A 144,179-nucleotide genomic window follows, 5' to 3' on the forward strand; every position below is an offset into this window, starting at 1 on the left:
TGTATACGAAGAATAACTAATTCTGTGGAAATTGCTTATAATTCCTTTTATATTGAAAAACAAATGATGAGGGTTTGAAAAGAGAAGATGTTGAAAGTAGAACAGGAATGTTGTTTTGACAGCAAGGAATTTATTTTTTCGAATTTTCTGTACAGTATTTATAAAACTTCATCTAAAAAGAAAGCACTAAATGAAAAATTTAAAAATGGGCCTTTATTACTATTTTTAATACAAAAGAAAATTTAAAAAAAAAAACCCGCAGTGTTAACTTGCACTATTTTCTGTGTATGTGTGTGTATGCATTGTGTGTGTACATGTGTGTTCAAGAGAATGAAGGTTAAATATATCCATACATATACATGAGCTAGGTAAAGGAAGACATGTTTTTCTAACCCTGATATATCAACTATTTTGATTCCTTCTCTGAAGTAGAAAATATTTGAATTTTACTAAGGACTTCAATGAGCTATAATAAAAATAACTTGATATTTTTTTAACATCAAGATGTATAAAATTCAATACAATTTAGTCTTCTCCAGTATAGGAGATGTAAGACATTTTACATTAAAATATATGCAAAGAATCATGTGCTCTGAAAGTGAATGTGAATAGACTGATTCTCAAATTGCTCACGAATCCAGACTCATTATTTGGCATTCATGCTTTCCTATTGTAATAATGATGTTAGTTTTATTTTTCTGTTTTTGTTTCAATTATAAATACACTTTGTCTCAGGTGGGAGAGGAAATTAGTTATTAGTATGGGAGACATAGCAAACCATAAAGATTTCTCCTTCATCCATCCTTTAGGATAGTTGCAGGAGAAAGACTGAGGTATCATTCAATGACATTAAAATTATTTATTAATTATTACATTAACAAATCATTAATTAATGAGATATTAATCATTTATTAATTGATCATTAATGAAATGTTAAATTAACCATTAAAACACACATTAAATTCAAACGGATTTCTTTTGAGGTGATAAAAAATATTCTATAATTCACTGTGAAGAGGGATATACATATACATATGTATACATAAACATATGCATATACATATACATAAAATCCACTGAATTGTGCAGAGTCAATGGGTGACTTGTATGATATCTGAATTTTATCTCAAAAGAACCCTTTGGCAAAACAATATGATGAGAGGACTGACTCTCGAGAAGCATTCCTGGAGTTTTGTAAACAGAAAAATTTCAACCTTGGAAGCAGAGGCACCGGATCATTAAGAGCACTTATTTTACTCACTAGCTTGTTTACAGAGAAGCTAATTCTAAAATAATTCACTTATGAGACATCTGTTCTGATCCTGAATAGTTTTGTGCAAATTTGTTGGTCTTTTATTTGAAACTAAATAAAATTTCTGTGGGTACATGTAGACAATATTTACATAAAACTTTTTGTCTTCTGGTCATATGAAAGTAACTTTATTATACTAAGATGTGATAGACTTTAAAAGTGGTTTCTAATGGAGCGTATTTAAAATGTTATCATTGGCCCATAGCATCATATTTCTCTCATAAATTTTTCTCTGGTATCATGTATCTAAAATACTCCAAACTGTTTCATGTTCTCAGATATTTCATGTACAACCTGCCCACCCAATCCTTAACATACCTGAAAATTCCTGCCCTGACCAAGAAGTTATTATTATGTTGTTATCCTTTCTCTGTTGTGCTGAATATATATACTATTTTTTTTAACCCATTTCTTGAGAATTTTATCAGTCAGTCTCGAGAATCTTATCAAACTCCTCTATTAGGAGGAATACAACATTTATCTGTGGGATAACCACATTCTATAATGAAGAAAATATGTTTCATGATTTAAAACTATGAATCATAGTTTATAGTATTTTGAGACTCTAAATTTTCAAATCCACATGGTAGAAACAGTAGGCAGGAGATAGGAAGAACTAAGATAAGTATTTCAGTGAGGAGACATTTTGACTTCTTTAAATATGCCATCTGAACCCTAAATTTTAGGAAATAAGCACATAATAAAATTGTGGCTTTCATAGTAATCAAATCAATCAATCTCTAACTCATTGTCAAAAGCAAATCAGTCTTCAATTATCAATAACTAGGCTCCCAAATTTAGTTGCACTTCACAACTTTTAGAAATCAGATCAATTATAAGAGAAAACCAATGTATGAATGTACATTTTCAAAAGATTGATGATGTGACTCTTTTTTCTTAGAGAGATATTCTAAATGTTAGCTAAAATAAGAAAATATAATTATTTATAGTTATATATAGTTATAGTTATTATATACAGTTATATATATAGTTATAGACCTAAAGTTTTAAAATTACAGAGATGTGTGCTTTGCTGCTAGTAAATTATTTTATAGTCAGAAGAATGTCCCCCTGTGTTGATAATGGCAGTTTTCACCAAAGAAAACTTTGAGACTCATAAATCCTAGGAGTCAGGATAGGTGTATTTCATGTTATTTTTAAATGATTATGTAAGCTTGTTCACCATGAGACTTGATTTGTGTGTTCTAGACCCAGTTTTTTTAGGACTCATCCTTTCTATCTGTGTCTACATTCTTAGGTGATTTTTAGCCAGACCTAGATTTTTATGCACCACTAGAAAAAATCTACCCTTTCAGCAAAAATGTATCATGCACCTGTGATGGTTAATTTTATGTGTTAGTTTTGACTGGGCTAAGAGCTGCCAAGGCAGCACTATTTCTGGGTATGTCAGTGAAGGTGATTCTGACAGAGCTTAGCATTTGAATTGGTAGACTAAGTAATAAAGATCAATCTCATCAATGTTATTGGGCGTCATCCAATCCATTTAAGGACTGAACAGAACAAAAGATGGAAGAAGAGTGAATTTGCTCTCTTTGCTTGAGCTGGGGCACCCGTCTTCTCCTGTCCTCAGACATCAGCATTCTTGGTTCTTGGGCTTTCAGAATCAGAAAGGAGCGTACACAACTGTCTTCCCTGGTTCTCAGGGCTTCAGATTTGGACTGGAACCATGCCACCAATTTTCCTGGGCTTCTAGTTTATAGATGGCAGGTTATAGGTTGTAGGACTCGTTCTCAGCCCACGTAATCTCAGCCTTCCATAATTGTGTGAGCCAATTCCTCAAAATAATCTCTATATCTATATATACATCCTATTGGTTCTGTTTCTCTGGAGAACCCTGACTAATATAGCACCTAATAGGTACAAGGCATGTTAGCAGTACACAGGACCAATGGTGCATCATGGATCTTCCATTCTAAATTGGTAGAGAAAGGTGGAGAGACAACTAACAAACTAACACATATACAATAGTATATCAGGTAGTGATAAGTACTGTGAAGAAACCTTGAGAAAGTCAGTGTAATGAGAGTTGTTGTTTAGATAAGGAGGGTTATTACAGCTAGGATGTCCAGAGAGGAATCTCTGACCGAAGTAAAAGTGTTAAGTTAGTCAAGTGTGGGAGAATAGTATTTCAGACCAAATGACAAACAGCAAAAGACTTCACGTAGCATTTTGCAAGAATAAGAAATGCAGCCCAGCTAGAGTATAGTGAGCCAGGCAGAGAGAGTTTAGGGACTGAAGGGTGTCATAAGATGAATGTGTTCCCCCAAATTCATAGTTTAAAGTCCCTAACCCCTAATATCTCAAGATATGACTGTTTGGGGCAACAAAGTTTTTAAAAGTTAGAATGAGGAGGGAAGGAAAGAAGGAAGAGAAAGAGGGTGGGAGAGAGGGAAGCAGGGAGGAAAAGAGGGAGAGAAGGAGGGAACAAAGAAAGAGGCAAAGCCGTTGAAAGCATTACCTTCACGTGTATTTCGTAGGTATAATTTTAAGGCAAATCCATTTAATTTTAAATGATGGTAAACTGGGTAATTATCTTCTACTAAGCAGATATCAAGCATTTCAAATTACTACCAGAGATATGTGAACAACCTTTCTTAAATAATATTTTATGTAAAACTTTTGAATACCATTTTCATGGAGATAGTTTGTTTACAAACATGTTTAACAGGTATAAAGGAATTCAAAATATAATTTGATGTTATGTAATATAAACTTTAATCAATAAGCCAATTTCTCAAAAAATTGCATGAGATTGGAAATACTCTATTAAAGAAAATAAAATCACACTGGACAAGATGTGCAGACAAAGTTGATTTTATGTCAGTACCTTGATAGCAATAGAAGAGCAAGTACAGACCGACTTTGGGTAGCCAGCTTCATCCAGAGACAAAGGGCTGGAGGGTTTTCAAACACTAGGGTGAGCTAGTAGAAAAGTGCTGGAGTACAGAGGATATTAGATGGGAGGTTGATAAATAGGATATGTTGATCACATTGAAATACTTTTGAGTTTGCAAATGTTTTTCCTTGGAATGAGTCCATCTGTGTCTGCTCATTGGTGCTCATGGAAGGTAGGCTTCTTCCCTCTCAAAGAGACTGAGAGACAGGGTTTTCTTTTCCTTGATGATTACATTTCAAAGGGATGGCTTGTAGGTCCTTGAGGATGTTCCTGGGTTATAAAACTGTTAAGAGGCTAGCAGACATATGCATTTCAAACAGGCAGGGAAAGTTTACAGTGGCAAGTTTTCTAAAGTCAGTGCTCTAAGAATAGAGTGATCAGGGGCCTACAATCAGTGAGAAACCTGTCTATAGGTTAGTCAGGCGGAGGGGAATATTAAGGCCATCTTGGCCTACTATGCCACGGTCATGTGAACAATTTAATTAAACGTACAATCATTCTACATATAATATACTATAACTGTATAATTTCAGCTTTTGGTATACAATTTTCTTAAATTTAAACATATCTGATAATTCTATGCACTTTTCAGTTTTTATAGAGTAATATTAAGAAAGAATTATCTTCAGAGAAGGGATGCATGGGCTTCAAAGCTCGGCCTGTTTGTGACCCAAATTTGACATTTCATAGTTATGTGACCTTACGTGAATGACATGGTTTTTTCCTTGTAAAATGGAGGTAAGACTAGCCACCTTCCACAGTCTTGAGCTAGACCTGACAAGATAGCATGTAAATCGCCTAACAGGGTGACTAGCACATCAAAGACTGCCATCAAACACCAATCCCCTCTTCTCAGCACCCATAAAACTATTGTAAGTAAAGGTTGAATTAGAAAATATAACAATTGTTTTCTGGTAGGGAAAAATATAGCTGTTTCCTCCCCTTTAAACACACCTAATTATATCTCTTACGACTGACTATTTAGAGCAAGAGCCTTGAAGTCGGCAGTTTGGGAATTCCATGCCTTAGTGCACCAGTGACTTCTGTGACCTTAATTGAACTTCTGGGCCAGAGCTCTACCATGTGTCAAATAGATATAATAATGGAAAGTATCTCTCCTTCGCAAGAGTGCTTTTAGCATTACTGGGGGGGAATAAAGAATCTTTTTAAAGCACACAAGATGAAAGTACTGTTGTTACTAAATATATGATGAATTGTTGATAATTCATAGCCTGTGATGTGGTAAGAGCCAGTGTCTTTAGAAAGCAAAGACTCTCTTGAGAGTCTTGGCCAGAAGAAACTGTATACTAGCAATGGAATTACCTGTTAAATTGGAAAAATCATTGAGAAAAGTCAGTCTCCCTATGGAAAAAGAAGAAGCTCTTATACTATTTATAGCTCAGTAGAACACCTATAACATTGGCAGAGAAGTTAGTTATGATCTCATTTCTTGACGATATCTATAAGAGGCAAGTGCTTCACTGGGACATAGCCAAGACATTTCCTTTTATAAAGCAATAGCCTGTCAGAGTATATATATGTATTTTAAAAAGCATTTAATTTAGTGTTTGGAAAGTCGAGCCCTTTATCCACATTAAGAAGTTAACACATACTAATTAATTTGTCATATGCATATTTTATATATTGGTAACAAATGCAATCAATAAATGTTTTAAAATATATAAATGCTTAAATGAATATTGAATAAAAGCTTCCACGGTTTACAAGTTTTCCTTTTCAAGTTGTAAAATTTCAGCTTGAGAAGAGGTGAACTTCTTGTCTAAGATGAAAACGTTTTGATAAAAAAAGTTAATGTTTTAAGTAAGATCAATAGTTACTGGAAAGAGAATGAAGTTGATAATCTTTGTGGCAGGCTATAGTTAAAATACTGAATGCATTAATTATAAATGATCTTTAAAAATTCTTCATGGTGTCAAAAATAAACAGATGTTGGATACTAGTTAAAAATTGTAAGGACAGACTAATGGGTAATAGCTGTTTTAATGGAGAAATGATTCCAATGTGAACTAAACTCAAGTTCTATTCGTATGAGGTGACTGGGTGTTCTAATAGGAGAATAAGGGAATAGAGAGGGAGCTAAAGAAACTCAGTAGAATTAGTAAGCAAAAAATTTCAAAAAATGGGCAGGGAAGAGTTGGCCCATGTAAAACCCATCTGGGTTTGCTAACTGACGTTTATTGAAGTAAGGTTCCTACCCTGCCACAGAAATTGGAAGACAGGGGCCCTATCTGCAAATGTTGGCTGCAATAAACAGTTCAATTCTTTTGGCAGCTTTGAGTTTTCTCAGGCAGACACTTTAAGGGAGACTAGGGTCATCTTAGGGATGCCACTTTGAGTTTTAGAAACTCAGTTAAGTGTTCAAGTTTTTGCGGATGAACCTTGAGAAAAGGCTCAGGGGAGCCTGCATAGGGTTTGGTCAAGGAGAGAATCTTTGTTAATAGAAACCCTGAAATTAAAATTATAGCCATAAACCATCTCTCTCTCAATTCTTCTACCAGACCCTGTTTTGGCACTGAATTGCACAAAGTCCTTCATTCTTTCATCAGATATTTGTTAGTGGTCAAGTTCTCTGTAAAATACCAGACATACAAAGACAGGTTAGATGTGGTTTTGCCTCTTAATCCAGGGACCTACAGTTTAGATGAGTGTACAAGCTACAAAGAAATTGTTACAGTAAAACGCTACAGCTGCTCTGATAGAAGTCTCTACAAAGTACAGTGCAAGCATAGAGAGGGAGAAGTCAGCTCTACCTGGAGGAGAAAGGGGACAGTGACTAGTAATAAAAGAAGTAGTATTAGAGATGAACTTTGCTGATGAGGCAGATGTTCTTCAAGTAGCCAGGGATGTGAAAAAGTAGCCCTTGCAGAGGAAGCAGAAAGAACAAAACTGCAGATATGTAAAATTCTCCAGCCTATCTGAGAAATGCCTGTAGAAACACAGAGTCCATGAATGGGGCACAGACTCAAAGGAACGGGAGACAGTTTTTAAGTTAAGCAAATAGAAGTAAATGGTGAAGGGGGAAAAAATAAATAAACCATCATGGCCCACTACCGGAAATAAACAACAATGCCCACCAGGGTGCCACAGAAAACTCATAGGAGTGCCATGGGGCACTTTAAACTTCAGGAGGCGACACAGCAAGCAATATCTGTGGGATGCCACACAGATTACCACGATTAAGTTGTTGGAAGCGAACTATTTAATAAACTAAACTGTTGGATGTTTATTTGCCTGAGGGGGATGCTTTGAAGAAAATCACTGAAGCAGGAAGGGTTCCAGGAGCCAAGAGAGTGTGGGCAATAGCCATAATACTTTTTAAACTTTATTTTACAGGAAACAGAGAAAAACAGATGAATTTTAAAGAGGGGAACAAAACGGGCAAACTTGTATTTTGGGAAGATCATTCTGACAGCAGTGGGGAGCATATGTTAAAGAGTTGCCATTTTGGAGGCACAGAGACTATTTAGATGCCTTAATTAGAGAAGTAAGAGACAGTCAGCTGTCTACTGCATGCTGGAATTCATAACTAAAGGGATAAGTGCTATTACTTAGGCAAGCGGTTCTTAACTTCCTTGTTCCTTTGAAATGCTAGAAGTCTTTGGCAACACTCTTGGAATTCTTAAATGATGTTAACTATTACTTAGCTGTTCATTTAGTCACGTTTCTTTTTATGTTTTTCTTTTAGGTTTTATATTTCATTCTTTGAATAGCTGTTTGAGCACTGTCATTTATAATCTTATACAGAAAGACATTCTTGCATGTCCCAGTAAAAACAGTGTATTTAAATACTTTGTTGACATTACACTACATCATAAACTTACTTTACAAAGAAAGTTAATATTTGACTAATTAAGAACAAATGACCTTGGCCAATCAGCCTAATGGAAGCCAATATCAGAAGAAGTATTCCCTTAGCATGTATCATACAATGTCTTCACTTCTGAGCACAACTCTTGGTTGCCTACGCACTGAAGCTTCAATTCCTACTAAGAACCTTATTTGCAAGATCATTGTATGTCCTTAGGAACCCAAGTCCTGTATGAAAAGAGAGAGCTCAATATATATTATGGTTTTATTGGGTGCTTTCTATGATCTAGGCACTCTTCTCAACTTTCGACATGCATTATTTTACTTAATTCCTACACACACTCTATGATAAAGGTTATTATCCTCACTTTACACATGAGTAAACTGAGGCACAGATTCACATGTGCTGAGTCACATGGGCATTAAGGAGGATCTAAGATATAAATTCAGATGTGATGACTCCAGAGTCTATATAGTCTTAACAACCACACTATATCTTTTCCATATAAAAGCAATAATTAAATTTTGTGTATATCTGTATAACTTTTTTTAAAGAATAGCTTTTACCGTAGTTTTAAGTTCATGAGAAAATTGAGTGGAAGGTACAGCGATTTCCCATGCACCCCTTAATCACCACCTATGCATAGACTCCCCCATTATTTACATACACCCCCTAGAGTGGTATATTTGTTACAATTAATGAATGCATCATAGTTATTCGAAGTCCATAGTTTACCTTAGAGTTCATCATTGATGTTAGACATTCTATATAGGTTTGGACAAAGGTAGTGGTGGTTACCCAACAATTAGGACTATTCTTGGTTTCTCAGCCCTAAAAATCTTCTGTGCTCCTCTCCTTCATCAATCTCCCCCGCTAAGTCCTGGCAAGCACTGAGCTTTTTATTATTTTTATAGCTTTACCTTTCCCAGAATGTGAGATAGTTGGAATCATACAGTATATAACCTTTTCAGATTGGCTTTTTTTTAAACTTCAAATGCATTTAAGTTTCTTCCATGTCTTTTCATGGCTTCTGAACTCATTTCTTTTTAATGCTGAATAATATTCTATTGTAGGGATATATCACAGTCTATTTATCCATTCAACTACTGAAGGACATCTTGGTTGCTTCCAAGTTTTGGCAATTATGAATAAAGCTGTTGTAACATCTGTGTGCAGGCTTTTCTGTGGACATAAATTTTCAACCCCTTTGGAAAAATACCAAGGAGTGCAATTGCGATATTATATGGTTAGAGTATGTCTAGTTTTGTAAAACAAAAACAAAAAAAAACTGCTAAATTATCTTTCAAAGCAGCTGTACCATTTTGTGTTCCCACCAGCAATGAGAGTTCTTATTACTCTGTATACTCACCAACATTTGATGTTGTCAGTGTTTTGGATTTTGACCATTCTAATAGATGCATAGTGGTATCTTATTGTTCTGAATTTGCATTTCCCTGATGACATATGAAATGAAGCATGTTTTTATATTTTTATTTGCCATCTCTATACCTTCCTTGGTGAGGTATCTGTTAAGGTCTTTCAGCTCATTTTTTTTAATGCAGCTGCTTGTTTTCTTATTGTCATGTTTTATGAGTTCTTTGTGTATTTTGTATATTTTATCAGTTATGTCTTTTGCAAATATTTTCTCCCTGTTTGTGACTTCTCATTTTCTTTAGTAATTATTTATTTAAACATCAGGTTATGTATACCTATTTGCAAAGCTCTTTTTGACCAAAGGATAAAAAAATATTATTAATTTTAATCGTATTAAATAATTAAATAATTAAAATATTATTTAATTGGATAAAAAATTATTAATTTTATTTTAAGGAAAATATGATTGTGATTATGGAGAGATATGTTAATAGAAACATTAGCTTGACTATTGTGATCAGAGGCAGATTGCCTTCAAAATGCAGCCTCACTAGCTACATACAATGCTTTGGTGTCAATGGTGTAGTGTTTAGCTTTTGGAAGAAAGAAACAGATTTCTCATTTCCTTTATATTTATGAGGTCCTCAGGTACTGATTGACGTTCACAAAGTCATGAAACCCTAAGGTTTAACTTGGAATGTTAGGACATGGGCACTGATATACCAGTGTAATCACCAGAATTCTAGTGTCCGCCATCTGGGTTATTCCTTTATTACATCAGTGTCCTTAAGAGAAAGATTTGAAAAATAAATCAAAGATATTAAAAAAATTGCATAATGACCATGATATTAGATCAAAGAGAAGTAGAGAGTCTTGGGATGTAATTTATTCATGCCATGATAAAACCTGAATGATCATCACTGCCTTATAATAAAGGACATCTTTTAAGACAGGTGAGCAGGGCTCAGGTAAGGTTTACAGTAGGTGATTGTAAACAAAGGTGAATATGTGCCATTTGATCAGGGATAAGAGAAAATTATTTATTGGATATATAAGCCTTTTAAAATAGCGACATATCTATGGATGAATATGTAGACATGCAGAGATTATGAATGAGAACTATAAGAGAAGAAAAAGCTTGTTCATATAATGAATAGATGGTGCACTAAAGAGTCTGTATATTTTCCTGAAAGCATCATTTCTATTTATTTAGCTTTATGATAGAATACAAACCAGAAAATACAGCAGCTATAGCATTCACTTCGTCTTCCTCTCTCAGAAACTCTGAAGTATGTAGGACCTCTTCTCTGTCTCACCACATGAATGGTTGAGATCCATGAATGGGAGTCAAGGTATGTGTGTCACCTTGACGCACTGAAGCTGCACGCTATATTTTCTCCCACTCCTTTACACCATTCAAGTCAATAGGCCTCAAATTTGCTTGCCGACTTGTAGCTCTCCCAACCCAGTTCTGACTTCACACAACAAACAGAAACAGCAGTTTTCATTTTTCTTAGCTCCACTCCTTCCAAGGAAAGATTGCTGTGGAAAATTAAGGTCGTTCTCTGAGAGGCTGCATCACACCAGGCTGGTATTAATCTTTCTCACGGTTGCACCTTCATGACCTCGAGTCAATATTTTCACAAAACATATTCCTTCCATATTCTGTAATGTTTTGTTTTGTTTTGTGTTCCTGACAGGCACAACTCTAATATTTTATACATAGGAAAAAGCAAGCTAGCACACCTGCGACCACCAAGATTTGTACTACCCAACGAAGGGTAGGCAAACTTTTTCTAAAACATGGTAATCTTGACCAACATGTTTCATGAGTTTTTTGATACTTTCTTATCAATGGAACAAGTCTACCTCTCAGTCACTCTCACTTGTATCTTTTAAAAGTTATTAGAGAAATACATATATGTGTGTTTAGTTTCTCTAAGGCCAAATTTACCACTTTATCTGAACAATTAGTTTCCATGGAGTTGATATCAATTGGGGGTTTTAAACCAGTTTCCAAAAATATTTTTCCATGACGGGGTCATCATCAGTGCACATTTAATTCACTTTCATTTCCATATGTAAGCCCATAAAATACTTTATTATACCACATAGCAGTAGATGAAACATTAAAGTAATGCTTAGCACACAAACCACTTGTTAATATTACACAAATAGCAGTAGATAAGATATTACAGTAATACTTAGCACACTCAACATTTGTTTTTATTACCGTCTAATTTTCCCATCCTTCCCAAAAGAATCATCCCTTACTCATATACCATATAGTTTCAGTGACAGGGATGGTCACTAGAGTGTTCAGTAAGCTCAGGATTCTTTCTGGCCTAGGGGTCATACCCAGCTATGAAAGAATAAGTTTTTATTGATACAGTTTCTACAGATTAATGTAGAGTACAACCGACTTACCCTACAGAGAGGACACAGTGATTTTTTTTATATGCTCAGTACCCACTAAGTGTATAGCATGAAATGGCACTTTTTTTAATGTCATGGCACACATGCACTAAGGGGATGATGAGGACGACCACATTTTTCAGTGACATTCTTCTATAATTCAGGTGGTCCTTAGCATTTCAGCAGGTGAGTCTGGCTTGGGCTTCTAAAACACCTAGGCATTGCTCTTTCAACACAGTAGCAATCAATCACAATAGAGAGTCCTTTCTAGGTAAAGACACAGCCCCTTCTCAGAATTGTTGCCAGGCAGAATGTCCCAAATGACTTTTTTCTTTCCTTCAGGTAACAATAGAGCCTCACCAGGTCCTTCTTCTGTCATTCCTAGAAATACATGGTAGGTTTGCAGAGATAAAAGCTAACAGATCAATCTCTAACAACCAATCAACAGGGAAACAGTTAGGGTTAGTCCTAGCATGGTCACATTAGGCAAAGTGACCATCTAATCCAGAAATTTCTAAAGAATAAGTATGACTAAGTTCAAAGGAATATAGTATCTTAAGTAGCAATGCTTCCTTCAGCTGGAAGGAGGGCAAATGCAATCCTAATCTAAATCACTAGATCTGATAACCCAAAAGAAAAGCCTAGTGAAGTGCTAGAGACAAAGGTTAGCGCCACGGATCATTTCCCAGTACACAGAACACCACTACCTCTCATATTCAGATGAAGCACACACCTTACTGAGCTTGCTAGCCAGGCTGTCTCATCCTTACCCTTAGCACCCTGGGTCATTCAAAAACAAACGTTTTAATTGCCCATTCCAATTTTTAATTAAGTCCCTCCAATGTAACTGGTGGGAATATACACGTATGTCCATTATGCACTTTTTGTCCCATTTTGGTAAACTGACTATGGTGAAATGCATTCCCTATGAGACGTTTGAAAGGAACGCCGAATACTTGTATATTCCTGCAAAGATCTATTGCAATACTGCTATGAAATCCATCTGTCAGTAATGGGCTTTCTGGTCCTTGACGCTATGCCCAATGACAGCTTTTGGACATGTGTTTTTGTTTTGTTTTTTTCCTCTCGATAGCATGCAGGACAGACTGTCACCATACTAGGGGCTTTTCTGACTGACACTGGTACATGCCATTGTTTCATCTACCACAGCATTGCTTGAGCACGAATATGCTTGAGCATGAGATGTCATGTTCCCAACTCTTTTTCCTTAGGGGCAGACCAGGGTATTTACCTTGGCTTTCCATTGCTTCTCTGAGCCACAAATGGGTTCTCTTTGTGGCATCTACAAATGTAATTCTCTCTTAGAGTTTCTGTGAGGACATCCACAGTTTCACCCTATCACACTGGGCTTTTCTTATGTGTCTATTCATCAAGGAAGCATTTGCCTGCCTGCCCATGCAGCACAGCTTGGCATTAGAGAAGGAAATGAAGCAGTACACGAGTAGGTTCAGCATCCTCATCTCTTCTCAGCAGCTACCCACGTATGCAAAAGAAGAGGCTTCATTTGCAGCCTCATGTGCATGGACACGTATGGCTCCCATAAATGAGAGACAAGGTACGTGGGGTCACCTTAACACATGGAAAACACAGTCTCTGTTTCCCACCACGCTTTTATGCTAGAGTTATCACATAGGCCCAATGCCAACTCACAGTCCCCCTAACCAGAGGCAGATGTGTTCCACACAACAAATGAGGCAGATAAAATATTCCTCATGTATCTTAACTCTACTGTTTCCAAGGAAACAGTGCTATGAGAATAAGAGGTCTTTTTTGAAACAAGTCTGATATTTAGGACTGATAGTAATCTTTTATTCACAAAAGCAATATATATATACATATACACACACACACACACACACACCTATGAATATACATATATATATATTCAATGTATTCACATTTTTCTATTTCTGTGCTTATATTTAGTTTTCATTTTTATGCAACCTTTTTAAATTTGTGATATATATCACACAAAAATACATAAAATATCAATCCAAAATATAATAAATAGTATTTATATATAAATACCCATGCAATCACCTCCCAGATGGAGAAAAAGAACATTATCTGCATTTCAAAAACCTCCAACTTAGCACGTTCCAAATCAACCCTCATTGGTATTTCCTGGCCTCATTTATGTGTTTGAATTTTATGGTAAATACAACCCTGTATTTCTTTGCAGTTTTAACATTAAGTATATATCACTAAACAATACTGTTAAGATTTTTCTATTTTAAATATATAAATACTGCTTGTTAGTATTCTTTTGTGTCTTGCCTTTCTTTTTGAGTGGGATGCTCAACATTATCTTTCTAAGATTCAACTATGCTGTAGTGTACAGTGGTAGTTTTCCTATTTTCATTGCTATGTAGTGTTCTATTGTATGAAAATATTATAATTTATTTAATCCTGTCTCTAATTAATGATTGTGTTATTTCAAATTGAGGGTGATATTCTCTTGTAATACTCTTTGCAATCCTATAAGGTAATCATGATCATTTTTGTTTTGCAGTCAAAGAAAATGATAGATAGAAAGGAAATGTAATTTACCCAATTATCATTTAGTTGGTAGAATTGAGCTTCGACTTAGCTCTCTGTGACTCTAGAGTCCATGATTCTTCACTAGACTATTGCAATAAGAGATATGGGATTAAACTAAGATAGTGGTAATTGAGATGAAGAAAATGAATAAATTCAATGAATTCTAAGAACACAGACAGATTCACTACGATTTAGTGATAATTTGAAGTAGTCTTTGTGGGAGATGGAAAAATCAATGACAACATCATTGATTAAGCACCCAGCTTAAACTGGTCGTTGGTGTTGCCATCTACTAAAATAAGAAATACAGAAGACCCAAGTTGGGAAATGGAGAATTTAGTTCGGAATTAAACCTACTCCCTTTGGTACTGGCAAGACAATCTGGTGGCTGATAATAATAGCTATCATTTATTGAGAACTTAGAATTTGCCAGGAGCTATTCTAAATTCTCTACATGCATTAACTCGTTTGATTCCCACACACAGCTATGAGGTAGAGACTATTGTTGTGTTCATTTTATAGATGAGGCAACTGAAGCAAAGAGAGGCTGAGTGGTGTCCCAACATGACAAAGCTAGTAGGTAAATCAAGGTACTCATAAAAGTAGCTGATTCACGAGCTCATGTTCTTAAGCACAAAAATATAATTTCTCTTGATAAAAGGACGTGGCCAATAAGCAGTTAATTATACAGATTTAATGCTTAGACAAGAGATCGGGGCTGGAAATATGGATCTGAAAGCTGTCAGTATACCAAGTTTCCCCGAAAATAAGACCTAGCCGGACCATCAGCTCTAATGCATCCTTTGGAGCAAAAATTAACATAAGACCCAGTCCTATTTTAATGTAAGATCGGGTCTAATATAATATAATATAATATAACGTACTGTACTGTAATGTAATGTAATATAACATAATATAATACCGGGTCAATATAACATAATATAATATAATACCAGGTCTTATATTAATTTTTGCTCCAAAAGATGCATTAGAGCTGACGGTCCAGCTAGGTCTTATTTTCGGGGAAACACAGTATACATGCCAATAAATACATGGAAATGGATGAGTTAACCCCAGAGGAGTGAGTAGTGTGATCAGAGTTGTGGGCTTCATATGGACCTCTGGGATATGAGAAAGAAAGAATGACACATTACAGTTGTCCAGAATTAGGATGAAGAGGTGGCCTTATATTAGTGGTTCTCAGTCAGAGGTGATCTTTCCCACCAGAGACATTTGGCAAAGTATGGAGACATTTCTAAATTACCATGACTATGCCTGGGTACTACTGGTATCTAGTAGGTAGAAGCCAGGGATGCTGCTAAACGTCTTGCAATGCACAGAACAGCCCCCTACAACATAGAATTATCCTGTCCAAATGTCAATAACACCAAGGTTGAGAAACCCTGTCCTACGCAGATCAGTCACTCAATATGGGACCACCCAGAAAAAGAGAGTAATGCTGCTGAGGAAACTCTTTAGCAGAGGTATCTGCTGGCAGCACTTCCAACAGCTCGGATGAGTCATTTGTTTTTAATTAGGTATGCAGCAGTGCATCTGCACATCTGCCATGGCTGTGGAAGAGAGATAAAGAAACCTGTTTTTGACCACTTGCTGGGATCAGCAGTGTATTAATCATGCCTTTTTATTTTCTGTAATTCCAATGCTTTGACATCTCATAGACTTGCTGACCCTAGAGAGATTGCCCCTTTCAAGTAAGTGCTAGCCGGTTCTTAGAAATAGTAAATTATTAGCCTGGGAACACACGTTTTATGTACAAACCAACCAATCCAGAGCCCTTACACACCACCACCTTCTCTCTCACTCTCAGGACCACCATCTCCCTACCCTGATCACCCCCGAGTTAGGTACTAGAGAGCTTGGGAGAGCCCCTACACCTGAGAGCCTACTGGAATGCTTCAAACTAGCCAATCCTAAACCTGCTTACCCTGCCATGCCTCTTCCTTCCCAGGGAAAGCACAGTAAAGGTTCTTGCCCACGTTTTCCCCTTGCCACCTGGATTTCCCGACCAACCCTGGTGCTTCTCTATGTGGCCCTGCATGGCACGGCACACCCCCTGCTCTTGGGACCTGTGAGTGACCAATTCTCTTTTCCATGACAATATTCTTCTTTTCTGTTGACCTCACCATAACTGAATAATAAAAACCTATATTTTAAAACAAGCAGGTGATTTAAATGATTGATTTATTTTTATTCGGCTTTTTTCCTATTTTCTTTCTCTCGTCCTCCTCCTCCTTCTCCCCGTACCCATCCCCTCTCCTCCTCTTCCACCTTCCTTTTCTTCAATTGCAAGCACTTAAAAAATAACTTGGTTTTGGCTATAGACTGAATACTACATTTTTACACCCGTGCACATTTTACTTTTTAAAAATCTGCTGTTTCCATAATAAAAATATATTCACACACAGTGTTTGGCCGTAAACATTATAGGTGAATTACCCTAGGGTTATTCACTGTATACCTAGTTGCTAACACATTCTCTGATTTTAAGCCAAAGAGCTTATGAACATAAAGTTTCTATCAAATATTTAATAAAGTATTCTAATTGGTATTGCTTTGTAAACAATCAGTAATCCATCCCCCTTGATCCATGTTAATGAGCTGTGCATTGTTTATTTCCAAATAATTAATTTCCAATTTTTGTTATTAATAGCTATTATTGTATTGTGATCTAATATCATGGCACGCACAATTTCAGCTTTTCTGTGATTTAACTTTCTTGTTGCCTATTGAATGTCCAGTTTTTGTAAATGCTTCATTGGCTTTTAGAAGAAAGTGCATATGCTGCGTATTTAGAACATACTCAATCTGTCTTTTAAATAACTTATAAATTAAAGTATTATGTAGCCTTTAAATTTTTACTTTTTTCCTACATGGTTCTTTAAAACCTGGGAGATGTGTCTTCAAAGCTACATTGTTTTCTGTTATCCAAATTTCCCTTGTAAAGGTTTATAGTTTTTACTTTAAATACTTTGTAGCTGTGTTGTCATATAAAGGTTTATGCCTTTGATATCTTCATTGCAAATGTATCGTTTTTTAATATAAACTGACTCATTTTCTGATTCTATGATGATTTATTTGCCTCAAAATCTAATACTGTGTAGCTAATTTTAATATTATACTTTTTCTTTTGTTTTCCTTTACACATTATATGTCTGTCAGTTCATTTTTCTTTTCTTTCTTTCTTCTTTTTTTTTTTTTGCTTGTTTGTTTGTTTTGTTTTGTTTTGTTTTACTTTTCCTTGGGAATAGCATATAATTGTACTTTTAATAGGAGAGTTTAACCCATCCAACTTCATAACTTTTAAACCTGCCCTACCTGAAAAATCTTGTTAACTTGCCCTTTCAATTTCAATTAGCTTTTTTAATACTTCGTTACTCTCTCATTCTCTCACTTATCTGATTCTTCATGGACTATGATTTTATTACCTTTTTTTGTTAGTGTTTTGCAAAACATACAGCTTATCTTAAAATTTAACAATTATATACAAGTTAACAAAGAAATTCTAATAATCAGTTTCACAATAAAATAGTTGTTTTGATACCATCCAAATGTAAGTATTACTATGCTTTGCTTCCTTCGTCCCTCATTCACTTCTCAGTTAGATAACAGGGGATTGTTGTAATCAGAAATTTGAAGTCCAGATTACTATTGTTATTTTTCTATGTTATATATTGTATTTAAGAATTACTGACTCTATAGTTACTTCCCCTCAGATGGATTTTGAGTCAGAAGATATATGGATGTGCAGAACCTCTATCAAATTTTCTTACGTTCACGATACATTTATCTTTTGTGGCTATCTGGTTGTCTTTCGAAAAGAATCATTTATACCTTGATGATCTCTCTATCTTCCTTTGCTGGACACAGCAGGGATAAAAATAAATAAACCAGCACACAGCAGCATACAGGGCTCCTCATTCCTGATCTCAATCCCTCCCCACTGGCATTTCCACATCTCTGGAGAGTACCAGCACCTTCCATGTCTGCCACTGATTGGAACAGAATTGTGATCATTTAATTTCCAGAATGAACAGAGAAAGCTATAAGTGGGAGAAATTGAAGGATTGAGTGGTCTTGTATGTTTTAGAAAGCCGCTCTTTCCTTCACTTTAGAGAAAAAGGAGTTGTGTTGTGGTTGATATGGATATTGGGTATTGAAGACAAGAAGCTAGCTGTCTGTGGCAGATTCATGAAGACTAATGCCCATTAGGTTCATACGTTTGTTATCCCTTGTGATAGTTAATTTTTTGTGTCAACCTGACTGGATCAGGGGGTGCCCAGATATCAGGTTAGACATTGTGGGTGTGTTTGTGAGGTTGTTTCTGGCTATGATTGGCATTTGAATTTGTGAACTCAGTAAAGTAGATAACCCTCCCCAGAGTGATTGAGGTTTATACAATCCATTGAAGGCAAGAATAAAACAAAAAAGAGGAAGGAGAAAAGTGACTCTTCTTTTTTCTCTCAGTGCTTGAGCTGGGGACATCTCGTTTCATTTTCTCCTACTCTTTGTTTTTTTTTTTTTTTTTTTTTTTTTAACAGGATTTTATTGGGGAACAGTGTGTACTTCCAGGACTTTTTTCCAAGTCAAGTTGTTGTCCTTTCAGTCTTAGTTGTGGAGGGCGCAACTCAGCTCCAGGTCCAGTTGCTGTTGTTCAATCTTAGTTGCAAGGGGCAGAGCCAACCATTCCTTGTGGGATTCGAGGAATTGAACTGGCAACCTTGTGGTTGAGAGCCCACTGGCCCATGTGGGAATCGAACTGGCAGCCTTCGGAGTTAGGAGTATGGAGCTCCAACCACCTGAGCCACCATGCTGGCCCATCTTCTCCTACTGTTGCACTGGGATTTTATACCATCGGATCCTCTGGGTCTCAGGCTTTCAAACTTAGACTGAATTATACCACCAACTTTCCTGAGTCTCCACCTTCCAGATGGTAGGTTGTGAGATTTTTTTTTTTTCAGTCTCCATAATCATGTGAGCCAGCTCCTCACAATAAATTTAAATCTATAGCTATAGCTATACTTATACCTATTTCTATCTATATCTATATCTATCTCCTTCTATCTAATCTATTGGATCTGTCTCTCTGGAGAATACATACCTCAAAAGGCAGAGTATATGTCAGCATCACCCACTAATTAAAGTTCCTTCAGTTAAAAGAAACTTGTAATTTATGTAGATAGCATTGGTTGCCTCGATTTTGGGGGGTTATGAATATGTTTTAATATTTTTACAGATACTACAGTTGGAAGTTGGGAAAGACTTGATGAAGAACTGCTGAGAGAGAGGATTCTGATGCTGGTACTCATCACATTAAATGTGCAACACATATCCTCAGCACACTTTAGGTTTCTGTAGTAACATTGATTTCATAATACACATTGTACTGTCGTCATTCAGAGATTTAAATAGAACATATTTTTCTCCTGTAGGTGCCTGACAGCCAGTTGCACGTTCTCCCACAGCAGGTGTTTTTTAACCCCCACTTACAGCACTGCAGGTTCTAGGACCAGCCTGACTTCTAGCCCACGAAGTGCTGTCACCTGTGCCACTGCTGTTGCTATAATTTTGAAATTTTTTGCCTAGATATCACTCTCACATATGAGTTCTGAAGACTGGGCTCTGCCTTTTCCTTTGTGGGTTCAAATCCCTCTCTTGGTTACATACCCAGTACTTTAGATCCTCTGGGTTTACTTACCTCCTGTGACAAAGGGAGGGATTGTAATCTTGTCCTGAAATTCAAAGCCCACTGCCAGGTCTGAGGAGAACATTCAGCTGTTGCCTGGCTGCCTCTCTGCCTCTGCCTCCCTGCTGTAATTTCTAAACCTGCCCCTCTCCATAGCTTCCTCTGAAACCACAGCTTCCAAAGCTAACATCGGTTATAATTTATTTTCAACATTGTACTCTAATTCCCAAATGCACTTTTCCTAAATCCTGGCAGCAAGTTCCATTTCATCATTATGGTTAGACCCAGCTCTAGGTCAGGTTCCTCCAGGATTATCCAAGCCCTATTTTCTGTGCTATACCTGGTCATATTCAAAAATGAGAAAATGACACCATAAGCAGGACATTCTGATCTCTGGGTTACATGGGACATTTTCTTCTCTCTCATTCCAGCCAACTCCACATCTGATCCATCACCAACTTAGGTGGTTGCAAATCCAAAATGTATTTTAAAGCTAATTACTTCTCACTAATTTCACTAGAAGACACTAAATCAAGTCACCATTATCTTTAACCTAGAATAGCATCTAATGTTCTCCCCAAGTTTACTCTTGTCTCTGTCCCCATCTCTTCTCCATGGGGCAGCCAAGAGGACCCAGTCACTTCCTTGCTTTAAACCCTTCAGGACTTCCCATTGCTTTTGTATATGCTTTTAAGTCTTTGCTTTGACCTGTGCCTTCATCTTCAGCTTCTTTTCTAGCTACTCTCTCTCTCTTTTTCACTGTGTTCCAGTCACACTAGACTGCCTTCTGGATTTTGAAAGTACTGTTTATATTCTCTCTTGTCTGGAACCCTTTCAACTTCTGTCTTGTGGACAAATGCTAGTGAATTTATCCTTTAGGCCTCAGCACCTACTCAAAAAAGACACCCTCAAAAAGCACACTAGACTTTTTGTCGGGAGCATTTCTAACTTTCTTAAAAAATGTATTTGTGTGAATACATGTCTGATATTTGTTTTCTCCATTATCTCGTAAACTTCACGATGGTGTCTGTTTGGTTCATCAGTTCCTGCCTAGAGCCTAGCAATGTCTTGTACAAGTAGATTCAAACATATTTGATCAATGAATTAAAAAAAAAAAAACGAAACAGGTGAATGTGAAATGTAAGTGAAATGCTAGAAATTTACCAATAACATTAAGTAATTCTTATTAATAAATTATATGTTTAATGACAATGCTAGGCATTGTGTTAAAATGTTAGTCTACAAGGAAGCCTATCAATATTTTCTTCATATGCAGAATATAGTGGGGAGGGAAGAGGATGGGATGTAGTGCAGTGAAAGGAAACAATTGATTTAATGACGAGTGGGCCTGGTTAAGAGGATTTCAGTTCTGTAGACATGCCAAAGCTCTTTGAAACATTTCTTAATTGTTAACATAAATATTTATCTAGGGTTAGAAGAATGCAACCACCTTTTTTTATTCCTTCATAACTAATAGTAAAATCGATTTTTAAAATATTTTTTTCAAACTCCATATAGCAGGTAGAAAAAGTACATTTCTTAACATTCTGTCCTAAATTTTATCTGCAAAACTACTGATAAAGTTGGTTCCTGCATCCTCCACCTTCACCCCATTCTGTGTACCTGGCTCTCTTGACATGTCTTCCCAATGCAGTGTCCAAAGAATATGTGAAGTTATGCATAATAGAGCATGACACCTGTGCAGTCAGCTGCTCTCAGAGAACCAACTAGTGACCTTGTTCAGCTCCCTGTGCTTTTCCTTTTCTCTTACTGTAGATTCTTGCCTCTCACCCTGTGAGCAGTGGTTCTGAGAAGTTAATGTAGAAGACTTCTAAGGTTTTGGTAAGGTTTTTGGCAAAAATGTAGATTCCTGGGTTTCACCTCAGAAAATTGGAGTTGGTCATTCTGAACCAGGGCCTAAACAGCTGAATTCTTAAAAAGAACAGCAGGTCCTCACTCCTTGGGCTAATGGTCTACAGAAAACACATTGAGAAATAATCAGCTGCTATTTTGTTGTTTCGCATCTGGTCTCCTATTGCCTAAAGTTGGCAGAAGCGTATTTTTGCTTAAGCTCACCAAATTTTGTCACTAAAGTAGTTACCTCTGTATAGGTTCAGCGTTATTTAAAAGAAATGGGTTTTCCACAAACTAGTATTCATTAATTTAGTATTACTTTTTGACAACTCATCATAATATATGCAATTTCCAATTAATGTTTAAAAAGACTTAAATTGTTTAATTCTTTCAATTTATCCAGCAATCAGCATAATGAATATAGACAATATGGATTCAATACTATTTGAATTTTTATGTAATTTTTCTTATTCTACCACTTTGATAGTATATATTAAAATGCTTCCAAAGAGTAATATATATATATATATATATATATATATACACACACACATATATATGTGTGTGTGTGTGTGTGTGTGTGTGTATATATATATATATATATATATGTATGTATATAATGAATTTGGAAAGAAAAGCAAACATCCATTAATTTAATTCTTTAAGTTTTAACCATTCAATTATACAGATAAAATTGGCATTATATTACCTTTCAGTATGACTGCCATTTTGCTGGATTACCTCCAAGAATTCCATTTCCAATCAAACATGATGATAGAAATATGATGTTTTACATCAGACACTTGACAAAAATACCTCTACTCATCAGACTTCTAACAGTCAAACTGCAGGTGGCCGTGGATTTATTTCAGCTGTCTGCTATTTTGTTCCATTTGAAATCTCTTTCAAGTAAAACAACTTGAATGAATATCAGGAAGCAATTTATTGACGATTATATATTTATTTTACTCAATATAGAGAATTAACTCAATGACTCTAATACATCATCTGGATTCAGCTACATTCTGTGTGCTCTCTTTTTAGATGAAAGACTGAAATTTTCTGCAGTTCATTAAGCATGGTTTCCTCTCTTTCTAATTAAATTTGAGTCCAAATCAATTATTATTTTTCACATTAAGTACTATTCTTCACTCCAATTCAAGATACACTGCCTTATGTTCTATCTCATAATCATCTACTGTCTGGTATAATTTTTCATGCTTATAAAAATCATTATAAATTCTACTACTTTTATGTTTTGCAAAAATAATATTAAAACTATATTTCTCTATGTCAGAACTGAAGCAGTGGGTATTCATTTGCTTCCTTTTAGTATGAGGAAATCAGTATACTTTTGGTTTTACCTTCCAACTTTTAGTTGTATAATTTGCATGTTTGAAACAACTTATTATAACTTTTAAACATTGTTTATGTAGTCTTTCAAATCTTTTTATGTCATTTGCCTTGTTTTATACCAAATTACAATTATTAGTACAATTATATGTTTAAATATTTTAATGATCACAGACACAATTAAATGGCCTAATTCTTATTATTCAAAATAAAATATTATTTCTTGATTTTAATACAAATAAAAGCTCATCATTAAAAAGATTATCAAAAAAAGTAACAATAAAATAAAAATTTCTTGTAGTTCCAGAGAAAAATATCTTTGTTTTCTTTTCAGACATTTTTTTTACACATATATGTAAAAAGTTTCTACAGGTACCTATAGCATTTCATTCTTTTTGTTGTTACATAGCTTGCTTTTCACTTAGCAATGAATCATGAATGTCTTTCCATATCACTATATATCTTTGCATATCATAGAGATAGGTTTACATGTATATACAATTTATGTAACATTTCATTTTAAAGTATAATATGCAACTATATAAGTGTAGCTTTCCATTTATAATCAATAATTTTATGGATGTTTAGATGGTTGACTTTTTGCTATTAGAAACACTACTGTAATAAATACCTTTATTTTTATATATTGGTCCAATTAGTTCCTATACATGTATTCCTAGAGGAAAAATTGCTGGATCAAAGGTATTCACTTTAAATTTTGATATATAATTCTAGTGTTTGCAGATGGTTGAACTAAAAGTGTATGAGAGTGTTGCTTTATCTACAATTTTTCATAATATGATACCATCAAATGTTTAATCTTTTTAAATCTGAAAAGTTTTTAAAATTCAAGTTTTACTTTGTACTTTGTTGACTATATGTGAAAATTAATCAGGACTAGCTAAATAATTTGCAGAAAACAATGCAAAGTGAAAATCCAGGGTCTTTTTCTTCAAGAATTATTAAGAATTAAGATGATGATACCAGAATATGAACCAAGCATTGGGGCCTTTATAAGCTTGGGACTCTGTATGACTCTAAAAGTTTCACACGCATGAAGCTGGCTCTAGCGTTCATTTTAAAAAGGATATTAGCCCTTTTAATTTGATTTCTAACTAGTGTTAATGACTGGTTTTCACTGTTTTTAAAATTCTGGTATATCCTTTTATTAATTTGTAAGCACTTTTTTATAGCCCCACACCTAAATTACTGAAGCATTATCTAACTTCTTATATATTTGAGGGTTTTTCATTTACATTTAAATTACATTTAAATATTTATACTTTTTATACTGTTTTTTAAATTGTGGTCAGATCTTAACTGCATTTTCTTTTCAACAAACTTGCTGTTCAGTTGACCTAATATCATTCATCTTATCATGCGTGTTTTCCCCAGAAATGCCCCATTTTTCATGTGCCAACCGAAATGTACAATCAATTCCTAGTGTCTCTATTCAGTTTCATTGATATAACTGACTGATCTTTCCCCAAAACTCACTATTTTAATTACTGTAGCTCTATAATTGTATTCATGCTTCTTCCTTCAGAATTTTTCTCGTTATTTTCTTGTAGGTTAATTTTCTAACCTGTATTTTTGAATTGTTTCAAGTTGTGAAATGGAACCTTTGAGACTTTGATTGCAAGAACAATGAATATGTTGATTTAGCTGGAGAAATCAATGTCTTTAAACATAACTTTTCACACATAAAAACAAGGTATTTATCTCCATTGATCTAATTATTTATTCATATACCTCAGAAGAATATAGTTTTCTTCAGATAGGTCCTGCAGATTCTTAAGTTCATTCTGTTTTAGATTTGATCTTTTCGAAGAAAAATGAAAAGCTCACCATGCTGTTGCTTCTCGAGATCCGTTTTTCACCTTTCCCCACTCTGTGCTGTGCCACAGGGGAAAGTCCACCATGGACAGAATCAATCAAGTTTCCTGAATTCTGGCCTCCAGGTGAGATCATAAGGAAAGGATATGTTCTGCTATTTTTGTCAGCCCAGAGAGAATGTCATTTACAAGTTACAGATAAGTAATTTATGTGCTATAGGAACTTGGTTGAGTTTTCTCTAAATATTCTTCTATTTATTGGGCCCCATTTGATCATTCATTTAGATCTTTAAAGATTAAGGGATTGGCTGGGTGTAAGGTTTTATTGCCTATTCAATTGTTTAGCTGCCTGTAAAGAGGAGAGTGAAAGTTACATCCCCAGACCACCAAAGCCAAAGGATTTTATTTTAAAATTATTTCATCAGGTACTGTATTCACCACCTATTGCAAGAAAGTATAATTTGGATTGTTCTTCCATTTTGTTGTTAGATTGCCACGTTGGTAAGAATTTTGAAGAGATTCTCTCTCTCTCTCCCTCTCACTCTTTCTTTGCATATTTTCTCTGTATTTGTACCTTTTCACTTCCAGACCTTGAACGGAACCAAAGTTTTGCCACCCTCAAACTACCATTTTGGAATATTGATTTTAAGCTATTTATTTAGAAACAGAAGAATCAGAAAGTACCTTTGACCCTTCCCCTTCCTGCCTACGAGATTCAGATGGAAAGGCCTACTCCAGGAAGGTCATTTCAGTATGCTGCTTTAGCCTAATTTGTATTAAGTATGGTAAATAGAAAGGCTTCAGGCAGGAGCCTGTTAGCTAGATACCCCTGTGTACCACTGTTTCTGAGTTGCCCAGCAAGAAATTTCCTGCCATGAAGTTCCCTCTTCCTCAACTACCTGTAAGTAGCCCGTTCTCTTGCCCGTTCTCACTTCTGAAATCTAACATCCTATCTCCTCACCTGTTTTCTCCTCTGTCCAGGGTGTCATGTATACCCAGTGTTTGCCTCACAAAAATTGTAATTTTCATGCTTATGTGAATTCCCCATGCACATGTATTAAAATCTGATTTTCTCTTGTTAATCTGTCACTGTGAATTTGATTATTAGCCAAGCTAGAAGAACTTAGAAGGTGGGAGGGAAATTATTCATTTTTCTTTCGCCCCCAAAGCCTCCATTTATGGAATCTGGTCTAAGCAATTTGGGTGTACCCTTGTAGCTAGCCTTTACGTATCTCTTCATATAATGAAACTCTGTGTTACTAGCCAACTGCCAGATCAGAGAAGCATGAAAAAGAGCGGCCCTCTGGGTACTTTCCTGTCTGGCTTCTCTTAACTCTGAAGTCAGTAATCTTTCAACTTGACATGCAGCAGGGAACGAGGTCTCAATTACAGCACACATCTTTAGCCCAAATCCCTTGACACTAAGAGACATTAAAGAGAGTGCTATAAGATTTGCACTTAGCATTTTGATGATTTCATCATACATATTTTTTTGCTTTAAGAGTCCATGTGAATTTTTTTTGACAGTATAAGGCAGACACTTTTAAAACTTTTTAGAAGGTTTTTTTGGTTGTTGTTTTCTTTTTTTTAAGAACAACTTTTAGAGAATTGTGTTCTACTCTTTTTTACTAGAACAAACTATGCCTTTTTCTTTTCTTCATCCTGTTTTCTTATTCTTGAATGTGGTGAGGTCATTTATGGCCTGATGTTTGCCCAGGCAGCACATGGCAAGATACGTTTTTCATGTCTTCACTGTACACATCAATATACTTTTCAGAATATTTTTCTAATGTTTTAAACTAGAAAGGTATGAGGACGTATAAGAACTTCGATTTCATAATTTGTGGCCCAATATTTGGATTTTTACAGTATGAGCTCTGGGGCTGCTTGCAGAGCATAACTTTGTTTCTTGGGCTCCAGATGGGCCTGCAGAGCCAGCAGACCCCCTGTGCTGATTGTACTGTTTGATAAATTGTACTTCTGGCACCGGTGTTAAATAATACTCCCTGCACTACAATTGTGTGATCAAAGACAGCCTTTTTGTTCGGTAAGCCTGAGCTGAAACTAAGGCTTCATAAATGCTTAATGTATTACCCATTGTTCCCATTTCACAAGCCCACTTTCTTGATCATTGAGTCAGTCAACCATTGAAAGTCCAGTTGCCCCAGCCAATCCGAAACAAATGATGTAAGTTTATGGTCTTGTTTCCCCTAGCAACCTATCTCTTTGATCAATAGCGCCTTACAATTTTTGCCTTTATAAACCCTGCCCTATCCTCTCCATTTTGGAATGTATTTTTGGTTCATACCGAGAGCTAGGTTTCCCGGTTTGCAAATCATTATCTTTTTTAAAAGATTTAAATTTCTTTAAATTTAAATTTCTTTTTTAAAAGGTATCTCTGGACTTTTGTTTACATGCAGTTAGCATAAATTTAGTAATTTGACATTCTAAAAAGACTTGGAAGGAAGCTAAGGCATGGGCAGGCCTAGTGCATGATTTCCTCTTTATAATTGATGAGGCTGCTCTTCCAGGGACTAGTTCTGTGAGTCTCATTTTCCATTTGGCCTACTCTTCAGTCTACAGATACCATGTATCTGTTGCCTCTCCTGTGTTATTACCAAGCCATTGGGAAGAATAACAGTGGATCAGGGAGAAAACCACCACCTCCTTGAGGAGGTTCCATTCTTAAACCTCTCCCAGTACAGATAATTTGGAATGCTGTTGATTAGAGCAAGTAAAGGGATCCTAGAGAGGTGCCTGCGTATTCTAGTCTGTGTCATTGCCTTTATCCCTCTCTGCTGAAAATTGTGATGAGCTAGAATCTTCTGCATTTATTTTCTCTTATGTCACACTACAATCTCCGAAAGAAGCAATGAGTCTTCCTTTGATTTGTTTCCAGGTACATTAATTCAGTTCGAAGTACACTGATCCATCATAGTTCTTAACACTATGCAATCCTTTTACCCCTTTAATGTTCCTTTGGATATTTTACTCATTAATCACTAGGTAATTGAGAATGTTATGTTGGCAAAGGGTCTAGGTATACCAATGCTCAAGTCATTTACTTATCTGGAAGTCATCACAATGTCTTACTCACAAATATAAACCCTCATCAATTTTTATTTATCTGGAGTTCATAATGGAATTTTTACTCACCTGATTTCAGGGCCACTCTGCTTTCACCTGAAAATAGATGTACACGTTCCCTAATGTTTTATCTTTAGTGCTCTCTTTTTCTCTGTATTTTCTATATCAATTTCATCCAGTCCTGTGGCTCCAATTATCTCTACTTTGTGGGTATCTCCCAGATCTTACTACCTACTTTTATAGTTCCAATAGGCTCTGGTTCAATCCTTCAGGTGAGTGTCTACTCCTGCCTTGGATATTGTAATGATGATACATTGACGTCAAAGCAACATGTCCAAAAATTCACCCATCATCTTCTACCTTCTCGAGTCTATTTTTCTACTTGTTCATGTATACATTCATTCATTGTTGTATTTAATGAATACTTTATTTTTGTTGCTAGGTGAGTATTAGTGAAAATGGTAGATATCTGAGGAAGTTTGCACAGAATTTAGGGATATGTGTGTACACAACTAAGCAGGCAAATGTGAAATGGCATGATAAGTACCAAGATATGATGAGTTTGGGACAGAATGAAAGAAAAAAGGCATGGTGGGGGAACTAATCCTGATATGGGTGTGAAGAAAAGCTTCTTAAAGGAAGTAACATCTGAGCTGAGTGCTAAAGCTTAAGTAGTAATTTAGTCAAGTAAAAGGGAGAAGAAGAGGATATTTTAAATAGAGAGAACAGTAAGTATGGAAGTGAGAAAGATCATGGCACATAAGCAAGCCTACGAATAGGAAATAGTTCATTGTAGCTCGAGAGTAAAAGGTATGAAGTAGTGAGTTTTGAGACTGAAAATGAATCAACAGCCAAATCCTTAAGGGCTGTTTAAGTGGTGTTGAAGAGTTTGTACTTTATCCTGAGGACAGAGAAGCTATTGGAAGTTTATTAAGAAGAGAGTTACATGATCAAATTTAAATTTTAGAAAGCTCATTTTGACTGCAGTGTGGAGGTTGCATTGAAAAGCCAAAGGCAAGGGAAAGATCAATTAGATTCAAATGATAGGTGATAAAATATTTGAAGTAGTGACCATAGCGATGGAGGAAAGCCAAGAATCTTAAAACATATTTTGAAAGGCATGGTGATTTCTTTGGGATTTTAGTGGGGGCAAATGAGATAAAGACTTCTGGCTTGTGCAATATCCAATATAAGGATATCTTTGTGGGCAAGACTTACCTAGGTCTTCTGAATATTACCCCTTCCAAAAAGTGATGATAATATTATCTGCTCTGCCTACTTACTATTACAGAATGATTTTCAAAATTAAAAAAAAAATGAATGCATTTGAAAATGGTTTGAAAATTGTAGAAATAAACGGCCAAAATATAAAACAATCTATTATTTATATTGTTATTACATTTGCAAGAGTAGTTAGTGTTATTAGTAATACTACACATATGATTATTCTGTACTAAGAATTGCCACTATTTAAATTTACAGCAATTCAGCCACTCACTAGTTTAAAAGTTAATTTCTTCCATTCAGAACATATAACACCTGTGGTGAAAGGTCTGCCAATTTATTTTGATGAATAATCCAGGGAACATATATTTTACTCGCAGACTGGTTCTTTCCCTAGGTGTTTATACTAAGAGATGTAGCAAGTAAATTAGATCGTGTGTCTTGAGCCTAATTGACAAATGTATTGTTCTTTTATTTTTTTAAGTGTAAAATTAATGTAGACTTATTGTACAAATGCAAACTCTTCTCTCTATATAAAAATGGAAACCCCAATTCCCAGAAGTAGCCACTTTTAAAGTGTTTGGTATGTTTATTTCTAAAAATTTGTTACACACACACACATATTTGTTTTTTGTTGTTGCTGATAGTTTTCTCTTCCTCTCCCTGTCTCTTTCCTCGACCTTGTGTTTGTGTGTGCATGCATGTGTACATGTATGTATATACACACAAAATAATGCATATGCATATTAAATGTACATATAGATACTGTGGTAGGCAGAATAATGGGTCCCTGGGCCCCCAACATGTCCACACCCTATTCCCCTGAACCTGTGAGTATGTTACTTTACATGCCACAAAGAACGTTGCACATGCGATTTAGGTTAAGGATCCTGAGATGGGGAAATTATACTGAGTCATTCACTGGTCCCAATGCAATCTCATGAGGCCTTAAAAGTGGAAGAGGAACGCAAAGGCGTGAACCAGATAAATGTGATATGAAAAAGGATGCGACATGCTGTCCACTGGCTTTGCCAATGACAGAAGGGGGCCGTAAGCCAAATAATGCCATGACCTCTAGAAGCTGGAAATGGCCCTCAGTTTACAGCCAGAAGAAAAGGCAGGTCTCAGTCATGCAACTATGAGGCACTGAATTCTGCCAGCAAACTGAATAAGCAAGGAAACAATGTCCTCTAGCTCTTCCAGTAAGGAAAGTAGCCCTGCTGACATCCTGACTGTAGCCTAAGGAGACCCAAGTCTGACTTCTACCCTACAGAACTGGGAGGTAAGAAACTTGTGTTGTTTTAGCCACTAAAGTTGTGCTTATTTGATAGGACAGTGATAGAAAACTAATACCAATATAAATATATTTCTATAGTTATGTACATCATTTTACAACCTCCTTTCAAAATATATACATGTGCACTCCTGAAATGTATATATTAAACAATGCTATCCCAATAAATATAGTTTAAAAAATACATGAATATCTTTTCATGTCATAGACAAAGAGAACTCACTTATGTGCACAGCTTTCCACATTATAGGTATAATTTTGTAGGAGAAGTTGGTAAAAATAGAATAGCTCACACGAAGAGTAGATATATTTTATCAGTTGTAGACAATCACCCTTTAAAAAGGCTATATCTATTAATATTTCCACCAATAATATATGAGAGTGTCTATATTCCACATCCTTGCCAAAATTGGATATTATCAGTCATTTTAATGCCCTAGCCTTTGCTATTTCCAGGAATCAAAATTGCTTTTACAACTATCGAGTGCCATTATTTATTCTTTGTCCAACTCTCACACGTATGATAATGTGACCCATTAGAGGCCCACACATGATTTTACAAGAATATCTCCTTGACCTAGTAGATTTTCTTAGTGTCTATGATGAATTGGCAGTATAAAATTAATTATTAACTCATAAAATATGTAAAGACAATTTTGAATAAAAGGTGCACACTCCTGAGTCCCAAAGCTGTGTGCTTGGACTCGGCGGATGGGGCAGCTAACTGTCCAGGTTCAGTTATACTTCATGTGCCACAGTTGATGATGTTACTCACACGTACTCTGACATCAAGGCCAGTCTCCAGTGTCTTCCTACCGTCGACAGTAAGAAACGTCCAAACCTGTAGAGAATTTTTATGAGTTTATTCAAGCCAAAATAACAATTGCTGGCAAGCAAAATGTCAGTGGGTTGAGAAAATGTTATGGAGAATGGCAGTTTTGCAGCTTATTTTATATGTTAGAATCCAAGGAGGACCCATAAGTAGGGGCGTTACATGAAATCTATTGATGGTAGATTAGGGAGGTGGGAGAAAGCAAAGCAGGGGAAATCTGTAGGATTGGATAAAAAGCAAAACAGAGAGAGACATACTTCTACATTGGTGGGTACAGGATAGTTAACATTTGCAGCGAAGAGCGATGGGATGGCGGGGGGAACAAGATGACAATGAGGGGTTCTGTAGTCTTGTGCTCTGATGCAGAAGGTTGTGCCTTTGAGGGGTAGGAAAAGAAAATTACTCTGACATTTCAAGGCTGCGTTATCCTAGCTACACAAGAACAATGAACAAAGCGCACTTAAGGTGCAGATTGACATTTGCTAAGGAAGCTTATAGGTCTGGGACTTCACTACCCGCTGTGACCTGCCCAGGTAGGAACTGGTGATCAGACTATCCTGTCTGTGTAGTTACGTTTGGTCATTGAGCTGCTCAGGACTCACATGTCCTCCTCTTTCCCCCAGCTTGTCAGGTTTATTGCATAGCGTCTTTTTCATTCACACTACCGTCACAACCCCTTCCTGCCCCAAGTTCCAAGAGTATTAGTTCCTAAGGAACTTTAAGAAAAATATAAGGGATGCCTTGGGATGTTTTATGAACACATAATAACTAATATGCAGTGAGTTAAGTAAGCTATGTCTCCAGTCATGTCTGACTCAGAGAAGGCTTTCATGGGAAATTTATTTAAAATGGTACTTGCTTACCAAGTGTTCTCAAATTCCTCCTAGATTCTCCTTAGTTTTTTTAATCATGAGATGTTTTGAATATACTTTCAAAAATAAGAAGTGCATGTACCTACTATCCATTTCAAATGTAGTCATATTTGCCTGAGACTGTTTTCTTGTTTTCTTGGATCTTTATGAGTACTTCTTCTAAAACTGTGCCTAATGGGTTGTAGCTATTTTTATTTGTATTGTTGCCTTTGTCGTTTGGGTTTAAATGCTCTCTATATTTTTGACATTTAAAATATTCTCTCTCTCTCTCTCTCCCCACACACACACAAACACAAACACACACTTCTGCTACATATTAAAACCAAACAGTTTGCAATTACATTTTATCTAGCATTTCTATATGTGTGGGAAGTGGGGGCTATCCACATTGGTTAATTCACCCAGTTTTGTGTTCACCAGAAGTTTTCTTTTGAAATTTAAAGTTGTTGTGAAGACTTAGCGCTTTTACTTTCCTCCTAATACTGGCATCTCCACCTGCACTAACAGAAGGATACTTGCCAAAACAGAGTATATTCTGCACTGGCAACTCAGTCCTTTATTTTGGCTGCAAAGTTACATGGAGAGGTTAAAATACTCCTCTAAAAATCTGAAAAGAAAAGTAGGTACATATTTATTTGTAGGGATTTCTTGTAGAAGAGTATTTCTTGTAGTATTTTCTGTAGCTCCACAAAGAGAGCTAGGATAAAAAGGGATAGGCATATTCATTTTAGCTTAGTTTGAGGAAAACTTTGTCACAATTCATCCTGATTTTGTGGGAATCAGTTGCCTATTCTTGGCCATTTCAGGGCAAAATAGAGCAACCGCCTGTTTGGATTGTTGTAGAAAAGATTGTAGTATCTACTAAGAGAAACGCTGTCCAGCTGAACTTAATATCCTTTTACACTGTAAAATACTATGCATTGCCATAACTCCAACAAAGCTCCAGCAGATGTAAGCCTGATGTAATGGGGGAGGGGGCAGCAGTTACGGAGACTAAGCCAAGTACGTCCAGTCAGTAAACGTTTGCAGACCTGCAGGTTAGTATAGATAGGTAAGGCATATCACTCAACTGCCCACAGTAGGAGCTTGAGGAAAAAGAAATCTCAGGTCTGTAGGCAAAAATGCCGCAGCAAGAGCTAGGAAGACAAGAATTGTCTGGGAAGCTTCAACATGTTTAGGAGGGAATCAAAATCAAAAGAGAAATTTTGGAGAAAAATTTTGGAGAAGCCAAATATTTTGTTCCATAATGAATCCAATCTAAAATTTCCTCATCTTTTTTTTTTAATGGAAAAAATAACATTGTTACTCACTTTTAAAATAATTTTGGAACTCAGTATTCTCTCCTTTTGATATTTCTTTCTATATTTTTCTTGAACAAGTTGTACAAAATATAAAAATTAACGTTGCACAGTTCAATCCCTGCATGGGCGACTATGAGCTGCGCCCTCCTTAAAAAAAAGAAAATCAGTGTTGCAGAGTAAAGGTATTTCATATCTTGTAATAAATTGTAAACCTACAAAAGCAGTTAAAATGTATATATAAAACTATTTTTAATAAATCTTTTTGGGAGCATATTATATGTTTTTAATGAATCATAAAATAGTATTGAGAGATAGTAGTTAGCAGAATATATATATATATATTTTTTTCTCTGCTGTGAAATCATAAATGACAATTTGTGAAGTTCTGTTTTTACTGTTGTGTTTTTCATTGTAAATGATGATTAAACATCATACCCAAATAATTTATTTTGAAAGAAGCAAGAACAGAAAATTGTTACCACCAAATTATCACACACATAAGTAAACACAGTGCTTTGTTCCTTATTCAGTCAATAAAGAATCAATTTCTGGCCACTAAACACATTCAATGAATCACATATATTTGAAGATTTGCTACATGAAGCGCATGAGTTAGATGCTATAGAAATACACAGGTGAATGAAGAAAACCCTGCCTTACAGGAACTCATTCTTTTGAAAATATATACCATACAAATATTATTGAATTAACCCAAATAGTTGTAAGTGGATAATTAATATAAACCACACAGTGTATATCTCTGTATCTCTCAGTAGATGGCAAACATCTAGAAGGTAGATTTCTTATGAATTGATGTTATTCTAACAGTAAACACCCCCTTAATGTTGTCAATAAATGTACAACCAAATAAATTATCATAAAACTAACATATTAAGCAATATCACAAATCCAAACCAACCAAACAATCAGAATAAGATTTGGTAAATAAAAACCCCAGTTTAGATGAAAGTACTTAGTTTTAACTCTGAAGATATATTTGAAGGATGATGTTTTTCTCACATCCGAAGAATCTTTTAAGGTCTATAATCAAAAAAAATATATACAGTACACCTACTGTCTTTCTCCTCACATTCTGTTTTTAAACCAACCTGGACATTTTGTAATTCATGTAATATTTACTGAATCCCTACTGCTCATGGCTTCATTTATTCAACACATTTATCGAACACTATATTAAATTCCCATGGCTACTGGAACAAATTTCTACAAATTTGATAGCTTAAAAAACACAGCTTGTTTTGTTGCAGTTCTGGAGATCAGAAGTCTGAAATCAGTTTCATTGGGCTGAAATCAAGGTGTTGCTGTGGTCACTCAACCAGTAGGAGGCTTAGGGGACAAAATGTTTTCTTGCCTTTTCCAAGTTTCTAAAGCTGCATTCCTTGCATTCCTTTCCTGATGGCCCCTTCCCCAATTTTCACAACCAGCAGCATAGTCTTTTGCTTCTGCAGTCACATTGCCTTCTTCTCTGTCTGCTTGTCATAAATAAGGACACACACGTGTGGCGGGCGATAGTCAGGGCCCACCCAGATAATCCTCATGTCAAGATCCTTAATAATATCTGCAAAGTCCTCTTTGCCACATAAAGTAACATCCACAGGTTCAGGGCATTAGGGCCTAGATATCTTTGGGGGCCATCATTCATCCTACTACAAGCAGTACTACACCCTACTGTGTGCTAGATGTAGGAGACCCAGCAGTGAATCTGACATTTCTGTATCTGTGCTCATGGAGCTTGCCATCATGGGGGAAGATAAGATGTACAAGACACAGACTTGTGTTTTAATTGGATTCTGTAACAGAGGAATGTTTTAGCAGAGAAGGAACGCATGCTTTATCTTTTTCCCTTTTACTGAGAAAAATTGCGAGTTACTTCTTAGAATAAGCAGTCACCGAAAACCACCTTGCAACAGATACTGTTGAGAATTACTTGTGGTCTCTCTTATATAAATAGAGGGCAAGTGGGTTCACTTATCTGAGGAAAGAAGCCTTTTTTTTTTTCTTTTAGTAACTTTACAAACTGCTCTTTTTTCTTTTTCTTTCCTTTCTCTGTCTCTCTTTCTTTTTTCTTTTTTCTTTTTTTTTTTTTGGGGGCAGGAAAGTATGCACTTATGGCAGAAATAAGTTAGATCAATTTGGTTAAGGGATCCAAGGTATTCTGGAAAGGAAGAAACTCAAACCCTAATGCTTTAGGAAATGGCCTGTAAAACCTGGACTTTAAGTGGTGTAACATTTGGGGCTTGGCTGATTAGGGTATGAAACCAATGCTCGATCTCAACACATGAGCTTTCCTTCCCACAAAACACCCAAGGGCTCTGTATCAACCTGTGGAGTAGTTTCCTTACTCAGGAAGTGCTACATCTCCCTGCTGGCCCAGCTTCCAACTACAGGCATATATCTGTCTCAACTGGCACCATGCTTGTGACTGGAATAGGGTTTCCCTCAGAAGAAATGGCCCATGTTCAGTCATTGGTGCATTCGTATCTAGCAGCACCAATCAACCAGAAGTGAATATTCTGCCACCTCTGAACTTTCTCCCATCTCCATCACTCAGGAGTGCTATAACCTGAGCAAGTGCATGAATCAGAGAATGAGAAGAGCTTTTGTTAAAGGGAGCTGGTCTGTTTAGTTGGTGTCTTAGTCTGTTCGTGGCTGCTATAACAAAATACTGAAGACCAGATTACCTGTAAACACCAAACAGTTATTTCTCACAGTGCTGAAGGCTGGAAGTCCAAGATTAGCGTGCCATATGATCAAGTGAGGGCCTTTTTTGGGTCTTAGATTTCTCATTTTGTCCTCACACAGAAGGAAAGGGTGAGGAATCTCTCTGGGGCTTCTTTTATAAGGGCACTAATCCCATTCATGAAGGCTCCACTCTCATGATGTAATCACCTCCCAAAGTCCTTACCTCCAAATAGCATTGCCTTAGGGGTTTGATTTTAACATTCGGATTTTGGAGGGACAGAAACATTGGACTTTAACAGTTCGAAATTACCCATACTAAATTTAATCCTGGGGTATGAACCAATCCTAGAAGAGCCTCTACCAATGGGAAAGAAGATATCCTAGCCCCTGAGTTCAGTAAAAGACCAGGGGATTTACACATTTCTGAATTTGAGGCATTACCTGTCACAGCCAGCTTCTTCTCTCAACCGAGTCCCAATTTGTGAATATATATAGAATGAAGTTAGAATGGATTCTTTGCTGTCAAAATGCTGGTAGCAGGATCTCTGGGTATATATGGTGAAAGGATTAGAGTATTAGGGGGATGGTTAAGAGTTTGGATCTCTGAATTGTTTGCTGCAATTAGCTGGTGGAAACTTTGGTGCTCTCATCAGGGGACTTCTTAGAGTTAAGAGTCTTTGCATCCCAAACTGTGTCAAGAGGTATATCTTCATAAAGTAATATATGATATAAATAATGGAATGACAGTTTAATCAATGAAGAAATCATTGTTGCATTTCACATATTGCTGCCTATGAATGCAATAGGGGTTAAAAGAATGGAACAACCAGTATGTATTGCTATAGCCATGGGGAAAGTAGACTTCATATGGACATGGAAGCATAGTGTATGGGATAATGGAATTTTTGTTTGGGGACTTATTTTGTTTGTTTGTTGACTATTTAGAATCCAAAAAACCTTCTTCTTTTGGAGGAATACAATAGTGTGTTTCTTGTGCCCCACTTTCCATTAAGGAAGCCGAAAGGACTCACTTCTACTTCAAGAAAGCCATGCAGAAGTTATCCTTTTTGACACTTTTGTATATTTATTCATACTATTTTCTCCCTTGCCCACCCAGTAAACTCTAATTTAAGACCTGTTTCAAATATTTCTTCTTTGGGAAAGGCTTGCTTGACTCTTTTTTCCTCCCCTGAAGGACAAGCATCATGTCTGATTGTACTGGGTCCAGGGAGGAGCCAGACATGTAGTTGGAGCTCAGTGAGTATTTGTTGAAAGGCAGCCCCTGAAAGGATTGGTCATTAGTTCTGGTTCCTGGTTCTGTCCTTGCTGCTATGTTTTCAGATACCCTGGTCTTCAGTTTTTCCTTTGATTCTGTGAAGAACTCTGATATAGATTGACAAATTGTTTTTTGTTTTTGTTGTTTTGCTTAAGTTAGGTACATTTATGCTATGTTGTGTGCAATTATAGATTCCTAATTGATGTAAGCATGTACTGCTTTTATAATGAGAAAAAAATGTTTTTTACAGTGGAAATATAAATAGACTCCAATTTAATCAAGTGTTCTTTGGGCAGCTGTTTTTAAGGAAACTGAGACTCTTTACACTCACCTCTGTGGGAGAGCTGAAATTTGAAGAGGGTTTTCAATAATGAAGTGAGGGCATAAGAGATAGGAGGCACAAGACATCTGGCTAGGTCACGTGGTGAAATGCACACACGGAAGGCCACATTGGGGGCCTCTCCAGAAAGAGTACAGCCAACTGAATTCAGTCCCTCAGTTGGTGTCATTATGAGGGAGGTAGTTCTCCCTAAACTTATGGGAAGCAGGCCCATCATCTTTAAAAATCATTCGTGCTCTGCACGAAACAGGTTCTCAAAATGTTCACTGAGAATTAGATTTTAATCAATGGAACAGACTAGAGTGTCCAGATATAAACCCATGCCCATATGGTTAATTACTCTATGACAAAAGAGATAAGAATATACAATGGGATAAGGACAATAATATGATAATAACTATGTATAGTGCCAGGTGACTATTCAAGGGGATCACTTTGTAAATTATATAAATCTCTAACCACTATGCTGTACATCTCAAACTAATATAAAATAATATTGAATATCAACTGTAATTGAAAAATTTTTTAAAGGGAGGAATAAAGGTGAAGTGGAATAAGTTCAAATTTCCAGGTGTAATACAAATAAGTCATGGGGATGTCAAGTACAGCACAGGGAATACAGTCAATAATATTGTGATAGCATTGTATGGTGTCAGATGGTTACTGGATTTACCATGGTGATCACTTCTTTAGGTATATAAAGGCTAAATAACTATGATTTACACCTGAAACTAACATAATATTGTATGTTAGCTATATTTTAATAAAAACCTTTTTTAAAAAGAAAGAAAGGGGATACAGACATATAACCTTGGCTTAGCTAAGCAGTTTATTTTAAACAAGAAATTTAAATCTTGAAGAAAAGAGGCCAATGATGCAGGCAAAATTGAAAAAAAAAATCATGGTGGGATCAAACACATTGAGAGTTTCATGCAACCCTGAAAGTAGCAGTGCCCTAATCTGTACTGTTGCATGGAGCTGAGATCCCAATTGCCCCACCCTTCTGGGTTCCTACCCATTGCTATTGCCTAATATACTAGCCTTCACCTTCACGCTGTACTCTATAACCTTCCACAGAAAGTCTATTTGTGTTTTAGGTGCCAGATGCAGTTTCTGTTGCTTGCAAAAAAGAAAAAAAAGACCTCTGACTAATGCAAGGAGAGGATATGGACAGGAACCAAGAAGACATCTCGAGTGGACTGATAACAATTATAAAATGACATGATATGCCTAGGAGATGCGAATGCAACTTCTAGGAATGGAGAGGGAAAAAGACATGAAACATTCAGGAGACATACAGTGAGGGCAGTTCTAAGGCTGGAGCGAACAGTACATACTGTGTTTCCCCGAAAATAAGACCTAACCGGAAAATAAGCCCTAGCATGATTTTTTTCAGGACGACATCCTCTGAACTTATAAGCCCCTAATGCGTCTTTTGGAGCAAACCTTAATATAAGACCCGGTCTTATTTTCAGGGAAACACGGTAGTATCAGGAAGTAGGGTTAAATAATAATGACTAAGTAACCTCCTAGTCTTTTATTCTTTTATCCCCCAAATAAATTAATTGTTGAATTTTTGTTATATGTCCACAACTTTTGTTGGCTCTGGACATATAAAAAGGGCAAGATCCATACTGTCAAGGAGATGCTGGTCTTTTACAGTGCAGTAGGGGATTTCAGAGTACAAATCCCTTCATCTTTCAATTTGACCATTTAGATAACTCTCTCTCTCTCTCTCTCACTCTCTCTCTCTGTAGAGCTAATTATTGCCACCAATTTATCAATTAAAAAAACTGAAAATGCCAACTCTGATTGAAAAAAAAACACAATTATTTAAAAACTGGTAGAAACAGAAATTAAGTAATATTTCCAATATCATATAATCCTAAAATGACAGTAAGTGTGCATCCTGAGGGCAGTATTTTCCATTTTAAAATGACACACCTATTTGTTAGTTATGGTTAATTATAGATTTATGAGTTTACTGTGAAATAATACTGTACAGAAAAGAGGGAAGTGAAAATGGACATATGAGAGTTGGAAAGGCTGATGCCACCAAAGTCTGCCCTGCTGGTTACCTCTTGACCCAACTGTCCCTACACACTTATCAACTTGGACTCTCACAAGACCCTTCTTCCTAGAATACACAGACTTGGAATAAAATTCTATTGCTACAATTTTGATAGTCCTCTTGAGACTGTAATCACATAGAATAGGGAGTTTAAAGCACGAAGTGGTGTAAACTCACTTGTTAATCAGAAAAGAAACATAACGAAATGTATCTCTCATGTCCAAAACAACACTGATGTCTCACCTTTTTCCAAATCCCCTATTAATATAAGAAAAGAATTAGAAAGATATGCACTAGGCTATAAGATAAAATTACAAGATGCAGTGCTCGGTAATAACCCTAGTCCATATAAGAGTCACAGGGGCTTACTTACACAGCACCAATAAGGAGATTGTCCAAACCTATTACTCACTCACAGATGGATGTCACACATGGATAGCTTCCCAAGCCATCTACAAGTCACAGTGGCATACATCTATCATCCCACCACCGTAATTGCTGGAGCCTCAATTTCCTGAACACTCTTCATATGGCAGTGTGTTGTGGTGAAGTGAAATTAGTTAGCTAGGAAGAGCTTCTCTTCTAGGGCGCCACTAATGTGTCACAGGTATGCCGAAGATATTGTTCTCCTTAACCCTAGGATTTACCACATAAGGTCTGGAATAGTCAGAGCTATAAGACCCATCATGAGGCAAGCAGGCTGTTTGCCTCAATGTTTTATGAAAATATTTTCTGTTTGACAAAATGCGAACAAGTATTGGAGGCACCATGTTGAACCAACACTCACTAGGCTCTCTCACTAAGACCTCTGAGAGAGTCTGGTGGCATAACCATTTGTATCTACATAGTGGACCTCTACCAGGGAGAGCTAACTGGGGCATGGGTTCCCTGTTGACAGCTACAGAGCAGGGGTGTTCCTGGGCAGAGAATCAATACATGTACTATGGCCAGGTTTGCCAATGCCAGCACATGGATTACCACCTCTACAGTCAGAGAATAGCTCATACTTCCAAGAAAGGAGTTCATCTGTCTAAATTCCAGATTCCAAACACAGTGGAGGGGCAGAGATACCATGGCACCTGGTCTCAGACTAAGGGAGTCAGTTATACACTAGGTTTTGAGGAAACAATTTAAGGCCCTTTATTTCCCCTTCTACTTACATATCACTCTTAAAGATGAACAGGCACATGGAGCGTATCAGTGGGTTACTATAGGAGTACCTTTAATGATATGCTTTTTTATTGAAATTCCATTGGTCCTGGTACCTATCAGCATCAAATGTAGTTTAACCAAAAGGATATCCACCACCCCTAGTGCTAGTATCAGGAGTACACTTTGATGTGCCCTCCCCTAAAATGGAACATGATGACTTATAACTGGCATTGGGAGAAGACATCCACTGAGTATTTCCATTTTACTCTTCTGAACATCTAAAGACCTATATTCCACCACCCCCTGCTGTTTATGTTGGAAACTGGAAGACTGATGTGTGGGAAGATGCTATCAATTCCATGGCAAGGCCTTTATAGTCTTTCATCACTTTTCTAAACACAGGAACACCCCATAGGGGAACCAACCTAGAAGGTGATGAGCAGTACGTATTCCAGGATCTTGGATTGGACCCCGTATCTTGGTAAGGTCTATCTCCTTCTCTTCCTCTAAACTGTTCTCTGCTGGGGTTAAGTCTTGTTCATTGCCTATCCAATATCCATTCTGTCCTTTTTTCTTAGTAACGGAGCTCTGCTTTTATTTCCGGGGTAGGGTGGTGAACCCTGGTAAAAGGCCACATTTCTAAGACTCCCTTGCAGCTGGGTATGGTTAAGTGACTCAATTACATTCAATCACATAAGAGCATAAATTGTTGAATGCTACTTCCCAGAAAATTCCTTTAACAAGTAGCTGGAGGAGAAATCCTTGCCCTTTCCAACATTCCCTGCAACCACCTTCTTTCTACTTCCTGACTGGGATTCAGACAAGACGTCTAAAGCATAACAGCCATCTTTAACCATAAGACTCTAAGATATGAGGATAAAAGACAGAATATTGAGTGAGGATGGAAGCCAGCAATAAGGATGGTGGAGCAAAAATAAATAAATAAAATGAAAAAATAAAATGAAACAAGGAGTCTGGCTCCATTATAACTGCTGAGTCACGATATGAGCCCAGGACTCCTTTTACAGAAGAGAGGAGCAAAGCTTTGTCTTATTTACACAACTGTTATTTGAGCATTCTGTTTTATACAGCTAAATCTGATCCTAAATGGCATACGATTTTGTATGTGTCTGTGGCTCGTTGAAATGGAGGCAGGGAAAAGGAGGGCTGTAGGCATAAATGTTTACAGAAGCCTGGGAAATAAGGAGAAGAATCTTTATCGCTACTTCCAAAAGTGAAATGGGTGCTGCTTTTCTGGTAGCAACATCAACCCCAAGGATCTTGTGGGGTGGAGACTATTATATTAATAAACGGTAATTAGGAGCAACTAAAGGCTACTATTAGTTTAATGTGTTAGGAAGTTCTCAACAAGAATTTGATAAGCAAGAGAGCATTTACATTTTAAAAATACATTAGGATCATGTACAAATTAATTTTATACATAAGGATCATGTGCAAATTAATTTTCAAAAACAAACAAGCCAATTAAAAATGAGCCAAAAATTGAAAACAGGCATTTCACAGAAACACAAATAGCCACTAAGCATATATAAAGATGCGCAACCCTATTAGCAAGGGGGAAATGCAAATTAAAAGATGCTATTAATATTTCTAGGCAAAATTTTTAAATCTAACAATAGCAGGTGTTACCGGTAATGATGTATGTCGTGCAGGGAATCATGCGGGGTCTCTGCTCCTGCTCCCCACATAAGAACGCAGGATATGGTGAGGCCAGAAAGGAACATCCAGGTAGGGGAGTCATACCACTATACTCTCACTGGCAGCTGGGCCGGAGACACAAGAACCAGGAGCAACACAATTCGCAGCCTGCCGTCCCTCTTCTCTGCCAACCAACCAACCCCTTGCTAACTGCAATCGGCGCTTCTACCTCAGCCACCATCTTCTTGCTAGCTCCCATTTTCCTGCTAGCATAGCCACAGCAGTTACATTAGTGGCCAATGGCTCACTGGTTACAGCTTACGGCCAACTAGCCACAGCTGACGGCCATCCAATCACAGTTGATGGCCATTTACTACCTGAGCCAGCACATTTCTATGTGAGGCCGAGAGACTGAAAACTGCTTTCTGGGGCTCTGTCCCCACAATGTGCCAGCCCAGTCCATGTGAAATAGATTTATGCATAGATGAATCTCAAAACCTGAATGTGTACTGAAACAAATGCAGTATGATTCATTAAATAAAATACAACACCAGGACAACATATTTTTATATAATCATACATATATAACTATTTTCAAAAAAAGCAAGGAAATGAGTAATCCAATATTCAGCATAATGGTCATTTCTGGGTGGGAGGGAAAGAGATACTTTAGGAGAGTATCTTCCTAGAAGGCTTCAAAAATCACTGCTTTTTCTGTATCTTCAGCTTCGTAGTGTTACCTGGATTTTTATTATTGTTTAAAATGTGCAAATATGAGATACATTTATATATGTACATTTCAATTAAAATTTGTTTAAAAAATTCAGTGAGATCTTAAAGAGAGCCCTAAATTGCATACATCAGCAAGTTCTAGACTAGTCAGGATTTTCTTGTTACTATGTAACCAAACAAAATAGAGTATTCTCTTGGCTTCTGAGGATGATGCAAGATGGAAACCTTCAGCTGTAACCGCTGTTTCAAAAGTTCTTGTTTTTCACACCTGCCTCATTGTTCTCAATTATTTCTATAAGTATTCCAGTACAAAGGTGATTTTATATAATACATCTGCAAATTAAAAATGCCATCTTTTATATGTCTACTTTCAGTCTTCCAAGTAAAGTTCCATTTTTTTTCAAAGGCAAAATAGTTCCTCAATTTAAAAAGTTTGAAAACAACCAGTGTACTCGATCAAGTTAGATGCAACTTCTGAATGCTTGCTATCAAAAACAGCTGTCCTTTATTAGTGAGAGCGTCCCAGCGGAACCTTAGACGACCAACAGTTTCTAAGAGAGGGGCGGGTCCTTGGAGAAAGAGGATGGGAATCCAACCCGATTCTGCTTTTTCTCCACTAGTACAGGACGGCCTGAAAAGCTCTTCCCTCTTTCATCCACGCCCCTCCCACCTCTCAAAGATAAGAGGGGCCTGTGCCCGGGGAACCAGAGCCCCGCCCACCCAGTAAGCCCCGCCCCTCGGGGCTCCCGGAACTCGCTGCGCTCGTCTTTTGGGAGGCGCGGTTGCCTGAGCTTGCAGCCGGGAGGCCCTGGGTGCTGTCTCTCTGTACTTCCATCCTCAACAGCTTTGGCGGCGGAGTCTCTGCTGGTGACCGGACTCCCAGACCCTGGTGAGTAAACTGAGGGCCTCAGAGCCCCGCAGACGCGTTTGCGGCGGGCGCGGGGCCCACTCCCAGCGCCTGTGCGCTCCTGCGCCAGCCAATCTGCTCGCCGCTCCCCTGCCGACGGCCTTTGACCCTGCGCCCCTCCGGCCGGCGGCGGAAGGCGGTGAGCTGCGAGCCTGGGGGTCCCGGGCCGCCCTCTCCGTCACTCTTACCCTTAGTTTTGTCTAGGTTAGTCCTGTTGCCTTGTACCCTGCCTTATCCCCGCCCCGCCGGCCTTGTCTCCGCCACTTTGGAACGGAACCTCTGGTCGCCTCGGTTTCTTTCTTCTCTCCCCACCGCATTGGGATTTCGGGCTTGGCGGAAGCCTTTCAACACTTGTCTTTTTAAACCCAGACTGCTGCTGGGCCGGGGGCCTATGCGCAGGGGGAAGGGTCGAGGCCTGCCCGGCTCGGGTTGCAACGCGGAGGTCGCGGTCGCCGGTCTCCCGGTGCCATGGGGCGTCAGGAGCTTAGAGCAAGGATGGGAGGCCCCGCAGAGATGGTTTTTCCATTCACCTGTTAACTTGTTCGGCACTAGCATCGTAGGCTTATCTTTGGCTAAGTCTCGGGTGCAGCCGTGCTGGACTAGGCTTTTTCCATTGTCTAGAGAAGCACATTGAAATTCAGGGAGTTACGATAGGTTGCTTTGGTTTTATGGCCAAGACCTTACAGATAAGTGTTAAAGGAAAATGGAGTAGTGTTTGTGTTTTTTTTTAAAATGGAGGATAATATGTGAATTTAAGAAAAGACAAATAGTACTGGAATGGGTTATGTTAACGTATTTAAACAATAGTTTGAAAAAATACAAAATAAAACTTAAGTATTGGTAATATTGTCACATTGTTTGCAAATCGTTCTCATCATCTGTTAACCCGTTCATATTAAGCTGTATGTAAACCCTGAAAAAAACGGTCCAGTGAATCTTAGGATTTTTCAGGCTCCACGCATAAAACAGTAACATTATGAATAGTAAGTGTATGATCAGAAAATAAGCTGTCTTGAGATTAAATTGGGGCTACAATTTATGAGTAGGTAAAAGATAATCATTGTTTGTTGAGTCCATAATGTTTAAATGAAAACATGACCTTATGTCAGCAATTTTTATCTGTCACAAAAATCACGGTGTTATATTCTCAAAACTTGGTTTGTCTGATGTGTTACAGGAAAGTGGAATAGGAGTTCTAGAGCCAGACTTGCCCTGCTCCTTGCTACTTGCTTAACCTCAGACAGGTTACTTACTGTTGGCTAGCTCAGATACTTGGATCAAGTTGCCAACTGCTCTGTACCTTATTTCCATCACCTGTAAAATGGTGTTAAAAAGTTCTACTTCATAAGTTGTGGTGAAAATTAAAAAGAAAGGATGAGATTATCCTTCACTTAATTTTTGTTAACCCAACGGTGTAGGTGTTTACATTAAAACGACTTGGGCGGGATTCTTGCTACAGAAACTGATTTTGAAAGTTCCAGATGTGTCTTCTAGTACTAGTTGTTTATTTCCAGTGGTGTCTTAGAAAATAAAATTGAAGGAAACAATACCAAAAAAAAAAGCACCAGAAGTCTGTATAATAATAGTTAAAAGGTGAAATCCTTTTGGCGTTTTTGAATAACAGGATAATAGCAAATACTTTTTGAGATGATATTTGACATCATAGTGCTTCTGGGTCGCTTAGACCTCCTTAGACCTTCAAGTCAAAAACTAGCATTTCAAAGGTTAAATGCACAAAACACAAAAATAGAAGCCATAAAGTTGCAAAAGAACCTATAATGTAAGGTAAACTGCCCTTTGAAGATAACAGATTTTCAATAGGTAGTAGTACCTTGAGTAGGTTCTTGTTTTGAAAACCTATACATCTGCAATTAACTTGCAACGTTTTTTTTCTCTCAGGTGACTTCTGAAACGTCTTTCTCTTGTTGAAGCCAAATAAATAGTTCCCCTACTCCTTTCCTGTGAGATCATTAGACATTTTAGGCATCTCTAGGGTTATTGTGGTTTTGCTATGTTAGACATGATAGTTTTTATTAAAATTGATTTTTTAAAATTGGATCTATTTATTATTATTCCTGTATAAGTTCTGTATAGACTATACACATGTCGAGTATATGTATTGTCAGTAGAATCTGTTTATATACCCTTTGCCCCAAGTTTATACCAATGTCCAAAACAAGAGCCAGAAATTAAATTGTTTAAGCTGAACACTAATGGTCACTGACTATGTATAGGATATATTGGGCCCTACTAGAGTGTGACAATAAGGACTGCATTTCTAGACCTTAAGGAGCAAAGTAGTAGGGGATATAATACATGTAAACAAATAGCATGGTGCAAGACATAAATTTAAAAAGCACATAATGCTGTGACAATAGAACATAGGAGAAAGAGATCAAGAAGAGACAACATTTGACTTGTGTCTTGAAGAATGAGTAGTATTTCAAAAGTTAGCCATATAACAAATAGGCATTTAGAGAGAATAAATGTTTTGGTTATTGATTGTTTGCCAGACACCCATCTTTTATAGTAATCATCATCATAAATCCTTGTTCATATTCAGTATTACAATAAGCCAGAAATGATGCTAAGCATTTTATAATATTTCATCCTCAAGAAAAATTCTATGAATGAGTTACTAACTCGTACAGATGGGGAAAAAAACAGGGAAAGATGAGGTCACTTGAATAGGTGAAATAGATAAAAAAATGGCAAAGCTGGAATTTGAACTCAGGTATTGGACCAGCAAAGCCCATACTTTTAATCACAATGATCTGCCTTAATTTTGGTTGTGATGACTTGAAGTCCGGAGGTTGCTGTAGAACCAGTGGATCATCTATATGATGTGATAAAAAAAAAATCTTAAGTGAATGAATTAAGTAATGTAAAAAGAAAAGAGGGACCAATTTAAGAAGCTACATTGACAGAAAAGAGGGAAAAAAAGGCAGCGACTTTCATAAATCAATATTTTATGTTTTATGTTCATGTATAGGTCCGAGAAATGAATATAACAAATGTGAAAAGTTTCAGAACTAGTTGTTGCCTTACATTTCTTTACTTTTTATTTATTTTTAAATTTAGTTAGTGTTTACCATTTGATTGAAGCATTGCCCTTTTACATTTTCTATCACATACATTATCATGCATTATTCACAGAACAACTTTGTTAGAAAACAAAACACGTAATATGTTTGTTTGTTTTTTAAGAAGAGATTAAGTGACTTTCTTGGGGTCACACACATCATGGCTGATTTGAACTTAGACCTTCTAGTCCAAGATCAATATTATTTCCATTATATATCCTGACTCTTTCATGCATTTCACCACTCAGCTGTCGCATCTCAAAAATCAACGTCTTACTGATTTCTAAATCCAGTAGTTATCGCTCCCGTTCGTTGTGACTCACCAGTATTTGTTACCATTTATTATTTTCTTATAAAATATCTACCCCAAACAATTTTTTCTTTATGAAGGATTATGTTCTAATTTTAAAAGACAGTGTTAAGGATATATCACTGTATTTTCACACCTAGAGGTAATCATTATGTTTACATTATTTTCTTCCTCCTCTGTGTGTATCTTTAATATACTTGAGATCATTTGTTCATAACTTTCTTTTACTACTTTATGGGAATTTCAGGACAACAAGTCAGAGGTAGGCTATCATGGTCATGTCATTCCTTTATTCCTATCTATAGGACTGTCACATTGCACAGGTAGGAATTTCATTCTCTGGAGTCGTGCAGTGCAGAGCTTGAAGGACTATGAATTGACCCTTCCCAAATTAGCAGGTATTAGGTTATCTAACAGCTCATGTCCTCCAGTGTGCAGATGGGATTCTTTATAAATGTTTCCCTTATTAATTTTCAAATCAGTTTAGACTTACAGAAAAGTTTCAGAAATAGTGCAAAGAACTCAATAATCCTTGTATGTTTTCCTACAGATTGATCAAATGGTAATATTTTACATTTGCTTTATCATTATACACACACATACACACTTATATAGTACATTGTATACAATTACATATACATTATGTGTAATGTATATGTATGTGTATAGATCAGTGTGTGTCTAATATGTTGTCTAATATTTTCTCATTATTAAATCAAATTTATATTTTTGACAAATACTATTGCAGTGATTCTGTGTCCTTAGGGCATTCTCTCAGGAGGCTCATATCTACTTCCAAAATTAAGTGATGGAGTTAATTTTGATCACTAGTTTAAGGTGGTGTCTGCTAGGTTCTACACTGTTAAGTTACTATTTTTCCCTTTGTAATTAATTAGGTATTTTTTGGGAGATACTTTGCCAATATGTAGATATCCTGTTTGTCATCAAATTTTTTCTCCCGCATTTAATATACATTGATGATTTTTGCCTGATACAGTTATTGTGGTAGTTGCCAAATGGTGATATTCTAATTTCATTATTCTATTTAAATGTATTAGTTGGCATTCTTTATTCCATTTTTTTATTTTTGCATTTTAAAATATATCTATGGATTTATGAATTCTTTATTTTAATGCCTATAATTTATTATTCCTCTTTGTTATTTTGATGCTGAAATTATCCCAGATTTAGCCAGTGTTTGCCCCTCCAAGCTGGTTCCTGTGTCCTATGGATGTGCCCCCTACATTTTTGAGTATATCCATACTTGCAAGATGTTCTAGGGTCATCTTATACTTTACCATCCACAGTCTTAGAATCAACATTTCTCCAAGGAACCTGGTTCTTTTCAGTAGATATGGGTAGTATTTGAAAACCAAAATCTTGATGTCATATGTGTTCATTGCTGCTGGAGTTTCTTTGGTTCTAGACTCCCGCTGTGGACAGAGCAAGGAAATAATGTGAATATATTTATGGGTACACACACACACACACACACCCACACCCCTACACCTGTTTATTGATCTGATAAAAGCCACACATCCATACTGATACTGCCAATTACAATCTGACAACACGTTTCATTCTGGCTTCCCACTTTCTATAATTATAACCCACTTTTTTTGTCAGTGAAAACCCTGGGCCCCATTTTCCAGCATATAGCTTATTTGCTTACTTTTAGGGTATAAAGTATTTTAAGAATTGCTAACCTGTACCCTTGCAAAAAAACAGAGAACTTACTAACTAGAGTTCAACATGCAATATTTGTTTGTTTTGAGTATGAAATCTAACGTGGCTCAGAAAGACAAAACTAGGTCAAACGGTATACTCAGAGAAGAGTCATTTCCATTCCCCAACCCTCTTGTTACTCTACATTCTCATCCACCCCATATTTTCTATCCCGTTTCTCTTTAACCCTTGTAAATAATTAACCTATTAGATTCTTGTTTATTCCTTCTGTGTTTCTTTGGCTCACTTACATATTTTCTAATTGCATTTTGCTTTTTTCACTTAGGCGCAGTATATCCAATACATTATGTGATTTCAAAGAGCTCATCCTCATTTTTCACCTAAATACTCCAATATTTTACAATTATAAACAATGCTGTATATGAATTTATGTACTATTGGTTGTGTATTTTCAAGGTGAATTCTATGAAGTAGGATTGCTGACTCAAAAGGTAAATGAGTGTGTGATTTTGTTACATAATATATTGCCAAATTCCCAAAAGAGTTGTACCAATTTGCATTTACTCGCAGTGCATGGGAGTGTTTTCTCTTGCCAACAGGATGTATTTCATACTTTTTATTTTTTGCCAACATCATAGATAAGAAAGGATATCTTTGTGTAGTTTTCATTTGCATTTTTCTAATTTTGAATGATCTTGCATATACATTTTCACTCAGTTTGTCAATTGTCCTTCCCCTTTGTTTATGCATAGTGTTTTTTGATACATATGTTTAACATTTTATGTAGTTCAATTAATGTCTTTTCCTTTGTTGCTTCTGAATTTTGAGTCATAGTTGTAAAGTTACTACACTCAGATGATAAGGGAATTCAGGTGAGATTATTTAAGCATTTGAATAATTCTGAGCCCTACAATGTGTATTATTATTCTTTGGGAGATTGGGGTAGGAAATAGGTTGTTTAAAACCCTTGGTTCAAAAGTGGCAGAGAAGCCGAGACTATCAGTGGATTGTGGCAGCTGAGAAAATGAACAGTTTTTGGCAGTTTCATGGCTTTGTGTGGATCAGAATTGGAATTCAGGGCCCTTCCGTGGCCATAAAAGAGAAGGGATCTTGAGAAATACCTGTGACTTTGATTTGAGAACCCGTGGTTGTAAGGGAGTTTAAGGATGAATGAGAAATAGACCAAATATTCAGAGGGACTTAAACACAGTTTTGAAGATGTTAATTTGTGATTAGATCTGCCTCTACTCTAGCAGGCTAGAAGCAAAAATAAGCTTTCTCTGAATGAAAATAACATATAGAGCTTCTCATTGTCTCTAAAAATTTTCATATACAGTCTCCGGCATTCAGTGAAAATAAACCTAGCTTAAACACACACATAAAAGATAGCGACTGTCCAGATATTAAGAGAAAAACAAACAAACAGGCAATAGAAACAAAACAACATCAAATTCAGGTTATTTGAGGTGGACTTTAAATAAATGGGATTAAAATGTTCAAGGAATTAAGGACTAAGATGGAAAATTATAGGAGAGAACTGATGTTCTTGGAAAGAGTCAAATGGAAATTTTAAGACTAAAATTATACCTGAAATTAAGAAGTTACAGCTGAAGAGAATTAAGAAACTGAAAGAACGTTCAGAATTAACTATTCAGACTGAAGCGTAGAAAGAAAAGGGAGGAAATAATTTATTTTTTAAGAACTAAATGGGACATAAAATTCTAACATATATGTAATATAGTCCAAAATGAGATATGAGAGAGCAAGAGAGCAATAAATAATGGAGCAAAAGCAATATTTGAAGAGATAATTGACAAGAATTTTACAAAGCTAAGGAAAGATATCAGCCCATAAATTTCAGCATTTGAACCTAAAGCAGCTTAAATATTAAGAAAACTTTACTATATACATGTTTCATGGGAAAACAGCTGAAAACAAAAGATGAGAAAATATTAAAAGTAGCCAGAGGAAAAAAAAATGTGTTGTCTTTACAGAATCAAGAGGAAAAACAAAAAGACCCACACAGGTGAGTTTTCAACAGAAATAAAGATAGAAGGTGATGGGTGGTACAAAAAGAAAATCATTGCCAATTTAGAAGGCTATACATATTTGTCAGAGAGAAGAAAACATAAAGGTATTTTCAAGCAGACTAATGAGACAGTTTATCAGCAGCAGACCTACACTAAAAGTCCTATTAAAAGAAATTATTTCTTCACTCTAAGGAAATTATTTTGAACGGAAGTATAGAGTTGCAGGAAGACATGAAGAGCAAAGGAAAGGATAAAAATAAGGAACATTGACTGTACAAAACAATATGATATCTGGTGTGGTTTACAATATATGTAAAAAATAAAATACCAAAATGAGAGCACAAAAGTTGGGAGTTAAAGTCTTCTAAGTGTGCTTTCATTGTTTGAGAAATAGTAAAGTTCTAATTCATACTATATTTTGACAAGTAAGAATACATTCTGTAATCACTAAAATAGTAGCAAAGAGAATATATAATTAACAAGCAAATAAAGAAAATTGAAACAATTAGAAAGTAAGAGAAAATAGACCATGTAAGAAACAGGTCCATAAGAAAGTAAGGGTAGATTTAAGGCTTTAATATCCCTATATGCAAAATATTAAATGTACTGAATACTACAATTATTGGACAAAGATTATACACAAAACTCATTTCAAAAAAACCTAATTATTAAAGGTAACAATAAAATGATGAAAATGATACTCGGTGCCAACATGAACCAAATGAAATGTTATAGCTATATTAATAGAATAGAATTTAAGTCAAAACCCATCAGTAGAGATAGAAAGGAACATTTCATTATAAACCAAAATTTAATACTTCAAGAAAATAGAACAGTCCTAAATGTCTCCACCTAATAACATCAATTAAAGTTATATAATATAAACAGTTATAGACATGCCACAGTGATATTGGGGGTTTTTAACACTAGTAGAAGAAAGTGAGTATATGAAACAAACAACATTCTTAGTATATTTGATCTGATAGACACATAAAACTCAGTAATCACGAGCTGCAGAGTATTCTTTTCAGGTGCACATGGGACACTTATTGAAATTGGTCGTAGGTTGAGCCTTAAAGCAAGTCTCCACATATTTCAGAAGATTCTAATCATACTGGGAATGTTTCCAGTGGATTCACACTGAAAATGAGTAACAAAAAGATGACTAGAAAATCCCCTAAATATTATACATTTATCAATAAGTCATCAAAGAATAAATCATAATGAAAATTATAATACATTTTCAGCTAAGTAGCCATGAAAATACAGGAGTACAAAACTCATGGGATCCTGCTAAAAATGTACGTAGAGGTAAAGTTATCGTATTAACTACGTTTTTAGTAAAGTACAAAGGAGAGTTCAGGGATGATGGCAGCAGCAGCGATACAGTGTTTGAATCTTCCTGGAATAATAACAACGGAGCAGGAAAATAATAAAACCAAAAGAAACATCTGCAACAAAACTGAACTGACAAGTTATTTCTACAGATCACAAAATCTGAGTGGATGGAGACAGCTCACTAACCAGGTACAAGATTTATATTGCAGTCGGTCTCTGTGCAAAAGAAATCAGAGGGAAGCAGTAGTGCATCTGCTTCATCTTAACACAGGAAAATCTCTAAATACAGATATTAGCTGGAAAGGGTGACAGTTTAATTTGAGAATAGTGGCTGAAATGGAGGGGGGAGTGTCTTTGAAGTCTTAACAAGAGGCTGGAGCATCTTGCTTTCTAAGAACTCTGTAAAACTAAGCTAAAACTCGTTTTTCAGGACAAAACTCCATATTGAAGAATAAGGTCTGGAAATAACTTTCAAATTAAGCAGGGTGGGGACAAAATAGAACCTAAGGAAATAAAAAATTGCACATAAGTGTGGGAATAGAGAAAAAAACCCAACTGATTTCAGGAAAACTGCCAGACCATACTAAAACTTCACAAAAACAACAGAAGAAAGATCTCGAGAGCTGTGAAGCTGAAAGAACTACCACGATTCAACATCACTTCCAAAAATTAAGGGGAAATTATTTCATGTAATATAGTAAGTCTTCACTTAATGTCGTCAATAGGTTCTGCAACTTTAAGCAAAACAACTTATAACAAAACCAGTTTTGCCTAAGGGTAATTGATATAAACAAGAGTTAAGTTCCTACATCTCATCAGTTTTATAGTGAAACGACATTGAATAGAATGAAATCATTTGAGGACCTGCTGTCTTTAGCAACAGAAAAAGATTGCAGCCAAGTCCCATACAAAATAATTACAGGCCAAAAAGTTAATATACTTGTAGACACCAAAAGCATGCCAGAAATGTGTTCACAAAATATATGACAACTGTAATATCGAAATAGAAGTAAACAGTAAAAATAATTATATGAGATAAATGAATAGGTAAATTACAAATATGCAAACTGAGAAGTGAGGTTATCAGAAAATAATTAAAATTAACAGAAAAATTACTTCATAAGTTATTTCATAAATGAATGCTAGGAAACAAATACAAGAGATAATCCCTTATGAGTAATAGAGAATAAAGAGAAAGTTAAAATATTAAAATGAAGAAAGGGATAAAAAAATGCAGTTGTAAAAACTGAGCTAAAATTCAATAAAAGTAATGGGACTTGCTATATAAGAAAAGCAAAGCAGTGAAACAAATTAAAATTGAAAATATTTGCTGACAAAGAAGTTGTCAAAGGTTTATTTATTTATTTTCAATTACAATTGGCATTCAGTATTATATTAGTTTCAAGTGTACAGCATAGTGGTTAGACATTTACATATTTTATGAATTGATCCCCTCGATTAGTCTAGTACCCACCTGGCACTATACATAGTTATAATATTGACTATGTTCCCTGGGTTAGCTAACTTCTTAATAAGAGAGTTCCTATATGATTGTGTTTTCTCTGAGTTGTAAGGCATGGCTGTCTGAAGAGAATCGAAGTTGGTGATGGAGTAGCACGTTTGATTTAAAAAATGAGAAGGAACGAAATAATTCTTTTGAGGTTAGAAAAGTGAACATACTGGGGTGTCGTAATAGGATTGTTAAGCAGTCTGAAGTGTTGGTTTGAATATTATGGTCATGAATTCGAAGTGAAAAGTCAACATGGTTGTGCGTTTTTCCTCCAATATTCTGTGATTCTGGATCAAGATCAAGATAGGTATCATTTATTTGAGGTTTTCCCAGGTAAGTACTATAAAAGGAGACAAGTAAAGAGAGTTAAGGGTATTTGCAAGTGAGGAATTGCATTGCTGGACTGCGGTGTCACTAGAGAGAAAATGTAAAGAAAAGGAGAAATACAGAAAAAGTGATAGAGTCAGTGGAATGGACATCCCGATGAGGTCAAGGTTTTGCTAGAATAATACTAGTTAGAGGGGCTTCTAGAATAAAAGATTATGTTTACAAAATGAAAGAAAAAAATGAAATAGAGATTTTGGAATAGTCAATGATTGTAAATGACAAGATCAAGAGTATGAAGTATGACGTTTGAATTAGTGAAATGGGTGGAACAGATCATTAGAAGCGAGGCAGTCAGGGATTGTGCATCTCAACTACTGAATGGATCATCCAAGTTGGTAAAGTCACTAAAGATTAGTAACAAGTAGGGTAGGAGGGAAGACAGTAAGTCAGTTTCTGTAATTATCAGCGAATGGGAGATGGTTAGATTCAGAACATGGTAAAGTTTGATGCCTTGAATGTCATTTTTATAGGTGGTTCATCCTGATCTAAACTATGCCAATATTTTGTTTACAAGTCTTCAGTGGTCCCCTGGTGACCCAAATAAGAACTGTCCTCTCATTTAGGTACAATATGGGTTCAACATGCCACTACAGCTTTGCTTTACCGCACCATCTTTTCTGTGCTACAGCCAAAAGGTGCCTTATTTTTCATGTCCAGTATATCTCTGGGCATACTGTTTCTGACACCTATGGCTATTTTCTTTTCCCTATCTTTTCCACCAGCTTATGCATATTATACTCATTCTTCCAAGATTTTACTGTTTTTCCTAACAATTTTTCCCCAAATCCTTAGTTTATATGGCATTTCATTCCTTTATCTGCCTTCCACTTCTCTTTTGACTTACTCACTTTTCTTTGTTTAGTTATTTGCATATGTGTTTTCCCCTTCCTCATGGACACCTGGAACATAAGACTGTGTCTTACTAATAAACTTACCATGCTCCTTTTTTACGTAATACAGTTGCTCAATTAAAAATTAGGTACACATCTTTTTGTTTTCCAGAGTTTTTCCCCCCATATTCTTCGAAAAGAAATAAAATTTTGTTTGTTCCTTGGAGAACAATAAGGATTCAATTGTTTCTTGTTTTAAAGTCATTTATGTCAACTTTTATAATGCTTATTTTAGCTTTTATATTATTTATTGATTACATGACATACTTTAATGAGTTCAGCTTGTTGGTGTGGTTACAGTATATCCACATAATAGCAGTATTAAAATATAATAAAGGCTTCATGGGGAGGGGGTCCCTAAATTAGAGTACCGTAACAACAGAAAGTTTTATTTTGATAATCTTATTTTCCAAGTTGAGGAAGGAGAATATTTGACATAAAAGTATTTTCATCAAACCGGAGAATTTAATATAATTCTAAAACAAAATCCCCAGAAACATCTGCCTATTCCTTTGCTAAATGTCCATTTTCATGAGTTTTTATGAGAAAGAAGGAACTGATGTGATGGACTGCATGGATGGCAAAGAGGACAACAGGTTAAGTGTCAGAGTAGCCTTAGTAATCGGTACTGTTTCCCAAGAATTTTGTACATTTTATATACATCTAATTATATGTACAATTATGCATATTTATATTGTATGTAAATACATATAAAGCTTACATATATCTATATATGAGATTAATATACGTATTATATATTTGTGTGTGTGTATACACGTATGGTGTATATATGGATATACCACATTTTCTTAAACAAAATTTTGAAAACATAAAACCAAATTAATTTTAGTTAGGTATGCTTATGTTTTGGAAATACTGTAAATAAAGGTGAGGGAATGGTAAACATAAAAGTGATTGCCGTTAAGCAAAGAGAAAGGGTAGGCCTGGTGATTGGCAGAGTGCACAAAGGTGGAGATGGGCTTTTAAAAGCTGGCAGTTTTCTTTTTTATATGTTTCAAAAACTAATATGTCTTTTATAGTAATCTTTAGGTGTGATATATTTCACAATTAAATAATGTTGACTTAGAGGAGAATCTCTGAATTTTAGCCCTAAAAGATATATGCTTGCTCATCTTGGTGTTTCTTACATATATGTATAATAGAAGAATCAGTGTGTAGGAAGTTTATCTATGTGACAGAATTACTTGCTAATTAGATTGTTTTACTCATCTGTCTTTTTTCTTAGGGTTAGTTTAACTTAATGCTCCAGAATAACAACAGCATGGTATATAGTAGAAAGTTATATTTTGTAAGTATAATCAATGTCAACTTTTCACCAAATACCTTTTTAATAAAAAAATTGTACATAAAAATTTAAATATTTTACCTATGTGTATGTTTATGTATTTATACTCATGTATATGTACTTACCTATCTATACATACATACATGGATATACACACACTTATTAGAATATAAAAACACACTGAAACAATTTTAGAAGCTGTCAATATGTTAATTTTATAAGCTCTGTTCAATAAGATTTTGAAAGTTATAATAGAGTAATTATGTTATTTTAAATTAGATATCTAACTTATCATTTTTAAAAATTTTATCTCATTCTTGTCTGTCTAAAAAATGTCATTTAAAATGTGTGATTACTGCCGCCTTGTGAAATAATTATTTCAGTTAAATGAGTTTGTTGAAAATCTATTTAAAAACTAGGCTTCTTGTGCTTTTAAAGATTTCGTTTTTAAAATCATGACCTTTAATTTTATATTTATATTTAGAACATTTTAGTCCATTTCCTTAGAATGTTCTCTCTATATTCAGTATATGCAAAATCTGTTCAAATGAAAAATGTATTTGTTTTGTTAAGTAAAATTTCTAAAATGTTTATCTGACAAAATGTATTTGTGGTATTGTCAAATAAATATTGCCCTTTAGTCTAGCCATATATAGATTCTGTTGTAGATATCAATATAGCAATTAACATCCTCATGCACTTTACAATTCTTTCAGTGTAATGAACTTTATGGATTTCAGTTTTTGTTTTTGAATACATTGGAAAATATTGTTAATACAATTTACTAATTACTGTTTTTCAATAAATTACAGCTAAACATTTATCGTTTGGAAATTTAAAGTATGTCATCATGGCAAAGTTTCGAAGAAGGACTTGCATCATTTTGTCACTTTTTATTCTATTTATTTTCTCTCTGATGATGGGTTTAAAAATGCTGAGACCAAATAAAGCTGCTTTTGGAGATCCTTTTGGACTTGACCTTCTTCCAGAAGTTCGTCAGCGAACTCCTCACTTGGTGAAAACTGTTGATTCCCAAAAGAGTGACAAAATCAACAGTGAAACAAATATCAAGAATTTAAAAAGTGTTGAAATTTCTGTGAAACCTTCCAAAGCCTCTGAACCTTACCTGGAAGAACTGCCACCTTTGAATTATTATTTACATATATTTTATTACAGTTGGTATGGGAATCCACAATTTGATGGTAAATATATACATTGGAACCATCCAATTCTGAAGCATTGGAACCCTAGAATAACCAAGGATTATCCACAAGGGAAGCACAACCCCCCAGATGACATTGGCTCCAGTTTTTACCCTGAGTTGGGAAGTTATAGCTCTCGGGATCCTTCTGTCATTGAAACTCACATGAAACAAATGTACTCAGCTTCAATTGGTAATTATTTTATTTTATGTATGTGTGTTTAGATATGTGTGTTTAGGTATGTGAGTGTGTGTGTGTGTGTGTGTGTGTGTACCGATATCTTTATTCACTCATTGATAGATAGTTAGATTTTTTTCCCCATATCTTGTCTGTTGTGAATAATGGTATCATAAGCATGGGAGCTATATATCTTTGATAACCTGTTTTCATTTCCTTTGTATATATACCCAGAAGTAGAATTGCTGGATCATATGATAGTTCTATTTTTAATTTTTTGAGGAACCTCTGTACCAGGGGTGTCCAAACTTTTTTCAACGTTTTTCACCAAGGGCCATATGCGGTAAAATACACAAACAGCCGGGCCACTCACTCGAGGTGAAGTACGTATTGCCTCACCTGGTTTATTTAAGTGAACTAAATATATTTTTGGAATTTGCTGCGGGCCAATAAAAAATAGATTGCGGGTCGCAGTTGGCCCGCGGGCCACAGTTTGGACACCGCTGCCCTATACTGTTCTCCATAGTGGTTAAACCAGTTTACATTCCCATTAAGACTGCACAAGGGTTCCCTTCACTCTAAGTTCTTGCCAACAACTGTTGTCTTCTGTGATCTTGTTTATAGCTATTGTTATGGGTATGAAATAGTATCCATTGTAGTTTTGATTTGCATTTCTATGGTGATTAGTGACTTTTTGGATCTTTTAACTTACCTGTTGGCCATTTGCCTCTTCAGTTCCTCTTTCTGTTTTTTACTTACATTGTTTTTCATTTCCTTTCGTTACTGACTTAGAAAATTTGGATATTAAACCCTTGTCTATTACATGGTTTGCAAATAACCTTTCTCATTCTGTAGATGCCTTTTCATTTTGTTAATTTTTGCTTTTGCAGTGTAGAAGCTTTTAACTTGAATGTAGTCCCACTTGTTGAATTTGTCTTTTAATATTTGTGCTTTGAGCATCATATCCAAAAAATCATTGCTAAGACCAATGTCAAGGATTTTTCTCCCTATGTTTTCTTCAGACGTCTTTATGGTTTTAGGTCTTATGTTTAAGTCTTTGATCTATTTCTTTTTTCTTTTTTTTTATGTTTTCAAATTTATTTTTTTTTAAGTTAAAGTGTATTGGGGTGACAATTATTAGTAAAGTTACATAGATTTCAGGTGTACAATTCTGTATTACATCATCTATAAATCCCATTGTGTGTTCACCCAGAGTCAGTATTTTTCCATCACCATATATTAGACCCCATTTACCCTCTTCTAGAGCCTCGCGCCCCTCCTTTTCCCTTACCCTCTGGTATCCCCTAAACTATTGTCTATGTCAATGAGTTTATTTTCTTTCAGTTGTTTGTCTTGTTCTATTGTTGTTTTGGGTTTATATACCACATACCAGTGAAATCATAGGGTTTTGTACTTTTTCTGCCTGACTTGTTTTGCTTAGCCTTATAATCTCAAGTTCCATCCATGTTGTCATAAATGGGCCTATTTCATCTTTTCTTAACACCGAATAGTATTCCATTGTGTATATTTACCACGACTTCTTTATCCATTCATTTATCAAAGGACATTTTGGTTGTTTCCATGTCGTGGCCAGCGTAAATAAAGCTACAATGAACATTGGAGCTCTTATCTTTATGGATAAATGTTTTCCAATTTTTGGGGTAGATACGCAGGAGAGGGATTGCTGGTAATTCTATTCGTAATTTTTTGAGGAACCTCCACACTGCCTTCCATAGCGGCTGCACCAATCTGCATTCCCACCAACTGTGTATGAGGGTTCCTGTTTCTCCACAGCCTTTCCAACACTTGTTACGATTTGTCTTCTTGATGATAGCCATTCTAACTGGGGTGACATCTCATTGTGGTTTTTATTTGCATTTCTCTGATGATTAGTGATGTAGAACATTTTGTCATATGTCATTTGCCATTTGTATATCCTCTTTGGAGAAATGTCTCTTCAGTCCCTGTACCCATTGTTCAGTTGGGTTGTTTATTTTTTGTTGTTGTTGTTGAGTTGTATGAGTTCCTTGTATATTTTGGATATTAGCCCCTTATCGGAGGCACTGTTTGCAAAAATCTTCTCCCATTCAGTTGGTTGCCTCTTTATTTTGTCAATGGTTTCTTTTGCTGTGCAGAAGCTTTTAAGTTTGATATAGTCTCATTCATTTATTTTAGTGTTTACTTCCCTTGCCTTTGGAGTCAAATTCATAAAATGCTCTTTGAACCCAAGGTTCTTAAGTTTAGTACCTGTTTTCTTCTGTGCAGTTTATTGTTTCAGATCTTATGCTTAAGTCTGATCCATTTTGAATTAATTTTGGTACATGGTGATAAATAGCAGTCAAGTTTCATTCTTTTGCACGTGGCTATCCAATTCTCCCAGCACCATTTAATGAAGAGGCTGTCTTTTCCCCATTGTATGCTTTTGGCTTCTTTGTCAAAAATTATCTGTCCATATTTATGTGGGTTTATTTCTAGGTTCTCAATTCTGTTTCATTGGTCTACGTGTCTGTTTTTCTGCCAATACCAACCATGCTATTTTGATTATTGTTGCCCTGTAATACAAGCTAAAGTCAGGGAGTGTCATACCTCCAGCATTGTTCTTTTCTTTTAGGATTGCTTTGGCTATTCGGGGTCTTTTGTGATTCCAAACAAATCTGATGATTTTTTTGTTGTATTTCTTTAAAAAATGCCATTGGGATTTTGATGGGGATTGCATTAAATCTGTATATTGCTTTGGATAATATGGCCATTTTAACTATGTTGATTCTTCCAATCCATGAGCACGGAATGTCTTTCAGTTTCAGCATGTAGGTCTTTCACATCCTTGGTTAAGTTTATTCGAAGGTATTTTATTCTTTTTGTTGCAATTGCAAAAGGAATTTTTTTATTTCTTTTTCTGAGGTATTTCATTGTTAGTATATCGGAATGCAATGGACTTCTGGCAACTTAACTGTATTCGTTGATTGTTTCTAATAGCTTTTTGGTGGAGTCTTTAGGGTTTTCTATATATAGCATGTCATCTGTAAAGAGTGACAATTGAACTTCTTCATTCCCAATTTGGATGCCTTTTATTTCTTTCTCTTGCCTGATTGCTCTGCCAAGGACTTCCAGCACTATGTTGAAAAGCAGAGGTGATGGGGACAGCCCTGTCGTGTTCCTGAACTTAGAGCCAAGGGCTTCAGTTTTTCCACATGAATTATATTAGCTGAGGGTTTGTCATATATGGCCCTTATTATGCTAATTCGATTTCCTTCTATACCTATTTTATTAACTGTTTTAATCATAAATGGATGTTGTATCTTGTCAAATGCTTTTTCTGCATGAATTGATACAACCATATGATTTTTGTCCTTTATTTTGTTTATGTGATGTATCACATTGATGGACTTTTGTATGTTGAACCATCCTTGTGCCCATGGGATGAACCACACTTGGTCGTGATGAATAATCTTTTAAATATATTGTTGCATTCGATTTGCTAGAATTTTGTTTATGATTTTTGCATCTGTATTCATCAGAGATATTGGTCTGTAGTTTTCTTTTTATGTGTTATCCTTACCAGGTTTTGGTATCAAGGTAATGTTGACTTCATAAAACGAGTCAGAGAGTAATGTCTCTTCAATTTTTTGGAAGAGTTTGAGCAGGACAGGTATTAGATCCTCTTTGAAAGTTTGGTAGAATTCACTAGTGAAGTCTTCTGGTCCCGGACTTTTGTTTTTGGGAAGGTTTTGGATGACTGATTCAATTTTGTTACTGGTGATTGGTCTATTTAGATTTTCCAGTTCTTCATGGTTCAGCCTAGGAAGGCTATATGTTTCTAAGAACTTGTCCATTTATTTGGTGGCATATAGTTCTTCATAGTATCCTTGGACGATCCTTTGTATTTCTGTGGCATCCATGATAACTATCCCTCTTTCATTTCTGATTTTGTATATTAGTGTCTTTATCTTGCCAATGGTTTGTCAATTTTATTAATCTTTTCAAAGAACCAGCTCTTTGTTACATTAATTTTTTCTGTTGTCTTTTTCTCTATTTCATTTAGTTCTGCTCTGATTTTTATTACTTCCTTTCTTCTGCTGACCTTGGGTTTCATTTGTTCTTCTTTTTCTAATTCTTTAAGGTGTAATGTCGAGTTGTTTATTTGGGATTGTTGTTGTTTCTTGATATAGGCCTGTAATGATACAAATTGCCGTCTTAAAACTGCTTTCGCTGCATCCCCCAAATTTTGATAGGATGTATTTTCATTCTCATTTGTTTCTATGTATCTTTTGATCTCTCCTCTTATTTCTTCTTTGACCCGGTCGTTCTTTAAAAATATGTTGTTTAATCTCTACGTATTTGTGGATTTTCCTGCTTTGTTTTTGCAGTTGATATCCAATTTCAAAGCCTTGTGATCAGAGGATATGCTTGGTATGATTTCAATCGTCTTAAATTTGCTGAGGCTAGTTGTATGTCCATATGTATCGTATATCCTTGAGAATGTTCCATGTACACTAGAAAAAATGTATAGTCTGATGTTTAGGATGAAGTGTTCTATAAATGTCAATTATGTCCTTTTCATCTAATGTGTCATTTAGGGCAGCTATTTATTTTCTGTTTGGATGATCTAACCATAGCTGTCAATGATGTATTTTGGTCCCATAGTATAATTGTGTTTTGGTGAATTTCTCTCTTTAATTCTGTTAGTAGATGCTTGGTATATTTCGGTGCTCCCTGATTGTGGGCATAAATATTGATGACTGTTAATGTCTCCTTATGGTAGAGTCCCCTTTACTATTTATGAAATGTTCATCTTTGTCTCTTGTTACCTTTTTTATCATGAAGTCTCTTTCATCTGATATCAGTATCACTACACCTGATTTTCTCTGAATACCATTTGCTTGGAGTGTCAGTTTCCACCCTTTCACTTTGAGTCTATGTTTGTCCTTGTAGCTGAGATGTGTCTCTTGGAGACAGCATATGGTTGGGTTTAGTTTTTTGATCCAATCTGCTACTCTGTACCTTTTCATTGGTCCTTTTACATTTAGGGTGATTATTGATATCTGAGGATTTCCTATTATCCTATCTTTAGTTTTCTGGTAAGACTGTGTCTCCATTGTTTCTTTGCCTTTTTGTTGTTTTCTATTATTTCTGTGTGGTGGTATTCTATGATTTTTTCCTTCTGTTTCTTCTTTTATGATGTTATATATTTTAGTTGTGAATTTTTTTGAGTGTTTACCATTAAGTTTATGTAAAAGAAACTTTGATATTTAGAGCATTCCATTTTATTCAGCATGCTTACTTTCTCCAATCCCATATTCCGGTTCAGGCCTTTACTCTCCCCCTTTTATGTTTTGGTTGCCACAAATTGTCCCTGTTGATGTTGATGGAATGGCCTTCTTTAGTATTTCTTGTAGTGCAGGTCATGTATTAGAAAATTCCCTCATCTTCTGTATGTCTGGAAAGGTCTTTGTTCCTCCTTTATATCTAAAGGATATCTTTGCTGGTTATATTATCCTTGGCTAATAATTTCTCTCTTTAAATAGTTTGAATATTTGTTTCCACTTCCTCTTGGCTTGTAGAGTTTCTGCTGAAAAATCTGATGATATTCTAATGGGCTTTCCATTGTAGGTTACTGTCTTCTTTTCCCTGGCTGCCTTGAGGATTCTTTCTTGGTCATTAATTTTTGACAGCTTCAATACAATGTGCCTTGGAGAAGGCCTGTTGGGGTTGAAATAATTAGGTGTTCTATTTGCTTCTTGAATTCGAGGATCTAGTTCTTTCCACAAGTTTGGGAAGTTCTCGTTGACTGTTTGAATATACTCTCTGTTCCCTTCTGCCTTTCTTCTCCTTCTGCTATGCCCATTATTCTTATATTGCTCTTTCTGATGGAGTCAGAAAGGTCTTGTAGAGTTTTTTCATTTCTTTTAAGTCTCAAGTTTCTTTCTTCTTCCATCCATGTCATTTCCAGATTTCTATCTTCTATGTCACTGATTCTTTCCTCCATTTGATCAACTCTACTACCTAAGCTGGCTATTTCATTCTTCATTTCTTTTATTGTGTTCTTAATCTCCAGAAATCCTATTTGGTTCTTTTTTAAAATTTCAATTTCTTTGGTAAAATGTTCATTTTGTTCTTTGATTGTGTTTCTGAGTTCATTAAACTGCCTGTCTGTGTTTTCTTGCATCTTGTTGAGTTTTTTAAGAACTGCAATCATGAATTCTCTGTTATTTAAGTCACATTGTTCCATATCTTTAAGTTCCTTTTGTGGAGACGTTTCATTTTCTTTCTGATCTGTCTTGTTGCCTTGGTTATTCATGGCAATTAATGATTTATTTCTCTTCCTAGACATCTACAGGAGATGGGTTCTGCAACAGGTTGATAGGAAGAGATCTTTCTTTTGTTTTCCAGTAGGAGTTGGTAGAATGTTTTATTGTCTCAGTGACTGCAGCCTTTTATTCTTTCTTACACTGTAGTGTTATTTTTTCTCTGCACTATTCTGGCTTCTCACACAATGTGGGGATTCCCTGGAAGGCGACCTTCTCCTCTGTGAACAGTTAACATGGGTCTTAGGGTGCCGCCTCCATTTGGGGATGCAGAGAGCTCCTGAATTTCCTAACCTCTTCCTGCACCAGATTCAGAGCTCGTGTGTTTCAGCAGTTCTGTTTACTCCTGCAGGGAACCTCCCAGATAGGTGAGGACAAGGGTGGGGTGGGTTGTGAGAGGTGGCCCAGAGCAATGGCGGCAACCACCATCACTGCCAATCCTGCTTCCACTGCTCCCTCTTCTTTGCCAGAACTAGTTGTACTGCGAATCTGTGTCTGAGGACCACAGTTCTCAGAACAGCAAATTTTCTGTTCTTTTGCTCTGACACTGTTACTCTTCTGCTTCTAGCACTGGGCAAGTGGGGGCGTGGTGAGCTCTGGGAGGGTAGGAAGGAGGTGGCTAGTCTCAGTACCTAAGGCTTCTGTTCTCTGCTAGTCAGTGAGGGCTTAAACCACTGTTTTCAGCCTTCTTCCTTCAGTCTTTGCTCCGAAGTCTCTGCCGTGATCGTTGGGTTCGGCTGTGTTATATACTGTCCCCTCAGCCCTGTGGGCCATTAGCGGAGCCCTAACAGTCCGATTTCTTCCCTCTCCCGCATCTGCGGTAGTTCCGAGATGAAACGAGCTCGGAGCACTGAGCTAGGTCTGCGTCCTGTGCCCCCGCGGCTCCGTCTCTGCACTTCTCCCTTCCTTCCTCCCTGGCTCGCGCAATTCGCCCACCTTTGGGTGAATTCAGTAGTGAGCCTCTGAATCTTGCCTGTCTACTGTGCAGGGAGTTCTTTGTGGAATTATAGTTCAATTTGTTGTCAAATTCCAGCGGAGATTTCCAGAGGCTCACCTCATGCTGCCATTTTTATGACGTCACTCATCTTTTATGACGTCACTCATCTATTTCAAGGTGATCTTTATGAGTGGTGTAAGATAGATTTTCTTTTCCTACATAAGGTTTTCCAGTTGAAGAAACTATCCTTTATCCATTGGACATTCTTGGCTCTCTTGTCATATGTATTAGTTGGCAGTATATGTGGGGTTTAATTCTGGGCTCTCTATTTTGTTCCACTGTCCTATGTGCCTGTTTTTATGCCAGTACCATACTGTTTTAATTACTACAGCTTCATAATGTAGTTTGAATTCAGGAAATATGATACCTCCAGTTTTGTTTATTCTTTCTCAACATTGCTTTGCATATCAGGGGTCTTTATATGGTTCCATATAAATTTGAGGACAGATTATTTTATTACTGAAAAATGCCATTAGATTTTGATAGGGATTGAGTTGAATGTGTTGATCCATCGTTGAATCTTGAGGATTTTTGCAACTGTGTTCATGAGGGACGTTGGTGTATGATTTTCTGAGGTTCTTATATCTGGCTTTGGTCAGTAATGCTGGCTTTATAGAATTAGTTTGAAACCGTTACCTCCTTTCCAGTTTTTTGGAAAAGTTTGAGAAGGATTGGTATTAATTATTTGAATGTTTGGTAGAAATGGGGCGGACAGTTAGCTCAGTTGGTTAGAGTGCGGTGCTCTTAACAAGGTTGCTGGTTTGATCCCCACATGGGCCACTGTGAGCTGCGTCCTCCACAACTAAATTGAAACACCTACTTGACTTGGAGCTAATGGTTCCTGGGAAAACATACTTAAAAAAATAAAAGTTTTATTAAAAAGTATTTTAAATGTTTGGTAGAATTCACCTGTGAAACCAACCGGTCCTGGGTTTTCTATTTTTGTAGGAATTTGATTACTGATTCAATCTCCTTACATGTTATTGGCGTGTTCAAACTTAATTTCTTTCTGGTTCAGTCTTGGAAGATTATATGATCCTAGGAAATTATCCATTTCTGCGAGGTTATCTAATTTGTTGGCATGCAATTGATTATAGTAATCTCTTATGATCCTACCATGTTTCCCCAAAAAGAAGACCTAGCTGGACCATTAGTTCTAATGCGTCTTTTGGAGGAAAAATTAATAAGACCCAGTCTTATTTTAATATAACATAAGACTAGTTATAATATAATATAATATATAATAAAACACCGGATGTAATGTCATATAATATAATATAATATAGTACTAGATATAATGTAATATAATATAATACAATAATACCAGGTATAATATAACCTAATATAATATAATGTAATACCAGGTCTAATTTAATATAATATACCAGGTTTTATATTAATTTTTGCTCCAAAAAATGTATTAGAGCTGATGGGTCCGCTAGGTCTTATTTTTGGAGACACATGGTATGTATTTCTGTAGTATCAGTTGTAATATCTTCTCTTTCATGTCTGGTTTTATTTATTTTGAGTCTTTTCTTAGTAGTCTAGCTAAAGACTAATCAGTTTTGTTTATCTTTCAGAAAAATCAGCTCTCAGTTTGGTTGATATTTTCTGTTGCTTACCTGGTCTCTTTATTTCATTTATTTCTGTTCTGATCTTTATTTCCTTCCTTCTGCTAATTTTGGGCCTCGTTTGTTTTTCTTTTTTAATTCCTTTAGGTGTAAAATTAGGTTGTTTACTTGCAATCTTTCTCATTTTTTTAATACATGCATTTGTCTCTACATACTTCTCTCTCAGAATTGCTTTTGTGCAATCCTGTAGATTTTGGAATATTGGGTTTCTATTTGTGTTTTGATATATTCTTTGATTCTTGTTTTGATTTCTTGATTGCTCCATTGATTGTGTAGGAGTTTGTTGTTTAGTTTCCACATGTTTGTGTATTTTTCTGCTATTTTGATTAAGTACAGCTACTCTGCTCCCTTTTAGTTTCCACTTGCATGGAATATCTTTTTATTCCTTCACTTAGAGTGCATGTGTGTCCTTAAAGCTGAAGTGGTTTTATTGTTGACAGTATATATTTGGGTCTTGTTTTTTATCCATCCAGCCACTCTGTGCCTTTTGACTAGTTAACTCAGTCCATTTATATTTAGAGTAATAATGATATATAAAGACTTAGTAATGCCATATGATTAATAGCTTTCTGGTTTTATATTGTCATTTCTTTTTCTCTCTGTTTCTACCTATCTTGTAAATTGGTTATTTTCCATGATAGTATGTATGCCCTGTTTCCCCTTCTTTGTCTTTTGTGGATCTGCTGTAGGTTTTGCTTTGTGGTTACTTTGAGGCTTACATAAAAGAATCCATTTTTGGCTTATAACAACTTACCTTGATCTCATATGAAGGCTCTGCCTTTTTACTCCTCGCTGGTATATCATTGATGTTACAGTTTAACTCTTTTTTTGTTGTGTATTTGTTAACAACTTACAGCAACTATACTTATTTTTCCTACTCTTTTCTGTTACCTTCTATACTTTCACTGAGCAGTTAACACGACATTCCAATATAGAATTAAAGTTTTCTAAGTCTAACTTGTATATTTTCACCTTTACTAGTGTGTTTTATACTGATACAGAATAAGCCAAAAAAATGAATACACATTTTAAGAAAAGAAAAAACTGTATTAAAATTGTAATACTCAATATATACCGATAACAAAAGATAAATACAAGTCGTGTGTATACATTTTTTTGGCACCCCAGTATATTTTCATGTGCCTGCTTAGCCTATTTTCGTTTCAACTTGAGATATTTTAGCATTTCTTGCAAGGCTGGTTAGTGGTGATGAACTCCATCAGATTCTATTCATCTGGGAAAGCCTTTAAGTCTCCTGCTTATCTGAAGGATAAGTTTGCTGGATAAAGTATTTTTGGCTGGCCATTTAAAAAAAATTTTTTTATTAAAATTTATTGGGGTGACAATGGTTAGTAAAATTACATAGGTTTCAAGTGTACAATTCTGTAATACATCATCTATATATCACATTGTGTGTTCACCACCCAGAGTCAATTCTCCTATCACTATGTTTAACCCCATATATCCTCTACACTATTGTCTGTGTTTATGAATTTTTGTTTGTTTGTGTTATTCCTTTGTTGCTTTCACTTTTATATCCCACATTATCAGTGAAGTCATATGGTTCTCGACTTTTTCTGACTCATTTCACTTAGCATAATAATATCAAGATCCATCTGTGTTGTCCCAGACGTCACTATTTCATCTTTTCCTATGGTACAGTAGTATTCCGTTGTGTATATATACCACAACTTCTTTATCTAATCATCTCTGGTTGTTTCCATGTCTTGGCCACCATAAATAAAGCTGCAGTGAACATCAGAGCACATATATCTTTACAGATAAATATTTCCCGAATTTTGGGTGTATACCCAGGAGAGGGATTGCTGGGTCATATGGTAAGTCTGTTCTTAATCTTTTGAGGAACCTCCACGCTGTCTTCAATGGCGGCTGCACCAATCTGCATTCCTACCAACAGTGTATGAGAGTTCTTTTTTCTTCACAGTCTTTCCAACACTTGCTATTATTTCTCTTGGTGATGGTAATCATTCTAACCAGTGTGAGGTGACATCTCACTGTGGTTTTTATTTGCATTTCTCTCATGATTAGTGATGTTGAGCGTCTTTTCATATGTCTGTTGGCCATCTGTATGTCCTCTCTGGAGAAATGTCTATTCAGGTCTCCTGCCCTTTTTTTAACTGGATTGTTTGTTTTTTGTTGTTGAGTTCTATGAGTTCTGTATATATTTTGGATATTAGCCCCTTATCAGAGGCGTTGTTTGCAAAATTCTTCTCCCATTCATTTGGTTTCCTCTTTATTTTGTCGATGGTTTCTTTTGCTGTGCAGAAGCTTTTAACTTTGATATAGTCCCATTCATTTATTTTAGCTTTTACTTCCCTTGCCTTTGGAGTCAAATGCTCTTTGAATCCAAAGTCCATAAGTTTAGTACCTATGTTTTCTTCTATGCAGTTTATTGTTTCAGGTCTTATATTTAGGTCTTTGACCCATTTTGAGTTAATATTGGTAAACGATGACTGTTGCCATGCAGCAGCCTACCTGTCTGTCTCCTCGTACCTGCCCCTAAAGAAAGGAGAGTCTGTGAGACGGATCCTTTCAGGGGCTTTGCTTTACCTTTGTGCTTACACCTTATGTCTCCCTGTTTGGCCCCAGAAAAAATGGCTGGTCAGCCAATGACGAGTAAGATTCCCCACGGTGCGGGGGACCAACAGGAGAACCCATGGGGTTGATAGAGGTGGGCACCGCCTGGCTAAGGAGAGCCTCTGCCTCTGTGGCTGCATTCCTTCCCACAACCTGCAGGGGAAGAAATTCAGTGGTGTGCTCTCCATCTATTTATGTGCATAAGGGTTTTGTCCCTTGGGGAAGTACATACATCCTGAGACTTATGGTTCTGCTGCCTGCAGACAAGGGTGATTGGCTTGAATCAGTTTCCTATTTTAATGTATGGGATTCACAGATACTGAGATTGACAAGCTTTATCTCCTTTACTTCCTCACCTAACTAACAAAAGCTATGCCTAAAGCCATGCGTAGGCCCGATTCAGGGCTCAGTCCTTGAGGCTGGAGCCCCTTGGCCCCACTTGCACTCTATTCTCATCTACTGTATTTTTTAATCCTGCGTCACTCTCCTCGCTCCCCACAACTCTTGTTGCGCGGGATGTGACAGATGACAGAAAGCTGTCTAGTTTCATTCCTTTGCACATGGCTTTCCAATTCTCCCAGACCATTTATTGAAGAGGCTGTCTTTTTTCCATTGTATGTTTTTGGTTCCTTTGTTGAAAATTATCTGTCTATATTTATGTGGGTTTATTTCTGGGTTCTCAATTCTATTCCATTGGTCTGTGTGTCTGTTTTTCTGCCAATACCATGTTGTTTTGATTATTGTTGCCCTGTAGTACTTAGCTAAAGTCAGGGAGTGTGGTACCTCCAGAATTGCTCTTTTTTCTTAGGATTGCTTTGGCTATTCAGGGTCTTTTGTGATTCCAAAAAAATCTGATGATTTTTTTGTTCTATTTTTTTTTTAATATCATTGGGATTTTAATGGGGTTTGCATTAAATCTGTATATTGCTTTTAGTAATACGGCCATTTTAACTATATTGATTCTTCAATCTGTGAACATGGAATGTCTTTCCATTTCTTTGTGTCTTCAATTTATTTTAAAAATTTCTTATAGTTTTCAGTGTATAGGTCCTTCCTATTCTTGGTTAAGTTTATTTGAAGGTATTTTATTATTTGTGTTGCAATTGCAAAAGGAATTGTTTGGTTTTTTTATGTTTGTTTTTCTTATTTTTTTCCCTGAGATTTCATTGTTAGTATATAAGAATTCAACGGATTTTTGTACGTTGATTTTATAGCCAGTAACTTTACTGTATTTGTTTATTGTTTCTGATAGCTTTTTGGTGGAGCCTTTAAGGTTTTCTACATGTAGCATCATGTCATCTGTAAAAAGTGATAATTTTAACTTCTTCATTCCCAGTCCAGATGCCTTTTATTTCTTTCTCTTGCCTGATTGCTCTGGAGAGGACTTCCAATACTATGTTGAAAAGCAGTGGTGATACGGGACAGCCCTGTCTTGTTCCTGAACATAAGTAGAATATTAATTATGGTGTTAGTTGTTGTCATCTATGGCTTGTATTATGTTAAGGTATTTTTCTTCTATACCCATTTTATTAAGTGTTTTAATCATAAATCGGTGTAGTATCTTGTCAAATGCTTTTTCTGCATCTATTGATGTAATCATGATTTTTGTCCTTTATTGTGTTTATGAGGTGTATCACATTGATCGCTTTTCATATGTTGAACCATCCTTGTGACCCTGGGATGAACTCCACTTGATCTTTTTAATATCAATATAATCAAGTATAGTCTTTTTAATGCATTGTTGTACTCACAATTTGCTAGAATTTTGTTTTGGAGTTTTGCATCTGTATTCATTAGAGATATTGGTCTGTAATTTTCTTTTTTTGTGTTATCCTTACCAGGTTTTGGTATCAAGGTAGTTAGCCTCATAAAATGAGTTAGGGAATAGTTTCTAAGAACTTATCTATTTCTTCTAGGTAATTGAATTTGGTGGCATATAATCCTTCATAGTATTCTTGGATGATCCTTTGTATTTCTGTGGCATCGATGGTAACTTCTCCTTTTTCATTTCTGATTTTGTTCGTTTGTCTTTTCTTCTTTTATCTTAGTCTAGACAAGGGTTTGTCAATTTTATTCATCTTTTCAAAGAACCAGCTCTTTGTTGCATTAATTTTTTTCTATTGTCTGTTTGTTCTCTATGTCATTTAGTTTTCTGCTCTGATTTTTATTCTTCCTCCTGCTAACCTTGTGTTTCATTTGTTCTTTTTCTAGCTCTTTATGGTGTAACATGAGGTTGTTTATCTGGAATTTTTCTTGTTTCTTGAGATAGGCCTGTAATGATACTAATTTCATTCTTCTTAGTACTTTTGTGGCATTCCAATAATTTTGATAGATGTATTTTCATTCTCACTTGTTTCTATGGATCTTTTGATCTCTCCTCTATTTATTCTTTAAAAACATGTTTTTTTAATTTCTACATTTTTGTGGTTTGTCCTGCTTTCATTTTGCAGTTGATACCCAATTTCAAAGCCTTGTGATCATAGAATATGCTTGGTATGATTTCAATCTTCTTAAATTTGCTGAGGCTAGTTTTATTTCCCAATATATGGTCTATCTTTGAGAATGTTCCATGTACACTAGAAAAGAATTTATAGTCTGATGTTCTAGGATGAAGTGCTCTATATATGTCAATTAAGTCCATTTTGTCTAATGTATCATTTAGGGCTGATATTTCCTTATTTATTTTCTGTTTGTATGATCAAGCCATAGCGTCAATTCTTTTTTTTCCCAAAGTATTTTGTTTTAGGTCTTACATTTAGATCTATGATCTATTTTGAGTTACATTTTATATATGACATTAGAAAAGAGTCTACCTTCAGTCTTTTGCATATGAATGTTTGGTTTTCCCAACACCATTTGTTGAAAGGACTATGCTTGCCCCATTGTATGGGACCTTTGTCAAAATAATTTGAACAAATATGTAAGGGTTTAGTTTTGGTCTCTCTATTCCATTGGTCTTTATATCTGTCTTTATGCCAGTACCACGCTGTATGGATTACTATAGCTTTGTGGTAAGTGTGAATCATCCAGTTTTATTTTTCTTTTTCGAGATTGTTTTGGCTTTTCAGAGTCACTTGAAATTTCATATGAATTTCAGTATGGATTTTTTAATTTATGCCAAAATGTCATTGGGTTTTTGATAGGGAGTGTATTGAATCTGTAGTTCAGTAGTAGTATTGACACGTTAACAAGATTAATTCTCCCAATCCAACAAGAGTAATTCTTTCAATCCATGTGAATGAGACGTGTTTGCATTTATTTATGTCATCTTTAATTGTTTTTAGCAATGCTTTCTAGTTTTCATCATACAAGTCTTTCACTTCCTTGGTTAATTAAATTCCTAAGTGTTTTCTTCTTTTTGATGTTACTGTATTGGATTTTTTTTTTTTGTTATTTCCTTTTCATATTATGCATTGTTGGTGTGTAGAAATGCAGCTGGTTTTTATGTATTGCTTTTATATCCTGTACTTTGCTGAATTTACTTACCAGTTTTAACATTTTTTAACGGAATCTTTAGAGTTTTCTAAGATCATGTCATCTGAAAATAAATTATTTTACTGTTTCCTGTCTTTTGTTCCTTTTTCTTTTCTAATTGCTCTGGCTACAACTTCCAGTACTTTATTAAATGGAAGTGGTGAAAAGGGGCATCCCTGCCTCCTTCTTGATCTTAGAGGAAAAGCTTTCAGTCTTTTACCATTGAGCATGCTGTTCATAGTGAGTTTTTTATATATAGCTTTTATTATGTTGTATTTTTCTTCTACTCCTAATTTTTTAGTATATTTTTTATCATGAAAGTGTTACATTTTATCAAAGGCTTTCTCTGCATCAATTCAGAGCATCATTTTTTTTCCCCCATTTATTCTACTGATGTGGTGTATTAATTACATTGATTGACAATATGTTGCACCATGCTTGGTTGCATTGTGAGAATAAACCCCATTTAGTCGTGGTATGCTAGTGAATTTGATTTAGTATTATTTGGTTGAGAATTTTTGTGTCAGTTTTTATAAGGGATAATAGTCTGTAGTTTTCTCATTATGTATTTGTCTGGCTGTTGTATTAAGGAACTGCTGACTTCATAGAATGAGTTTGGAAGTGTTCCCTCTTCAGGTTTTTGGAACAGTTTGAGGAGAATTGGTTTAATTCTTCTTTAAATATTTTGTAGAATTTATTTTTGAAGTCATTGGTCCAGGGATCTTCTTTATCAGGATATTTTTGATTACTGATTCAAAGAGTTGTTTATATTATTTCTATTTAAGATTTTTTTAAAAAAAATATACCTAACATACAATATTACATTAGTTTCAGGTGTATACTGTAGTTATTCAACATTTATATACCTAAAGAAGTGATCACCATAAGTCCAACGACGATGTGACACTGTACCACACTATCACAATATTATTGACTATATTCCCTATTCTGTACATTACATCCCCATGACTTAATTGTTTTATACCTGGAAAGTTGGACCTCTTATTTCCCTTCAACTTTTTCTCCCCTTTTTACATTTTTCAATTACAGTTGACATTCAGTATCATTTTATATTAATTTCAGGTGTACAGCATAGTGGTTAGACATTTATATTGAGAAGTGTTCGCCCTGACTAGTTTAGTACCTATCTAGCACTATACATAGTTATAACCATATTATTGACTATGTTTCCTATGCTTTACTTTACATCCCTATGACTATTTTGTATCTACCAATATGTACTTCTTAATCCCTTAATTTTTTTTCACCCAACCCCCTCCCATCTATTACTCCAATAAATCCAGTACCCATCTGACACCATACATGGTTATTATAGTATTATTGACTATATCCCTTATGCTATACTCACAAGCTCCATGACTACTTTGTAGCAACCAATTTGTACTTCTTAATCCCTTCCCCCATTTTACCCAACCCCCAACCCCCTCCCATCTGGCAACCATCAAAATATTCTCTGTATCTATGAGTTTGTTTCTGTTTTGTTTGCTTGTTTATTTTGTTCTTTGAATTCTGCATATAAGCAAAATCATATTGCATCTGTCTTTCTCTGTCTGACATACTCCACTCAGCACAATAATCTCCAAGTCCAACCATGCTGCTGCAGGTGACAAGAACCCATTCCCTTCCATGGCCGAGCAATATTTCATTGTATATTTGTACCACCTCCTCTTTATCCGTTCTTCCATTGACAGACACGAAGGTTGCTTCCACATCTTGGCCATTGTAAACAACGCTGCAATGAACAAACGGATACATACATCCCCTCGAAGTAGTGTTTTAAGTTTTTTCGGATAACTATCCAGAAGTGGGATAACTGGGTCTTTCTCACTTGTTAGAGTGATTGTTTTGAATTCTATTTTATCTGGTATCAGTACTGCTACCCCACCTTTTCTTGTTTGTTTCCATTTTCATGAAATATCTTTTTCCTATTCCTTTACTTTGTGTCTTTCAATCTGGATTGAGTCTCTTATAGGCAGCATGTGTAAGGGTCTTGTTTTCTGATCCATTCAGCCACACTGTCCTTTGATTGGATCATTTAATCCATTTACATTGAAAATAATTGTTGATGAATATGTAGTTTTTGCCATTTTATTCATATACATATATATGTTTTTTCATCTTAAAGAAGTCCAATATTCTTTTCAATGCTGGTTTGGTAGTGATAAACTCCTTTAGCATTTTCTTCTTTGGGAAGCTCTTTATCTGTTTTTCGATTTTAATAGCCTTGCTGGGTAGAGTATTCTTCGTTGTAGGTCCTTGCTTTGCATCACTTTGAATATTTTATGCCAATCCCTTCTGGCCTGCAAAGTTTTTGTGGCGAAATCAGCTGACAATCTTAAGGGAACTCCCTTATAAGTAACTAGTTGCCTTTTTCTTGCTATTTTTAGGATGTTCTCTTTATCTTTAACCTTTGGCATTTTAATTATGATGTGTCTTGGTGTGGGCCTGTTTGGGTTCATCTTGGTTGTGACTCGGCACTTCCTGGACTTGTATGTCTATTTCCTTGGCCAGGTTAGGGAGGTTTTTCTGTCATTATTTCTTCAAATAGTTTTTCAATTCCTTGCTTCCCTCTTCTGTTGGTACCCCTATGACTGGAATGTTATTATGTTTGATGTTGTCCCAGAGGCCTCTCAAACTATCCTTTTTTTTTTTAAGTTTTTTTTTTTAAGTATTTTTTCTTTTGCTGGGTATTTTCTACCTTATTTTCCAAATCACTTACTCATCCTCTGCTTCATCTAGTCTTCTGGTGATCCTTTTGTTTAAAGATACTGATCCTCACAAAAATCCACACATGAATGTTTACAGCATCTTTATTCATTTTTGCCCCAAATTGGGAGCAACCAAAATGTCCTTCTGTAGGTGAATAAACAAACTGTGGTACATCCATACAATGGAATATTATGCCTCAATACAAAGAATGAGCCAGAAAGCCATAAAAACACGTGAATGGACCTTAAATGCATGCATATTGCTAAGTGTGAGAAGCCAGTCCGAAAATGTTACTTTTTGATTCCACCTATATGACATTCTGGAAAAAACAAAACTACAGAGATAGTAAAAAGATCGATTTTTTTTTTCCAGGGAATGGAGAGGGAAAGGGAAAAGGGATAAATAGGTGGAGCACAAAGGGTGTTTAGGTCAGTAAAACTATTCTTTCTATATGATACTGTAATAGTGGTCTTATTATGCATTTGTCAAAAGCCATAGAACTGTACAACACAAATATAATGTAATCTCTGAACTTTAGTTGATAATGATGTATCAATATTGGTTCATCTGTTGTAACAAATGTACCACACTAATGAAAGATATTAATAATAACTGAAACTGTATGTGGGATAGAGAGGGAGTGGGTGGGAAAGGAGTATATGGGAACTATGTACTTTCTGTGCGATTTTTCTATAAACCTAAAACTTATTCTAGAAAGTAAAAACCTATTAATTAACAGTTACTGATGCCTGATAAAGAGTTCATAAAATTAACTGTACAAAGTAATAACCAAAACTGGCATCTGTGTGACAAAACAACATTAAGTGAAGATATGCTTCTTTTTTATTAATAAAAATTTAGTTCTCATCTGCTGCTCCCCACTTTTTTGTTAAAAAAACACCCGCAGTCATTCCTGTTCCAGTGTTCATTTTTCTTTTTGGTCTTTTCTGTTAGGTGTGCTAGCCCTTTCTTGGTACCCACCTGATTCAAGTGATGAGAATGGAGCACCTACTGATGACTTGGTTCCAGCTATTTTGGACAAAGCTCATAAATATAATCTGAAGGTATTTTATTTTTTTATTGCAATATAATTGACATATCACGTATTTCAGGTGTTCAACATAATAATAGATATGTATATATTGTGAAAAGATCATCACAATTAGTCTAATTAATATCCATCACCATACACAGTTTCAATTTTTTTTCCTTGTAATGAGAATTTATAAGATCTGTTTTCTTAGCACTTTCAAATATAAATGCAATATTACTAACTATAGTCACCATGTACTTTTTACATCCCTAGGACTTATTAATTTTATGACTGGAAGTTTGTACATTTTACCATCTTCACACATTTTACTCCACCCCCGCTTCAGGTAACCACAAACCTGTTCTCTGCAGCTATGAGTTGTTGACTCTGTGTGTGTGTGTGTGTGTGTGTGTGTGTGTGTGTGTTTTAGGATTCCACATTAAAGTGAGATCATAACAGTATTTGTCTTTCTCTGACTGATTTATTTCACTTACCATAATACTATCAAGGGCATCCATGTTGTAATATCACAAGATTTCCTTCCATTTTTTTAATAGCTGAATAATACTTCATTGTATATGTAAACCACATTTTCTTTATCCATTCATTCATTAATGGACTCAGGTTATTTCTGTTGCTTGGCTATTGTAAATAATGATGCACTGAGCATCAAATATCTTTTCCGGTTAGTGTTTCTGTTTTCTTCGGATAAATACCAGAAGGAATTGCTAGATCATACAGTAGTTCTATTTTTAATTTTCTGAAGAATATCTATACTGTTTTGCATAATGCCTGCAATAATTTATATCCCCACTAACAGTTCACAAGGGTTACCTTTTTTCGACATCCTTGCAAACACTTGTTATTTTTTGCCTTTTTGATGGTAGCCATTCTAACAAGTGTGGAGTGGTATCTTTTTGTGGTTTGTTATTTGCATTTTTCTGATGATAGTGATATTGAGCACTTTTTCATTTGCTTGTTGGCTATCTGGCTGTCTTCTTTAGGAAAAAATGTCTGCTTAGAACCTCTGCCCATTTTTAAATAAAATGTTTTTCTTGTTTGTTTATTTTGCTTTTTTGATATTGAGCTGTATAACTTCTTTACATATTTTGGATATTAACCCGTTATCAGATACATGGTTCGCAAATATTTTCTCCCATTTGGTAGGTTTTCTTTCATTTTGTTGATGGTTTCCTTTGCTGTACTTGTTAGTTTGATATAGTCCCAGTTTATTTCATTTTTCTCAAGGTAATTTTTTATTTCTCTTTTGGTTATTTTTTTTTGGCTACTTATTCAGTAGCATGTTGTTTCTTGTACCCATATTTGTGAGTTTTCTAGGTTTCTTCTTGTAATTGATTTCTAGTTTTATACTATTGTCCAAAAAGATGCTGGATGCAATTTCAGTCTTCTTAAATTTATGAAGACTTGTTTTGTGGCCTAACATCCCTAACATGTTTCCCCGAAAAATAAGACCTAACTGGAAAATAAGCCCTAGCATCGTTTTTCAGGATGACATCCTCTGAACATACGCCCTAATGCGTCTTTTGGAGCAAAAATGAATATAAGACCCCGTCGTATTTTCGTGGAAACACAGTATGATGTAGCCTGGAGAATGTCCATGTGCTCTTGAGAAGAATGTGTATTTTGGTTCTTTTGGATCTAATGTTCTGTTTACGTCTGTTAATTGTATCTGGTATAACCTCATTTAAGGTCAATGTTTCCTTATTGATTTTCTGTCTGGATGATCTATCGTTGATGAAAGTGGAATATTAAAGTCTACTATTATTTTAGTTTTGCGTATTTCACCTTTTAGGTTTGTTAATATTTGCTTTTTATATTTTTGTGCTCTTATATTGGCTGGATAAATATTTAGAAATGTTACAGCCTCTTGTTGGATTGACCCTTTTGTCATTATTTACTGATCTTTTTTGTCCCTGATTACAGACTTACTCTTAAGTTCTATTTTGTCTGGTACAAGTATACCTACCCCAGCTTTTTATGATTTCCATTTGCCTGGAATATCTTTTTAATCATCCCTTCACTTTCAGCCTGTGTACCTCCTTACATCTGAAGTGAGTCTCTTGTCATTAGCATATAAATGGGTCTTTTTTTTTTTTTTAATCCATTCAGCCAGTGTCTTTTTTTTTTTGGTACTTAAAGTAGTAATTGATAGATGTGGCGTTTTGCTCTTTTAATTGTTTTATAGCAGTTTTGTAATTCTTTGCTCCTTCTCTTGCTCGCTTCCTTTGTGATTTAATTACTTTTCTGTAGTAGTAGGTTTATATTCCTTTCTCTTTGTTTTATGTGTCTCTACTATAAGTTTTTACTTTTTGGTTACCATGAGGCTTGTTACCTTGTTGATATTTTGACCTCTTCCTATAAATTACAAATATATATTTTTTTCTTTCTTAATATCCTTACAGTTGATGTAAAATGTTTATTAGTTACAGGTGTATAACATAGTGGTTAGACATTTGTATAACTTACAAAGTGATCACTTCCAATAAGTCTATGTCTGACACCATACATAGTTATTACAGTATTATTGACTACATTTCCTAAGCTGTACTTTACACCCCCGTGACTATTTTGTAACTGCCAATTTGTACTTCTTAATCCCTTCAACTTTTTCACTCTGCCCCCTAACTCCGCTCCGATCTGGCAACAATCAATTTGTTCTCTGTATCAATGAGTTTGTTTCTGATTTCTTTGTTCATTTGTTTTTTAGATTTCACATATAACTGAAATCGTATTTGTCTTGCTCAGTCTGACTTAGTTCACTTGGTATAATACCCTCTAGGTCCTTCTTTGTTTTCTCAAATGGCAAGATTTCATTCTTTTTTATGGCTGAGTAATAATTACATTGTATATATGTATCACTTCATTATCCATTTATCCTTTGATGGACACCCAGATTGCCTCCATGTCTTGGCTATTGTAAATAATGCTGCAGTGAACATAGGGGTTCATATATCTTTTCAAATTAGTGATTTGGATTTCTCCAGGTAAATACCCAGAAGTGAGATTGTTGGGTCACATGGTAGTTCTATTTTTAAAAATTTTGAGTAACCTCCATACTATTTTCCATAGTGGCTGTACCAGTTTGCAATTCCACCAGTAGTTCACAAGGATTCACTTATCTCCACATCTTCCTTAACACTTGTTTGTTGATATATTGATGATAGCCATTCTGACAGATGTGAGGTGATATTATGGTTTTAATTTGCATTTCTCTGATTATTAGTGACGTTGAGCAAGTTTTCATGTCTATTGGCTGTCTGTATGTAATCTTTGGAGAAATGTCTGTTCAGGTCCTCTGCCCTTTTTTTTGTTGTTGTTATTTAATCATATAATTTTATCCTTCATTTGTTTTTTGCTTTTTTTTATATCCCTCACACAGTGATGACCCCTTTTCCCCCATCCACTACCCCTTTGACATCACACACAGCCATTACATTTTCGCTATCTCTATTCCTAATGCTGTATTCCGCTTCTTGTAACTATATATATATATATAAAATTGTAGTTGACATTCATTATTGTTCAGCTTCAGCTTCAGGTGTACAGTGCAGTCAGTGATCAGGCATCTACATCATCCCTGAGGTGATCTCCCTAATGTCCATTGGATACCCTACAAAATCTTTACAACATTATTGATTACATTCCCCAAATTGACTTTCGTATCCCTATGGCAATCTTGTGGTAACTGACTGTGCTTTCTAATCCCCTCACCTGCCCCCTTATCGCCACCTCCCTTCCCATCTAGCAACCCTCAGTTTTTCCTCCATGTCTCTGAGACTATTTCTGATTAGTTCATTCATTTATTTTTTCTTTAGATTCCATATATAAGTGAGATCATATGGGATTTGTCTTTCTCGGTCTGACGTATTTCACTTAATATAGTGTTCTCTAGGTTCGTCCATAGTGTTACAAATGGTAAGATTTTATTCTCCTTCATGGCTGCGTAATACTCCATTGTATAAATGTACCACAATTTCTTAATCCAGTCGTCTACGGAAGGGCATTTTGGTTGTTTCCATGTCTTGGCTATGGCATATATATAGTGCTGCAGTAAACATAGGGGTGCATAAATTTTTTTGAATTAGAGTTTTGGATTTCTCCAGATAAATACCTAGGAGTGGAATTGCTGGGTCATGAGATAGTTCCATTTTCAGATTTTTGAGATACCTCCATACTGTTTTCCATAGTGGCTACACCAATCTGCAATCTCACCAACAGTGCACAAGGGTTCCTTTTTCTCCACATCCTCGCTAGCACTTGTTGTGTATTGATTTATTGATGATAGCCATTTTCACTGGGGTGAGGTGGTATCTTATTGTGTTTTTTTATTTGCATTTCTCTAATGATTAGTGAGGTTGAGCATTTTTTCATATGTCTGTTTGCCATCTGTATGTCCTTTTTACAAAAAATGTCTTTTTGTGTCCTCTGCCCATTTTTTAATTGGCTTGTTTGTTTTTTTGGAGTTGAGTGAGTTTTTTATAAATTTAGGATATTAGCCCCTTATCGGATATATCATTGGCAAATATCTTCTCCCATTCAGTAGGATCCCTTTTTGTTTTATTGATGGTTTTCTTTCTGTGAAAAAACTTTTTAGTTTGATGTAATCCCACATGTTTATTTTTCCTCTTACTTTCTTTGCCAAAGAGGATATATCAGTAAAATCTTACTCCGGATAATGTCTGTAAATTTTCTCCCTATATTTTCTTCCAGGAATTTTATGGTTTCAGATCTTACATTTAAGTCTTTAATCCATTTTGAATTTATTTTTGTATATGGTGTAAGGAGGTGGTCCAGCGTCATTTTTTTGCATGTGTCTGTCCAGGTTTCACAGCACCATTTATTGAATAGACTGTCTTTACCCACCACCATTCTTGCTTCCATTGTCGTAGATTCAATGACCATATAGGCATGGATTTATTTCTGGGCTCTCTATTCTGTTCCATTGATCTATGTGTCTGTGTTTATGCCAGTTACCATGCTGTTTTGATTACTGTAGCCTTGTAGTATAATTTGATGTCAGGTATCATTATACCTCCCACTTTGTTCTTATTTTTCAAGATTGCCAAGGCTCTCCGTGGTCTTTTTATGGTTCCATATAAATTTTAGGATTATATGTTCTATTTCTGTGGAAAATGTCCTTGGTAATTTGATGGGAATTGCATTGAATATGTATGTTGCCTTAGACAGTATGTACATTTTAAGGATATTAATTCTTCCTATCCATGACTTATATATTTGTATCCTCTTTAATTTCTCTCTTCAGTGTCTTATAATTTTCTGAGTACAGATCTTTTACTACTTTGGTTAAATTTATTCCCAAGTATTTTATAGTCTTTGAAGCAATAATAAATGGGATAGTTTTCTTAATTTCTCCTTCTGATATTTTATTATTGGTATATACAAATGCAGCTGATTTCTTAATATTAATTTTGTATCCTGCTAGTTTACTAATTCATTTATCAGTTCTAATAGTTTTTTTGGTGGAGTCTTTAGGGTTCTCTATATATAATATCATGTCATTTGAATATAATGACAATTTTACTTTCTCCTTACCAATTTGGATGCCTTTTATTTTTCTTGTCTGATTGCTATGACTAGAACTTCCAACACTATGTTGAATAGAAGTGGTGAAAGTGGGCAAACTTGCATTGTTCCTGATCTTAAGGGGAATGGTTTTAGCTTTTCCCCATTGAGTATGACGTTAGCTGTGGGTTTATCATATATGGCCTTTATTACGTTGAGATATGATCCCTCTATTCCCACTTTCTTAGGAGTTTTTATCATAAATGGCTGCTGGATTTTGTCAAATGATTTTTCTTCATCTATTGATATGATCATGTGATTTTTATTTTTCATTTTGTTAATGTGGTGTATCACATTAATTGATTTGCAGATGTTGAACCACCCTTGCATACCAGGAATGAATCCCACTTGATCATGGTGTATTTTCTTTTTAATGTATTGCTAAATTCTGTTTGCTGATGTTTTGTTGAGGATTTTTGTATTTATGTTCATTAGAGATATCGGCCTTTAGTTTTCTTTCTTTGTAGTGTGTTTGTTTGATTTTGGGATCAGGGTGATAGTGGCCTCGTAAAAAGTGTTTGGGAGCCTTCCCTCCTTCTGGATGTTTTGGAATAGCTTGAAAAGAATAGGTGATAATTCTTTTTTGAATATTTGTAAAGTTCACCTGCAAAGCCATCTGGTCCAGGGCTTTTGTTTTTTTTGGGAGCTTGTTGATTACTGATTCAGTTTCCCTGGTGGTAATCAGTCTATTCAGGTTTTCCGTTTTTTTCTTGAGTTAGCCTTAGAAGGTTTTATGCTTCTAGAAAATTGTCCGTTTCTTCCAGATTATCTAATATGTTGGCATATAGTTACTTATAGTAATTTCTTAAAATATTTTGTATTTCTGTGGTGTCTGTTGTCACTTCTTTCATTTCTGATTTTATTAATTTGGGTCCTCTCTTTTTTTTGATGAGTCTGGCTAAAGGTTTGTCGATTTTGTTTATCTTCTCTAAAAACCAACTCTTGGATTCATTGACCTTTTGTATTGCTTTTCTGGTTTCTATTTCATTTATTTTCGGTCTGGTCTTCATTATCTGCTTCCTTGTACTCCCTTGGGCTCATTTTTCTGTTCTTTTTCCAGATCCCTAAAGTGTGAAGATAAACTATTGATTAGTGATTTTTCTTGTCTCTTTAGGTAGGCCTCCATTGCTATGAATTTCCCTCTTAGGACTGCTTTCGCTGTATCCCATAGATTTTGGGTCGTCGTGTTTTCATTTTTGTTTGTCTCGAGATATCTTTTGATTTCTTTTTTGATCTCATGGTTGACCCATTTATTATTTAGTAACATGTTATTCAGCCTCCATGAATTTGTGTGTCTTCCAGTTTTTTTCCTGTTGTTGATTTCTAGTTTCATAGTGCTGTGATCAGAAGACAATTGGTATGATTTCAATTTTCTTAAATTTATCAAGACTTGATTTGTGGCCCAACATGTGATCTATCTTGGAAAATGTTCCATGTGCGCTTGAGAAGAACATGTGAAATGCTCTGAAAATATCGATTAAATCCAACTGTTCCAATGTGTCATTTAAGGCCATTGTTTCCATATTGATTTTCTGTCTGGAAGACCTGTTCCTTCTTGTCAGAGGTGTGTTGAAGTCCCCTACTATGATAGTGTTACTGTTGATCTCTGTCTTTATGTCAGTCAGTATCTGTTTTATATATTTAGGTGCTCCTATGTTGGATGCATAGATGTTTACTAGGGTTATATTCTTCTGTCAGATCGATCCCTTTATTATTATATAGTGCCTATCTTTGTCTTTTAATATAGTCTTCATTTTAAAGTCTATTCTGTCAGATATAAGTATTGCAACTCCAGCTTTTTTCTCATTTCCATTTGCATGAAATGTCTTACTCCCATTCTTCACTTTCAGCCTGTGTGTGTCTTTTGATCTGAGGTGAGTTGCTTGTATACAGCATATGCAAGGGTCTTGCTTTCTTATCCACTCAGCCACCCTGTCTTTTGATTGGAGCATTTAATCCATTTACGTTTAAAGTGATTATTGATAGGTACATAGTTATTGCCATTTTTTTTTTTTTGTAGTTAGATTGTTTTTATCTGTGTTCTGTTTACAGAAGGCTTTTTAATATTTCCTGCAATGCTGGCTTGGTGGTAATAAATTCCGTTAGCTTATTCTTTTCTCGAAAGCTCTTTATCTCTCCATCAGCTTTAAATGATAACCTTGCTGGATAAAGCAATCTAGGTTGTAGACCTTTGTTTTCCATCACTTTGAGTATCTCCTGCCACTCCCTCCTGGCCTTCAATGTTTCTGTAGAAAAGTCATTTGATAGTCTTATGGGAGTTCCCTTGTATGTAACCCTCTGTTTTTCTCTTGCTGCTTTTAGGATTCTCTCTTTGTCTTTAACCTTTGCCATTTTAAGTATAATGTGTCTTGGTGTGGACCTGTTTGGGTTTATCCTGGTTGGAACTCTCTGCACTTCCTGGGCTTGTATGTCGGTTTCCTTCACCAGGTTAGGAAAGTTTTCGGTCATTATTACTTCAAATATGTTCTCGATCCCTTGCTCCCTCTCTTCACCTTCTCCTGTTCCTGTGATGCGCATGTTGTTGCACTTGATGTTATCCCAGAGGTCTCTTAAACCATTTTCATTGTTTTTTATTCTTTTTCCTTTTCATTGTTCCATTTGGGTGATGTCTGCTAACTTGTCTTCTAAGTTGCTGATTCGATCCTCTGCTTCGTCTAACCTGCTGGTAATTCCTTCAGATGTGTTCTTTATTTCAGTTATTGTATTCTTTAGTTCTAACTGGTTGTTCATTATGACTTCTCTATCCTTCTTTATGTCGTCACTAAGCTCCTTAAACATTCTTATCATCAGTGTTCTGAACTCTGTCTCTTATTGGTTGGTTACCTGTGTTTCATTTGGTTCCAATTCTGGAGGTTTCTTCTGTTCTTTTATCTGGGGCATGTTTCTTTGTTTCCCCATTCTGGCTGTCTCTCTGTGTTTGCTTCAGTGTATTAGGTAGATCCCCTAGGTTTCTTGGTTTTTGCTGGGTTATCTTATGTAGTATGTGACCTTTATATTTGACTTGCACCACTTCCTTATTGTCCTGTGTGTGTGCTCCAAAGGTCACTCTTGTGTTGTGTATTTTGTCCTATTAAAGTTGGTCTTTAATTGCTTTTGGCTTATCAGTAGGTAGGATTGACTCCTAGGCTGACTAGTTGTGAGACTTGGCTCTGCCCATAGTGGATGATCTGCTGTGTGAGGGTTGACCGCTCAAAAGAGGCTTGGCCCCTATGGGCTCTTGTGCCTGTAGAGAAATCCCTCTGGGTGTGTCACTTGTAGGTCAAACCCAGTAATACTTTGGTTTGGTCTGGAATTGGCCTCTGGGTGTGTTGACTCTTGTGCCTCTTGAGCTGGGCCCTTCAAAAGTAATCCTTGTAAGAGTCTCTTACCTGTTCTATGTGATGAGCAAAGAGTCCTTTGATGGGTTATAGATGTTCAATTTGTGGTAAGTTCCAGAGGAGAACTCAAGAAGACCACCTCGCTGCCACCATTCCTTTGACGTCACTCCCCTCATTTTTTAAATCAGTTTTTTTTTTTTTTTGGTGTTAAGTTTAATGAGTTATTTGTAAATTTTATATATTAACTTCTTACTGGATGTATCATTGATGAATATCTTCTCCCATTTAGTTGGTTGTCTTTTTGTTGATGGTTTTCTTTCCAGTACAAATATTTTAGTTTGATGTAGTCCCATTTCTAGTTTCTCTTGCCCAAGGAGACACATGCAAAAAAAAAAAAAAAAAAAAAGTGAATAAGAGGAATATCAGAGAGTTTATTGCCTGTATTTTCTTCTATTGTTTTATGGTTTCAGGTCTTGCATTTAAATCTTTAATCCATTTTTAGTTTATTCTTGTATATGGTGTAAGAAAAAGGTCTAGTTTTACTTTTTTGTATGGGTCTATCTAGTTTCCCAGCCCCAGTTATTAAAGAGACTGTCTTTACCCCATTGTATATTCTTGCCTCCTTTATCGTAGATTAATTGACTATACATGCGTGGATTTATTTTTGTGCTCTCTATTCTGTTACATTGATTTTTGTGTCTGTTTTTCAGCTACTGCCATGATATTTTGATTGCTATAGCCTTGTAGTATAATTTGATATCAGGTAGTGTGATACCTCCAACTTTGTTCTTCTTTCTCAAGATTGCTGTGGCTATTCGGTGTCATTTGTGGTTCCATATAAATTTTAGGATTATTTTTTTCTAGTTTCCTGAGAAATGCTATTGGTATTTTGATATGGATCGTATTGAATGTATAGATCATTTTGGGTAGTATGGACATTTGAACGATGTTAGTTCTTCCTATCCATGAGCACGATATACGCTTCCATTGATTTGTATCTTCTTCAGTTTCTTTTTTCAGTGTCTTATGATTTTCAAAGTACTAGTCTTTTACCTATTTGGATAAATTTATTCCTTGGTTTCTTAATTATTCTAATACAATTGTAAATGGGATTGTTTTATTAATGTCTTTTTCTGATAGTTTGTCATTGATGTATAAAAATGCAACTGATTTCTGAATATTAATTTTGTATCCTGCCACATTACTGAATTCATTTATTACAGTGTTTCCCCGAAAATAAGACCTAGCCGGATAGTCAGCTCTAATATGTCTTTTGGAGGAAAAATTAATATAAGACTCAATATTATGTTATATATCATGTCATGTCCTGTCATATCATACCCAGTCTTACATGATAATAAAATAAGACCGGGTCTTATATTAATTTTTGCTCCAAAAGACGCATTAGAGATCATTGTCCATCTCGGTCTTATTTTGGGGGAAACACAGTATGTTCATAAGGGATATTGACCTACTGCTTTTTTTTTTGTAATGTGTCTGTCTGGTTTGGGGATCAGGATAATGCTGTTCTTCTGCTTCATCTGCCTCCTGTTGAACCGTCTAGCGCATTTCTGAGCTTGCTTACTGTCATCTTCCGTTCTCTGACTTCTGTTTGATACTCTTTTATTTTTAGTTGCTTTGTTGAAGTTCTAATTGTGTTCATGTATTCTTTTCCCAAGCCTGTGAGCAACTAACTTTATGGCCATAATTTGAACTTGATCAGATAAGTTACCTATCTCTGTTTTACTGAGATATTTTTCCTGAGGTTTTTATCTTGCTCTTTCATTTGCAGAATATTCCTCTGTTTCTTCATTCTGCTTGACTCTTAGTGTTGGTTTTTAGGAATTAGATGAAACATTTTCTCCCCGTCTTGAAGGTTTTACCTTGTGTAGGTGATGAAACTTACTGCTCAACCGTGCCCTAGCTCTTGGTTGTCTCTCGTACCTTTTTTGATTTTCCAAGCAGCCTATTTTATTTTTAATATCTCCCAGTAGTTCAGGATGTGCCAAGACAACTTAGTTTCCCATAGTGGAGGATTTCAGTCAGCACCTAGATTCAGACTTATTATAAGCCAGACTCTCTGACAGGTGCAGCCCCGTAGGACCCAATAAACGCAATCTCACTGGCCTCCAGAGCCAGGCGATCAAGGGCTGTTCCCTGAGTGGCAGCCAAAAAAAAAAACAGGTCACCAAACATAAAAACTGGTGCAACAGACGTGTATAGAAAATCCTCTCTGGGAGACACTGTCACTTTGGAATGCTACTGTGGGAGAGCACAAAAATGGTGCCGACTGGCTGGACTGAGTACAAAGTAGCACCCACCTGAAAAACAGAAAAGAAAGAAAAAAAAATAAGATAGCACCGGCCGGCTTTAGCAAGGCAGAGAGCAAGCAGGAAGGCGGTGCCTGCCAGCCTCCTTCCTCTGAAAGCAAGACCCTGTTCCTCAGAGCAACGTCCTAAAATTAGCAAACGAGTCTCTTTCACATAAAGTCTGGGTGCTTTTCCAAGGACCGCTTCTGCATTGGGCCGCTGGCCAGCTGAGTCTGCACATAGCCCTTTAAGAGCTTCTCAGTTTTCCACAGTGCCATGGGAATTGTGAGCATGAGCCCCATTCATCGTTAGAAGCTCCAGGTTTTTTTGAGTTCCTTCCCAAGTGTGGGATCCAGTGCCACGGGGGCAGTTTAAGGTGAGATTATGTCTCAGCCTTTCCTACGCGCTTCAATGTACATTCCCTCTTCTTTGCCCGACAGGAAGGGGTTGCTTCGCTAGTTTTTAGGGTTTTCTTCAGAGGAAATTTGTTCCATATGTAGATGTAGTTTTGGTGTCTGTGAGAAGAGGCAAGTTTAGTATCTTCCTATGTCTTGAAATAGAACCCTCATTTTTTCTAATAGAGATTTATTTATTTCAACAAATTAAAAAGTAAAAATATAAAGAAAAACATTTTACATTCCCTGGGACACAATATTGTAAAGAAAAGTTGACAGTAATCAGCATAAGTACAGTCAGTTATAAAGATCTGTTGACATTTTAATGGGAGAAAATAACTAAGAAAAACACAAAAAAACTTCAAATGTACTATCATTGCCACAGGACATGAGAACATTTCCTTAAAAAATTAACAATTTCCACTCGGGCGTTTCATTTCTTTGTCCTTTTTTATTTATATTCTGTAATTTGATGTTCTACTTTGATGCAGTTTCTACTTGCATGTAATATCTTTTCTATCCCTTCACTTTCAATGTCTATGTATCCTTAAACCTGAAATGGTTCTTTTCTTAGCAACATATACCGTGTATCCCCGAAAATAAGACCTACCTGGACAGTGAGCTCTAATGCATCCTTTGGAGCAAAAATTAATATAAGACCTGATATTATGTTATGTTACGTTTTATTATATTATATCATATCATATCATATATCATATTTTAAGATCCAGTCTTATAATAAAATAAGACCAGGTCTTTTTTTTTTTTCTGTTTTGTTTTTTTAATTATAGTTTATTGGGGTGACAATTGTTAGTAAAGTTACATACATTTCAGGTGTACAATTCTGTATCACATCATCCATAAATCCCATTGTGTGTTCACCACCCAGAGTCAGTTCTCCTTCCATCACCATATATTTGATCCCCTTTACCCTCATCTACCACCCCCCACCCCCTTACCCTCTGGTAACCACTAAACTACTGTCTGTGTCTATGAGTTTTTGTTTCTCATTTGTTTGTCTTGTTCTTTTGTTGTTTTGGGTTTATATACCACATATCAGTGAAATCATATGGTTCTCTACTTTTTCTGTCTGACTTATTTCGCTTAGCATTATAATCTCCAGATCCATGGACGTTGTCACAAATGGTCCTATTTCATCTTTTCTTAACGCCGACTAGTATTCCATTGTGTATGTATACCACAACTTCTTTATCCATTCATCTATTGAAGGACATTTTGGTTGTTTCCATGTGTCAGCCACCGTAAATAAAGCTGCGATGAACATTGGAGCACACTTATCTTTATGCATAAATGTTTTCAGATTTTTTTGGGTAGATACCCAGGAGAGGGATTGCTGGCTCATATGGTAATTCTCTTCGTAATTTTTTGAGGAACCTCGACGCTGCCTTCCATAACAGCTGCAACAGTCTGCATTCCCACCAACAGTGTTGAAGGGTTCCTGTTTCGCCACAGCCTCTCCAACACTTGTTACTATTTGTCTCATTGATGATAGCCATTCTAACTGGGGTGAGGTGATATCTCATTGTGGTTTTTATTTGCATTTCTCTCCTGATTAGTGATGTTGAGCATTTTTTCATATGTCTATTGGCCATTTTTATGTACTCTTTGGAGAAATGTCTCTTGAAGTCCTCTGCCCATTTTTCAATTAGGTTGTTTTTTTTGTTGTTGAGTTGTATGAGTTCCTTGTATATTTTGGATATTAGCCCCTTATCAGAGGCATTGTTTGCAAAACTCTTATCCCATTCAGTTGATTGCCTCTTTATTTGTCGATGGTTTCTTTTGCTGTGTAGAAGCTTTTAAGTTTGATATAGTCCCATTCATTTATTTTAATTTTTACTTCATTTGCCTTTGGAGTCAAATTCATAAAATGCTCTTTGAATCCAAGGTCCATAAGTTTAGTACCTATGTTTTCTTCTGTGCAGTTTATTGTTTCAGGTCTTATGCTTAAGTCTTTGATCCATTTTAATTAATTTTGTTACATGGTGACAGATAATAGTCCAGTTTCATTCTTTTGCATGTGGCTTTCCAATTCTGCCAGCACCATTTATTGAAGAGGCTGTCTTTTCTCCCTTGTATGTTTTTGGCTTTGTCAAAAATTATCTGTCCATATTTATGTGGGTTTATTTCTGGGTTCTCAATTCTAATCCATTGGTCTATGTGCCTGTTTTTCTGCCAATACCATGCTGTCTTGATTATTGTTGCCCTGTAGTACAAGTTAAGTCAGGGAGTATGATACCTCCAGCATTGTTCTTTTAGCTTAGGTTTGCTTTGGCTATTTGGGGTCTTTTGAGATTTCATACAAATCTGATGATTTTTTTTGTTGTATTTCTTTAAAAAATGCCATTGGGATTTTGATGGGGATTGCATTAAATCTGTATATGGCTTTGGGTAATATGGCCATTTTAACTATGTTGATTCTTCCAATCCATGAGCATGGACTGTATTTCCATCTCTTTATGTCTTCTTCAATTTTTTTTTTAAATGTTTTGTAGTTTTCAGCATATAGGTCTTTCACATCCTTGGTTAAGTTTATTTCCTAGGTATTTTATTCTTTTTGTTGCAATTGCAAAAAGAATTGTTTTTGTTTTTGTTTTTTTTAATTTCTTTTTCTGAGATTCCATTAGTATATAGGAATGCAATGGACTTTTGTACATTGATTTTGTAGCCGGCAACTTTGCTGTATTCATTGATTGTTTCTAATAGCTTTTTGTGGCGTCTTTAGGGTTTTCTATATATAGCATCATGTCATCTGTAAAGAGTGACAATTTAACTTCTTCATTCCCAATTTGGATGCCTTTTATTTCTTTGTCTTGCCTGATTGCTCTGGCGAGGACTTCCAACACTATGTTGAAAAGCAGAGGTGATGGGGACAGCCCTGTCGTGTTCCTTAACTTAGAGCTGAAGACTTCAGTTTTTCCACATTAATTATGATATTAGATGAGGGTTTGTCATGTATGACCCTTATTATATTAATTCGTTTTCCTTCTATACCTATGTTATTAAGTATTTTAATCATAAATGGATGATGTATCTTGTCAAACGCTTTTTCTACATCAATTGACATAATCATACAATTTTTGTCCCTTATTTTGTTTATGTGATGTATCACATTGATGGATTTGTGTATGTTGAACCATCCTTGCGCCCCTCGGATGAACACCACTTGATCGTGATGAATGATCTTTTTAATATATTGGTGCATTCAATTTGCTAGAATTTTGTTTAGGATTTTTGCATCTGTATTCATCAGAGATATTGGTCTGTAGTTTTCTTTTTTGTGTGTTATCCTTGGTATCAATGTTGGTCTCAAAATGAGTTAAGGAATATTGTATCTTTTCTAATTTTTTGGAAGAGTTTGAGCAAGACAGGTATTAGATTCTCTTTGAAGGTTTGGTAGAATTCATTAGTGAAGCCATCTGGTTCTGGACTTTTGCTTTTGGGAAGGTTTTGGATGACTGATTCAATTTCGTTACTGGTAATCGGTTTATTTAGATTTTCCAGTTCTTCATGGTTCAGCCTAGGAAGGCTATATGTTTCTAAGAACTTGTCCATTTATTTGGTGGCATATAGTTCTTCATAGTATCCTTGGACGATCCTTTGTATTTCTGTGGCATCCGTGATAACTTCCCCTCCTTCATTTCTGATTTTGTTTATTAGTGTCTTTTCTCTTTTTATCTTAGTGAGTCTAGCCAAGGGTTTGTCAATTTTATTATTCTTTTCAAAGAACCAGCTATTTGTTACATTAATTTTTTTCTATTGTCTTTTTGTTCTTTATTTCATTTATTTCTCTGATTTTTATTATTTCCTTTCTTTTGCTGACCTTGGGTTTCATTTGTTCTTCTTTTTCTAGTTCTTTAAGGTGTAATGTGGAGTTATTTATTTGGGATTTTTCTTGTGTCTTGAGATAGGCTTGTAATGATATAAATTTCCCTCTTAAAACTGCTTTTGCTGCATCCCAAAAATTTTGGTAGGATGTATTTTTATTCTCATTTATTTCTATGTATCTTTTGATCTCTCCTCTTATTTCTTCTTTGACCCGGTCATTCTTTAAGAGTATGTTGTTTAATCTCTAGATATTTGTGGTTTTTCCTGCTTTGTTTTTGCAGTTGATATCCAATTTCAAAGCTTTGTGATCAGAGAATATGCTTGGTATGATTTCAATCGTCTTAAATTGCTGAGGCTAGTTTTATGTCCCAATATGTTGCCTGTCCTTGAGAATGTTCCGTGTACACTAGAATAAAATGTATAGTCTGATGCTTTAGGATGAAGTGCTCTATAAATGTCAATTATGTCCATTTCATCTAATGTGTCATTTAGAGCTGCTATTTATTTATTTTCTGTTTTCATAATCTATCCATAGCTGTCAATGATGTATTTAGGTCTCCTAGTATGATTGTGTTTTGGTCAGTTTCTCTCTCTAGTTCTGTTAGTAGTTGCTTGGTATATTTTAGTGCTCCCTGATTGGGGGCATAAATATTGGTGACTGTTATGTCTTCTTGTTGTATAGTCCCCTTTATTGTTATGAAATGTCCGTCTTTGTCTCTTGTTACCTTTTTAATCCTGAAGTCTGTTTCATCTGATATCAGTATGGCTACACCTGATTTTCTCTGGATACCATTCGCTTGGAGTGTCAATTTCCACTCTTTCACTTTGAGTCTGTTTGTCCTTGTAGCTGAGATGCGTCTCTTGGAGGCATATGGTTGGGTTTTTGATCCAATGTGCTACTCTGTGCCTTTTTATTGGTGAGTTCAGTCCATTTACACCTAGGGTTATTATTGATATATGAGGATTTCTTATCATTCTACCTTTAGTTTTCTGGTAAGACTGTGTCTCCATTGTTTCTTTGCTTTTTTTGTTGTTGTCTATTATTTCTGTGGTGGTATTCTGTGATTTTTCCATCTGTTTCTTCTTTTATTACATTATATATTTCAGTTCTGGATTTTTTTTTTTTTGAGTGTATACCATTAAGTTTATGTAAAAGAAAGTTTCATATTTAGCGTATTCTATTTTCTTCAGCATGCTTACTTTCTCCATTCCCATGTTCCAGTTCAGGCCTTTACTCTCTGTTGATGGTGGTCGAATGGCCTCCTTTAGGATTTCTTGTAGTGCAGGTCGTGTATTAGAAAATTCCCTCAGCTTCTGTATGTCTGGAAAGGTCTTTATTCCTCTTTCATGTCTAAAGGATATCTTTGCTGGATATATTATTCTTGGCTCATAATTTCTCTCTTTCAGTAGTTTGAATATTTGGTTCCTCTCCCTCCTGGCTTGTAAAGTTTCTGCTGAAAAATCTGATGATATTCTAATGGGCTTTCCATTGTAGGTTACTGTCTTCTTTTTCCTGGCTGCCTTGAGGATTCTTTCTTGGTCGTTAATTTTTGACAGCTTCAATACAGTGTGCCTTGGAGAAGGACTATTGGAGTTGAGGTAATTAGGTGTTCTATTTGCTTCTTGAATTTGAGGATCTAGTTCTTTCCACAAGTTTGGGAAGTTCTCGTTGACTGTTTGTTTGAATATACTCTCTGTTCCCTTCTGCCTTTCTTCTCCTTCTGCTATGCCCATTATTCTTATATTGCTCTTTCTGATGGAGTTAGAAAGGTCTTGTAGAGTTCTTTAATTTCTTTTAAATCTCAAGTCTCTATTTCTTCTTCCATCCATGTCATTTCCAGATTTCTATCTTCGATGTCATTGATTCTTTCCTCCATCTGATCAACTCTACTACCTAAGCTGGCTATTTCATTCTTCATTTCTTTTATTGAGTTCTTAATCTCCAGAAATCCTATTTGGTTCTTTTTTAAAATTTCAATCTCTTTGGTAAAATGTTCATGTTTTATTTGATTGTGGTTCTGAGTTCATTAAACTGCTTGTCTGTGTTTTCTTGCATCTCATTGAGTTTCTTAAGAATTGCAATCTTGAATTCTCTGTTATTTAAGTCACATTGTTCCATATCTTTAAGTTCCTTTTGTGGAGACTTTTCATTTTCTTTCTGAGCTGTCCTGTTGCTTTGGTTATTCATGGCAATTAAGGATTTATTATTTCTCTTCCTCAACATCTACAGGAGTGGGTTCTGCAACAGGTTGATAGGAAGAGGTCTTTCTTTTGTTTTCTAGTAGGTGTTGGTAGAATGTTTTATTTTCTCAGTGACTGCAGCCTTTTATTCTTTCTTACACTGTAGTGTTATTTTTTCTCTGCACTATTCCGGCTTCTCACACAATGGGGGAATTCCCTGGAAGGTGGGCTTCTTCTCTGTGAACAGTTCCCGTCGTTCTTAGGGTGCTGCCTCCGTGTGGGGATGTGGAGAACTTCTGAATTTCCTAAGCTCTTCCTGCACCAGATTCAGAGCCCGTGTGTTTCAGCAGTTCTGTTTACTCCTGCAGGGATCCTCCCAGATAGATGAGGACAGGGGCGGGGTGGGTTGTGAGAGGTGGCCCAGAGCAATGGCGGCGACCATCTGCTTCAACAGCTCCCTTTTCTTTGCCAGAACTAGTTGTACTGGGAATCTGTGTCTGCGGACTACAGTTCTCAGAACTGCAAATATTCTGTTCTTTTGATCTGACACTGCTACTGTTGCCATTCTAGCACTGAGTAGGTGTAGGGGGGGCAAGCTCTGGGAGGGTAGGGAGAGAGTGGCTAGGCTCAGTGCCTAAGGCTTCCATTCTCTGCTCAGCAGTGAGGGCTTAAACCACCGTTTTCAACCTTCTTCCCTGTCTTTGCTCCAAGGTCTCTGCCATGAGCATTGGGTTCAACCGTGTTATATGCTGTTCCCTCAGCCCTATTAGCCATAAACGGAGCCCTAACAGTCCGAGTTCTTCCCTCTCCCACTGCTGCGGTAGTTCCAGGATGCAGCACTCTCAGAGCACTGAGCTAGGTCTGCGTGCTGTGCCTGTGCGGCCCTGTCTCCGCACTTCTCCCTTCTCTTCTCCCCTGTTCGTGCAGTTTGCCCACCTTTAGGTGATTTCCGTAGTGAGCCTCTGAGTCTTGCCTGTCTGCTGCACAGGGAGTCTTTTGTGGAGTTATAGTTGTTCAATTTGTTGTAAATTCCAGGGAAGATTTCCAGAGGCTCACCTCACGCCAGCCACCATTTTTATGACTGTAGACCAGGTCTTATACTAATTTTTGCTCCAAAAGACACTTGGAGGTGATTGTCCGGCTTGATCTTATTTTTGGGGAAACATGGTAGTTGGTTCTTGTTTTTTATGCTTCCAGCCACTCTGTCTTTTGATTGGTGAACCCATTTAGAGTAATTATTAATGTGTAAGGATTTACTATGCTATCTTTTTCTGTTTCTACCTACTTTGTAATTGGTTATTTTTCCTTGTGCTCTCTTTCCCCCTTGCTCTAGATTTTTGTATTGTGGTTACCACAGGGTTTATATAAAACATCTTTTAGATAAACAATCCATTTTAGGCTAATAACAACTTATCTTTGATCTCCTGTAAATGCTGTACCCTTTTGTCCTTTCCTTGTATATTATTGATATCACAGTATGCTTTTTTGTTGTGTATCATTAATTTATAGTAGCTATAGATATTTTTTCTACTCTTTTTCCTTTAAACTTTATATCATAGTTGAGTAGTTAATGCACCATCTTAATACCGTTAAGTTTTCTGTTTTTCACCTTTACCTGTGTTTTGTGTACTTTTCTATGTTTTCTTGTGCCTGGTTAGCCTATTTTCATTTCAGCTCAAATAACTCCTTTCAGCATTTCTTGCAAGACCAGTCTAGTGGTGGTGAACTCCTTTAAATTTTGTCTGAAAAAGCCTTTACTTCTCTTCCTTAACTAAAAGATAAGTATGTTGGATAAAATATTCTTCGATGGTCATTTTTTATTTTCCAACACTTCGAATATGTCATTTCACTCTCCTTCCTGGCCTGTAGAGTTTCTGCTGAGAAATTGATGATAGCCTAATGGGAATTGCTGTGTAGGTTAATTATTTTTTTTTTCTTTTTTAAACTGTGCTGGCTCTGAGATTCTTTATCACTGATTTGTGACAGTTATATCTTGGAGAAGGTCTTTTTTTATTGGATAGTAGGATGATCTATTAGCTTTGTAGACTTGTATGTCCACGTCATTCCTCAAGTTTAGGAAGTTCTTAGCCATTATTTTTTTAGACAATCTCTCTGTCCCCTTCACCCTCTTTCTTCAGGAATCTCAATCATTCTGATAATGTCATTTTTATGAATAACCATAGCTGACATAGCTTTCTTTGCTGTTTTTAAATCTGTGTTCCCTCTTCTGTGTTATTTCAAAATTCTTATTCTCCAAGTTAATTATTACTTTTATTCTCCAAGTTAATTATTTTTCCATGTGGTCTGCCCTCTATTGCATTTTTCTCTTCTTTTTTTAATTATTATTAGTTTCAGGTGTACAATACAACACAGTGATTAGACATTTACACAACTCAAGAAAAGATAGCCCCAAAAGTCTATACCCATCTCACACCATACATAGCTACAACAATACCATTAATTATATTCCCTATTCTGTACTTACATCTGTAACTGTTTATTTTTTTAAAGATAGTTGACATTCAATATTTTATTAGTTTCAGGTATACACCTGAATATTGTATAGGCATTTATATAATTATAGTGGTTAGGCATTTATATAATTTATGAAGTAGTCCTCCTGATAAGTCTGGTACCCACCTAGCACTACACGTAGTTTTTACAGTATTATTGACTATAATTCCCATATTGTATTTCATATCCCCGTGACTATTTTGTAACTACAATTTGTACTTACTAGTCCCTTCACTTTTCTCACCATCCCTCCATCTTCCCTCCCATCTAGCAATCATCAGTTTGTTCTGTGTCTATCAGTCCATTTCTTTTTTGTTATTTTATTCTGTTCTTTAGATTGCACATATAAGTGAGATCATACGGTATTTGTCTTTCTCAGTCTGACTTATTTCACTTAGCATAATACCCTCCATCTATTTTGTTGCAAATGGATGATTTCATTCTTTTTTATGTCTGTTGCATTCTTAATCTCATTCATTAAATTTTCAGCTCCAGAATTTGGTTGGTTCTTTTTCACAATTATATTTCTTTTTTATAATTTCATTCTTTTTGATAAAGAGCTAATTTTGTTCATAGTTTTTATTCCTGATTTCACTAAATTGTCTTTCTGAGTTTCCTTATAATTTGTTGAGTTTCTTCAGAAGAGCTATTTTGAATTCTTTACTCGTTAGACTGCAGTATTCTGTACCTTGGAGCTCGATTGATGAAAAATATACTTTTCTTTTTGTAATGCCATAGTTCCTTGATATTTCATATTCCTTGGAGATATGTGTTGCTGTTTTTACATTTGAAGTAGTAGATACTTTCTTAACTCTTTTTCTCATTTCCTTCAGCAGATGAGGTGTTATGTTCTCTTGTGTTGTTTTATTACCTGAGTTTTTCTCATTGAAGGTATACCTGCTCCCTCTTTTGGGAAAATGTTTAGCTTTTATATATTTTCTCTGGTTCTTAAAATTTACCAGGCTGGCTATTTTGGAACCTCTCTTTAATTTTTTTTTTATTTTCAGTAAAGTGGCACTATACCCCAACTATGTGGTTCCTGAACATACTTTATGTCTAATGGAGCTTGCTCTTGCAGTAGCGCTTGGCCCATGCAAGACTCTTTGACATGGAGCAGAGGGAGCTGTTGGGTTAGCACTGAGTGCATTGTGGGTGCCTGCAGACCCAGGATCGTCTCCCAGAACTGTAAAAGTACCTGTGTACCCTTGTAATCTTCTTTCAATGGGAGTTAAAAAGAAAGTATCAGAACTAGTGAAAAATCTCACTGCCCTACCAATATTTACAGTATACTGCAGAAATGAATTTAACATTCCTTTTTTACTATTAAAAACATCCTTTATATAATATTTCTGAAATCTAGTTTTACTAAAAGTAGAGAATGATATTTTCACTAAGTTCTGACTTTAAAATTAATAATACTGATGAATATAAAATACATTTTACTTTAATGGTTAATTGAAACAAAGGTATTTTATATTGTATTAGCATAGAAGTCCATACATGCTTCCTAAAGCTCAAACACTAAATTTAATATCAGTAAGTTTATTATATTGCCATAAAGATTTTTAATGGCTACTGGTAAATCACTAAAATGAGTAATAAAAGGAAAACTTGTACATTATTTGTTTAACATACCTTTAACAAATACAGATACTGTCCTTAAATGACAATCTATACTACTAGTTAGAAGGGGCATATAAGATGGTTTTACTAGCCATAATTAGTTTTTGTTGATTTATATATAACTAGCTTTTTTAGTTTAAAGAAATGGAATCTTTGAATATCATGGCAGACTGAGACAACCTTTTTTGATCTCCCCTTCAGTCTGGAAGTACTCAGTCATCTGTAATCCAACAAAGGTTCCTATGCTCGATACACTAGGACACCTACGAGATGCACATATCAGTACACCTGAAGTTGTATGTATTGGAACTTGTAGGGGAGGCAAAATGGGGGGAAGGGAGGTACAGTGCTCCCAGGTGCTGGGCAACAGTGGCTGAGCCCACAGCCGCAGTAAACACAGAAGCAGTGGAAGAGCAACCCCCACACCACAGCCCAGTTGAAAGTAAGAGGGGCAACCCATTGGCACTTGACAATCCAGCTCCATCCCTAGTTGCACCTGTGTTTGCACCTTGGAAAGCCTAGTGGCAGTGAAGACATTTCCAGGGCCTCCTGGCAATAGCATAGTGGTGCCAGGGTGCATAGAGAATCAGGTAGCTATGGGCGTGAACCCTTCTCCATCCCAGCTGGCTACATCCCTCTACCGTGGTGGTGGTGCTTCTAGACCCAGCTGTTCCAGACACAGCTGGGGTGCCCACCACTCTGGCTGTGACTCCCATGACCACGGTGGCACCACTCCCACTGCAGAGACTCTGATAGTAGCAGAGCACCAGCAACCCCAGAGGCTCAGTTAGCACAGATAAGAGAAGACAACATCTTGTGCCATAGCACCATCTACCGTGTTTCCCGGAAAATAAGACCTAGCCGGACAGTTAGCTCTAATGCGTCTTTTGGAGCAAAAATTAATATAAGACCCGGTCTTATTTTACTGTAAGACCGGTCTTATCTAACATAATATAGTATAGGTCTTATTTTCCGGAACTAGAAAACGAAAGACCTCTAATTATGAGCCTGCTGAATTGCTAAAATCAAAATGGTAGCCAAATAAGAAAGGTGTTCACTAATGCCCCAGCAGAGGAACAACCAAGGTAACACAAAATGTTAATTCTTCAGTAACTAATCTCAAAGGCATGCAAGATTTTGATGTAAATGATAGAGCATTCAAAACAGCCATCATGAAGAACTCAATGAGCTACAAAAAACAGAGAGACAATCAGAAATTCTGGAACTGAAGAACGCAATGAGATGAAAAATTTCTTAAAAAGCTTTGGAAATAGATAATAAAAAGATAGCCAAAACTATTAATGAAATGAAGAGCAGGTTCTTTGAAAAGGTAAACAGAATTGACAACCCTTTAGCTATACTCACTAAGGAAAAAAAAGAAGAGTCAAATAAAATCAGAAATGAAGGGGGAGGAGTTATAACGGATACCACAGAAATACAGATGGTCATAAAAGAACACTATGAAAGGCTATACACTACCAAATTGGACAACCTAGAAGAAATGGATAAATTCTTAGAATCATACAACCTTCCTAGACTGAATCATGAAAAAACAGAAAATCTGAATAAACTGATCACTAGCAAGGAAATTGAAACAGTAATGAAAATCTCGCTGAAAACAGAAGTCTAGAATCAGATGGCTTCATTGGTGAATTCTACCACACATTCAAAAGAGATTTAATGCTTACCCTTCTCAGACGCTTTCAAAAAATTGAAGCGAGGGGAAGCTTCCTAACTCTTACAGGAAGCCAGCATTACCCTGATACTATATAACCAGGCAAGGACAACACAGTAAAAGTAAATTGCAGGCCCATATCTCTGATGAACATAGATGTAGAAATCCTCAACAAAATACTACAAATACAACAATACGTTAAAAGGCTCTTACACCATGTCAAGTGGGATTCATTCCAGAGATGCAAGGATGGTTCAACATCTGCAAATTAATCAACCTGATACACCATAACAAAATAATAAAGAATAAAAATCATATGATCCTCTCAGTAGATGCAGAAAAAGCATTTGACAAGATAATAACAAACATTTATGATCAGAAAAACACTGGGACTATGGTGGATATCTAAGGAAAATACCTCAGCATAATAAAGGCTATATATGACAAACCTACAGCTAACATACTCAGTGGTGAAAAAATGAAAGCTTTTCCTCTAAAATCAGGAACACAACAAGGATTTCCACTCTTGCTACTTTTATTCAACATAGTACTATAATTTCTAGCCAGAACAATTAGGCAAGGAAAAGAAATAAAAGGATAAAAGGAATCCAGACTACAAAGGAAGAAGTAAAACTGTCACTATTTGTGGATGATATGATTTTAGATATAGAAAACCTTAAAAATGTTACAAAAATATATACATATTAGAAATATTAAATGAATACAGTAAAGTTGCAAGCTACAAAATCAATATACAAAAATCTGTTGCATTTTTATATATTAACAATGAAGTATCAGAAAGAGAAACGAAGAAAATAGTCTGATTTACAGTTGCAACAAAAAGTATAAAATGCCTAGCACTAAACTTAACAAAGGAGGTAAAAGACCTATACACTGAAAACTACAAACCATTGTTGAAAGAAATTGAATTCACAAAGAAATGGAAAGATATTCTTTGTATATTCATGGATTGGAAGAATTAACATTGCCCACATTACCTAAAGCAATTTACAGATTCAGTCCAATCCCTATCAAAATCCCAGTGGCATTTTTCACAGAAATAGAACAAAATATCCTAAAATTTTTATGGAACCATAAACGACCCCCAATAGCCAAAGTAATCCTTAGAAAAAAGAACAAAGCTGGAGATATCATACTCACTGACTTCTAAGTATACTACAAAGATATAATATTCAAAGCAGTATGGCATTGGCAGAAAAACAGATACAAAAACCAATGGAAAAGAGTTCAGAGTCCAGAAATAAACCCACACATGTAAGGCCAACTAATTTACAACAAAGGAGCCAAGAATATACAACAAGGAGCCAAGAAAAAGAAAAGCCTCTTCAATAAGTTGCTGGGAAAACTGGACAACCATATGCAAAGGAATGAAACTAGACCACCATCTTTCACCATACACAGAAATTATCTCAAAATGGATTAAAGACTTGAATGTAAAGCCTGAAACAAACAAACAAAACAAAATGAAGAAAAATAGGCACTAAACTTAATGGACGTTAGTCTTAGTGGCGTTTTTTGTGAATTTGACTCCAAAGGCAAGGGAAACAAAAACATGAAAAGGACTACATCAAACTGAAAGCTTTTGCACTGCAAAGGAAACAATCAACAAAACAAAAAGGCAACCAGCTGAATAGGAGAAGATATTTGCAAATGACATTTCCAATAAGGGGTTGATATCCAAAATATATAAAGAACCACACCTCAACCACAACAACAAAAAGAAGCAATTAAAAAATGGGCAGAGGATCTGATTAGACACTTTTCCAAGGAAGATATAATAGATGGCCAACAAGCACATGAAAAGATCTTCAACTTCATAAATTATTAGTGAACTACAATGAGATATCTCCTAATGTGTTAGAATGGCTAATACTATCAAAGATACAAGAAATAAATGATAGAATGGATGTAGAGAAAAGGGAACCCTCGTACACGGTTGGTGATATATAAATTGGGACAGCTACTGTGGCAAATAGTGTGAGGTTCTTAAAAAAATGAGTAGAACTACCATGTGATCCAGTAATTCCTCTTCCTCCAAAGATTTTGAAAACACTTAAAAAAATATTGTACCCACCCCTATGTTCATTGCAGCATTATTTACGGTAACCAGGACATGATAATAAACTAAGTGTCTATCGACAGATGAATGGATAAGAATGTGGTACATATGTACAATGGAATACTACTAAGCCATAAAAAGATGAAATATTGCCATTTATGACAGCATGGATGGTCTTGAGGGTATGATGATAAGTGAGATAAGTCAGATGGAAAAGGACAAAGAACACAGGATTTCACTCATGAGGACTATAAAACAAAAACATAACAAATGAACAAACAAAACAAACTCATAGATATAGACAAATATTGGTAGTTACTGGTGGGGAAGGGGAGTGAGAGCAGGGCAAAATCAGGAAAAGGGGTCAAATGTATGGTGATGATTGGAAACTAGACTTGATGGTGAGCACGCAGCAAATGTTGAATTATGTTGTACACCTGAAATTTTGATAATGTTATTAAGCAACATTACCTCAGTTTTAAAAAGTGGAGTTTTTTGTGCACAATATTTAAAAAAAAGTATTTTTGGTTATTGCTTTCTACTATTACACTATCAATAATAGCAAACGTTCTGAAAATTATCGTCTATTATAGTACTAGTGGATATTAATACTACAAATTAACCATACATTTTGTAAAATGCTATTTTAATTATATAGAAGAATTTGTCATTTGCTGTTGGCTCCATTTAAGTGTAAACTTAATGATCACACCTGAGAATCGGATTTTTCTAGACCACTTTTTGTTTTTTGCCTTGATTTAAAAAGATATGTCTGAATATAAAATATGTCCCTATTCTTTATAAGGAATAAACATACAGAAAGAAGTATTGCACACTGGTTGAATATTTGAGCTCTGAATTCAGATTGCCCATATTGCCTCCAGCTGGCTCGGTGTGACAAGTTACTGCAACTATGTTAACTTTGCCTCATTTAGAAAATTAAGATAGTAATAATAGCTACCTTATAGAATTGTGAGAATTAACTGAGGTAAAATGTATAAAATATTTAGAAAGCTTCTTAGTAAATGTTATTACTATTAAAATTCTTCAGTAACTTCTATGTTCAATAAGTATCCATTTTAAATTAACATTAGTAAATCATAGGATTAATTTAAAATATGGGATATACTTTTATCTTTATATCACAGATAATTTTTTCTCTAATCAGTATTTTTGTTTTAGGTCACTTTTCACATCGAACCATATAAAAATCGAGATGATCAAAACATGTACAAAAATGTGAAATATATTATAGACAAGTGAGTTTCTTCTGTGTTTATAATTACTCGTTTGTGATCCAATGATAATTACTGTTATAAGAAAAGTACATATGAATTATATTTGAGAGATTTAAAGGATTTGTGGTCTGACATTAAAATTAATTTAAACTAACTTTTAATGACTATTGCAATCATTTTGAAGAACATTTCTGAAGTTCCTTACAGTTCACTTTCTGAATGAATAGTGAAAGATTGCTCTTTATTTTATGTGTTTTATTAGGCTATTTATGATTTCTGTCATACTGACATTTTCAATGCATATTCTTTAAATCTTATGAGTATAAAGTTTTGGCTTTTTAAAAGAAGATTCAGATTATGAAATGTGAACTGTTTTTATAGCAATGGATCTACATCTAATATTTTCATTTATATTTAGTCTGATTATGGGGAACTTATTAATACAGATTTATTTTGTTCAAGGATCTTACTGACAATAGTCTGTGTTAGATACCATCCTCTTACGAAGAAATTTGTCAGCAACAGTGGGTCATTTATCACTGATACAAAAAAGTAATTTATATATTCATGTAGAAAATGGGCCATTCATGATGTGAGTCAACATTTGTAAACCTCAATATATGGTAATTAATTTCGTGTTCAGTAATACCTTAACGTATCCACTATTTCATTTCCCAATGTATAAAATTAAAAATGTGCTTTTAATAATTACACTTATATAACTGACTCCTCAAAGGTGAACAATGTGCTTAGACCGTACTGATTAGCTTCATTTTCAGTACATAAGCAATTACTGTCTATGGCAAATGAGTTGTGAATATTCATTGCACTTTTACCTATGTTTATATTCTAGATATGGAAATCATCCAGCCTTTTACAGGTACAAGACTCAGACCGGCAATGCTCTTCCTATGTTTTATGTCTATGATTCCTATATTACAAAGCCTGAACAATGGGCCAATCTGTTAACTATCTCAGGGTCTCGGAGCATTCGCAATTCTCCTTACGATGGATTGTTTATTGCACTTCTAGTAGAAGATAAACATAAATATGATATCCTTCAAAGTGGCTTTGATGGAATTTACACATATTTTGCCACAAATGGCTTTACTTATGGCTCATCGTATGAGAACTGGGCTAAGCTAAAATTATTTTGTGATCACTTCAAACTAATATTTATCCCAAGTGTGGGACCAGGATACATAGACACCAGCATCCGCCCATGGAACACTCAGAACACTCGGAACCGTGTCAATGGGAAGTACTATGAAACCGCTATGAGTGCTGCACTCCAAGCCCACCCCAGTGTAATTTCTATCACCTCCTTTAATGAGTGGCATGAAGGAACTCAAATTGAAAAAGCTGTTCCCAAAAGGACCAGTAATACAGTGTACCTGGATTACCGGCCTCATAAACCAAGTCTTTATCTAGAGCTAACTCGCAAGTGGTCTGAAAAATACAGTAAGGAAAGAGCAACTTACGCATTAGATCACCAGCTGCCTATTTCTTAATGCATTGATTAAAGTTTAATTACAGAAATCACCTAATTTCAACAAATGCCTTTTGTTTTTAGTTATGGAAAGAAAATGTCAAAATCAGTATGCATTGTTACTATTATCTTTAATAAAAATAATTTGTACTTTTTTAAAGGTAGTAATGTTCTCATTGCCACCCTTCACAATGCTGCACTGAGAAAATACTTGAGAGAAAATTGTTCAAAAAACATTCCCTGTGTCATCATTTGCTAAATTTCTGACTGAAATTGAAATCCTGCTTTCATGGCAATTTAATTTTTTATTTCACAATAGATAAATACTTGTTACATAAAGTAGTTAGAACACAGTTAAGTTCTACTTGTACTTTGGGCCCAAAGAAATATTTGGTATGTGTATTTGGTATGTCTGTTGAAGAAAAAAGACCTAAAAGATAGTGTACAGGTTTTATCTAAGTTTTCTTCAATGAGTCAATCAATGTTATTGTATCGGTGTTTAGATTCTGGATAACTCGCTAATAATAATTCTTAAAATTTAAAATCATAGACCTTAAACCTTACTGTAAACCCTATTGTGTGTAGCCCTGCTTTCTGTAGCTCGATACCTACCATTTGTAGATTTTTGATTACCTATAGTGTGCTAGGTGTTTTGCATGTCTAATGTTTCTGCTTTACAATGTCGAATTCCAGATTTTAGAAGCTATAGAAAGTTCTTTTATAAAAGTTAATGATTGCTTCTCAATTATTAAGAAAACTTAGTTGTTTCACAATTATGAAGGTATAATGTCCACACTGTTAACCATTTTCAGAGTCAGTGATTAACTTGTTACTCTGTTATTCATGTTTTTCAATTTACTGTTAATCAGAGACCACCTGTTAGATAAGAAAAAAGTTGATAGTATTTTTGGATTGTCTTTTAATATTTTAAGCTATTTTTACGAAAAGTAATAGAGAACATTTGCTTAGCTTTTTTTAGATTTTAGGGACATAGAAATGAAAATTCATTTATATGTTGTTTATTCCTAAAGTTTGACATTTGATTAAGTTTAATACTTAATGACACAAATAATATTTCATTTAAAAGACAGTAATTTTAAATTGTATATAATGGTATTCTAATAAAAACATACTTTTATGTTTCCTATGAAGTTAAATACTTGTGATCAATTGTTTGTCATATTGTGACAAATTAATCACCTGTATGCTAAAAATGAATCTCTACTTTAAAAACTAGAGCAAGAATAGATTTTATTATTATAGTTAGCTAGAACTATAGTAAAAAATATATGTCATATATGCTATTACATGAATATTACTTCTTAGATATTTATTAAAGAAAGCAATAGGGTAATATTAAACAATAATGCATATAAATCTTCAGAATATAAAGAAATTCTTACAGAAACTAGCAGTGGAATTTATCATAAAATAGCTCATCAGACGATGAAATTTATTTTTAAGCAGTGGTTTTGAAGTAAAATACTATTTTTGAAAAGTGGCATGATTAATGTTAAACTTATTTATAAGTTAAGAATTTACCATTTCTCAGAGAATGATCAGGCCGCAGGAAATTACTAGAATAAAATCACTATGCTGATATAACTAAATATCTTCATAGGAACACTCACACAGATATAACCTGTGGATTTTTTCTTCTTATATCCACTTAGCCACTATCTTAAGGATAAACTCCATATCATACCTTATAATATTTTACATACTGTGTTTTATTAAAGTTTAGTTAGAGACATACCTACTACAGAGGAATTTTTGTCATTGCTTATGTTGTATATTTGAACCCACTGTGACAGAAAATTAATTTTAGGAAATAGTTCTAAGATAAAGGAAAAGTGTACAGACACGGCGAGCAAATCGTCAACCGGGATACCGCTGCTTTCTATCCTGCTCGGATTGTAGACATACATAATCTACTACAGCACAGTTTACCTCTGTCCTTTGTTGTGGTTCCCAACATATTACCCAAACTAGCCAGTAGCAATCAGTCAGATTTCAAAGTAAAATAAAACAGATTCTGTCTTCATTGCAGAAAGTTATCGAGGGAAGAATGTTCTGAATCTGATCACATAACGGTTTACTAATTTATAATTATATGACTATCATGTTTCTTTTCTCCTGTTTTAAAAAAGTTATTAGGAATTATCTCTAATAGTTTTGTTATTCTTATAGAGGAATGCTTTCAAAATCTTCCTCAGGTATTCATTACAGCTGCCTTTACCTTATGACTTGTAACACAAGTCATAGTGACCACAATATGAGCAAAGAATTGATCATTATGACCACAATAAGAGCAAATAATTGATTTTCTAATTTTAAAAACTATAGGTTTGAATTCAGGAAGCTAAAATAACTGTTAAAAGAGAAAGTATAATATATATGCAATGCATGAATCATAATGAATTCTTCTACAGTTCAATCAGTCCATCTGTTTTGCCTGAAGAAACCAAATCTCTCCTTCACTGCTCTTAAGGACTAATATTGTCAAAAACTGCTGTTATTAATATTTATATCACTTGTATATTAACTTATTTCCATTTTAAGGGTATGTAACTAAAAGATGACTATTTTGTTATATGGAGTAGCTAACTTTAATAAAAGCATTCATGAAATATATTGTGTCTTAGATATAAAAATCTATTCCTTTCTATTTATGAAATGTTTTATTTAATTTCTGATCAATAGATGAAAAGTAGTATTCAGTCACACTCTACATATTTTCTCTGTTTGAGATATGGAGCATTAACAAAGTAGGTATCTTTAACTGTACATACTTTTAAAATCTGAATTTGTTATACACACACACAAATACAGTTGTTTTTCTTTTTTAATTTGAGAGATGTTTTCTTATTCTTTTATTCTTTGGGCCTAATCAAATATTCGCTCTGACATCGTTTAGGAAGTTGATCTTCCCCTTAAACAGCAAAGGTAACAAGCAACTTGAAAACCTACTAAGTTCAGAACCTTGTGCTTTTTCAAACTGATGAGTTAATTCACTTTAAACAAGATGACTGCTCTTAAACTCTATAGTGCCTACAGAAATAGTCCTTGAAAGTCTACATATAAAATCTGAATTTAGTCAGCACTCTCCTGTCCCATAGTACAGAAGCCGTATACTTTATTTATGACCAGCAAAATTTCAGTTATTTTTACAAATTTATACAATTTCAAAATAAAAAATTGATCTAACCACAAGCAAAAGCATCTTTTGGCTCAGATAGTCCTTTTCTAAAAACTATTCCAAATTAAATTTTATACTAGCATTATTATAATCCACATAATGGTTAAATGTTATTGCATGCTTAATATAAGGTTATATTTTTGAGAATTCAGATACTACTTTGGCTTAATTACAGAGGTTCATTCTTAGTCAAATCCAAAAAAAATCTAGTCATAGTGCTGTTATATTCCAGTTATTAATAAAGAGAGAAGCATTTTTCAATGTGATTAGCTTTGTTGTTATATAGTTACTGTTTAATTTATGATAAGTTGAGATCTATTAAGCAAATAGTCATATATAAAATGTCAAGCCATAGTGGCACTTTTTCTATTGGATGTTCCAGAATTCATTTCAAAGTATCTTAGATAGTGAATTTCAAGTTTCTCAATTTATATAAAAAATATAAATTTAAACATAAAGATAAAAAGCCTTTTGGAATCTACCCCATTTAAATAACTATTTCATGACAAAATGACGTACCATGGTGATACAATTCTACATAGAGTTCAACTTGTGGTATGTGATTGTATCATCCTTTTTTGTTTTTGACTTTTTGAAACAATAGGTTAAAAATCTGAACAAAGATCATTATAAACAACTCAAAGTGACGAAACATCAGCTGCTCAATCACATTTAAAATAATTATGGCTATGCATAAAAGTATTTATGAATCAGTTTTACAAAAGACATTATCAAACCACTATATCACCATGTTAATTTGATAATTGTGTCTAATGTAATGTGGACTTTACCCTGATCTTGAAAATATGAAATGCAAAAGAGAAAAATATTTAGAAGAAATTCAATTGTAATATATGGAGTAACTAGAAATCTGTGAACAGTCACCTAAGAGAACAACTTGTTATTGTTTGTACGTGTTAAACATATTTATTGAATACTGCTGTTCTGTATATCATTTTTTTAATTATTCAGACTTATATTAGTTACATGGCAGACTATTTTAAGCCATTAATATTAAAATAGAGCAATCTAATCTCTGACAACATGTAAAAAGTCAACTGCAAATCTGGTTGCTATATTCTTGAAAATTTGCTATGTTGCTATATTTAATTATAGTTCATTCTTGAAAATTAGGCTCTTTTTAGATAATTTTTTAAGAAAAATATTTAGTGACAATGATATGAACAGTAGCCAAGCTCAAATTCTGTTCTATTTTCCCTCATAAGAGTATTAAATGTTTGTAGCTAAAAATTTAATCCTTAAATAAAATATTCTGTTAATGCACATTATTTCCTCATTTCATTTTTTAGAGTCTATTCTTAGAGTTTAGGTAATGTTTCCTTTTATTATAATTTGTATTGTGACTTTGCAAAAAGGATTTGAAGTATTTTTCTACAAAAAAATAACAAAATTAATATATAATGAATTATGGAATTTTAAAAAGAATGTACATACAGCAGTAGCACAGCACGTATGGTTGACGACACACTTAGTATTGAGCTCTGAGTAGCTAATGCAAGATACTATGTTGCTATTGCCAGAAAAGCATCACCTCCTTTCCTATATGAGGCAAACTTTACTTTGTTGATACATTTTAAAATAAATTTATCAAAAAGGCATTATATCTAGGGTCAAAATGCAAAACCTGCAGGAAACTATCAGGTATTGTAAACAAACCTGCATCAGGTTGAAGACCCTAGAGATCCTAGGGCCTGAACAACTCTCACCTAAAAGTAGTTGCTAATCAGCTCCGGTTCGTGTTGCCTTTTGTAGTTATAGGTCACTAAAATGAGGATGTCTGTGTGTGTGTGTGTGTGTGTAAATTTTTCTAATTATAACATGGCAAATATTGCAAAGTTTTTAAAAAGATTTGCTGATTGGATCTATTTCACGGGTCACTGATTTGTGACCTCTGATAGGAAAAGAATGTAAAACTATTGTGAAAAATGTCCTCAACCTTTTTTGTAACACTCAAGGGGAATTCATATGACTAGTCATCGTGATGATTATTGAATAAATTCCAAGTATATAACAATGAAAAACAAGTCAATGAAAGTGAATCCATGAGGGCTCAGATGTGATAGCCTTCCTCAGGTCTTATCTGATGCAAGATCAGAAATTAAAGCACCCAAAAACATGAGTTAGGTGCATATCTCTTAGCCAATCCTCTGTTATTCCTCCTAATTTAGCTTTTGAATAGCTGATTTGAATTTCTTTATATTTGCTAAGAGGGATCTGGAATGCTTTTATTCTGTTGCTTATTAGATTTGGATCCACATTTGAAGCCTGCCAGGTAGGCAGAAAAAGTAATAATAAGTAACCTGGTTTAATTCTAGCCCCACTTCTGCAACCTACTTTTTCCCCATTTGCTGCCTGTCTGCCATTCAACCTTTCTGTCTTACTCTCAATTTACCTATCTTTCTTACCTGATTTACTTCAAAAAGCATACTAGTGATTTGTTAGAATACATAACATGACAATATAGTTTCAAGATAAAAGTAGAGCAAGAATAGGAATACACTTGATTCCTCTTTATTGAGCCCAGCATAAAATGCAAACTAATATTATGGTAAATACACTGCTATCCCAGAGGTCACAAATTTAATGAGCTTTTGAGTAGCCAATATGAAAAAGGACATCTAATCTACGTATTGTGTAGTGTCCATAGTGTAAAATACAAATACATTTCTCAAGAAAAGTATAGGCCTTGGTATTAAGAGATGAATTCCTTCTGGGGATTCTCATAAAGAGGATACTATAACCCAATGAACAATATCAGCATGTTCCCTGTAACGCGTCAAGACCAAATTTCACATCCATCCCAAAGAGTGGAGGGTCTGTATTTATCCTTCAAGCAGCTCTCCCACAGTTTTTGAGAGTATTCGTTAATTATATCTTGAATTTCTGCCAGAGCATGTAGTGGGAAAGGTGATACACACATGACTACGATACTAGCTTCTGCTCTCAAGATAAGAGTTTTTATTTTTTTAACTAATAAAGCATTATGTTTTAGGTGATACAGTTTACATTTTTTTATTCCTTATGTCTAATTGGCTACCATGACAGAACCTTTCTCATAAATAATTGAAAAAATGAAAAGCAATTGAGTCAAATATATATTAGTTTCAGAAAGGAGAATAAGATTAGGTACTTAACTCAGAATTTTACCATGTTTCCCCAAAAATAAGACCGAGCCGGACAATCTGCTCTAATGCATCTTTTTGGAGCAAAAATTAATGTAAGACCCAGTCTTATTTTACTATACTGTAAGACTGGGTCTTATATAAGATAATAATAATATAATACCGTGCCTTATATTACTTTTTGCTCCAAAAGACATATAAGAGCTGATTGTCTGGTTAGGTCTTATTTTCGGGGAAATGGTATGTCGGAAGGGGCTTACAGTTGCTGAATTGGTAGTCAGTTAACCATAGTTCACCATTCATTAACAAAAAAGAAACCAAAATGTTTATTAATAACTAATCTGCTCAGTTTCCATATCTTTAAAATGAGAGAATTGGGCTGGATGTTGGCTAAAAGTGCTACTTAGCACTAAAACTATTTTTATGACAATGGTATCGATAGCATCAAAACCAAGAAAAATTAAAAACCCTGCATTTCTATAATAAAGATATAAGAATGGTCAGGGAAAAGTAGTAATTTTATAAAATACAAATCTTAAAATTAACATTTGTCATCCACTCTGAATTCTATTACTCTAATCTTTACCTTTCAAATAACATTGTAGATATTAAATATGTTAATACAAATAAAGTGCCTAAAACAGTCCTGAGACATGGTAATGTTCAATAAATGTTGGCCATTACTGTCGTTTTTATACTCAAATTGGGAGCAATCCAAATGTCCTTGAGTGGGTGAAAGAATAAATGAACTCTGGTACATTCGTACAATAGAATATTGCTCAGCAGTAAAAAGTAATGAAACACTAATACATCCAACCACATGGGTGAATCTCAAATGCATTTTGTTAAGCGAAACAAGCCTCCAAGGATTATCTACTTTATGATTCTATTTATATGACTCTGGAAAAGGCAGAACTCTACAGACAATAGAGTAGTGGTCCAAGCTTTAGGAGTTGGGGCGTGGTTGGTTGCAAAGGAGCAGCACAAGATAATTTGGGGGGAGGGGAGGGAACTATTTTGTATCCTAATTGAAGTAGTGACTGCTGGAGTCTATATTGCCCAATTCACAGCTGTATACCCCCCAACACACACACAAAAATACGAATTTTCTGTATAATACTATTTTTTAAAACCTACAGTGTGGTACTCATATTGTATGAGTATACAGAGGGCTAAAATCAAAAAGATTAGCAATGCCAAAGTTCTTAAACATTTCCTGTGTAAAATATTTCACTTTTCAAAAACGGTTTGGCAATTTCTTGGAAAGTTAAGCACATTTTTACTATATGAACAACAATTCCACCTCCACTAGTAGAATTTCTCTCATCTTCCCTCCTTATTCTCTCTTCCCTATCTTAATTCATGACATTGTCATTCATGCCACACAGCCAGAAACCTGGGGTCATTCTTTGCCTTGTCTCACTCATGCCCTACATCCCATCAAACATTAAGTACTGGTTCCTTTTTCCCCTAGATATCTCCTAAAGATTCATGCTATTCTCTATCTGTGCTACCTGACCATATCCAGGACATAATTATTTTTTATTTGGCCTATTATATCTTCTCAACTAGTTTGTATACCTACAGTATTGACTATTTCAAATCATTATCTAGACTCAGAGTCAAGGTCATTCTTGCTTCAAATCCTTTAAGTGACCCCTAATTGCCTAAAGAATGAAGCACAAACTTCTTCACAACATGTCCCATTACTGCTCTAGGCCTACGGTGATAGCCTCCTCGCTTAGTTCTTTATTTTTTTCTCAAAGTTTCTGCTACAATAATATTTTACTTCAGAAGGATCACCAAATAACTTGTTATTTCATAACCCTGTGAACATCTTTTTTATTTATTTTTATTTTTTGATGATGTATTTTCCATTGTTCCTCACTTTGTTTCCTTTTACTGCAAAGATAAGAGTTGGGCAGAAAAATAGAGGAAGGGAAATATTTCTAACCAGTATCTAATATGTATCAAACATTGTATTAAGTGTTGTACATGTTACTTTATGTAATAATGCATCCAACATTCTGAAGCAGCTTTTGTTTGTTATATAGTTAAGGAAACTATAGTATGGAAGTTGCCAATGTCCCACAGCTGAGTAGAGATGTACCTGAACAAACTGTCATTTAACTACAGGGTCAACTTATCTAGACATATTTCCTTACACCCCACACTGTCCCTACACTCACAAAGGTTAGGCACTCAGAATGCGTTTCTATTCTATCACTTACTATTAGGTTGGTGCAAAAGTAATTGCGGTTTAAAAGGTTAATAATTGCAAACACCGCAACTACTTTTGCACCAACTTAATACTTTGTGTTGGGATAAATTTTTACACATGAATATCTTTTCTCTATACTATAAGCACCTTGAGTGTAAGGAGTATCTTTGTTTACACTTTTTAAAAGAATATAAAATATACATAGAAAAGAACCTAATAGATATACATAAGTTTTTCCAAAAAATGCCATGAACTCAACACTAAATTTAATGAAATGTAGCATTTCCTGTAGCTTTGAAGTCTAGCCCCAGTTAGTGAGTGTGTCTTTTCTACCTTTACATTCCCAGTGCCTGGCACACGGTAGGTGCAAATTAAATGCTTATTGAACTGATGATACATTCATGTGAAGAGTTGTGTATACAAAACACTGTGTTACACAGAAGTTCATGAACATTTCTAGATGTTATTCTATTCCTCTCGGGCTACTTGAAAGAAGATTGAAATTTGTTCAATGATTTGATGGTTGTAGCTAAATAATATTGGCATATATACATATACATATATACATATATATGTAATTTCCTTTTATCTTGATTAACTAAAACACTAAAAATAAAATTGTAGTTCTATTTCATAAGGTGTGTTTTTTTTTTTAACTTTTATTTATTTTAATTGTGTTTTTCCAGTATCGATCAACTCCAACCAAGCCAAGTAGTTGTTTCAATCTAGTTGCGAAGGGCACAGTTCACACTGGCCCATGTAGGGATCGAACTGGGTTAACAGCATTGCGCTCTAACCAACTGAGCTAATGGGCCACCCCATTTTGTTTTTTTAATGAGCCCTTTACACAAAGTCAATTTCAGGCAAGTTCTATAAAGCAAACAAACAACTTTATGGCTACCTAAAAGTAAGTATATTGGTGTTGATTTAACATATTAGTGGCAGAAATTCTAGAAGTGTCCCAGTTAAACAGACTTTTAATCAGTCATTTACTCTGATAAGTACAATGTTTGAGATAGTCATAGCTCCTGAACTATTTGCATAATCTCCGTGCTCTTTCCATTAAATGTTTTGCTAAATTTAATACTGCTATTAAAACAAAACAGGCATCAGAAATTTTAAAAATGTAAATATTGACGTGCTTTTCAAGCAATATTAAGATTTAGAAAATGTGTTGAATATTAAGCTCATTTCTCCATTATTCATAATTCCTCATAGATCAATAAATCTTAAAAAAGATAGTAGAGTCGATTATTTCTTACTATTTATGACAAAAACCTCACAATTGCCATTCAGAATATTTAGTAATTGATTAAAGTATGAGGACTAGGTTGGATAACCAGTTATCTTAGGAAACCACATGCTGGAGAAGCCCTACAAATCTTGAAGAGATTGTTTAGAGTCAAAAGGTACACTCATTCTCGGATATAGTTCATTCTTTTTCCCGTTTTCTCAAACCTCCACTTCCTTCTCCTCTGTCTAAACAATGCATCATCTTTCTTCCTACTTAATTAAGAAAGTAGAAGCCAATGAAGATGATGCCCATTGAGCCGTCATGTAATCTCCACCCCTAGAGCGTGGGCAGGATTATAATTTACTTCTAATAGAGTATGGCAAGTTAATGGGTTATCATTCCTGAGATTTGTATATGGCAAAGATCAAGGGGTTTTGACGTAATAATTGAGATCCCTAATCAGTTGACTAAGTTAATCAAAAGATAGGTAATCCTCAGTGGACTGACCTAATAAGGTGAGCCCCTTAAAAGAGGTTCAGAGATTAGAGACAAGACATTAGAGATCCTCTCATACTGGCCTGAAGGAGGAAACCCACCATAGGAGTTTACAGCTTCAAGAAAATGAATTCCCCCAACAACTGTGTGAGCTGGGAAATGACCCTTGACACCTTAATTATAACTCTGTGAGACCCTGAGCAGAGAGTTGAGTTAAGCCATGACAGGTATCCTGACTCATGGAAACTGAGATAATAAAATATATGTTATTTTAAGCTGCTAACTTTGTGATAATTTGTTACACAGCAATAGAAAAGTAATGCACAATCAAAAGAAAATGTACGTAAGCTTCTGCCACCATACATACTCTTTTGAATGCATCACCTGTGTTCCTAAGCTCTCAGCCCTTCTTTTAACTATGAATAAACTGTCCTTATTTTCATCTGAGGCCAGTCTCTCCCCCTGGGTTCTAAATCCAATTTCCTCTTGTCTGCTCAAAGGCATAACTCTGACAATAGTTCTCACTCCCACTTCATCAAATCTCCCCTTTTCTAGTGAATCATTCCCATCAGCAAACAGGATGTTTTCTTCTAACTTCAAAAAACCATGCTCTCTCTCTGGTATTCTTTCAAAAAAATAAATAACCCCAGTCTAGACATGAGAAAAAATCATCAGACAAACTCAAGTTGAGAGGCATTCTGCAAAATACCTAACCAGTACTCCGCAAAACTGTCAAGGTCATGAAACAAGGAAACACTGAGAAACTGTCATAGACAAGAAGAGACAAAGGAGTCATAATAACTAAATGCAAATGGTATCTGAGACTGTATCCTGGAATAGTAAAAGGGCGTTAAGAGAACAACTGCTGAAATCTGAAGTCTAATGTACGCAACTGATGTTAAGTTAGTTCCATATGGCACTGAATAGTTCTTAACCTGACTCAAGCTCCCATTCTTTCCTGCAGACTCTAAAATAACCCATTTTCCCAACACCCTGGTGCTCAAGTTCTTGTGTAATCTCTTCCCTTTGAGTGTGGGTGATTTGCTTCTAACCAACAGTATAGGTGACTAAATGTCACATCTCTGATTATGACATATAAGATTGTAATGTCTGTTTTGTTAGAAGACTCTTCCTTGCTGGTTTTGATGAAGCAAGCAGCCTTATTTGAAAGGTCTACATGGCAGAAAACTGAGAGCGGCCAGCCAATAGCCAGCCAGAAACTAGGATCCTCAGTCCACCATTCTGCAAGTGCCTGAATCCTGCCAACAACCCCAAGTTTGGAAGAGAATCCTTCCCTCGTCACGTCTTGAAACAGCTTTGGCCGGCACCTTGATAATAGCCTTTCAGAGGACCAGACTCACTGTGCTTAGACTCCTGACCTCAAGAAATTGGGAGATGAAACGTTGCATTGTTTTAAGCTGCTAAATTTGTGATATTGTTACCCAGCAACATGCAACACATATACCCCTGAATTCCCCAAACTCTTTGTCTGTGCCCTCCCGAATTCACTGATGAAATAGAGGCTATCAGAAGAGAGCCCCTACATTCATCAGCAAGTATTCCTATCTTAGTTATTCAACTGTCTCTCCTGTTACAGTGTATGAACTTTCCATGCTCCTAAGGCCATCTTCTGAATCGTGCATTTGATCCAATTTCCTCTCTCCATCCCAAAGACTTTGCTCCTAGAATTATTTCTTCCCTCAACATCATCAAATATTCCCTATCTATTGGATAGTTCTCGTTTGCATAAAGCATGTATAACATGCCCATTATAAAACAATAACAAAACCTTCCTCTGACTTTATCTCCCACCAGATACCTCCCTCTGTTCCTTTACATAGCAAATATGTCAAGAGAGTTGTTTGTCCTCTCTTACCTACTATTTCTCCTGCTGTTCTCTTTTGGATCCAATAAGTCTGTTTCTCCTACCACTCCACTGAAAGTGCTCTTATTAGAGTCCCTAATGACCTACGAATTGCTAAATTTAAAAGGTAATTCTCAGTCTCCATTTTATCCAGACTCTCAGCACTGACAGTTGATCGCTTCCTCCTTCCTGAAGCACTAGCTTCCCTTAGTTTTGGTGACATTGCCCACTTCCACTTTTCCTTCTAACACTGACTGCTCCTTTTCAGTCTGCTTTGCTGCATCTTCCTGCCTTCCTTAACCAGCGAAGATTACAATGATCTGGGCTCTATCCTTGTACCTTTTTCTCTTCCCTGTCCACATTCCCTTCCTAGGCAATCTTGTTTAGTTCCATGGAGTTCAATCTCATATATATGCGTATTACTTCCAAACTGTATTTATAGCCCGGATTTGTCATCTGAACTCTAGGCTCATATATCTAGCCTGCACTTGGATTTCTAATAAATAACTCAAATTTCCCTTTTTCAAAATTGAAATCTTAATTTCCTGCATCCCACAAACATTTGCTTTCCCACAAACGTGGCATCCGCATACTTTTTGTTCCTCATGCCAAAATCTTTGGAATCAATCTTGATTCCTGTCTTTATTTCATCTCCAACATCCATTCTTTTGTTGAGAATCTGCCAGTTATAACTTCAAAATGTGTTCTCAATATGAACCTTTCTCACTCCATTCACTAGGACCACTTTGATTCTCACCACCATCTTTCTTCCCTGGCTATAGCTTCTCAACTTGTTTCTATTTTTTTGGACACATACCCTCCTTTTAGTAGCTGAATGATCCTTTTTAATATGTTAAGTGACATCATGGTATTTCTTAAAAACATCCAATGATCCCTCAACACTAAGAATAAAACCCAAAGTATTTCAGTAGGCAGCTAAGCCTCCTAACCGAGCCCTTGCTTCCGCTCTGTCCTTGTTTCCTCCATTCTTTCCTTGCTCACGCATCCATCCCCTTTCCCCCTGCCCCTCAGCCACACAGACCTCTCTGCTGTCTATAGAGCACTCTCTGCAGGCGTGTTCATCAGGTTCCTCTTTCCTTTTTCCCTTCCTGGAATGATCTTCTCCAAGATATTTACACGGCTCACTGCTACCCTCATTTTATTTATGTCTCCGCCTGAAAGTCTCAAAATTCCCTCTTTACTATTGAAAATAGCAGACACATCACTCTCTAGTCCCTTGCACTACGTCACTTTTCTTCAAGACCCTTTTACCGGAAGACAATATTATAGAGTTTTTAAGGCCGGCCATCCTTTCTGGAATGCAAGCTCTGTGTCCTGGTGGGTCCTTTGTTTACTCACTGCTGCATCACAATGCAGACAAGTCCAGAGGGGTCGGTGAATCACGAGCAGAACAGAAAATCATGAAAATGGAAATAGCAGCATATCACAACTTGAGGTACAAAAAAAGACAGCTTTCCGTTTAAATGTTTTATATCTTGATGAAGAATGTGCTGTTATGCTATAGATCCAGCACCCACGTAGTCGAATTAATTTGTAGGTGTTTAAGTGCTTTTCATGACCTCACCACATTTCTGATAGGCTCGTTTTTTTTTTCATCTGGGAAGTAGAGGATGTTGTCTCCATTACTCTTGTCCCTGACCACCATCATTCACATAAAATAACCCTTATTTTTAACCCAGTAAACTATCATAGTGGTAATTATCTGGGCTTTTAAGAAATTTTCATCAACAGATCCTTTCCTGCTCCAAGACTCATTGAAGAAAAATAATTAGTTAGGACATTTTGTCAGATTCATTACCTAATCAGTAATCCTCTAGTTAGCTTTGATCTTTCCCAGATGGTAAAAACATTAAAAAGTTCTTTCAAAACTCTTTAAAGACGTTTTCTTTGTTCTAATTAGCAATACCTCCTACCTCCTTACAACTTACTTTTTAAATGTGCCAAAGTATTCCTGTTTTTGAGACTGTCACAAAGCTTCTGCTTTTTCTCTTTTTCATTACAAATTTCACAAAAGAATCCTACTCACTTATTGTGAATCTTTATTTGTTTAACATACTTCTCCCACTTGCCCATCATCTACATTTTTAACACATTTGTCATCTCGCGCCTAACAATGGTATTACGTTTCCACAGAGATGAGTCTATGCCAAGCGTTTATAAACCAATTGTGCATAATCACAAAATTGTCTCTCCAAAGTACTTTTCCTTTTAAATGGCTTTCTCAACTTTCCACTAAAAATGAAGATGGAGAGTCCCTTACAGAAAATGCTTCATTTTCAGTGTGCTTGGACCTTTGACAAAATAAACTTGAATGCACTTTTGGTAAACTATATACATACAACAAATATAAATTTAGGATGAGGTTTTAAATATGTAGAAAACAATCACTCTCCGCCTTCAAATTAGCATTTTTTCCCCATTACTCCATTCCTCTTCTCCATTTAGAATGTGTAGTACTGTGCTTCTTGCATTTGAGATTAAAATCTGGTTCTAAGAGTTTTTCTTAAAACTGCAAGTAGTTTCCATGGAAACACAGCATGGCTTCTTAAATGTCAGCTTTCTCAAACTAGCACTTGCAGTTTAGGAAGAATCATTTATTGAAGTGTGACAATCTCTTCCACCTCTGTGAAGTAAGTAGGGAGTATTGGAACAAGAAGCGAGATAATCATGGACAAACTATATAGTTAAGTAGTATTTCCACAGCTACAAATACGAGTTAAAAACCCATCAATTAAAAAATTGGTGTTTTAAGAAAGAATGGTTACCTTCCTGCATACTAAGGAAAAAGCAGTGACAGAGAAACAAGCACAGAAAGTATATTGATTTTCTTTTCCACGAAATATATTAGAACAGCTCTGTCCTCCAGCCTCTTCCCCTGCTCTCAAGTCTACATCACAAAACCGAGGGGTTACTTCACACAGTTGTAGCCTCCTATCCCCACTGAGGGCTCCTGGGCTTGGAAATGGAATGGGTTAAAATGTGGAAACTGGGCATTGACCAAGTAGAGAGAAAGTGGGCAACTGGGCCTGTGGACAGCACCCACTAAGCAGGCCCCTGTAAGAGATGAGCTGTGCCTGGGCTCCTGCTTTCCCCTGTACAATGCCACAGGGATGAAGATCCAACACATGGATCCATGTACACAGGGAGTTCCTTTCATGAGCACAGCCAGGTGCTCCCCACTGGGGCCCCAAACCATGGAGTGAGCCTCTCCTCACCATCTGGTGACTGTACTATTGTCTCAGACAAATCGGTCCCAATCCTTGCTAGTTCACACCTCCAACACGTCCTCACCACAGTATCCTGGGAGGACAAGGAGGAAATCAGTTGTTCCCCCAATGTGGGCATGGCTCTAGCTCCCAGAATTGCCCCTGCACTTCCTCCAAAGGACCTTTAGAGATATGAAGGGTTGTTTAGGGCTGTCCTTGGGGTAAGTTCCAAAACAGGCAAAAAAGAAAGAATTCAGCATGTTCCTGTCACTGCAGCCAGAATTCTGCTAGTGAAATTGAGGCCATGAATCCTAATAATCTTGACCAAAAGAGGCTTTTAAATAAAAGCTCATTGTAAGTTCTTAGTTTAGGAGTTTCTTTGAATATTCCTACAGTCTGAAATTTACCTGCCTGGTTATTTTGTTTCTGGATTTCTTCATATTAAAAAGAAGTGAACTGGTCAATAACTTAACAAAGTTTTCTTTCGGAACATTGTTTGATTGAAATTTGGCTCAGTTTATATCAGTTACCCAGAGAGTGGCTCTTCCTTCTCTCTCCTTCTTCACATTCCTCAATCCCTAAATTTAACCCTCATCTTTCCAAATCTTTTTGGTAATTCTCGGTCACCTTGCTTTTTTTTCCCTTTAATTTGGTTTTATTTTTTTTAATGTTTATAAAAGTTGAAGTTAAAAATAGTCATTTTGAAGTTATTATTATTATGTATTTATTTATTTATTTATTTATTTATTTATTTATTTATTTATTTTGTCATTGCCTAGTCTCTCTTTCTTCCAGGTTATCTTTTTCTTCTGCTTTTGTTTTCATTTTTTGGCCTTAACTTTCATAGTAAATACATTCCTCAAATGCCAGATTACCTTTGGCTGTCCACTTATATTTCAGAGTGGACAATAAAGAGCTGGTAGCAATGTTGGGGAAGGACTTAGTGAGTATAGTTTAAATGTGGGTGTTCAGCTGAACCATGTATTGAGCAACTTCCTGTCAGCATCATTAGGGCTTTTCTCTTGATTGACCCAGATGACATGGAGAAGATTCTTTCAGTCTCCTGCCCGGCTGCTAGCATTCTGGGGGCAAATGAAGAAGAAAGTTTGGGGACTCAACAATCAGTACATGCACTTTTATTTACTACTTCTTTTATGTATGGACCCAAACTTTCAACTTGGTCTGCTGTTCCTCAGTTCAGTCCTCAGTCTGCCCCAATCCAGACACTTCAATCCACTCTCCGAATGGAGGAAGAACCATTGCTCAGTTGCAAGAGTAACAAGGATAGTCCAACACCTTAAAGAGATTTTTCAGTCAGTTCTTATAGCCCTACTTTCTGACTGATTTCCAGAGGTAAGTATGAAAGTGAATTCTGGAGCCTATTGAAGGCATACAGTGTAAATATAATAGTTTTTTCTCTGCTTTCCACATTGTTGGCTTAGGTTTCAGTTTTCCTGGGTGTACCAAGTCGGTAGCTCCACAGGTTTCTGCCTTCCAGCTTCTAAATTTTGTTGCTATTGTGTCTTCTCTCTTTCTCATTGTTCTTGTCATTTTCTACCTTATCAACATTCTTTTGGTGTCATTTAATGGGATTTTAGAGGAAGGAGCAGAACATAATGCATATATTGAACCTGCCATCATTTGTGGTTTTATTCTCTATTTTGTTGCTACTATATATGCATGTAGTAATCTGTAATCTTTAATGGTATACCTGGGAAAGCCTATGGAGATCACATACCGTGTTTTCCCGAAAATAAGACCTAGCTGGGCAATTAGCTCTACTGCACCTTATGGAGCAAAAATTAATATAAGACCCCGTCTTATTTTACTATAATATAAGACTAGGTCTTGAATAGAAAAGAAAAAAAAGAATAGAATAGAATAGAATAGAATAGAATAGAATAGAATAGAATAGAATAGAATAGAATAGAATACTGGCTCTTATATTAATTTTTGCTCCAAACGACGCATTAGAGCTGATTGCCCGGCTAGGTCTTATTTTCAGGGAAACACGGTACTCTCTCGTTTCAAAGATGAGAAACCTAATTTCAGGGAGGTTGATTAGAAAATCGATACTTTGTCAGAGTAGATTTGGCGTTTGGATATAGGTCTTTTGATATTGAAATTTCAGCTCAGAATTTTAAAGCAATACTAGGCCCTACATATGACCTCATCAACATCTTCAAATTATAAACCAAATATGACAGAAATTAAGAGACTTATACATGGGCAGACTGCCAGGTAGAACTTGAGTCTTTTGACAACCAATCCATATTGTTACAAATGCTTTTTAGAATATTTTCTTCGGTTAGCAAAGATGGATTTAGAAGAGAGAGTAGACATGGTCTATGTTTTAGAAAGTAAATGCAAAGTAAATGATATCTGTGTTTTGGTGTTCTCCTTGAGCCTCTAAGCTTAGTAAGACTGGATGAGTCAATACTGGTGTTAGTCCTTAGCAAAGTTCTGGTCGGGTCTATTTTCATCGCAAGAAGACCACTCAGAAATAGTTGGATTATTCAGAACCCACGCAAATCATAAGATAGTAGGGGTGATTTAACAGAGAAGATTTTCATATACAGAATGTTGATTCAGATATATCTAACCCAAACTACTTGTAGCAGTGATACAATAACTGTTAATGAAAATATTCAATCATTATAATACTGGAATAAAATTCAACTTGAGGCTAAGAAATGGAAGCAAAAATACAAAACTTTCTAAACTTACCATCCTCACACTTGGGGAATACACACACACACACACACACACACACACACATCTCAATTTATAAAAAAGAAATGCAAATAACTGTAGGTTAATATTAGCTTCAGGGAATATTTACTGTCTTGCTATAAAACTTAGAAGTACGATTTTACAATAAAGTGCTAACTTTAATTGTAGCAAAGAGAATGGCAGTATAATAATTAACATGTAAAGTATATGCAAATAGACTATTATAAGAAAAATCAAGCTGAGTTTCAGTGCTAAAAATCTGCACGTTTAGTGAAAACAAAAAAATTATGATTAGTTCATCCCCCATAGCCTCAGAGTACCTTCAGAGAATATCCTAGAGGTTCATAGAATATAAGAAAAAGGAATGGGATTAATGATGTGTTTTAGTAAAACGAATAACTCTATCTTCTGGATACAACATACAAAACTGACCCAAGTATTGCTTAAGAAATAGAAAATGACTTCTCAAATTGATTAAATCCTTACGTTGGTATCAATCTTTTAAATATGTTATTCTTCCATGTAACGAATATCAGCTAATTGTGTGAGAGAATTTCCCATCTATTTATTAAATCTGCTTTACTGCATGTGACTTGGAAATCATTTGTGCTAGAAAGAAAAAGACACATGTTAGAGGTCACCTGATCTGGTTCCTGTAGTAAGCCCTTGTCCTGGCACCATCGGGAGCATTGAAACCAACACCTGAAGTTAATACTGATGTGAGATAGATGTATCTTACTTATCTTGCTGTGCGTTGAATGGCCCTTGATAAAATATATGTGGGTGCCAGAGTAGGACTGATTTTTTCTTTTCTGGGTCTGAGATCAAGATGTTGCGTTTTAGAATGAAATATAAGCTAGAATGAAAGAAAGCATTCAGGAAAATTCAGATTCTTTTCCTTTCAGCCATTCGTTCACTCTCCCTTTTGGCCTATATTGTTGGTTGCTATTTCAAGTGGTCAGGACAGTCCCCCACGTCGTTTTTGTTTGCTTGTTTGCTTGTCTCTCCACCCAGGAATTCTTATTTAGAATCTTTTCCAAACTCCAAATTAGGGAAACTTTCTCGGTAATTTCTATGGTTTGAATGTTTTGTGTTCCATGCCCCACAACCTAAATTCATATACCCAGAGATGATGCTATTAAGAGATGGGCCCTTGGGGGGTCCTTAGGTCATGTGAGTGGGCCCTCACGAAGGGGATAGTGGTCTTATGACAGAGTCCTCAGAGAGCTCCCTTGCCCCTTGTATCACGTGAGGAAGGACACAACTAGTCTGTGACCTAGAGGAGGGCCCTCACCTGAACATGGCACTCTGATCTCAAACTTCCAGCCTCCAGAACTCTGCAAATACAGTTCTGCTATTGCTAAGCCACCCCACCTGTGCTATTTGGTGATAGCATCCCGAACAAGACAGTCTTCATCATAGTGGTGGTTATGATTGGATAGAATGTAAGTCTGTAACTAGTCTCTTTCTAGTGTCAGGCACTGGGCTTTGGGTGTGAAGTGAACGGTGGAATTATATCCTGAAGTATTAATTAATCTAATTATATTTTCTAATTCCCCACCCCTCTTCTCTCACACTTGTAACCCAAGGGACATTTTCCCTCCCTTTATCTTACACTAAAGGGGAAAAAAAAAAGATTGGGAAAACAAAACAAAAAAAACCCTGCCAACCTAAGGTTGGAAAGAACATTTTTCTATTCAGAGACAGTCTTTCCTTAGATAAAACACGACGGCAGAAATGAGAGGGAAAAACTGATGTGACATCCAAAACCTAAAGGAGAGACTGGATTGTTAGGACCCACCACCAAGAAGAAATGGTGGTGGGTCAGGAATTCCCTCCCCCACTTCCCCATCAAGCTATCAGTAGTGAATAACCTGATGTTCCCCAGTTCGGATGCATGTAAGCTCCCCATTGGAGAGACAGTATGAAATTTTGACATCCTGATGAAAATAAAGCTGCAGAAAGAACCTCACCCTTGACCAAATCAGCACTAAATTAAACCAGCGGGATAGTCCCCTGTGATCACATGCAACATAGACCCGCTACTATTACATATATGTCAGGAAACTGAGATTAAGTAACTTGTGCAAGATCAACTACCCAGTCATTTTTGGAGCTGGGATACACATGCATATAGTCTGGCATCAGAGCTTTCATTTTACCATACTCTTCTGTAACTTCTGAATATCCACTACAAAATAATTCAGGATAAGGATTTACCAATATAGTGCCATCCCTTTGCCTCTAAAAAGTATCCATCTTCTCAGAGGATAATGTGGGGCTTCATTTTTTTGTTTTGTTTTTTTTCTCTCCATTAAATACTTATTTTCCTCACAGAGAGATCTGGATCAAGGGCATTTCTGACAATAAAAAATAACTTGCCAATTTCTATGCAGCTTGGGCCTTAGAATGTCAATATCACTTGCAGGTGTTCACATTTCAGATTTGTGGAAAACCTAATACGATTTAGATAAATGGGTTTTTCATTAACAAAAACTGAATTCCAACCCCAAGGAGAGTACTTCAACCTTAGAATTAGGTGTATAATAAATATAGTTTTTAAAATGTCAACCATAACTGTGCTGTGGTTTTGCAAGGAGCTGTCTGTAAATCTGGCCTCCTGATACCAGTTGCTGAACTGAGATTTGCACAAGAACAATGTAATTTTAGTTTTATAATCAAGTCAAGTTACTTTGTCTTTTCTTTAGCATCAAACCCATGTTACTTTGAGTTTGGTGATTAGTTTTTGATGCAACATTAAACACATAATCTACAAAAGGAAAGAATCAATAAGTTGGTCTTTAATAAAAGTGAAAACTTTTCTGTAAAACATTCTATTAAAAAAATGAAAGAAAAGCCACAGGCTGGGGAAAAATATTTACAAACCACAGTTTGGCAGTTTCTTAACAAAGCTGAACATAATCTTAACATTTATTTTAGCAATCAAGCTCTTAGATATTTACCTGAATGATTTAAAAACGTAAGTCCACACAAAAATCCACACACACATTTTTATAGCAGCTTCATTTATAATCACCAAAAACTGGAAACAACCAAGATGTCCTTTAATATATAAATGGATAAAAAAAGCTGTTTTACATTTATACAATGGGTTACTATAGAGGAATGAAATGAAACAAAGTATCAAACCACACAAGCACATGAATGGATCTTAAATGCATATTACTAAAGGAAAGAAACCAGTCTGAAAAGGCTGCCATTCTCCAAATAATAATAATAATAATAATAATAATAATAATAATAATAAACAAAACAAAACAACAACAACAAAACTAGTTGCTTCTTGAAGCAATGGCTAGGCCTGGGGCAGGAAATACATAAGATGAGCCTAGAGTATTTTGTATTTCAGAAAGGAAGGAAATGCTTACCAAAACAACAAACAAATAAAACAAAAGCAAAAAAGACACAGTGTGTGGGTATGTCAAAAGGGCCCAGAAAACAACTAAATAGTTCCCAGTGGTGGAAGCTGGAACAATTTGAGCAACATAGAATATAAATATTAGATTCAATCTAAAGTGTAATATAAATATTTATAAGTTCATATTGATATAGCTAAATGATAGAAAAACAAACAATAAAATAAACAATTCTGTGGCGGAATTCCAAATAATTTATGTAGGTATTGCAACCTCAAGTTAAGTAGAGCAAAATTTTCCACTCACTAAATCTGAGCTGCACACAATGACTTCCTTCCATAGATCACAGTATGGAAAGGGAGAGAAAAGAAAGAGTAACTTTATAGTGGAGAAACCTGATAATCACTGTCTTAGGCACGTGATGAAGGTTAACAATAGCAGTGATGTTGACAGTATGTACTCTTGATGTGATGAGGATGGCACTTCTTCCCCCAAACCCCAAACCCCAGGCTAATCATGAGAAAAATCTCAGACAAATGCTAATTGAGGGACATTCTGCAAAATACCTGACCAGTGTTGTTAAAAACTGTCAAAGTCATCAAAATGAAGAAACACTGAGGTATTGTCACAGCTAAGGAGACATGCTGCCTAAATGCAATATGGAATCCTGGGTGGAATCCTGGAACTGAAAAGGGGTAACCAGTAAAAACTAAGACTATCTGAATAAATTAACTGTGGCAAATGTAAAATGTTAATAATGGGGAAACTGGGTGTGAGGTTTATGAGAATCCTCTTTACTAGCTTCACAATCTTTCTGTAACTCTAAAACTGTTCTAAAATATTTCTTTTTAAACAAAGTGCTTGTCCTAAGTATAGCTCAATGTATTTAAACCTTGGTACATCCAGCTCCCAGATCAAGAGTTAGGACATTACCACACCAACAAAGCCCCTCGTCCTCCCTAGAAGCCTCTCCTCAGGCACTGCTACCCCTCCCCCAAGGGCACACACAATCCCGACCTCTAACAACACAGGCAAGTTTTGCTTATCACTGGACTTAATATAAAGATGGAATCACAGAGTGGGAAGAAGATCCTTTTTTAAATGACAAATTGGCTCAAGTCGCTTGAGGTTCCTATGGGAACATATTTATTTTCCCTTGATTATGTGCATTCATAGGCATAAAATTAAGGTTCTTGTCAACAGTTGGCACAGTCTTGTATTTGACTTCAGATATAATTTAAGCTCTTTGGAAATGAATTAATTAGGGAGAGTGGAAGAATATATAAAATTTTGTCTTATTTTCTTTGTAAGATTCATTATCCCTAAACTTTTTAATTGCACAGCCTTTGCCTTTTCTAAAGTAGTTCAACTTCTTCTGGTTACCAGTTAACACAAGTATTGGTTATTAGGTTTTGAGATCATAAGCCGATGGCATTTATATTTTCAGTCGTTTACTCCCCTCTTTCCAGACAGTGTAAAATCTAGGCTCCTTAAGCTCCAGTGGAATGGTCCTGTGAAAACTCCTTCTTAATTTATCACAGCTACCAGGTTGAGAAATCTTTGGGACACAGAGTTTTACTTATGTTTAGTTGTCATACAGCCTGCCATAGGACTGGTCATCTAACAAGTTTTTAAAATGCAGATTCCCAGGCCTACGCAACCCTACTTAATCGGCCTCTGTGGAGTTAAAGACTACATATTTCTAATTGTGTAATATCACGATGCTATTCTTTCACCCACTCAAGTTTGAGGACCTCTTCTTTGGTGGTAGACATGGTATAATTGGTGAATTTTCTTCATAGTATCTTTAAAAATTCCTATTTTGAACAATTTTAAATTGAGTGTGTGAGTGTGTGTGTGTGTGTGTGTGTAATTTAAAAATTTATACACTATAACTCAGATTCATTCTGTAATCTTTTTGTTGTTGTTGTTGTTGTTCTATTGATTTTATCTTGCTATCCAATCTCGATTTAGAAAGACAGGAAAAGAAACAAATAAAAAAAAAGCCTTAAAGTTGAATTTAGTTTATCCATTCCTTCTGGTTTAAAATCGCTTTTCATCTATATAAAGCCTCTTTGGGGAGACTACCCAATCTTTTCATGAGGCAATCCTAGGAATTCTGGCATTTATCCACCGTGACCTTTCTTTCTGAGAATCTTGCATGCCATTATGGGGTTTTATTCCATGAAGGTCAGTCACTGTCGCCTGGATGGTTTTTCAGCCATTGCTAAGTCACCACATGATCATGGCCAGTTTTTTCAGAAGCCATACTGAAGGAGTCATTTTAAATTTTCTATTTTGACATGAAGGGAGTAAAGAATATCGATCACCACTCCCTGTCCTGCCACCCAATACTAGCGTCCCTAATTTTAAAAAAGAGTGGTAAAGATACAGGCAGCTCCCAGCTCTTTAAGCAAGACTATGTTGCCCTTTCTTCATTTTTTTTTTTTTTTAACCATCTTGCCTGATAAAAGCTAATGCTCACTGACTGCTCATTATGCTGGTCTATGTTCTAGTCATTTAATCTTCACAACAAAGTTATGAGAGTGGCCCTTTAACATTTCCATTTTACTGAGGCACAGTGAGGTCAAGTAAATGGCCCTCAGTATACAGCTAGTGGGCAGTGGGGTTATATTCAAAAGCAGTCAGGCTGACTGTAAAAGCCCATGTTCTTCCTAGCATGCTACACCGTTTCTCATTCATTTATTCAATGGAGGTTTTTTTGAATACCACCTGCTACGGGCAGATCATTAGGGATATATCAAAGCATGCAAGAGAAAAGGTCCCTGCTTTCATGGACCTGGTGGGGCAGAGAGAGACAAGGAAAGCTGATAATAAACAAGTAAACACATCATTTAACGTCAGAATATAAAAGGTGCTATGAAAGAAATGGTCAAGCATGGTTTCATTAGATATGGCCGTCGGGGAAGAATTATCTTAAGGAGGTAAATGGAGCGGATACTGAAGGATAATATGGACTCAGACATGCAAAAAGGTAGAAGAGCACCCCAGAGAGATGGAAATAGGGTGAGGACCCTGAATTTAGTGAGGGTTGGAATGTTAGAGAACACAGGACTGTGCACCTAGCACAGTAATCAAAAAGGGGTGTGAGAGGTGGGCGAGGCAAGTCAGTCAGATTATAAAGGGCTGTGTAGTCCAGGGTAAGGAGGTGGATTTGTTCCAACATCCCGTTTTAAGCATAGTAATGACATGATCACATATTCATTTAAAAAAATATTGTGGCTGCTGTGTGTGGAAAATTAACTTCAAGAAAGTCAAATGGGAAAAGGGAGGACAGTTATATCTCATAATTCCTTAAAATGAGAACTGTTGAGATTTGGAAAACTGATGAACCAATAGATAAGTAGGATTTTTTGCTAGGAAGTCTTCCTCTTTGCTGCAGAACCTAATGAAATAAAGGCAAAGAAAAATGATGGGGTTGGTGTCTTCCTTAATGTAACACGTTTCACTTTTAAGCCTGACAGTTAAGTTCACAAGCTTCTTGCACTGATGTCACTAACCTTTTTTTGATGTCAAAGGGATTATCCATTATGAACTTGTACCAACTGGACAAACAGTTAACCAAGTTTACTATTTGGAAGTGCTAAAAAGGCTGCGTGAAAAAGTTATAGGACCTAAACTTTTCACCAACAATTCATGCTCTTGTATCAAACAGTGCCCCAGTTCACACGGCACTGTCTGTGAGGGAGTTTTTAGCCAGTAAACAAATAACTGTATTGGAACACGCTCTCTACTCGCCTGATCTGGCCCCCACTGACTTCTTTCCTTACGTGAAGGTAAAGAAAATATTGAAAGGAAGACATTTTGATGACATTCAGGACATCAAAGATAATACAATGACAGCTCTGATGGCCATTCCAGAAAAAGAGTTCCAAAATTGCTTTGAAGGGTGGACTAGGTGCTGGCATCAGTGCATAGCTTCCCAAGGGAAGTACTTTGAAGGTGACTGTAGTGATATTCAGCAATGAGGTACGTAGCACTTTTTCTAGGATGAGTTTGCGAACTTAATTGTCAGACCTCATATATTAATCTGGTTATTGTTTATTTTCTTTTCCCTGATGTGATATAGACATAGCCTCATATGATCCTCCTAAGATGCCTGGGCTTCATAAAACCATAAAATTCCTGAAAGTTCCCTATAAATCTATGGCTATAATTTTCCAGAAGAGATGCTTCCCAAAATTCAGATTGGCAGAATTTGCATCTGTTTGGAGAATTTAGTTTTACACAATCTGAATTTGATTTGTAACACCAAATGTTTATGGTGCACATTTCACAAGGAAGATACTTATCTGGTTTTGGAGACAACATGCATATGTATCCGCTATATCATCTAATTTTACAGAATTTAAAAGTTATGTCTTCATTCAAGAAACGTTTGGAAACCTATGATGTGGAAAACACTAGGGTAGGCCTCATGGCTATGAAGATAAAAAGCAGAGTTTCTACTTTAAAGAATTTTTCAGCCAAATACAAGAAGACGTTATATGAGCCACAGAAAAGACCTACTGTAATAGAGAAGAAAAAAGTGATTGCTTTTCATCAGGGAGAATGTCATACTGAAGGCATCCACCTAGAAACAGAAGCTGAGACTGTGGCTAGTAGGCAAGTAGTTTATTTTCAGAAATAACGCCAAGGAGGAGGAGCAACAGACCAGGCAGAGTGAAACAGTCAAGAACGGAAAGCCAACTCCGAAGGGCATTCTTGAATTGGTCACCACTGAGGTCAACTTAGCTTGATTCTGCCTGCACCTTCGGTGGAGCCATGAAAGTTAAATTCCAGAATTGCCTGTCTGAGGGACAAAAGAGATCAGAACTTAAGAGCTGAGAGTCTCTCTCTACCGATCAATAGTTGCCCATTGGGACATTAACTCCTTCATATATCCAGGTTGCACATAAGTAAGTAGTCATATTAGTTCTGACAGGTGTCCTGTGTCAGAGAGGCTTGGTACAGAAAGTAAAAGATAACTGGTACATCTGTCAGGCTGTATCTGTGTGAAGCTGGTTGGCAATGGCTGAAGTAAAAGGGTAGGTGGGGAGAATGTAAGGGGAAAGGAGGAGGGGGTGGGGGTTGGGGAGTAGATATCCTTAATACAGAAAACTTAAACATGAGGTAGCATTTGAGCTAGAACTCAGACATGAACATCAGAATTTTATACATAAAAATTAAGAAGATATAGTAAGGGGGGAAATTATTTAGAAATGTATTTCAGGCAGAGAATATCTGGTAAACAAACACATGGGTTTGGGAGAGCACAGAGCATAAGGCGATTATGACAGATAAGAGTGGATATATCTCCAGGATTAAAGAGTGAAACATCCTCAGTAGTAGACTCTGAAATGGCCCGTCATTGTCCGGAGGAAGTCATTGGCCTGGTCTGCTCACATGCTCAGCACTATGAAAGTCAGATGCATTGCTATGGCAGACAAATTGCTCCCTGTAGGAAGATGTTGTGGTTAAAATATAGCCACAAATTCTTTGCTATTCCTCCCTTCAAGAAGTGAAGCTTAATTCCTTTCCCTTCAGTGTGGGTTGGACTTAATAACTTGCTTCTGCCAAATAGAATATGGTGAAAGTGACAGAGAGTCACAGTTCTGAGACTAGGTCATAAAAGGAATGCAGCCTTCTCCTTGCCCTCCGCCCCACCACACCCCCGCCATGTCAGAAGGACATTAAATCTTTCCTATGGCCCATATGGAGATGTCCCCATGGTGAGGAATCGAGGCCTCTTGCCAGCAGCCATGTGAGTAAGCGTGGAGGCAAATCCTTCAGCTCCACCAAAGCCTGTGGTTGATTGCAGCCTGGGCTGAAATTTTTATTGTAATCTTATGAAAAACTCTAAGCCAGAACCATTTAATTAGACGCCCCCCCAATTCTTGATACAGAGAAATGGTGTGTTTTAAGTATTAAAATACATACTTAATTTTTTTTGTTTGTTTTAAGTATTAAATTCTGGGGTAATTTGTTATGCAGTTATCGATAATTAATACAAAAATGATGCTGAAGATACCAAAAAAAAAAATGTATGACCAATACAGGTTATAAGGGCCAAATTTAGGGAGGAGGTAATGGACAAACAGAAAATAAAGACACATGACAGACTAGAGGAGACTAGATTTCTGTGAGAACAGTAACAAAGAAAATTAGACGATTGGAGAAGAGACATTAATAGAATTCAACCACACTCAAAAAGTTGAGTATTAAAATTTTGTTTTTTCATCATATAGTTAGCAGATCATCCCACAGTTACATGTTCTTAAGGATAACTGGTGCTACATAAGGAAATCAATTCCAGATTTGGCCTGAGAAATGCATAAATAATAGGAAAATGATAAAATGTTGGCCCTCCTGTCTTGGTACTCCTAATTTAAAAGAAGTTAGTGAAAAGTCCAGGAGAAATTGGTCGATAATAGATTTCAAGTTCAAATCAATTCCACCCTAATTTTACAATTTCTTAAGTCCAATATTTTGAGGTATATTAATGTACTTTGTTTTCTTTTTATGTGCTGTTTTCATGATTGTCTCACTAGTCAGCTAGAAGCAAGTCATCCTAGGGAGTAAGAATTGATGCAGCAGGAATACAAGAGAAATGAAAAAGTTAATTCTCTATACAGTTTATAATATTCAAAATAGTATTTTGGTAAAAAACAAAGCAAAACTAGATTATCTAAATATCTAAGCTTTTCTCTGTCTATGTATGGCAATTAAGTCACAAGTATTGCTCGTCTAAGGTAGAAAAGATCGTTTCAGGTCTGCAGCTCTTTTCTTCTCTTCCCACTAAGTCTCCAAATTTTAAGGTGTGTGTTTTGAGAAACATCCAGACTCCTAGGTTAAAGTTTAAAAACATTGTGTCAAGTGGCGTAATCCCATGGGAACTGTGTGAGGGAGGCTGCAAGCCCCTGGGAAAATGCTCTGGATCCAATTTGCCAAGAAGGTATAAACATATTGACTCAGAGGTGATGGCCAGAGGCAGATAGATAGTCTTCAAGAAGTACTCTTGTTCCTATAGTCCCTTACTTACACTTAGGCTCTGAGAGTTCCTGCATCCCCGTGAGGGGAGGCACATGTGATAAGAGGAGGGACAGTAGGTGGCCTGTCAAATTTGCAGTTTCAAGACAGAGCTACTGCAGAGTGGAACTTTGAGACCTAGGACGAATATCCGTAGCCATAGTCTCCAGAACCAGCTGCCAGTACATGGAGTGATAGATGGTCAGTCATACTTCACGAAATCAGAGAGCTGACAGACCAAAACCCTTCATAGCCAAGATTCTGGAGGGCACCATGTGGGTCCATAGCCTGAGTCTCTTCTGCTAACATGAGATACCATAAGTCCTGCCCTCTCTCAAAAGGGAAGAGACAGAAATCTGAAAGAAAAACATTTTATTCCAAAGAAATGAATTACTTAGAGTGGTTTAACGTTATTGATCCAAACTAAGATTACTGGAAGAGGTAAATTTAGTTTTGCTTCTTTCAGCGGCCCAGGCGGGTGGAGGCTTCTGAGAAAGAACAGATCAGATAGAGAATAAAGGATCTGTGTACTCTTTGTTCCCCTGAACTGCAGTGGAACTGAATATGTGATCCTGCTGAACTCATCTCCTTGTGAGTGTGATTATGTACCAAATTTTTTGATTCCAGGAAACCATAGATGAAATCGGTTTATCTGGTTTCGTTACATTATTTTGTAATAGAATGAGAAGTGGCAACATGGGCACAATATAATTTTTGAACCTGGATTCTACTACTGCCATTATGTAGACATGACCTCATGAGTTGTCAGACATGCTGACTGCATTGTGGTTTTATACCATTTAGTGTATCTATATTACAAGAACATAAGAGGCGATCTTTCTTGAAGGAGATATCTGTAATTTTTTTCCAGTTTAAAATGTGTTCTTATGAGTGAGGAGCATTATTTACTACTTTGTGAATGCATATCCACTGAGATAATTTATTTTTATGACAAAAATTTCCATGCATTGAGGCATTTTATGTTTTTAGTTAGCTTGCATTTTCTGAGACATAGATAAATCAATTTTAATTCTTTTTTCAAGGTCTTTTTTTTTTAAAGTTTTTGTTACAGCTATTAAAGAACTCCTGAGAAACAAATTAACTTTCCTAAGGCTTTATATATTCAACCTATTAAAATTTGCATCAAAAGTTTATAATGAAAACCACTCAGATAATTCCAAGATGAAGCATTGTTACAAAGTTAAAGTAACGCCTTAGCTCTTAATATGGTTTTTTATGTGAGCAGGGACACTAATAGAGACAGAAAAAAATTAGGCGATTACTTCTGTTACTATCAGTTGCCTGATATTAGTTCCTCTCCAGACCATACTTCAGAGAATTTAAACTACTTTTCTTTCTTTACCAAATCCTTGAAACCCAGAGTGTTAGCCTTGTTTCTTCCGAAGCACGAGGACATGCATTCCTATTGTGTCTCCTGTAGTCCACCAAACACTTCACTGAATACAATGTTCCTATTTTTAACCTCCCATGTATTCCTTCTTAGTAAAGCTACTCAACACCATCATTACTTTTATTTACTTTTTTTCTATCCTTCCTATCACTCCTCTTCTCGTTCATAAGCTTTACCTCTAAGCTGGAGCTGTACCACTTGCTTTTTTTAATTGTGGTAAGAATGCAACACGAGATCTACCCTCTTAACAAAATTCTAAATGTACAATTCAGTACTGCACCTGTAGGCACAATGTTGTACAGCCGATCTCTAGAACGTAATCATCTCAGATTACTGTAACTTTATACCCCAATTGAACAGCAACCACTCCCCATTTCCCACTCCCCCCCAACCCTTGTCAATCGGCACTCTATTCTACCACTTCAGATACCTCATACAACTTCTTACTTGAAATAGGGTCACAAAAAGACACTTTTTATTTTTTGAAGATGGCCTAGCAACCTACTTTAATGCAGGTTGAGACCAACTGGTACAAGCTTATTCAATTTCTCCATTCCATTACTTAAAAAAAAAAAAAAAAAAAAAAAAAAAAAAAGGAAAAAAATCTATGAACTAAGTCTTTCTATCCCCTTTTCTTCCTAACCCACAAATTTCCTTCCAGTGTCCTTCACAAATTTTTCTATCGACCATATCTATTTTGTCTTGCATTATCAACTCATTCCCATACTCAACTAAAAACACTCAGCTCTTTGCACCCAGAAAGAAAAAAGATAGTCCTTTCAATCTTGTTACACTCTCAAATTACTATATACATGTCTTCATCTCCCAGTCCTAAATCCTTCATATTGTCTCCTAGTCCTGTCACACTAATAAACCATTTTGTTTACGAATTCTATCATTTATATTTTTTAACCTCTTTCTCTTTGATCTCTGGATAATTACGTACAGATATTCTTCATTATGACTTTCTTGACATGTTTTTCTCCCTCCCCCACTGTTACGGGCCAAATTGTGTTCCCTCAAAAATTCATATGTTGAATTCTAATACCCAGAACCTCTGTAACGAAGAATGTTTAGAGATAGGTGTCTTTAAAGAGGTGATTAAGTTAAAATGAAGCTATTGGGTGGCACTAATCCAATCTGACTGGTGTCGATCTAAGAAGAGAATATTAGGACACACAAAGAGTCCCCAGGGACACTTGTGCAAAGAGAAAAATCTCTGAGTGACACAGTGAGGACGCAGCCTTCTGCAAACCAAACAGAAAGGCCTCAAAGAAACCGAATCTGCTGACTCTTTGAATTTGGACTTCAGTCCTCAGAACAGTGAGAAAATAAATTTCTGTTGTTTGAGCCACACAATCTATCGTATTTTGTTATGGCAGCCCAAGGGTTCTGCACCCAATTAGAATATAGGGTGGGGGTTCCCCACACCACCACCAATTCTCCAACAGTAGCTGGGTACCCTACTTAACTCAATTGTGACACTGTCTATCCGGAGATGGCATCATATTCCACAGGTTAAGGGCTCAGTGCTATAAGACTACGTGTGTGTATGTCCTATTTTTTGTTTATTTTTGTCTCTCTCCCTCTACTTTCTCTTCTTGTAAAAAGAGGGTAACACCCCCACTTTCCGTTTAAGAAAGTTTATCCTTGTCCCCACATCAAACTTTAGAAAACAACACAGGAACAAGAAGGGGTCCTTCAATGAGGAAAAACTGAGGGTTGCTAGATGGGCGGGAGGGGTGGGGGGTGGGGGGGAGGGTGAGGGGATTGGAGGGCAATCGGTGACCATAGGATGGCCACGGGCTTGAAAATTAATCTGGGGAACGTAATTTGGTGGTTACCAGAAGGTAAAGGGGTTGGGGGGTGGGGGATGAGGGTGAGGGGGATCAAATGTATGGTGATGGAAGGGGAGCTGACTCTGGGTGGTGAACACACAGTGTGATTTATGGATGATGTGATACAGAATTGCACACCTGAAATCTATGTAATTTTACTAACAATTGTCACCCCAATAAATTAAAAATAAATTTAAAAAAAAAAAATAAAAAAATAAAGAACATTGATGAGTTGAAAAAAAAAAAAGAAGAAGAAGGGGTCCTTGAGGAGAAGGAACATGAACTATTAGGTTGGTGCAAAAGTAACTGTGGTTTTTACAATTATTTTTAACCTTTTAAACCACAATTACTTTTGTGCCAACCTAATAGAATGCTTAGAGGCTATCTACTATATAGTAGATTTTCTACTAAATAACGTGGAAATTCAGTAAGATGTCTCTACTTTGTCTGGTCAGAACTCAATATATTCTATCCCTGTAAAAATTTCATTTGGCAATTTTTCAGCGAACAATTTCCAGAAGTTGTCCTGTCCTAGTAATTGTTCGTTGCATGGCCTCATGTACTCTTACCACATGCAACAGTTTCATAGTTAGAAACTCAATGGATCCACTTATGGAAATTCTCAAACTCTCTTCTTGTGTTGCTCCCACTCCAGCAGTTCAACCCTGCAAATCCAGCTACCTTAACTTCCCTGATCTCTGCTCGCTAACTCAACTGAGCAAAAGGGGAGCATTTACGCAGATCCTTCTCCCTGCTCCATAGCCTGGAACATGCATTCAGGCAGAACGCTGGAACAATTGTAGACCTCAGCATGTTTTCTTTCCCCCCAAGAGCAAACAGTCCTGTTTTGGTTATTGCTTAATATCTGAAAACATATAGGTTGCTCATACATTTTTATCTAGTTCTTTATATAATAAGGAAAGTGTGGTACCAGTAACTTGATCATGACCAGAAGTGGAATTACTCAGATACAAATTTTATTCCCACTTTACAGATGAGGAAACTGAGGCACAGATAATTAAAATAATTTGCTCCAAATCACACAAATATTAAATGTTGGGCCAGAATTCAGTTACTGATCTTTGTGACAGGCCTATTATCAATCAATGGCACTGCACCTCCTTTCATGGACAAATAGGATCCTTTAGGGTTCCTTCAAGCTCTATAAAACCCAAATATTAACTGTGGTAGCAGTGGTAGCAATAATATTAATGATGATAAAAATGGCAATATTTATACGTAAATAGTAATTTATAACTAACAAAGTTATTTTATGTTCATTTCATCGATCCTTACCAGGCTTCCAAATTTCATCACTTCTTTCTTATTATTACTTCCACTGTCTCACCTGTGCTGGGGGAAAAGCTGAAACTTGCTATGTTTCTAAGAAAAGGTGTGCATTCTCTCACTGACGTGATACTTAAATTAAGCATTGTTAGGTGAAATAAGGGGATGATGAACTTGTGAAAAGGGATTCTTAAACTGTTTTAAAACTATTCATGGGTTGGAAAGTAGCCTCTTGTATTTCTCTGTGGGTAGAGATAGTCTAGATCAAGATGATCTGATTTTAGTTTATTTGATAGCCTCTGAAAGTCGGTCAATGACATGGTGGGTTTTACAGACTCATAGAATTTTATGTTTTGAAAAGTCGCTCATGGGTGCTTCTAACTGTTTCAATAATCACATTATTGATGTCAAACAAAAGCTAAAAATCAAATGAAATAGGAAGGCATTTAAGGCTTTGACCATTTGAGACTATGCACACGGAATCAGACATATTGAGTTTCCTAGATCCAGAAATCTAGGTTAGAATTATACTATCACAAAGGTGTGACTAATATGAAAATCACTATGATATTATGTGTCTTAAATTGTGGTATTTATAATTTTCTCAATCATGTACACTGTATTGTCTAAATACATCAATGTTTAAATCATTCTTTTAAGGTTACAGTTCCTAAAGAAGGAATAGAAAAAAAATAATATTAAAATGTCAGCACAAATAGAAAAGCAAAATATTACCATGCTAACTGAAAAGAAGGTGATTATTTTAAAATGTAGGTCTTTGAAGGGAGGAGGTACTTAAACTTAATCTCTGCTCTAATCACAAAAGAGCACAATGATTGCTCTTATTGTTCTGTTGTTGCTGACCTTGAGTTTATAATGGTTTTTGTCCTTTAAAAATCAACCTTATTCATCTGTCTCTTACTTTTTGAATGTAACACCATTAAAAAGAAAAATTGGCCTCCAGAAAAGGAAAGATGAAAGGAAGGAAGGAAGGAAGGAAGGAAGGAAGGAAGGAAGGAAGGAAGGAAGGAAGGAAGGAAGGAAGAAAGAGAAATCCTCTATTTTGACTCTTCCTGAGGAAGTCTTGTTTTGAATCAAGTATTTATCCCACGATGTGGGGGACTACATTGTATGACACATTTTCATGAATAAAATGCACATGGATTATTCTAGAAAGAACAATTTTATTACTTACGTAAAGGTGTCTATGTCTTCAATAAAAGGTTAAGCATTTGGTTCTAATGGGAAGACAGAGCTAATAGGAAGGGTGCCAGTTTGGGAATCACAGCCATAGATGCAAAATTCTGGCCACATTAATTATTAGTTTCATGATCTGACTTTAGTATTCTTGTTTAGTAAAAATTACATTAAAATCCAGAGCATAGGGTTACAGAAGGGTGAAAATAATAACTGTTTAGTACAAGATCAGTTTCCACCCCTCACACTTCTGAAATTAAAGCCATACTTCACTCATCAGGTAGTCTTACATTTTTAGACATCAGCTGCACTGAGCTCACCATGGGACACATGAAAGGGTCACAGAGAGAGGGACTGTCTTAACAATATCAACACAGGATAGAAAAAGCATCATTTCACAGTGTGTTTCGTTGTTTGTTCTCTTCCAACACAGCTCTACTCATGATCACAAACCTTTGGAAGGTTTCTATAACAAAGTTACTCCCCGGGGGGTCTGGTAGGAGGGAAATTCCCTCACGATGGTGGGGGAGCCTGGCCACATCTTACTTGCTTCATGACAACTTGCTTCATGTGTGGGGAGAATGGAGCTGTTACCGCATTTATCGTATGCCCTCACTTGTCCTTCAATTAATATTTCTGCCAAATTTTTGACTAAATTAAAATTAAAATTGTCAATACATGACATACCAGAAGTCATTATTTGCAGTCCTAAGGGACTGTCTTTGCTCACGTGAAGTCAGGAAGCAAAAGAACCTCTTCCTGGAACTAATCCTTGTTTACTAGGATTACAAAGATTAAGGTGGTTTACAAAGATTAAGAAAATAAAGTGATCTAGCATACAATATGGATTATGGCAAATAAGTGTGTGGGGAAATGGAGAAGGTGAAAGGAAAATGGGCTTAAATTTGTTGTAGGACTCTGAAATATTATCTAGCCCACGTACCATTTTTTATTCTCTTGCTCATTTCAACACTCTACATCCTTATCCATCCTGTTCTTCCCTTATCCTGTCCTTTTTTCCTTCTAGGTCACACTTCCTCCCCTTTTCAGTAGGTTCCTGAGTTCATCTTCCATTTAAAGCAGCACTGTCCAAGTTGAGGTGTTATACATAGCCAATTAGTATGTGGGTTTGAACATCATTTTTGCACTAAAAGAATGTGGACATAAATCTATGACTATATTAGTGTGTAAAAACTCTCGACATATAAATCTATGCAAGGTGCACCCACTGTGACTATTTGGGCAAGCCAGGCTGCCAGTCATTGGAGTACATCTTTTCACTCACTATCAAAGGACCATATAGAAAGAATATTTTAAGATGGGAAATATTGCCCATTTCTTTGCTTGCTTGCTTTCTTTTTTGTTTCTTTCTTTTTTTTTTTTTTTTACATTTCACACTAGATTGCTACAAAGAACACCACAAACAATGGTGCATGGAAATTTCCATTGAGTGAGTAATGCTAATTTTTCTCTCTTGCATTAATTTCAGTTCAACTTGCCTGGACTGTTTCAGTAAAAGCAATAGAAAGTAACAGCAATGCCAACTCATACCTTTTTCAGAGCATAAAAATTACTAAACTCCTGAGTGCAGAATTCCAAAGTAAAGAACATGTTGTATAAAATGACATTCTGAAACAAATTAAAGAAAATTGTTACTTGATGATGAATTTGTTTAATATTTTTTGAAAAAACATGAGCTTAGTTCTAATGCTATTGCAAGGATACAATGCCTTTACTTACCGTTAGCCCAGTTTAAAGGTTTATTTAATGTAACTTCTGATATTTATATCATTGATATGCATTTTAAGCATATACAGAAGAATAATATTTGAAAATAAAGGCTGAATTATTTTTCTTTATACAATGTTAAAAAACTGAGTCAAGCAATGGTGTCTTTATCCTGGCTAATTCTAGTGATCTATGAGAAAGTTACTCCACTGGCACAGGTTGTAGCTACATTAATTGGTGATCTATTTTATTCTGTTTTCTTACAAGTATCTGAGGTTTTAAATTTCTTCTTGAAACACAATTCTGATGAAAATAACCATAATCAAAAAGCAGATTTGTGTTTTGTTCTCTGCATGTAATTAGGTCTTCAAGTATCCTGTTTTTCTTATCCAATATCTACTCCATAAGTCTAAGTGAATAAGAGGAATTATCTATTATGGTGTCATAAGTAACAAGCATATATGTTCTCCTTCAGAAATTAATAAATAATTGAATTCCATGATATTGAAGAGTTATAATCAACTTTGGAAAGTATTCCAACAATGCTATCATTGTTGGGAGAAATTCAATGTGCTCTTTGCTAACAGAAGTCATATATGTTAAAATGGTTGCAGAAATAAGTCAGACATCCAAATAATAATTTAAAAATTAATATAAACTTTTCATCTTCTCATTCATAAGTGTACATGAGTTCCATCTTATAAGATGTCAGAGGTTTTCTCTATAGTTGATTTAAGGGAATGATGTAACTTAGAACAGAAATTTCAAATGATCATACCCCAAACTCCCATAGTTCTTCCTACTTGCTTCCTAACTATAGACCTGTAATGAGAAGAACATCTGATGCCCTCGAACTCACAAGTGGCTAATAGAAATGTAGCTCTGATCGTTTTAGTATAAGAATGCAACGCTTCTTTTAAAAGGGTGAAGGGAGATTAAGCTTATGTCCCTTTTTGCCTTATTTATGTGAAAGAGTTGAAACAGTATATATTAATTAAGTGGTAAGTATTGTACAAATTTAAACATTAATTCATTAATTTGCTCAATAAATATTTTTTTGAGAAACCACAGTGTACTATATACATTGCTTCAGGAACCTCGACTGTGAATGTGAAGCTGTAATTTCTCCCTTCAAACAGCCTGCATTATTAGTGCCAAGGACAGTCAAATACAACGATAATTATAATATAGAGTACTCAGTGCTACAATAGAACTAAGACAAATGTGATCCAGAAACACATGGTAGGGCCCTGAAGACAAGGCATAAAAAGTAGCATATGGCTACCAAATGGAGTCATAAATTAAGAAAGGCCATAGATACTTTGAAAAAGTCAGTAACTATTTCAGAACCAATAAGATGATTTCCAACAATGATTATTTTGGATAAAACAATAAAACAGTATTAAGGGATAGATAGTGATTGGAGAGTGGGGCTAGGAGCTGTTTTAGGTCAGAGATTTCTCTGTGAGGTATGCTTTGCTGTGAGATCTGAATAATGAGAAGAAATCATAAGATCTGAAGGAAGGGCATACCAGGTAGAGGTAACAGCTAGTGCAAATGGCCTCAAGAGGTAAAAGATTGAGATGTTCAAAAACAAAGAGAAGGACAGTATAAGGAGAGTGTGGCTACTACAGAGTGAGCTCAAAGATCTTCTGTGACTTCAGCTCATAGATGTAGGCAGAGGTGCAACTATTGATTTGGCCTTGCAGGCAATATAAGAATCCTATTGCAATTTGTATGAAGCGTTTCAAGCTGAAGAATGAACCCTATTTCAATTATTCACTTCTGTACCAGTGTACCTTGAAGTAGGCCACCCACAAAGTAGCTGCTGAGTGAATATACGCTGAGTGAATAAATGATTGTTAACAGCAATGTTTGAGGAATGATGATTGAAGTATCATGAAAAGAGAACTCAGATTCATTACTGATAGTCTCTATATGTCATGCTGTCATTATTACATGATGAAAAAGGAACATTTTAAAATAAAAAAAAGACATGATCAGTCAAGTTGGTCCAAACAATCCAATTTCTTTTCTACAACCATAGTGTATAGCCTATGGTTTCTATTTTTAAGTAAAAATACTAATGGTGGCCCTGGAATTGCTCTGAGTATCTTCTTTAAAGGATGATAACAGCTAAAAAAAAACCTTAAGATTCTTGGATAAGGTGAGACTGAATATGGCGGATCGCTATTAAATTTTCATTTTTGAAGAAATTGAAAGAGCATAAGAACAAGTTTGGTTCATCTTCACCTAATATGTTTGGCTAATTTTAGAACCTCTCAAACAACAAGAAGCATTCAGAACACCCAAATCTTCTGAAACGTTCTAATCCCTGTATGCAGTGCTGTTCAAAATTGGATTTCTTTGGAATTATTCCATTGTATTTATGACAACAGGTAATATTTTTTCTGGTCCACTAAACTAAACCTTATTCAACTTTGATGGATACAAAATAGCTCCCTTTTATTTCAGAAGACGATAGCACATCATGCTTATGATTTGCCCTCAGAAAAGCTTATTTTGTTCATATTGTGGAACCAATACATCAATTCTACAAGGTTTTGGCATGAAAATCTCACGCAGACTCTCTCCTTCCATATATAAGTGGG

General features: G+C 35.7%; 1 protein-coding gene across 1 annotated transcript; it reads left to right on the top strand.

Annotated features, from left to right (window-relative positions):
• Positions 1-44,429: 44,429 nt before the first annotated feature.
• MANEA (mannosidase endo-alpha) lies at positions 44,430-106,119 on the top strand. Its single transcript, XM_033103217.1, has 5 exons — positions 44,430-44,587; positions 57,958-58,539; positions 77,214-77,323; positions 104,040-104,116; positions 104,949-106,119. Exons 2-5 carry the CDS (start codon positions 57,996-57,998, stop codon positions 105,604-105,606), a joined length of 1,389 nt encoding a protein of 462 aa, XP_032959108.1. The 5' UTR covers positions 44,430-44,587; positions 57,958-57,995; the 3' UTR covers positions 105,607-106,119.
• Positions 106,120-144,179: the final 38,060 nt, after the last annotated feature.

Source organism: Rhinolophus ferrumequinum, chromosome 3, assembly GCF_004115265.2.
Source record: "Rhinolophus ferrumequinum isolate MPI-CBG mRhiFer1 chromosome 3, mRhiFer1_v1.p, whole genome shotgun sequence".
Lineage (NCBI taxonomy): Eukaryota > Metazoa > Chordata > Mammalia > Chiroptera > Rhinolophidae > Rhinolophus > Rhinolophus ferrumequinum.

What these genes read in the sequence shown, in the direction of transcription:
- MANEA (XM_033103217.1), top strand. Translation starts at nt 57,996, where the DNA reads ATGGCAAAGTTTCGAAGAAGGACTTGCATCATTTTGTCACTTTTTATT. An exon ending in AATGTACTCAGCTTCAATTG is followed by an intron (nt 58,540 to 77,213) that starts GTAATTATTTTA and finishes CTTTTCTGTTAG; the next exon opens with GTGTGCTAGCCCTTTCTTGG. An exon ending in CTCATAAATATAATCTGAAG is followed by an intron (nt 77,324 to 104,039) that starts GTATTTTATTTT and finishes TTTTTGTTTTAG; the next exon opens with GTCACTTTTCACATCGAACC.